The sequence below is a fragment of the Fistularia commersonii genome, chromosome 12, assembly GCF_037954325.1.
Source record: "Fistularia commersonii isolate RoL2024-O1a breed Wild chromosome 12, RoL_Fcom_v1.0, whole genome shotgun sequence".
NCBI classification, from domain to species: domain Eukaryota; kingdom Metazoa; phylum Chordata; class Actinopteri; order Syngnathiformes; family Fistulariidae; genus Fistularia; species Fistularia commersonii.
Window position 1 is genome coordinate 7,214,476 of NC_141295.1, and position 144,179 is coordinate 7,358,654.

The 144,179-nt window shown below is 43.2% G+C and overlaps 4 protein-coding genes across 8 annotated transcripts; 3 read left to right on the plus strand and 1 right to left on the minus strand.

Annotated features, from left to right (window-relative positions):
• Positions 1-5,972: 5,972 nt before the first annotated feature.
• Positions 5,973-15,709, plus strand: bdh2 (3-hydroxybutyrate dehydrogenase, type 2). Of its 2 annotated transcripts, none has more exons than XM_086156784.1 (10): positions 5,973-6,046; positions 6,651-6,738; positions 7,508-7,586; positions 9,878-9,974; positions 10,613-10,721; positions 11,043-11,103; positions 11,263-11,376; positions 11,672-11,730; positions 12,867-12,959; positions 15,563-15,709. In XM_086156784.1, exons 2-10 carry the CDS (start codon positions 6,667-6,669, stop codon positions 15,614-15,616), a joined length of 738 nt encoding a protein of 245 aa, XP_086012910.1. In that variant the 5' UTR covers positions 5,973-6,046; positions 6,651-6,666; the 3' UTR covers positions 15,617-15,709. The 2 variants fall into 2 exon arrangements, with proteins under 2 accessions (XP_086012910.1, XP_086012911.1); XM_086156785.1 differs by having other exon boundaries at positions 5,974-6,046; positions 6,648-6,738.
• A 156-nt stretch (positions 15,710-15,865) lies between these two features.
• On the plus strand, positions 15,866-40,497 carry LOC147228661 (sodium/hydrogen exchanger 9B2). Of its 4 annotated transcripts, none has more exons than XR_015106939.1 (13): positions 15,866-16,021; positions 17,244-17,478; positions 30,309-30,510; positions 32,077-32,247; positions 33,307-33,449; positions 33,902-34,029; positions 35,349-35,524; positions 36,819-36,925; positions 37,309-37,458; positions 37,682-37,790; positions 38,146-38,313; positions 38,449-38,632; positions 38,900-40,497. XR_015106939.1 is itself a non-coding variant. In XM_086156780.1 (13 exons), the coding sequence occupies exons 2-13, from the start codon at positions 17,368-17,370 to the stop codon at positions 38,959-38,961; spliced, it is 1,680 nt and encodes a 559-aa protein (XP_086012906.1). In that variant the 5' UTR covers positions 15,866-16,021; positions 17,244-17,367; the 3' UTR covers positions 38,962-40,497. The 4 variants fall into 4 exon arrangements, 3 of the variants coding, with proteins under 3 accessions (XP_086012906.1, XP_086012907.1, XP_086012908.1); XM_086156780.1 differs by having other exon boundaries at positions 38,177-38,313; XM_086156781.1 differs by having other exon boundaries at positions 15,869-16,016; positions 38,177-38,313.
• A 145-nt stretch (positions 40,498-40,642) lies between these two features.
• Positions 40,643-42,956, minus strand: cisd2 (CDGSH iron sulfur domain 2). The gene is made up of 3 exons (XM_086156786.1): positions 42,726-42,956; positions 41,724-41,938; positions 40,643-41,518 (listed from the first exon to the last, which is right to left on the minus strand). Exons 1-3 carry the CDS (start codon positions 42,826-42,828, stop codon positions 41,429-41,431), a joined length of 408 nt encoding a protein of 135 aa, XP_086012912.1. The 5' UTR covers positions 42,829-42,956; the 3' UTR covers positions 40,643-41,428.
• A 1,553-nt stretch (positions 42,957-44,509) lies between these two features.
• On the plus strand, positions 44,510-72,112 carry suclg1 (succinate-CoA ligase GDP/ADP-forming subunit alph). The gene is made up of 9 exons (XM_086156787.1): positions 44,510-44,623; positions 52,575-52,675; positions 53,436-53,552; positions 53,837-54,049; positions 54,410-54,467; positions 57,486-57,569; positions 61,411-61,562; positions 64,390-64,578; positions 71,924-72,112. The coding sequence occupies exons 1-9, from the start codon at positions 44,590-44,592 to the stop codon at positions 71,948-71,950; spliced, it is 975 nt and encodes a 324-aa protein (XP_086012913.1). The 5' UTR covers positions 44,510-44,589; the 3' UTR covers positions 71,951-72,112.
• Positions 72,113-144,179: the final 72,067 nt, after the last annotated feature.

The window sequence follows — 144,179 nt, forward strand, 5'->3', positions numbered from 1 at the left end:
TTACACATGAAATATTCACAATACATTCTGTTCCTTCAAGCTTTTTATATTTTGTGAAAGAATGTGACGCAAGACATGTATTGTATTTGATGTGGTATTTTTAAGAGGCTGTTAAATAACTTTATCACCACATGTAGCTTGTCAAAAATCTCTTAATACAGTTTTGTAATGTATAATATTCTGTGTTAGTGTATGTATGTATAACATGAATGTAAGTTACACTGTTGCCCTGTCTGAGGCGAATGTAGTTTATGGCAACTATAAAGGATACTTAATTCTCAATTAATTCTCAACTTCTTTATTTACCCTGCTGCATCACCCTTTTTGGCTCAGGGGCCACATTGACTTTTAAAATTTGACAGACGGGCTGGGTCAGCACAGAATACGATACATATGAAAAAACACATTTGTAAAAGGTACATATCAGACTCATCTGACATTTGCTTTGAAAATAAAAAAAAAAACAGCTTGGTTTTGATGTCTCTGGCGTTTGCTGGCATTTCATGGACAAACCGGTTTTTCCCTTGTAGCTTCACGTCCAGCTCATTCATGTGTGTCAGTATGTTCACAGTAAAGGCTATTTTCAACCTTTTTTTGAGCCGCAGCACATTTTTTATATTTACAAAATCCTGGGGCAAACCACCAACCAAAATGACACAAAATGACACTAACACAGTACATGTAATACAAATGGTTAATAATATAGTTTTTAATGTATTTATACTCAATGTTAAACCTGGGGCTGTTTCGATGAACATACTTTGGATATCCTGGCAGTAATGGTAGAAAGACACACACGAAGCTTTTGCTCAAGCTTTACAAGCCGGCAGTATTAATGTTTCTGCCAAAGTGTGGGACTTTTTTGATTTAGCTACGAGTTCAAAAACAAGGTTGCTAGCTTTGAGGGCTCTCTCGTTTACCTGTGTGGTTTTTCTCCAAAAAAATGCCTGTTTCTCATTAATTGTACGTAAGCGCACAAAATAGTCCTTCGGCTTGTTTTGAACGGAAGGGTGTTTCGTTTGGAGATGGCGTTTAAGCTTGCCTGGCAGCATGGCGGTATTGGATACCTTCTCACCACACACCAAGCGTAGCGGAGTTGGTGCCGTTGCATCCCCAGCACTGTTCCCTCAAAGCTGCTTGTTTGCGCAATTGCGCCATGCTCCAGCGTTCTCCGCACACAGCAAATCTATGCTGCGCACAAAAAAAAATCTGACATGAACTGTAAATAAGATAAATGTTTAATTTATTTACAGTTCAGCTTTGTTGTGCATGGAGAACGCTGGGGCAGTGCGTGATTGCGCAAACGCGCGGCTTAGAGGGAACAGTGATCCCCAGTAAAAGTGAATCCAAATGAAAGATAGCTTTCGCTTTATTACCTCGAGCAAACGTTTTTCTTTTGTCCATCTCTATTACTGTCACTCGCTCGTCTAACTGTGATCCCAAACTGCCACTGTCGTCCAGCACTAACTCTAACATTGACCTCTACGTCTATGAGTCACAGACGTGACGCTCAATGATCTCTCATGGCACACTAGTGTGCCGCGGCACAGTAGTTGAAAATCACAGGGCTAAATCACAAAACTGGCCTGTGCCATGAAATAATCTCCTGTTTGAGCTCCCACATTCCATTGATCCACTCATTCAAAGCAAATATGAATTCTGTACCGATCTCTGGCAGGCCGGATTAAAAAGACCAGCAGGCCGGATGTGGCTCGCGGGCTGCAGTTTGCCAATCCCTGCCTTAGACCAAGCATAAGTTGCCTGGTCTCATTGACAAATAATAATTTATCACTTATGGGGAAATTCATTTTGTGCAATGAACCCATGATGGATGAAGCATGAGCAGTAGGCTGCCAACCACCAGCAGTTCAGTGTCTTGCTCAACAACATTTCAACACACTAGGAGGAGCCAGGAATGTTTGGTTCCAAAGACAATTGCTCTACCTCCTGCACCACGCCAACTCACTGGCTCGTGCCTCCAGCTGCTATTTACAGCCCAAGAGGCCATTTTTGTAGAATCTTTTGTTACAGACTTATTTAAGGTCTACCCGTATGCTCCTATCTTTGCTTTTATAGGTTACCCCATGTTCCTCCCTCTCTGGAAAAAGTATTCACTGCAGCCATTTGGATCCTTTTTCAAAGTCTACCACTCTGTCTCTCTGTGTTCCTACACTGGATACAAAACCTGTCCATCACCACTGTTGCCTGCACCCACATGTCCATTGAAGTCTGCAACAATTACCAATCTCTCACCTCTGAAGATATTTTTTATAACTTCATCTAACTCACTCCAGAATTTCCCTTTCCTCCTCTAACTCACACAGTGGTGTGGCATAACCACTGAAAACATTGAGCATCACACCATCCAGCTTCATACTCATCACTCTATTCATCTACATAATATTCCTGACAAACTCCTCCTTCAAGATAACTCCTACTCCATTTCTCTTCCTATCGATACCATGATAGTACAACTTAGAACCTGCACCTAAGCTTCTAGCCTTGCTACTTTTCAACCTAGTCTCGTTTACACACAGTATATCATAATAATAATAATAATGATACATGGGATTTTTATAGCGTTCTTCATGACACTCAAAGACGCTTCACAAGTAAAAAACAGAAGGAACAGAACATACACAGAATTATTGGGAAGAAGTCCATGATTGCAGAGTGTGGCAAGGAGCGCCAGTCCAGGGACAAGCTGGAGGAGCTTCGCCGGTGTGCAGCTGAGTGTCGCACTGCTGTGAGGAGGCAAGTGCTGGAGCTAGATGTCGGAGATGGATTTTTGGTGGAGGGAGAGATGGTGGAGCAGAAGGAGCAAGAAGATTGCGGCCGATGGAAATGCCGTCTTGTGAAGCGCCATCGGGATCCGGAGTTTCGAGAGGCTGGCTGGCTGAGCATGTGCATGTATGGAAGAGACAAGGAGAGGCAGCGGAAGAATTTCTGACCAGATTATTCAACAGGATCTTGGAGAGTGAAAAGATGACCGAAGAATTGAGAAGTGTGATGGTGCCCATTTTTAAGAGTAAGGGGGATGTGCAGAATTGCGGTAACTATAGAGAGATAAAGTTGATGAGCCATACAATGAAGTTATGAGAATGAGTAGTGGACACTAGATTGAGAGCAGAAGCCAGCATTTGTGAACAGTAGTATGGCTTCATGCCTAGAAAGAGTACTACAGATGCAGTATTTGCTTTGAGAATGCTAATAGAGAAGTACAGAGAAGGCCAGAGGCAGCTGCATTGTGTTTTTGTAGACCTAGAAAGTATGACAGGGAGCCAAGAGAGGAACTCTGGGATATCTGGAGGATATCTGGAGTGGCAGAGAAGTATGTTAGACTGGTGCAGGACATGTATGCTAGCTGTGAGACAGTGGTGTGGTTAAGAACAGAGAACCTCAGGGTGGATTTGGGACTCCATCAGGGATCAGCTCTTAGCCCCTTCTTGTTTGAAGTGGTGATGGACAGGCTGATAGACAAGGTAAGACAGGAATCTCTGTGGACCATGATGTCTACACATGACATTGTGATCTGAAATAAGAGCAGGGAACAGGTTGAGGAAAATCAAATTATGAACATAAAAGATGCAACTTTGTGTACCATGTAATCTTTCCTGGTGTCTCAATTTCTTTTTGGTTTAAAACTAGGATTAGTTTGATGGTTTGCCACACCTCAGCACCTCCCTCACTAATAAATCATCAACAAAAAAGCATGTAATAGTATATACTACCAAACAACAAAAACAAGGTAAATACTCATTAATCAATGGCCCTGGCAGTTCCTCAATCTGTCTAAAATATACTCTTAACAGCTCTCTCCATCCAGTGAAATTATGCCTTTTTCCTCTCTGATGATGTTTTTCTTCTATATTTATCCAGTTTCCACCTGTCCAGTCAACTGATGTTTTTTTCTTCGCAATATATCTCTATTTATGGTAGGGGTCTCTACGAATGTAGCATCACCTCCAGAAGAATCATGACATTCCCCTAGGTTATGTCGATGACCATAAAGAATGTGTGAAGAAAACACAATGCGAACCAGAGGTGACACCACAACTAAAAAGCACAAAAAGTATACAATTTGGTACATTGGCCAGATGCTCAGGGGAATACATGTAAAGGACAGGGCAGTGTTTCTGCCTCACAGCACAAAGGACCCAGGTTTGATTCTTTTGTGGGACCAGCAATGAGCTGGTGGTGAGAGATGAAATTGGTGATGTATGGTTTCAAGACAGTGAGACTGAGGAAAACACAGGAGGCATAGTTGGAGATATTGATGTTCTCTTTGGGAGTGACGAGGATCACCCAGATTGGGAATGAATTGGTTCAACAGCACATGTTAGATGCTTTGAAAATGAGGTCACACAGGCCAGAGAGGGACAGTGACTATATAGGTAGAAGAATATGGGTATAAGAATACTGAGGATGGAACTGCCTGGCAGGAGGCTTAGAGGTAGACTGAAAAGTAGATTTATATATGTAAAAAGAGATGCTTTTTTGGGCCACAATTAGAGGACAAGATCTAGTACACCATGAACGAGGTCATCACCTTAACCCATCCTTCTGAAAATGTTGCCAAGAGATAATTTTTTGTTGCCTGAAGAGATTAATCTTGGAATACATTGTTTATTGCTCAAATCCCTTGATTTCAGCACTAAATAATTAGAATACTGGCTGTGTCCAGAGAGCAGAGAGGAATCATTAATATATATTTGGTTTGAATGGGTAATGGTGCCTTTGTTTCTCTGTGAAAGGAGTGTTTAGGGTGGAGTTCATCAAATAATGCCCAAGTTTACCAAGTAGTTTTAGCTATGGAAAGTGCAAACACTTTGATGCCTTCTTTATGAGCTTTAACGTTCATTTGTAACTGCAACCAAATGTTTGAATTGAACATTTTTAGCTATGTATCTTTTTATTCATCATAGAAATTTGAAGTGGAAGTTGAATCAAGTTGCCATGATGACTTAGTTATTATCTAATATTTCTCAAAGGACTACCTTACATTTGTCCTGCACAGGAAATATTAGATAAAGCAACCATTAAATAGTAGTAATACTATAACGTCTTGTTTGCTTAGAAAAAGTGGAACAGTGCCCTCTATCTAATGAGGTGTGACACAAAGCAATTTATAGAGAGGAGATTTGCAAAATTCCAGGAACACAACAGGTTGTCACAATAGGTGTCAAAGCCAGTATAAATCCTTTATATTGACACAGACACACTATAAAACTTCAAAATAACCTGTCTGGCAATCCATGTGACATTTAGTTGGAGGTCAATGCCAATAGTCACTGGGCTTTCGAAAGTATAATCTGCTGTTTTTTGTTTTGATTGTACCACAGGTGATAAAGTTATTGGTGTTAAGCTTGCTTGTCAGCTGGTATTGTGATTAAAAAGCCAAAGAAATCAAGGTCTGAGTACAGTGAAGAGGATTATTTATCAAATGTCTGGGTATAATTCTGTTTGGGCTGGAGCAAACCAAAAATAGATAGCTAAAAAAATGAAAAAAAAAATCCCACTTTCCAAATGGCCACATTGTTGAAGCATGTCTGTTCCAAACAACTTTTATGCGACCTTTTTTGGCAATTGAGACCATAAAAAAACAATACAAACGATCTTTTTCTCATTGTAGCCAAGGTCATGTACTGACAGATGTCAATTCTGGCAGTCTGGAAATTGGTGATGGGATTTTCTCTGAAATCAAAAGCAATCAGTGTCCTCTGTTCAAGGCTGCTGCTGGATAATGTAAGTACCTTGGGTAGCATGACAGCAGTGGCACGTTTACGTAATATATAAACTATTTTACTTTCTTTGCACAGGGTGGACTGTAGAGATAATGACTGACTGAATGAATGAGATTATTCTACTGATTTCAAAGAATCGAGCTGACCCAAGACAGTGTTTAGAGCAGTGCAAATTTCACTGCGACTCGCTACTCTTTGTTTCCTCTGCTGACACTATTTCCGGCTCACGGTCAAACTGCGGTTACAGACGAAGCCGCATTCGGGACGTTTTGCGTAGTATTTTGAGGTACCTCCCTAAGAAGGCAAGTTTCCAGTCTATGCTTTCGCGAGTGGCTCTTGACTCAGTATACAAACATATTTGCAAATTACACTACGCAAAACGGTTTTAAGGACAGGGTTGTAGACCTTCGAGAAAAGCTTTTGAAAGGAAAAAACAAACGAAAAACACGTGTTTACGATTATATTTATGATACGCAAAGGCGTATTTTGAATTGTTGGTGTAACATTAATTTGGTTTTGTAAATATGTATAGGTGATGAATCGTAACCTGTATCCATAGTGAAAGAAAGTGATGAGGTTCAAGTCACATTAGCTTCAACAAAACCAGAAACAGGAAACCTGGCACCAGCATGGGGGGAATAGTTTTCATAATGGAAAAGAATCTAGTTGAAACTTTCCACAAGTCTTCAAAATCTTTGCAAAATCATTAGATGTAATTTCCACAGTCTTTAGGCTGAGACTTAAAAACTCTAAAAGCTAGTCTTTAGATGTGAGCTGGTGTGAGATTAAAGTTTTACACAAGTCTTTTCAAAATCTGTTCAAAGTCTAAAAGCTGTAAACCCTGCAGAGGTCAACCTGTTGTTATTGTTCACTGCCTTCTTTTGTCTGTGTATTTTGTTACAGCAGGAGACAGCAGTGCACTATGGGCCGTCTAGATGGAAAAGTGATTGTGTTGTCAGCTGCTGCCCAGGGGATTGGACGTGCTGCAGCTATAGTAAATGGCATTCTCACAGACTTCCTACCAAATTACAGAGGAGATCGTTATTTTCAATGGCTTGTTTCATGCCAATCAGTCCTGTGTATATTCTTATTTTCATTATGCATAAGAACACATTTTTCTAACTGTGTACAGCTAATTCTGACTAAAAGTGATCGCTATTTTGTCACATCAACAAGTAAGCTCTTTTTAATAAACAATTCTAGAGCTGCCGTGGGAAGGTTTTTTGTCCCAATTATTAATTGCAACTTACTGTCCTGCTCCTCAATCTCCAGTTTGGCAGCTTGCATGGATTCATAATGTAGGAGTTGTAAAATATGTCACACATGCATGTGCTTCAAGAGAATTCAAACACCTCTTTGTAAGCTCTAGTCACTAGAGCTTAGAAAATATAGCACTAGAGTTTAGTGCTATATTTTCCAATATTAGTGAAAAATGTGAAAATCTTTTTTGTCACTCTGGTTCATCAGAAGACTGGCCCATCAGCATCTATTTAATTCTTTTCGAGTAATATCTACAAGTGGGAAAATGCATTTTGAATCACAAGGACTTGATGATAACTGAAGTTATAAGCACTGCTTTGTTCCAATCACATGGAATCAAATGAACATTTATATTTGTTTGCTCTCAATTTAGTCATTTTGTTGTTTTATCAAGTCATAGAATTATACAAACATTTTTCTCATTCAGCAGAGAAAGTAATTCATACAAATGTATGCAGACATTATGCTAATTCTTGTAACTTATTCATGTATTTGATCTTTAGGCATTCGCAAAGGAGGGAGCTCAAGTAACTGCGACAGACATTAATGGGGAAAAGCTCAAGGAGCTGGATTGCATTGATGGTAAAATCACTTCTGTAGATCTGAGGCTGCCATCTGCTGGCTAACCATTTAAATGTATCTGTTTTGATTAATAAGTGACCATTAGTTACTTTTAAAACACTCTTGAAGATGACTACTGCAAAAAATGAACATTTGTGCCTTTTGCTGTTGTATTGACTTGATTGGGCACAATATGTTAAATGTAAGAAGGGTTCTTTTCTGAATATGATTAAATAAGTAAAAATGAAAAAAAAAACTAAACTAAATTAAAAAAACTTTTCAAAACCAATTCTTTGAAAGACTATGTGATGCAACCTGTGAGCTAATTATATGATCTCTCAACGGGTGCCCATTAATAATCACCAAAGCGAAAAAAGTAACACTGAATCTATGTAATTTTGCGAAGAGAAAGAAATTACATAGCAAAAGAGTACAATCTATTTCTACATGCACACACACAAGAATGGCCATGCATATGCACACTACATCCCACTAAAGCCAGAAAACTGGTGTACTTAAAACTGAAATCCCTAATTTTTCATTTTTGTTTTTCTGCTACAATATTCCAGCAAACTCAAATTGCCAACACATGTAATATCTTTGAAAAAAAAAAAAAAAATAGATATCCTGTAAAATGATGCCCTGACAGTATTCCCATGGCGCTATCAATGTATTGTATTTGAAACAAATGTGATGTTGGTACATTTTTTCCAGTTAGACATCTGACTTGAATGGGTGTTCCTGTTGAGGCATGTGTACTGCAATCAGCGAGGACTGGTGTGTTGATTGCAACAACATAGTTGAGGAAATGTAAAGCAAAGCAAAAATATAAGGAGAAGAATGAGGCATTCTTGTCCAAATGTGAGGAGTAATGTTTTTTGTATATCAAAAGTGACTGGATATGCTACAATTCATTGTCAAGCATTAAAGCTTAATACCTAGAATGACAAATCACAACTGATTTCGGCAAATCTGTTTTTTCCACACAAAAACCAGTTAAATCAAAACATTGCTCTGATCTCACACTTCACTGGACATGTTGGTGCTGTTAATAGAGGTGATGAAGAAGTGATGGGCAGATTTGGTATCTAGGATAGGAACGCAGAGGGACAGATGGTGGTAGACTTAGCAGAAAGGATGTGTGTACATATGTGTGATGCTTCTTATGGAGCCACTCCTCCATAAGAAGTGTGTTCCGGGTTGTTGTCATACTAGAAGACCCAGCCACAACCCATCTTCAATGCTCTGACTGAGGGAAGGAGGTTTTTGCCCAAAATCTCACAATACATGGCCCCGTTCATCCTCTCCTCAATACAGTTCAGTCATCCTGGCCCCTGTGCTGAAAAACACCCCCAGAGCATGATGCTTCCACACTCATGCTTCACTGTAGGTATGGTATTATTGGGATGATACTTATCCTTCTTCTTCCTCCTCCAAACACAGCTAATTGAGCCAAAAAGTTGTGTTTTGGTCTCGTCTGACCACAAAACTTTCTCCCATGACTCCTCTGGATCATCCAGATGGTCCCTGGCAAACTTCAGATGGGCTGTGACTTGGGCATGACTTTATACCATTACATCTCGGTGCATTACTGATAGTAGCTTTGGTCCCAGCTGTCTTTAGGTCATTGACCAGCTCTTCCCGCACAATTCTGGGCTGATTCTTCCCCTTTCTTAGCAGTATTGATATCTCATGAGGAGAGATCTTCTGTGGGGCCCCAGTCCAAGGGACACTGACAGTCATCATTAGCTTCTTCCGTTTTCTGACAATGACTCCAACAGTTGTTCCTTTTTTCACGAAGCTGCTTGGCAATTGCTCTGTAGCCCTTTCCATCTTTGTGAAGGTCAACAATTTTTTTCTCTTGTGTCTTTGAACAGCTCTTTGGTTTTATTCATGTTTGCTGCTACACTTTTGACAGATTGTTGGATGCACAGGTGTCTTTACGAAAGCAAATTACCTCAAATAGGTGCTACTCAATTAGAATGATGAGCAGACTCTTTAAAAGCAGAGGAACAGGTCTTTGAAGGTGAGACACGGCTGAAAAACAAGGGATCAAATACTTCTTTGACCTTGTAGTTTACAAATAAATCGTTAAAAAAATAATCATACAATGTGATTGCTGATATTTTTTTTATTCTGTCTTTCACAGTGGAAATGCACCAGTGATGAATATTTTAGACCCCTCCATGATTTGGAACAAGTGGGAGAGCTTGTAAAATCACAGGGGGATCAAATACTTATTACTGTACTGTATGTATATGTTTGTGTGTGTATACATTTTATACACACATTTTTGTTTGGTTAATCAACAGGGATCAAGACCAAAGTTGTGGATGTGACTAAAAAGGACCAAGTGGAGGCCTTGGCCGATGAACTAGATCATGTAGATGTCCTGTTCAATGTTGCAGGGTACTGTCATCTTTTACTATTACATGGCAGTTATTTAATGTGATTACAATGAGTAATGTTCTTCATTCTAACTTATATATTTTTTCTAAATGTACATAAACTTATCGACAGTAGAAATTTACAATAAACATTGCTAAGTGCATACTACCTGCATTTTATAAAGTAGTAATGATTCAGGACATAGCATAAAATCATAGTTCTAATTCAGAACAATACAAAATGCTGTTATTACACCAAGCAGTCTAGTCAGGACATGAAGCTAGCTGGTGGGAGAGAAGAGAATGCACAGAATAGGGTAAAATGGCATAAGTTGGTTTGCTCTGGTGATCCATGAAGGGAGCAGGCAATAGAAGAAGAAGCGCCCTAGTTAGTCTCCTTATCGACATCTACAACTTCCTCATACCTTGAGGTTCAACCTCCAGTTGACCTTAACCTTCTTACTTGAGGTCTCTAAATTGTCGCAGTTAAAGCTAAGTTAAGATATGATGAACAGAGTAACTTTTTGGCTGGTTTTGGTTGCTGCTTGTACATTCTAGCAAAGAAATAGTGGTTTGATCTTTTATTAAATGCTGTTCCAATTTAAATACTGTCAAACAGTATTTTTTTTTTTTTGAGAATGTGGTTCCATCTTCTTACAGGTTTGTGCACCATGGATCGATTCTTGACTGTGAAGAGGTTGACTGGGACTTTACAATGAATGTGAACGTCAGAAGCATGTACCTCATGTGCAAAGTTTTCTTGCCAAAGGTGTGACCAATGCCCACTGAAATGATTGACTACAACATTTCAACCTATTAAGTGAGCAAAATTGGAGCTTTAAATTCTGTAAAACATGCTTTTAGCATTTCCTCATCCTTTGTATCATGAGATAGTCTGTATTACTCTGAACAGGACAACAACTGTTCAATCACTAATCCAGCTTTAGTTAGCAGACTAGGCAAACTGTCAACTCCGATTACAGGAATGTGTTTTCTTGCATGAATGTCAAAAGTCTTAAATTGTAACATGCTTTTAAATATTTTTAAAACCACTTTCATTCAGTTTTCAAAAATTTATTGTCATTTTTAGATGTTGGCAAGAAAGTCGGGCAATATCATTAACATGGCATCTGTTGCATCAAGCATAAAAGGTGATGGATCCTAAACAACTTTTTTCCCTTCACTAATATGCTCTCTTTGCAAGAGCTATTACATTACTGAAGTATGACCATGTTCCCTGAGATAACAAATTTCAGATAGTGGCTTTGACATTGCTTTTTTTCTGTGTGACATGTGTTTACTTGACACAGGTGTTGTGAACCGATGTGTCTACAGCACCTCGAAGGCTGCAGTAATAGGGCTTACCAAATCCATAGCTGCTGATTTTATTGAGCAAGGCATTCGCTGTAACTGTGTTTGTCCTGGTGAGTCAAGATCAACCCGCTGAACGAAACATACCCCACTGCATCCTATAAATCTTCTTCAGTAATTGTTCAATGTTTACAATGTTACATAAAAACAAATTCAAGGCTTAAATTAGATTTTGAGCAACAGGGTGACTTGTTCTTGAAGACATTCTTTATTCAATTTGTTTGCTCAGCCTGTCATGGTCTGCTGTCATTTGAATTAATACCTAGTGAGTACAACAATTATACTTTGTAGTGTGTGACATTGAGAATTTCAGGAGAAATAAAGACCTGCACTTTTATAATTCCTCAGGTACTGTTGATACTCCATCATTGAGAGGAAGGATCCAAGCCCAGTCTGACCCAAAACAGGTATTGTAGATACAGTATATTTACTCTCAGTAGTCTATGCCTCAGTAATTTATTAACATGGTGCTTTTAAAAGAAAATCCTGCTTGTTGGTGGTTTTGTGCTTGATCTATAATCCTTGTCAAATCTTGCAGTGGCAACTGAACTTTCATTTTTTTTTTCCTGAAGATTATTCACCTCTCATCCAAGAAGCTTCTTCAGTTCTAAAGGGCTGTGGGGAAGTTTTGGTATAACTGATGTACTTGGAGGTTGATCTTAGTTGAGATGGCTTATTTGGTAATGAGTAAGTTGTTTTGCAGAAACTAGGTTGAATGGTGTAATTTATGTGGGTTTGTTAGGGGGAACAAAGGTAAGCATCCTGTGGACTCACCAGAGTTAGAATTTGAATAGGTAATTGCACAGCTAAAGTTTGGATTGTGTAAAAGAAAAGAAACCTGTCAGTTAACCCCGGTTCAGGTGGTAGTCACCAGGTAGCCCGGTTTCCGTTGTGGATCTTTCTGGGTGAATTGTTGTCAAAATCATCTTCTCATGGCAACTGGACTTGATTTTCTTCCCTCAACGACAAATTGACAAAGCCTCTGGCATGAAAGGCAAAAACTATCTTAGTGGGGAAAAAAGCAATGCTATTTCTATTTCAATGCTCAGATTTTATTTTTCAGTGACATGATGCTTGTGTTTTCACCTTGCAATGAAATGTTAAGTCTGTTCAATCTGTCAAATATGATAGAAAAGCTCGCTAGCCTTGTTTGCCAGTCTGGTGATCAGTGAGCTGGGACCCGTGCTCAAATAGAAATAAGCACACCTCAACCCACAGTTCACACTGGCAACTGAGGACAATCTGTCATAATCACCCCAGGAAGCTTCTGAAAATCATCTTGAGACCCCTGCATTTTGGGATTGCCAATTTTGGAATCACTTGCCTTGGGTATTTTGGGGTTTGAAGTGTACTGGTATATGGTGTTCTTCTGTGTAAAACATGAGGATAGGAACAAATGCATGGAGATACTTATACCCTATGTTGTTGTTTTGGAAAAACTCGGAATGGTGCATTTGCCACAATTAGATTTGAAAAGGATTAACTATTACCTTGTTGACTGAAGACCTCCATAGACATCTTCATCTGTACCTCCTTTATTCAGGCATTTCAGGATTTCATGGCAAGGCAGAAAATTGGCAGGATCTGTACAGCTGAAGAGGTGGCATACCTATGTGTGTACTTGGCTTCAGACGAGGTGACTCTTTACAGTTCTAATGTCTTGCATGATCAGAGTGTTTCAATGCTAATTTTAAGAATACATTGTGTACTGTGCAATTGTAGTATGAAATATAATTTATATATTCATTGAATGGAGTCCATACTAGAAATGTACAGGACAAAAGCAGATATTGGAGTACACCCAAAAATGTTTTGCCCTTCTCATTGCCAACATTTGAATGTAAGTTGAGTGGTCAACACAAAACTGTCGTTGCATAAACATTAAAATGATGATAATTTTCCAATCTTAAAACTATGACAGTGACTAAGAGAAAGATTGGGATATCTTATATTTAATTAATATCAAATACGGTTTCATCACAGACATGATTACAATATAATCAGTCTTTAATTCTGAAAGCTGGCATCCAAAGACAGATTATGATTACAATTTGGCCCAGGCCCAGGAATAATTGGACAGTGACACAATCTTCATGATTTGGGCTTTCCATGCCTCCACATTGGATTTGAAACAACACTGCAATGGAACTGAAGTGCAGACTTTAAGGTTTAATTCAAGGGGTTGAACAAAAATATATGATTTAATATGTAGGAATTGTAGCTATTTTTGTACAAACACTCATTTCAGGGGCTCAAAAGTAATTGGACAAATTAACATAACTGTAAGTAGAATGTTACTTTTCAATATTTTGTTGAAAATCCTTTGCAGGCAGTGACTGCCTGAAGTCTGGAACCTATGGATATCACCCAACGCTGGGTTTCCTCCTTTGTGATGCTTTGCCAGGCCTTTACTACAGCTGTCTTCAGTAGTTGCTTATTTGTGGGTCTTTCTGCCGTAAGTTTTTCTTGAGCAAGTGAAATGCATGCTCGATTGGTTTGAGATCTGGTGATTGTCCCAGCCATTGCGGAATATTCCACGTCTTTGCTTTAAAAAACTCCTGGGTTGCAGTAAGTTCTGGATCGTTGTGCATCCGTACTATGAAGTGACATCCAATCAACGTTGCTGCATTTTGCTGAATCTGAATAGAAAGTCTATCCCTATACACTTCAGAATTCATCCAGCTGCTTCTGTCTTTTGTCACATCATCAATAAACACAATTGACCCAGTGCCATTGGAAGCCATGTATGTACATCCCATGACACTGCCTCCACCATGTTTTACAGAAGATCTGGTGTGCTTTAGATCATGAGCTGTTCCAATTCTTCTCCAAACTTTCTTCTTCCATCATTCTGGTACAGGTTGATCTTAGTCTCATCTGTCCAAAGAATGCTGTTCCAGAACTGGGTTTGCGTCTTCAGGTGCTTTTTGGCAAAGTCAACTCTGGCCTTTCTATTTCTGAGACTGATTAATGGTTTGCACCTTTCGGTGACTCCTGTGAATCCTTTATATTTACTCTCATGAAGTCTTCTGTTTATGGTAGACTAAGATACTGATACACCTACTTCCTGGAGAGTGCTCTTCACTTGAGTGGATGTTGTGAACGGGTTTTTCTTTACCATGAAAAGGATTCTTCAATCATCAACCACTGCTGTCTTCCATGGACATCTAAGTGCACATCCGTGCACTGGTGAGCTTGAGTCCCCGAGCTCACCAGTGCTCTTTTTTTCTCAGAATGGACCAAACTGTTGATTTAGCCACTCCTAACATTTCTTCTATCTCTCTGATGGATTTCTTCTTTTTTTTCAGCCTCAGGATGGTCTGTTTCACCTCAATTGACAGCTTCTTTGACCGCATGTTGTGTTTTCACAGCAACAGCTTGCAAATGCAAACACCACATCCGCAATCAACTCCAGACCTTTTAACTGCTTAATTGAAGATGGGTTACTGAGAGAAGAGCCCATTTAGCCTTGTTATTTTTTCCAATTACTTTGGGTCCATTGAAAAAGAGGCGGCTACGTATAAAAGACCTGTAATTCCTAAACCCTTGCTCCAATTTGGTTACAATGTGAATACTCTCAAATTGCAGCTGAGAGTCTGCACTTTAAGTCAATATTGATTATATAATTGTATCCTTAATATGTTTTCGTAAACAGCAAAAATAACAAATATGTGTCACTGTCCAAATATTTCTGGACCTAACTGTAAATATTCATTTTGTCATGGTATTTCTATATTCTGAATGCCATTGTTATTTATAAAATAAACAAAGAAACAAAAAAACAACCTCATGAGTTGACAAAAGCTTTCTTGCAATTTGCTGATTATCAGCACACTTCTTACCTGTGTAGGCCATGATTATTGTATAAATGTATTTCAGTGAAACTACTTAAGCAGTTGATCATGCCTGAGGGAGCACCGATGATATATTTAACTGACTTGAAGATTTTAGTATGTGAGTGTTTAAGATCAAATGGATTGATACATAATATCTATTTTCAAGAAAAAATTAAATAGATGAGAGCCATGATGGAAACTGTAGACAGTTCTGGGACTCACCATCTGCTGGTCATTACTACATTTTTACAACAATGTCAGAGATTGCTCACTGAAACACACATTGTTTGCTTCCTCCCTTGTTTTTCTCTTCTTAAAATATGAGGTCCAATTTATGTTTGTTATTGGTGAAAAGGTGAAAATATTTATTAATGACCTTATGTATGTTTTGGTTCCTCCACAGTCAGCCTATGTGACTGGAACTGAGCAAATTATTGATGGAGGATGGAGGCTCTGAAGTGCTGCCGGACATAAGAGATGCAACTCCATTTTTGGATTGAATTGCCGAAGTTACAAATAAAAAAAAAAATGTCATGGACAGTGTGATGAGATTTTTTAAATGGAATTTCCCAATTTGTAAAATCCAATGAAATTGATACATAAACTTTCAAAATGAACAAACTTTGAACACATTTAAATATAAATGTGATATATACGTATAAAGATGTGTAAATACGTCACATCAGTCTTGTGCAAGGTGAACCTAGCAACCGACCCTCCCAGGACCCAGCTTCACCGTCCAGACCTCCTCAGACATCGCTAATCCGCCTTGTTCACATTTCCTTCGCCCTTAACAGCCACGGGATTGTGAGAAGCGTTGCTCATGATCGTCCACGGGGATCATTTATGTTTACCATGTAAGGTGAGCGATTTGTTCTATTTGTTCACTATTTTAATGAGTCTGCATTGCAAGGGCCACGTAAAGTTTCTTCCAATGTTATCACGTGAGGAAGTAACTAATTTAGGAGTTCACTCACGGCTGTCGATAGCACAGCGCAGCCACCGGGTCGAATGATCCTATAATTATACTGACTTTATGACCTTTAACTCTTAATCATGCTTGGTTATCATCATAAAATCTGCCAGTCCCCTCCCTAAATACGCCGATGGACTCCATGGTGACCGCGATGAATGCATTTTCAGTTCGAAAGCGTCACGTTGTAGCTTTGTTAGCACAATGGATATCCATCACTGGCAACACAGACGCAAGGCATAAAGTAAACATTACAAAGCTAGCCTTTAGCTGCTAGCTAATACATACGCTCAAATGTTCAATGAAAGCCATTTTGAAAAAGGACCATGCTGTAGTGGTGGTAGTGACATCGAGACACGGAGGACGGATGTAATTTCCATTTCCGGCAAGAGATCTCTAGGCGTGGGTTTGACATTACCCTTTGACCAATTAAACACTGAAACAGGTTAACATCATCTCAACTTGGATTTATATTTTCTTGAAACAATGGGCACATGTGATACACTCTGCCATATTCCCATGTAACGCCACGCAGTATAATAAACCATATCAAATGCTAAAACGATTCAATCTTTAGTGATCGTTTTTATATTTGCTTTAACTAAGTTGACCCAGAACAATCTTGGAGGAACAGGTTTGTTGTTTACGACGGGCGGCTAACTAAACCGTTTGCTATACTATCCACATTAACCTACTTCAACTGACGCCATATGGTTGAGCTGTAAAGCATTGATTAGTGTGGCCTGTTCACAATCGGATTAACTTGGCGTATGTCGCTACAAAGTTACTGTCAAAACATTGTAGTAGCGGTAGTTGGCAGTAAGTTTCCAATCATTCTGCCTCGGATAACTTTACTTTTGCGATTGTTGTGAAAGTTGGATTCATTCATAATCATATGCGTATAAATTTAATTTAGGGTATTTAACTTTTATGACATCAATTTTTCCTATCTTAACTGGACCAGTTGAGCATAAGACTGATGCACTCAAGATCCAAAGATTTTCTGTTAGGCATGTGAGAACGGTCGGTACCTTTCAGTTTTCACAGTGGTTAATTCAAGTGTCCCTTAAATTCCATGTGATATGTATTGATAAAACGATTGTTTGTATAGGAATCTGTGGTCAGGACTGGGCAAAGGCAAACAGGCATGCGGACTGCCATCAATGGGCAACTCCACCCCTGAGCTTGATGTACTGTGACAGAGAAGAAGGTGGACCACAAATACTTCAGCTGTCATGGAGGAAACCCAATCAAAACCTGCTACACCAGAACCTAGTCCCGCTCCAAGTCCCACACCAAGCCCACTGTTGGACAGGATTTCTGTACAAACAGCTAATCATGTGGAGGTATAGTATTGTCATAGTTATTTGTTATTTTTTGGTTTACATTCTCCTCTAAAAACGGTTATAATACTAAATAGTTTTTGTAATTTATTTCCAACAATTAAATTCACAAGTTAAACAGGGATTATGTTATATAATCATTGGGTTGTTCCTTTGGGCTATTTAGTCATCTTCATTGTTTGAATAAAGTCAACTTTGTCCCTTAGACCAATTGGTAATTTGTGTCTCATTTGGAAGTGACAAACATGCAACCACAGGCAAAGGCAGATCAGTAAGCTGATGTACTCACCTGAGCAATGAAAAAAGCTAAGTTCGTGCAATTGAACTTTATGTTGCTGGGCAAATTGATATATTCTATTTGTTTGTTTTGAAACAGTGCCATGATGGGACACACCTCTGTATCAACATTCTGATAACCCATATTCAATGCCAACTTTTGGGTTTGGCATTAAATATACTGAATAAAAAGGTTACATCTAGATTTATAATTTTTACTTAACTACCACAGTCACTTTTGTACGATGACTTTTGTAACTTGTAGATTGGGATTTATGACTTATTACTTGTGATTTATGTAAAGTGCCTCCCTTATTTTCACTGCAGATGTATTCACACGAGTCGCGTATTATTCAATAAAATCCAGGCCTCTTGAGAGGGCCTGGACAGTTTTTTTTACTCCTGAGTTGCCCCCAGTGAAAGGAACAGGGCAAGTGTGGGCATATTGATTGCCCCCCGGCACAGTGCCTGGACGTTGGGGTTCAAAGTGGACAAGAGGGTAGCCTCCCTCTGCCTTCAGGTGGGGCGACAGGTTCTGACTGTTGCTTGTGGTTATGCATCCAACAGCAGTTCAGTTTACCCACCCTTCTTGGGGTCTCTAGAGGGGCTGCTAGAGAGCGTCCCTACCAGGGATTCCCTCTTTCTGCCGGGAGACTTCAATGCTCCCATGGGACAGTGCAACATGGAAGGGCGTGATTGGGAGGAACGGTCCCCCCCATCAGAACTCAAGCGGTGTTTTGTTATTGGACTTCTGTGCGTGTTACAGATTGGCCGGCAGGTCAAGCGGCAAGCCGCTTCTGTGGTTGCCGAGGCAAAAACTCAGGCATGGGAGGAGTTTGGGGAGACCATGGAGAATGACTTCCGGTGGGCGTCAAGGAGATTCTGGACCACCATCTGGTGGCTCAGGAGGGGAAAGCAGTGCTCCTTCAACACTGTATGGTGGGAGCGGGACGCTGCTGACCTCAACTTGAGACGTTGTAGAGCAGTGTCAGGAATACTTCCGAGACCTCCTCAATCCATTGAAACTCCTTCCAATGAGGAAGCAGAGCCGGGGGACTTGGAGCAAACATACCTATATCTCGGGCTGATGTTGCTGAAGCAGTCAAAAAGCTCTTCAGTAGTGGTGTCCCGGTGGATGAGATCTGCCCTGTGTTCTTCAAGGCTCTGGATACTGTAGGACTGTCCTGGCTGATGCCCCTCTTCACCATTGCATGGATGTCGGGGACAGTGCCGCTGGATTGGCAGACTGGGGTGGTGATCCCCCTTTTTAAAAAGGGGGATAGGAGGGGGATTTATGTATGTCTATGCAGCAGTGCTGGAGAAGAGGGTCCACCAGGTCATTGAACCTCGGATCTAGGAGGAGCAGTGTGGTTTTCGTCCTGGTCGTGGAACAGGGAACCAGCTCTATACCCTCTGCAGGGTCCTCGAGGGGGCATGGGAGTTTGCCCAACATGTATTTTGTGGATCTAGAGAGGTTATTCGAACGTGTACTGCTGGCAATCCATAGGGGGTTGCTCTGGGAATATGGGGTACTGAACCCTGTAATACAGGCTGTTCGGTCTCTGTATGACCAGTCTCGGAGCCTGGATGCCGCATCGTAAGTTGGACCCGTTTCTGGTAAGAGTTGGACTTCGCCAGGGCTGCTTTTGTCACAGTTCTGTTCATAACTTCTACGGACAGAATTTCTAGCCGCAGCCAGGGCATCGGGGATCTGGTTTGGTGGCCACAGGATCGAGTTTCTGCTTTTTGCAGATGGTGTGGTTCTGCTGGTTTCATCAGGCCATGATCTCCAGTTCTCACTGGAGCAGTTTGCAGCTGATTGTGAAGCAGCTGGGATGAGGATCAGCACTTCCACTGGAAATGGTTGGCGTGCCCACTTTGGATCGAAGAAGACGTCCTGCCCCGAGTGGAGGAATTCAAGTAGCTCAGGGTCTTCATGAGTGAAGGTTAGGGTTAGGAGTGGGAGATCAACAGGCGGATCGGTGCAGCGTCTGCAGTGATGCGAGCTCTGTACTGGTCTGTAATGGTGAAGAAGGAGCTGAACCAGAAGGCGAAGCTCTCAGTTTACTGGTCGATCTACATTCCTACCCTCACCGAATGAAATGAGTTTTCTCCACAGGGTGGCTGGACTGTCCCTTAGAGATAGGGTGAAAAGTTCGGTCATCTGGGAGGAGCTCAGAGTAGAGTCGCTGCCCCTCTGCATAGAAAGGAGTCACATGTGTGGATACATTTATCATGTATAAAGAACAGTGTTTGAAAGTACAAAAAAAAAACAACACATAAATTGCTGGTGTAATCATGTTAAATATGTATTTTATGGGTTGTATGTTGGTGCTCTGTCAAATTTGGTATGTCGTGGGGAGACAGTATGGGGTGGGATTTGTTCTACCGGCCCTTTTTTTGGTGGCGGACTGGTTTAAAGGACGCACGGGTGAGAGGGTAGGTTGGTTCCGGTTGGCCGCACGCGCGGGTAGAACCTGACTGTTTCGCAAAGTGAGTACAAAATGTCTCTCATGTCCTGCCGGAACGGCGTCCTTTTCGCTGGAAGATTCTTTGGTTCTTTACACTGCAACCTGAAACACCCACGGTCCTGGCACGCTACCTCTTAAAAAATAGGGTTACAACTGGTAGCAGCTGTTTTTTTTTTTTTTCTTCTTCTGTGAATTAGCCGTGGCAGTCACCTAGCTAACGCCTCTTGGGATTATCGGACTACGAGCCGCCACCCTAGCATCGCCCCGCAAGATTTGTTACACTCCGTGACATTACAGTTTTGTGGTCGGCGCTGGAGGGCTAATGCAGCCAGAGTTTTTCCCTCACCCGGGCGTTTTAAGGTGGACTGTGTGGTGAACATGTCGTTGCAATTGGTTGCGGATGAAACGAGAGCGAGCAGCTCTGGCTCCGACAATGATGGTGCAAGCGGCAGGAACCACAGAGACATGACAAAGATGACTCTGCACTACAGGGTCGAGTTGCCGCCATACTTTCACGGCGACGGTTAGGACAAAGAAAGTTTTTCTCTGTGGAAAATGAGACTGTACCTGGCAGTCAAGGCACGTGCAGACGGACAGCAGCTTGATGTTGCTACAATACTTCCCACTCGTCTAAGCGGGATGCATGAGCATATTGGCTGTCTTTACCACCAGAGGTGCAGCAGCACTATGAGACATGTGTAGCTAAGCAGAATGACATTTTTGGAAGAGAACAATTTTTGCTGCACTTCCAGACATTTGTAAATGCCAGACAATGCCTGCCCAAAGAGCCCCTGGAAGTTTATGCTGCAGAAGTCACTAGACTGGTATTCGAGGCTTTCCCAGAATATGGCACACCAGCTATTGCCATGGAACGCTTCAGGAGATTTGTTGCTGGTCTGGACCCCATTCTTCAGTCCAAATGCCATGAGCATGGGGCAGCTACTCTTGAGGATGCTCTAGCTGTGGCATGTAAATGGGAACGTGCTCAGGAGGCATTGAGGCTTCTTCCTCCACCTGTCGCTGCATCTGGACATGCACCTTCGGTTTATCCTGCTCCACAAGAGGAACTAGTCACGACTATGGTGTCAACCAGAGAAAAGAGATCCCAGTCAGATCTATCTGCTGGACTTTTTGAGGCAGTCAAACAGCTCTCAAATGATCTGCATGCTCTCCGACTGGCAGTTTCTCAGCTGGAACGTAGTCCTGTTCCCGTGGCGAAACAACAAGATGACCAGGGACATCTGCGTGGCAGAGGGAGATACTGTTGCTCCCCATCTGCCTCACCTGACCGTGGGGGATACTCTCCCGCACGACATCACAGATCTGGCTAGTTCAGCAGTGATCATTGCTTCAGATACCCCGCTACTCACTGTGACAGTCGATACTCACCTACTCCTCCATCTTCACCACCGCGTCGATATGATCATCATTCTGCTTACCAGCAGGATCGTTTGAGGCGGGCCAGCCCAGACAGGCGCTACTCCCCTTAGCGGGCACGGCCACGAGACCCACGTTGTGGTGACTATTATGGACACATCTTCAATAACTTTTACCCAGGTATGATTCACACTTGTCTCTCTCAGCCAGGCAGAGACACCCAACACGGGGAGAAAGAGACTATCATGTCAGCTTCACCGACGAAGACCATCAGGGAAAAGGGTGGTAGCAGATACTGAGGGCCACGTGTATGCTACTGTCGAATGTGAGGCCCAGCCACATAAGTCACCTCTTCCTTGTAGAGCCCCCACACGCTATGAATTGTCTGTTGGAGAGAAAATTGTTACTAAAGTCTTTGGACTCGGGGTTGGACATTTCACTGATTAGTGAGGCCTTTAGGATGTCAGTCCCCTCCTTGAGAACTGAACCCATGCAGCGCTCTGAGTTTTTACCGAGGGCGGTGACAGGTGACTATTTAGATAACCTGGGCACACTTTCTATCACCACCAGGCTAGGTAATGAGATGTTCAACCACATGGTCCAAGTGGTCAGGAACATTGCACAGCCTGCAGTCCTAGGATGGGACTTCCTGCTTTTACACCGTGTCATACTGGACATAGGGGAAGGAAATTTTAAAGTGGGCAGCAATGCCACTGTTCCCCTCCTGCATGCTACGGATATGGTTCCTTTGAGCTGCCATGCGGTCACTCTTAGCCGTAGTTGTTCCCGCTATGTCGCAGATGACTGTGCTAGCTAAGGTTCAGCCCACCATTGGGGTGACTTATCTTGATTCCGACAACACAGGTGTCCTGGAACCAGGCCCACCGAGCTTCCAGGGCCTGTTAGCAGCACGGACGCTAGCTCAGGTGTAGGCGGGGCTTACTTATGTTAGAGTACTCAACCCCACTAATACTGAGCTCCAGGTGTCAGCTGACACCAGATAAGGTGACTTCCAGGCACTTGACAAAGAACACGAGATTGACATCCATGTTGAGGAACCTAGTGTATCATTTTCAACAGTTGTTACCAGATGTTGATCTCAGTCAGACAGAAATTACTGAGGAACAGCAACATAAGCTTCAGTCCTTATTGTTGTCATACAGGGATGTTTTGAGTGTACATGAGCATGACTATGGACACACAAACATTGTTAGACACAATATCAGGACAGGAGATGCCCCACCCATTTAAACAGAGAGCATACAGAACCTTGCCCAGCATGAGAGCGGAGGTAAACAGGCAAGTTCAGCAGCTCCTTGCACAGGACATAATCGAAGAAAGTTGTAGCCCCTGGTCTTCCCCTGTGGTCCTTGTTGGAAAAAGAGATGGTACTTATAGGTTCTGTGTGGACTATAGGAAGATAAATGCAGTCAAGATCAAAGACTCGTATCCCTTACCACGACCTGCAGCACTCTTGACAGCCTGTCTGGTGCTTGCTGGTTCAGTACCATGGACTTGTGTAGTGGATGTTGGCAAGTCAAGCTGGAGGCACAAGACAAAGAGAAAACTGCTCTTGCCACTGGCAGTGGACTGTACCAGTTCAAAGTTATGCCCATGGGTTTAACCAATGCTCCACCAACATTTCAAAAACTAATGGTGCTTTACGGCCTGCACTGAAAAGAGTGTTTGATTTATTTGGATGATGTCCTTCTTTTCAGTCACTCTTTTACCGATCACCTCCAGAGTCTTACAGAGGTTTTCAGCCGTTTCTGTTGAGCCGTCTCAAGTTGAAAACCAAGAAGTGCCAGATTGCACGAATACAAGTCACATTTCTTGGACATGTTGTTTCCAATCGGGGCCTGCAACCAGGTGCCAGAAACCTCGAAAAGCTTCGGAGATGGCCTACACCCAGGACAGCCACGGAGGTGAGAGCCTTTATTGGACTGTGCTCTTACTACTGCAGGCTCATCAAGAACTTTTCTGTAATTGCAGCTCCTTTGCACATACTCACACATAAGGGGGCAATGTTCAAATGGAGTGTTGACTGTGAGGATGCTTTTCAATCCCTGAAACATGCTCTCACTCGTCCACCCATTTTCACACAACCTTTCCTCTTGTATACTGATGATTCACAGGGCAGCATTAGCTCTGTGTTGTCCCAATGACAAGATGATAAGGAACGTGTTATTGCCTATGCAAGCCACACCTTCAGTCCATCTGAATCAAAATGGTCTACATTTGATCGTGAGTTCTGCGCAGTTGTTTGGTCTGTGAGACATTTTAAACACTTTCTCTCTGGCAGCCCATCCACTGTGATTACAGACCATAAGCCCCTACTGAGTCTGAGGAAGACCCCTGTAGACAGTGACCCTACGGGGAGACGCAGTCGATGGATTTTTGAGCTGGATGTGTACGACTATGACATCTTACACCGTGAGGGCAGGCAGCATGCTAATGCAGATGCCATGTCTTGGCGTCCAACCATTGATCACCGCCACCGACTCCAACGCATTGGCTAACAGGGACACAACTGATAAAACTGACACAAGGTGGCCTGAATTGAGCCACACACTTTCTGTGGACTTGGACAAACTAAGACAACAGCATCATGATGATGACTGTCTCAGGGAGGTCATCACATGGCTCTGATGACAGGCGGCGACCACCCATTGGTTGTTTGAAACGCTCCTCCCCTACACTGAGAAAACTGTGGCATGACTTCCCCAAGTTGTTAGTTCAACAGGGACTCTTGTGTAGGAAGCTCAAGGTCAGCCCACACACACCTGCCAACTTCCAGGGGGTTTTGCTCACAGCCCTCATTTCCAAAGCATTGACAGGGTTGCATGGTAATCAGTTCAGTGGTCACCTGAGTGCGTAGCGCAAACTTCAGAAAGCTAGGCGTATCTGTTATTGGCCATATATGACACGTGATGTGCATAAGTTTTGTTCTGAGTGTTTGCCATGTCAGTCACGGAACTGCCCCATACTACATGAAAGGGCTCCCCTGCTGTTGATCTATGCTGAGAGGCCCTTTCAGAAGGTTACTGCGGATATCACTGAACTTCCTATTACATCATCTGGCAACAGGTACGTACTTGTGGTTATGGACTATTTCACAAAATATGTTAACCTCTTCCCGTTGACAGATCAACGGGCTACTACTGTGGCACGGTGTATTTTTGAGGAGTACATCAGACATCATGGTGTGCCAGAGTCAATCCACACCGACCAAGGACGGCAGTTTGAGTCAGACCTTATGAAGCATCTCTGTGGTCTCCTTTGCATTAACAAGACCCGCACGTCGCCATACCATGCTCAGGCAGATGGCATGGTTCAGAGACTGAACCGGACACTGAAAGATTAGCTTGCTAAGTCCATGGTTGAAACTAGTGGTGAATGGGACCAGTATTTGCCACAAGCAGAGCTGGCCTACAACTCAAGTGATCATTCAAGTATGGGGTTTTCTCTTTTCTTCTTGGTGAATGGTAGAGAGCCTAACTTGCCACTTGATATTTTGTTGAACTGTTGTCCCACTCTAACTTCCGCCACCCCTGGTACACCAGCAGCTTATGCTACACACCTTGCGACATGCTTACCATGTGCTTTCAGAGAAGCAGCTCACAACTCTGCTTCAAACAAGCAGCGTCAGAAGACTCCGTATGACAAAAAAGTTGTGTTTCACCCACATCAGCCAGGTGATTTGGTTCTTCTGGATGATCTGGCTCACAAGATGAACAAGCTGGCTCCCAGATGGAAGGCTCCCTATGTGATCCTACAGCGCATGAACAATAATGGTTACACAGATGTTACATATGAGATCAAGGATCCAAGGAGCACTGGCTCCCGACAGTGGATTGTTTATCATAACAGACTGAAAACCTACAAAGGGACTTTTCCAACTTCCTCTTCTGTCAGACAGCCACCTGCTGCACCTGCTGAGGTGGGCACTGCACCAGCCCCTCGCCTTACGGCCTTGTCAGGGGCCTTGCCTTTTCATCCTCTACATGTGCCTGTTGATGCTGGGAGACAGCCGACACCAACATCCATCAGGGGTGCTCTTCGGCGCGATATTCCACCTATGCCCCCCCCCGTGGGCCCCACTACAACTGGGTCACTCTCTCAGAGACCTGTGGGCCTCACAACCCGCAGTGGCTGTCAAGTGAAGCGGCCGCTTAGGACTGTGTCACTTGATGGGCTGTGATGACACTTAGTCGCCCCTTCATGGGTATTTCTGTTGTTAGGGGTGTGGTGATATGTTATGACGTTCACAGGTATCTGTTCATGTTGTCATGCAAATTGTATTTGTTTTGCATATGTCAAGGAGTGTACATGCTCTACGTGATATTTTCCAGCAAGTTGTTGGCTGGCTGAATTTCGGCATGTATTGTACTTTTACACATATTGGGTTACTTTCTCATATGTTATATGTTGTGACAGGGAAGTTGTGAAATGGGGACATTTCTACTGGTAGCAAGGGAAGACTCTAACCATGTAAATTATCCATGGGACATCCATCACTGGCGATTCAGACGCAAGGCATCAAGTCAACATTACAAAGCTAGCCTTTAGCTGCTAGCTAATACATACGCTCAAATGTTCAATGAGAGCCATTTTGAAAAAGGACCATGCTGTAGTGGTGGTAGTGACATCGAGACCCGGAGGACGGATGCCATTTCCATTTCTGGCAGGAGATCTTTAGGCGTGGGTTTGACATTACCCTTTGACCAGTTAAACACTGAAACAGGTTAACATCATCTCAACTTGGATTTATATTTTCTTGAAACATTGGGCACATGTGATACATTCTGCCATATTCTCATGTAACGCCACGCAGTATAATAAACCATATCAAATGCTAAAACGATTCAATCTTTAGTGATCGTTTTTATATTTGCTTTAACTAAGTTGACCCAGAACAATCTTGGAGGAACAGGTTTGTTGTTTACGACGGGCGGCTAACTAAACCGTTTGCTATACTATCCACATTAACCTACTTCAACTGACGCCATATGGTTGAGCTGTAAAGCATTGATTAGTGTGGCCTGTTCAGAATTGGATTAACTTGGCATATGTCGCTACAAAGGTACTGTCAAAACATTGTAGTAGCGCTAGTTGGCAGTAGGTTTCCAATCATTCTGCCTCGGATAACTTTACTTTTGCGACTGTTGTGAAAGTTGGATTCATATATAATCATATGCGTATAAATTTAATTTAGGGTATTTAACTTTTATGACATCAATTTTTCCTATCTTAACTGGACCAGTTGAGCATAAGACTGATGCACTCAAGATCCAAAGATCATGTGAGAACGGTCGGGACCTTCCAGTTTTCACAGTGGTTAATTCAAGTGTCCCTTAAATTCCATGTGATATGTATTGATAAAACGATTGTTTGTATAGGAATCTGTGGTCAGGGTTGGGCAAAGACAAACAGGCATACGGACTGCCATCAATGGGCAACTCCACCCCTGAGCTTGATGTACTGTGACAGAGAAGAAGGTGGACCACAAATACTTCAGCTGTCATGGAGGAAACCGAATCAAAACCTGCTACACCAGAACCTAGTCCCGCTCCAAGTCCCACACCGAGCCCACTGTTGGACAGGATTTCTGTACAAACAGCTAACCATGTGGAGGTATAGTATTGTCATAGTTATTTGTTATTTTTCGGTTTACATTCTCTTTTAAAAACGGTTATAATACTAAATAGTTTTTGTAATTTATTTCCAACAATTAAATTCACAAGTTAAACAGGGATTATGTTATGTATTTATTGGGTTGTTCCTTTGGGCTATTTAGTCATCTTCATTGTTTGAATAAAGTCAACTTTGTCGCTTAGACCAATTGGTAATTTGTGTCTCATTTGGAAGTGACAAACATGCAACCACAGGCAAAGGCAGATCAGTAAGCTGATGTACTCACCTGAGCAATGAAAAAAGCTAAGTTCTTGCAATTGAACTTTATGTTGCTGGGCAAATTGATATATTCTATTTGTTTGTTTTGAAACAGTGCCATGATGGGACACACCTCTGTATCAACATTCTGATAACCCATATTCAATGCCAACTTTTGGGTTTGGCATTAAATATACTGAATAAAAAGGTTACATCTAGATTTATAATTTTTACTTAACTACCACAGTCACTTTTGTACGATGACTTTTGTAACTTGTAGATTGGGATTTATGACTTATTACTTGTGATTTATGTAAAGTGCCTCCCTTATTTTCACTGCAGATGTATTCACACGAGTCGCACATTATCCAATGAAATCCAGGCCTCTTGAGAGGGCCTGGACAGTTTTTTTTACTCCTGAGTTGCCCCCAGTGAAAGGAACAGGGCAAGTGTGGGCATATTGATTGCCCCCCGGCACAGTGCCTGGACGTTGGGGTTCAAAGTGGACAAGAGGGTAGCCTCCCTCTGCCTTCAGGTGGGGCGACAGGTTCTGACTGTTGCTTGTGGTTATGCATCCAACAGCAGTTCAGTTTACCCACCCTTCTTGGGGTCTCTAGAGGGGCTGCTAGAGAGCGTCCCTACCAGGGATTCCCTCTTTCTGCCGGGAGACTTCAACGCTCCCATGGGACAGTGCAACATGGAAGGGCGTGATTGGGAGGAACGGTCCCCCCCATCAGAACCCAAGCGGTGTTTTGTTATTGGACTTCTGTGCGTGTTACAGATTGGCCGGCAGGTCAAGCGGCAAGCCGCTTCTGTGGTTGCCGAGGCAAAAACTCAGGCATGGGAGGAGTTTGGGGAGACCATGGAGAATGACTTCCGGTGGGCGTCAAGGAGATTCTGGACCACCATCTGGTGGCTCAGGAGGGGAAAGCAGTGCTCCTTCAACACTGTATGGTGGGAGCGGGACGCTGCTGACCTCAACTTGAGACGTTGTAGAGCAGTGTCAGGAATACTTCCGAGACCTCCTCAATCCATTGAAACTCCTTCCAATGAGGAACATACCTGTTTCTGGGGCTGAAGTTGCTGAAGCAGTCAAAAAGCTCTTCAGTAGTGGTGCCCCGGTGGATGAGATCTGCCCTGCGTTCTTCAAGGCTCTGGATACCTGAGGACTGTCCTGGCTGATGCCCCTCTTCACCATTGCGTGGATGTCGGGGACAGTGCCGCTGGATTGGCAGACTGGGGTGGTGATCCCCCTTTTTAAAAAGGGGGATAAGAGGGTGTGCTCCAACTACAGGGAGATTTATGTATGTCTATGCAGCAGTGCTGGAGAAGAGGGTCCACCAAGTCATTGAACCTCGGCTCTAGGAGGAGCAGTGTGGTTTTCGTCCTGGTCGTGGAACAGGGAACCAGCTCAATACCCTCTGCAGGGTCCTCGAGGGGGCATGGGAGTTTGCCCAACCAGTGTACGTGTATTTTGTAGATCTGGAGAGGTTATTCGAACGTGTACTGCTGGCAATCCTTAGGGGGGTGCTCCGGGAATATGGGGTACTGAACCCCGTAATACAGGCTGTTCTTTCCCTGTATGATCAGTGTCGGAGCCTGGTCCACATTGCCGGTTGTAAGTTGGACCCGTTTCTGGTAAGAGTTGGACTCTGTCAGCACTGCTTATGTCACGATTCTGTTCATAACTTCTACGGACAGAATTTCTAGCTGCAGCCAGGGCATCGGGGATCTGGTTTGGTGGCCACAGGATCGAGTTTCTGCTTTTTGCAGATGGTGTGGTTCTGCTGGTTTTATCAGGCCATGATCTCCAGTTCTCACTGGAGCAGTTCGCAGCTAATTGTGAAGCAGCTGGGATGAGGATCAGCACCTCCACTGGAAACAGGTGGCGTGCCCACTTTGGATCGAGGAAGACGTCCTGCCCTGAGTGGAGGAGTTCAAATAGCTCAGGGTCTTCATGAGTGAAGGAAGGATGGAGTGGGAGATCAACAGGCGGATCGGTGCAGCGTCTGCAGTGATGCGAGCTCTGTACTGGTCTGTCATGGTGAAGAAGGAGCTGCACCAGAAGGCGAAGCTCTCAGTTTACTGGTCGATCTACATTCCTACCCTCATCTATGGTCATGAGGTGTGAGTAGTGACTGAAAGAACGAGATTGTGGATACAAGCGACCGAAATGAGTTTTCTCCACAGGGTGATCCGACTGTCCTCTAGAGATAGGGTGAAAAGTTCGGTCATCCGGGAAGAGCTCAGAGTAAAGTCGCTGCCCCTCTGCATAGAGAGGGGTCACATGTGTGGATACATTAATCATATAAAAAGGACAGTGTTTGAAAGTACAAAAAAAACACAGAAAATGCAGATGTAACCATGTAAATTATGTGTTTTATGGGTTGTATGTTGGTGCTCTGTCAAATTTGGTATGTCATGGGGAGAAAGTATGGGGTGTGATTTGTTCTACTGGCCCTTGTTTTGGGGGCGGATTGGTTTAAAGGACACACTGGTGAGAGGGTAGGTTGGTTCCGGTTGGCTGCGTGTGCGGGTAGAACCTGACTGTTTCGCAAAGTGAGTACAAAATAAGGTCTCTCATGTCCTGCCGGAATGGCGTCCTTTTCACTGGAAGATTCTTTAGTTCTTAACACTGTAACCCGAAACACCCACGGTCCTGGCACGCTACCTCTTAAAAATTAGGGTTAAACAGGCTTGAAAAATTCAGGTTTTTCTGACTTTACACATGCGGTGTTTGGTAATTATAATATTTTTGAATCAGGCAGGTGTCATCCTAGACTTGTCCATTTGTATCTTCTGCTTCTTCCTCTGTAGCACCTAAATGTGAACCAGATCCAGGTAGTGGTACGCCGCTGCTCCACTCCAAATATCACAGAAGAAACGACCTACTTTATTCCTCGCAACCCCGTGGTGGATGCTGGCACCAACACAGACCCACCACTTGTATGCTGCCCTTTGCTTCAGAGAATATGTCCTTGTCCTCCACGAGGCCTTCTTGCCTCACTTATTACAAAAGGTAAATACCCTGTAAATCTCTTGTCATGGCATGTTTTGTCTCAGTTGAGTAATAAACTCAGTTCATCATAAGGTGCTATGCTACTGAACAAAATGATCACCTACAATGGTTTTGTTGGAACATAATTTTCTCTATATATAAATAGTGTATTACTATTTATTTAAAATTAAAATAATGGGGGAATGGGTGGAGTAAAGGGACAGAAGCAATGTGTGATAAAAGAGTCAGGCAGAATGACTGCAAAGGTATACAAGACAGTGGTGAGACCAGTGATGCTGTAGAAGCTGAAAGTAACAGATGAACATGACTAGGATGGATAAGATCAGGAATGAGTGCATCAGAGGGACAGCACATGTTAGATGTTTTGGAGAAAAAGTTTAAGAGGCCAGACTGGAATGTTTTGGAGATGTACAGAGGAGGGATAGTGAGTATACTGGTAGAAGGGTGCTTAGGTGGGAACTACCAGGTAGGAGGCCTGGAGGAAGACCAAAGAGAAGTGATGTTGTGGAAGAGGACATGAAGTCAGTTGGTGTGACTGAAGAGGATATACATGATAGGGTTAGATGGAGGAAGTTGCTTTGTTGCTGCGACCCTGAAGGCAGCAGCAGAAAGAAAGAGAAGATTTAAAATTACAATAACATTGTATCATGATAATAATTAATTGCGGGGACAGTGGTGATTAACACACCCCTCAGTTGTTACCAAGAGATGTACCAGGCACAATATTCACTGTCCCTTCCAATTTAAATTTCCTGTGCCTATTCTTTTTTATTGCAAAAGTATTGGACCTTCTAATTCTTACCAAAGTGCTATTGGCTACAAGTTCAAGAGTAGTATATTCACACTTGATTCAACACACTTTTTGATCCCAATAGGAAACAGATGCTAGTTTAATTATTTATTACATTACAAAAGATGAAGCCACAAACCTTCATCTAAATATAATCATAACTGTTCTTTGTTGTTTTTGCAATCTCAGTAGACACTGGGGATATGAAACCAGATAAAGAACCAAATATTACAATATTAAACTTCACTGATTGTTTAGAGGAGTCAAAGTATCATAGTTCTTTAGAACAGGCATCTTACTCAGTGAAGAAAGAGATAGTCAATCGTAGTCCATCTGACTATTTTCCCAATTCAACTAGTGCACCGAATGTACCAAACAAGACCTAAAATGTATGCTTTGGATTAAAGTTGAATGCTTCAGTATAAATGTTAAGTTGATAAGTATCTGTGAAGACCCTGATAAGTATCTGGATGACTTTGTCTGAGTGCTTTCAGGTTTAGAAAGCCTGTTATTTTTACAGTTTGGCCTCCCTTGCTCATGGTGAGGAACTGCCTTGAGTTCTTCTTGTGAGTTTGTAGTTCGTGTTATAGCTCTAACAGCGAGTATCATTTCAATGTTAAATATGCCAAAAAAGTAACAAAACATTTAGCAATGGTTGGTATTTAGAACAGATTACCGACACTAAAGCTTTATGTTATATAGATATATTACATATACATATATTGTTTTTGGTGACATGCAACAAAACTAACATCTGTCTTTTGTCCTTTTTTTAGTACTTTTGGCAGCTGTGCTCTTTGGAATGGTTTGGTCCGTCACTGAGGATGAGTGTCTTCCAGGTGGCAACCTGTTCAGCATTACAATGCTCTTCATCTGTGCACTTGTTGGTGGAAAATTGATTTCTCTAATCCACCTGCCTAGACTTCCACCATTCCCTCCTCTATTGGGTAATTTTTTTTTCTCTCATTGTATTGCCTTTAGTGCCACGGCAGCCTTCACCAAATGTTTTACTTTATAATAAACATACAATAATTCTTTGGTTACTACACAAAGATATTTTAACAAAGCAGTATAATGTAAGAAAATGTAATTAGTCAATATACAAGAACATAGATAGGGTTCGGTTCAAGAGAATTTGGTGTTTGAAGATCATTAACAATATATTTTGTGGAGATATGCCTAAAGAAGAAGATGGTCTAAATGACAATGTGTAGAAGAGATGTATGGAATTCGAATCTGAAAATGGCTATAATGTTACTGGCTGCATCCATTAAATGATTAAAGTTCAGGAGGGGGATTTTTTTGAGGGGAGGCAGCATGGCGGCGCAGTGTTAGCATTTCTGCCTAACAGCAAGAAAGTTCCTGGTTCAATATTGACAATGGGGCTTTGTTAGTGGAGTTTGCATGTTCTCCTCACCCATAAAATCAGGGAATGATCTCATACGTGCAATGAGAAAATGTACAGTCTTCTTCTCCTTCTTCTTTCGGCTTTTCCAGTCAGGGGTCGCCACAGCGGGTCAACTTTCTCCATCTAACCCTATTTTCTGTATCCTCCTTTCTCACACCAACTACCTTCATATCCTCTCACTACGTCCATTAAATCTTCTCCTTGGTCTTCCTCGAGACCCCCTGCCTGGCAGCTCCAATTCCAGCGTCCATCTACCAATGTATTCACTATCCCTCCTCTGTACATGGCCGAACCATCTCAGTCTGGCTTCTCTGACCTCTCCAAAACACCTAACATGTGCTGTTCCTCTGATAGACTCATACCTGATCTTATCTATCCTGGTCACTCCCAAAGAGAACCATAGCATCTTCATCTCTGTGATCTCTAGCTCTGCCTCCTGTCTTTGTCATTGTGACTGTTTCTAGATTAGTACATATGTTGTACAGATATTGTTACATGTGAGATAATGTATCAGTATCAGCTGGATACTGTCTCAATGACTGATCATGGCCTTGAATGAAAAAAAGGATTATCTCTCTCAATCTCTGCTCTGGCACAGGTATGCTTCTGATGGGTTTCATGCTGAAAAACATCCCAGTTATAAGACGTTGGGTTATCATTGATCAGAGGTGGTCCGCCTCTCTGAGGAACATTGCACTTGCTATCATATTGGCAAGAGCAGGTCTGGGCTTGGACCCCTTGGTATGTCATCTACCCTGGTGTTATGGTGTACAAGTGTTTGTGCACCGAGTTGATTACATAGAAATAGAGTAATCTTGCATTATTTTGCAACTGTCAACAAAATATCTTATATAATGATATATAATGATAAAGCTTTAACAGAGCTTTGTAAAGTCATGTATTACATTTTTTAATCATTAAATAAAACAGCTTTCACATGTATGTGGAAACTATGATAAACTGTTTATGATTGATTATACAAAAACTTTGTATTTCGGTTCACAACTTGATAACATGGTTGACTTTATGACTACATGTTTTTCTGTGAATTTTCCTATGATGATATATTAGTCAAATAGTTATTTTGAAGTTTGACACACTGTTGAGTCTGTTGATTTATAGTATGCCTTTATGTTAAAGGACACTCTTCACTGTTGTGATCGTGATTATTGTTATTATTTATTTTCTGACAGGCTCTCAAGAAGTTGAAGCCTGTGTGTTTGCGTGTGGCATTGGGGCCCTGTATAATAGAGGCCTGCACAACAGCTTTGGTTTCTCACTTCCTCATGCGCTTACCCTGGGAGTGGGGCTTCATTCTTGGGTAAATTAAACACTTATTTTCTCTCTTTACTTTTACGTATTCTATTTAGTATGGTCATTGTGTTCCTGGGGTTGAAAATAAACAAATCAACATGAACTATCCACCCTTTTGAATTGTAAACTTAAATAATCTCACAAACTGTATAATGACAGTTTTAGGGAACTAAATGACAAAATCGGGCTACAAATAATGCCTTAGTTAGTGGACTGTTTGCCTGTAATAAAACAAAAACCAAAAACTAATGGGCAATACAAGGTATTTAATTGCAACTGTGACCACAGGGGGTCGAGTGATCATTCTTAGAACTGAACATTCTTGGTTCGATTATAAGCTCCTGCTAGTATGTCGAAGTTTTATTGACACTCAATAAAGACACTCAACCCCTAACCGGCGCAACTAGATGGTTGCCAACTGCTCATGGCCCATCCATGATGGGTTAAATGCAGTGAGGAATTTATGAAAAGTATAATGGAATAATTGATGAGAATGAAGTAATAACTTATTCATGCTGATTCTTACATGTTATACATTTCAACTTTTTCATGTCTGTGTTCATTATATTATTTAATTATCTGCATTGTTGCACTTATCATTTAGGAAAAAATGGGACTGAGTCACAATCAGTTATAAATCCTTTCTATGATTCTTTACACAAGGTTCATTGCAGAGTGAAACCTCCCACATTGGTCAAGGCTGAGCCAGTTGAACATTACAACAATCAATGATAAGCAAAATTCTTCAACACCTAAGTCCTGTTTTTTTACTCCTTGGCTACATGCAGTGATTGATTCATTTGCATGAATAGTTTACTATTTTTAATGTATTTTATTATACTTGATTGATTCCTTGTAGGACATTATTCTTTGCATTTAACCCATCATGGTAGAACCATTAACAATTGGCAGCCAATTAGCAGAACCGGGGAGCTGTAACTACCTACTAATGATTTATATGATAGTGTTCGACTTTTGAAATAAAATTCACCTTAACTATTCAATTTGAGAGTTAATCTTTGATATTAGCATTATTACTCAAACAAGCAAATAATTTTGGCCAAAATAAAACACTTCAGCTTTTCTCTTTATTTTGAACTTCATTTTTCATTAATTCATTCATTTCATGGTGTTTTAATGATAAAAATTTATAACTTGTACTGATCCAGTGTCAATACTTATTTCATGTACAATAAGATGTATTTAATTTATCACTGGAATATCCTTGTATCGCTCAATGTATTGTAAATCTCTCAATTTATTAAAGATCTTGTGTATTGACCTTGCAAATAAATCAATAAGCCTTTCACCTTCTCCTCATTTTAGGTTTGTGCTAGGTGCTGTGTCTCCAGCTGTGATTGTACCCTCTATGCTGCTGCTGCAAAAGGATGGTTATGGCGTGGAGCAGGGTATCCCTACACTGCTGATGGCAGCCGGCAGCTTTGATGACATTCTGGCCATCACTGGGTTCAACACATGCTTGAGTGTGGCCTTTTCTACAGGTAAGTGTAGATACACATGTGACAAGGTGAACAGGGAGAACCCTTTGAAGATTCAATGTTATGCTTGTGGAATGAAATTTACTTTTCCTGCGGCAGTGCTCAGTACTGAGGAGCATGAAGACAAACAGAACAACTGTTATAGTTTTCTAAAGAGTCAGCAAAGAGTTAGGTGTATTGAGTTGTTGTTTGTAGATTATTTAATGTTTATGTCAATGATCACTCGAACCACCAAGGGAAGCTTTCGATCTCACAAATAATATACTGAAAACAGTGCCTTACACCAGTGGTCCCCAACCCCCCTGGCACGGACCGATAGCGGTCCGTGGATCAATTGGCACTGGGCCGCACAAGAAATAAAAAAAATATTTTATTTTGAAAAATGACCAGAATCACTCGGTTACATCTCGGTCACTTAAGCGGCAAAAATGTAACCCACAAGCTAGTTAGTTAGGTAGTACTCTTGCACAAGATGCGTAGAGCCAACCGTGGCTACCAGGTTTCTCCATCGGGGTCTGTCGTTGGCAAGTTGTCGTACCTGTGCCAGGCTCACACCGCAGGCCCTGAGGTCCTGGGCCACAACATCAAGCCAGCGGGTGCGGGGGGCACCTCTGGGTCTTCTCCATCTGGCTAGCTGGGGATTAAAGGCCAAGATGGAGTTTGTGGGATGTTCGGCAGGCAAGCGGATGATGTGGCCATACCATCGAACTCGCCATGCGAGGCGAGATGCTGGGGGCTGCTGGGTTCGATCTATTCGGGTCTTGTTGGTGACATGCTGGGTCCAGCTGATGCCTTCTAATGTCCTCAGGGCCCTGGAGTCAAATCCATCAAGCCTGGCTGCCAGCGTGTTGTTCAGCGGCCGGGTTTCGGAGCCATAGAGTAGGACAGAGAGGACTGAGACATTGTAGACCCGGAGCTTTGTCACCCGGGATATGTGCCGGTGGCGCCACAATGGTCTCCACAGGGACTGCATGATTGACGCCGCAAGGGCACGACGCCGGTCAATCTCAACTTTGAGATCTCCAGTCCGGTTTTGCCACAAGCTAGCAAAATGAGTAAAACTCAGACGTCCGACGGAAAGTTTTAAACGTTTATTATTATAGTCCCAATATAAACAATTTACGTGTACCTACGTGTACCCCCCCCCCGGTTCGCAATAAAACTGTCAAGCGTTGACCAGTCTGCAGTGATAAAAAGGTTGGGGACCACTGCCTTACACGGTTTAGAAATGTATTTTAAATTACTTTATTGAAGTTTCTGTATATTTTTTACTCATTTTACATTTTATTCCCCTCAGGTTCCACATCTTACAATCTCTTAAGAGGTGTCTTGGAGGTTGTTGGTGGCTTTGTTGCAGGAATTTGCCTTGGTTTCCTCATCCAGTATTTTCCTAGTGCTGACCAGGTATGCCTGCACTACTAGCATTATGATAGCAATAACAAGACCGCTATTTTAATTGACTGCTAAGCCAGTTGACAATGCCATAAAACACAGTTGTGGTAAAACAAATTAGGGCATTAAAAGTAAGTTGATGAAGTGTATCACTTCTCATTTAGACCCCAAAGACTTCCGAAAGTTTGCCTGGGTTGTGACAATTTGTATACCAGGAATTAGGGGGCAATATGACCTATTAGTAATATAAATGAAATGTATATGTACACACAAATATAGCTATTCAATTACTGTGCAGGAGATGCTATGTACTACCTGTAGTACTACCAGTGTATGAATGGTATTTTGAAATTGTTGTATACAGTTATGAATTGGAGTTTTACTTCCTCTTCTAGAAACACCTGGTGATGAAGCGATCCTACTTGGTGATGGGTCTGTCTGTATTTGCTGTGTTTGGTAGTGTTGTGGCTGGATTTCCGGGCTCTGGAGGGCTCTGTACACTTGTGCTGGCATTTCTGGCTGGCATTGGATGGGGAAGAGAGAAGGTGCAACGTATATTTATTTATTATGTAGTTCTTCACTGCTTACAATATGTGTTTACTCTCTGTCAGCTATTAGCAATATGTGCATGGTTTTTAGGCAGAAACAGATATTTATTTCATTTCTCTATTGCAATAGTCAACTACTAGATTTTTTTTGATCATCAACACAGATTTATTCAGATAACCTTATTCAATGTCCTTCTGTTGTGTGTGCTTGTGTGTTAAGGCCCCTGTTGAGGAAGCAATAGGATGGGCCTGGGTTGTGTTTCAGCCACTTCTCTTTGGCCTGATAGGAGCAGAGATTCAAGTTTCAGAGCTGGAGGGGCACACAGTAGGTGGGCACTGTCCAAACTTATAACAATAAATAACATACAGAAAGGAGGCCATCATTACAATGAGTCAAAAGAGACCATGTCGATTAATTTAGTAAAGGTTTACAAACTAATTAATGTGTGGTCTTAGTAATTTGTAATTATTTGGTTTTACTAAGAAAAATTACTGATGAATATTATAGGTATTTTGTTTTCAAAGAAACCAACTTACCATGACCTTAGTCCCTTTTTTTTAAATTATATCCGGAAACTCATTTAAGGTGTATTTGTTGAATGACAAGTTATATTTAAATTACTTTGATATATCTTTCCAATTGTTGAGTGCATCAAGGTATAAAGTATTACTGTTTCTGTCAAGGTTTGATGTATTATCAACTGTTCCTATCGAGGTCTGGGTATAGCCACTCTTCTCATTGCCCTGCTGGTCCGAGTCCTGTTTACCTTCATCTGTGTGTGTTGTGCGGGTTTTAACATGAGGGAGAAACTCTTCATAGCCTTAGCGTGGATACCCAAAGCCACAGTGCAGGTATGTCTCTTACTGCTGTACTATTTATGAGCACTGATTTTTTTTTTCAATCAATTCATGCATTTGAAATCTTTCTCTTAAATCAAATGTGGGGAACATTGTGGAAAATAATCATACTGAAATATTTCTCATCAGGCAGCTATTGGTTCAACAGCTTTGGATATGGCCAGAGCAAAGAATGACCTCCAAATGATAAAGTACGGCATGGATGTGTTGACTGTGGCTGTGCTTGCGATCCTTCTCACAGCCCCTGTGGGAGCCCTTGTAATAGGGTTGTCAGGTCCTTGGTTTTTGCAGAAACCAAAGAACTCAGCCTGTGGTGAGTGAGACAAAGGAAATATATCATCCTTTTTCTTTCTTAGGTGAACGCTCAGTAATACTGTCCCACTGGTAATTTAGTTATATTTAAGTAATGTAAATGTTTTGTATTTTATCTTTGTGAAAGCTGTCATGCAAACCATTTTGTTTCAGCAATAGTTTGGCTATTTACTCTGCCATTAAATCCCACAAAATGGTGGCATCAAATTCAAAATGAACTACTGTCCAAAATCATCCTTTTTACTAAAGTTCCTTTCCCCCCTTCTAGGCATTGCAGCAGAAGGTCAAGGGGACAATGAAACTCCAGTCACCTATGAGAGCACACTGTAACATCACTTGGATTTATCCAGGAACATGGACAGTACAATGATAAGCTTGGTATATTTTGATCTGGTCACCTACATTTTTTAGAGTTTCAAGTCAATCTAATATAGGGTGGCGCCCATGTAAGCAAATAATGACATATCCAATAACTACATCAACTCCAAATCATGTCGATGCTGCATCTCAATTGTCTTTACGTGTGGAAATGAATCTGTGTCAGCAGTGTAACGGCAACCTGCAACCTGTCCAGGGTACACAGCTGCGCGCGCGTGTGTGTGTGTGTGTGTGTGTGTGTGTGTGTGTGTGTGTGTGTATCTGAACAGTTGAATGTAATCCAGTGTAAAGCGCTTTCAAAACTGCAAGGTGATGAAAGCACTATATAAGGGGAGACCATTTATAGCCACCTCTAATCCCAAAGTCATCTGGGATTGGCTGCATCTCCAAACAACTTTATATAGGATTTGGGAAACATTAAATGAAATAACTATACTCCCAGTCCTCTGTTCCACTCTGTAAGCCACATTGACACTGTCGTCCTGAGACCTGGTGAGTTATTGGTGTCATTAAAAAGACAGACAGCAGTTTGTCTGTGGGGATTCAAAACATGAACAACATAAGACTTTCGAAAATCAAGCATTTTTAGATGGACACAAACACCCCTTTCGATTTCAGTCGTTCATTGGTTATTTTTCTTCTGGCTAAATACCAAAATGAGTCTTGTCTTTCAGAGATTGGTGTGTTCACACCTTGGGAATTAGATTTTTTTAACTCTGTCTCTTTATCTCCAATCAGCTCATGCTTTTTGCTGTCCTGGAAGAACTCCCGAATTATTTTTAAAGGTTGACTGTTGATTTCCAATCCTGAAGCGACAAATACATTAACTATATCTGAATGTCTGCATGGCCAACCATTATTAAGTTTCTCATTGGTCTTGTTTCTGACTGCAAAAGAAATTTCTGTAACATTAGCATGACAGAAAAACGGTTCACATTTAATTTGGAATGGATATTGTGTAAAAAAAAACAAAAAAAAAACACTTCACTGAGTGAGAATTACTGTTTTGTTCGGACTACAACCTATGAGATATCAGTAATGTAGCAGTATTTTAATATCTAAAAACAATGATATGAACAGATTGTTTTTCCAAATATTTATTAGATTTGTATGTAGGTGGTAAGTGTTGTGTAGTATATGAAACTCAGGAAAATATTGAAATAATGAATAATATTGTCCCATGGCTGACACACAGCGCTGCTAAAACTCGTATTTCACTTAACAGAAATGTGCATTGCTTTCTTTTTAATATCCAAACAACAATCAAGTTCCTGTTTCAGCAAATAAACCCATACTTTATTAGCTTTATCATTAAATATAGTGGATTGAGAATGTTTGCTACATGTATGAGTTGTTACAAGTATGACATGGAAGTTAATGCGATTGTTTTAATGTGTAATGCTAATTTATCTTACATAAAGATATAATCAGCAATTATAATAAACAAACAAACACTAACATTTCAACAATAAATGCTACAAACTGCAATTGGCCCTGTCTTTGGTGTGAGATGTCATTATTATAAATTAACCATACAGTTTGGTATGTTCTTAAATCAAGTAACTGTTCCTTAGAGTGGCTTTTTTAACAGTGTAATATGGTTACTGAATGTAGATTGAGTGATGTCAGTAATACCCCATGCAGCTCTTTTAACAGGAACTAATGAATAAATTATTTTACTTTGTCAAAGATCAACAATCATTCTTCATGATTAAAAACTAGAAAACAATAATGTAAACAATTCAAAAAAGTAGGTCTCACAACACAAATTTATATAAAATATTGCCGATTATTAGACGCCAGCAAAAGGTCACATGTAACACCCTTTGTGAATGTACAAAAGTTACAATGAAAATTAAAATAAAGTCACAAGCATTAAGGATAAATGTAAATCAAGGATTTTTGACATTTCTCGATTGTCCAGTGATTTGTAATTTTAGGGGAACAATGTTTTAGACAAAGTACTTACAAAAAACAAACACTGGAAAAACACTAGAAGATATAGATTCATAACTATTAGACTAATTGTTGATTATAGGTCGGTCAGGTATTCAAGCAAATGATTTTCTCCTAATTCTCTTGGATTACTGAAAGCCGTTATTGGAATTATGTGAAATTCGCACTGAAGGTGAACTTGATGAGAAATTTATGCCTACACTAAAACACTGAAATTTGCACTTACATTTGGTTGTATGGTTGTACAATGATAATAAAGCTTCTCTTCTACTCTGAGCAAGAGAAAACAATTCCTTGTCACTACACACTGACAGTAGAAATTGATACATTTATATTTCACCAAAGAAGGCACATTTTAAATAAAGAATCCACAAATCAAAATGTATAATATAAATCAGCAATACAAGTGTTAAGAAAAGCAAACTAAAGACAGTGGTTAGAAGAAGACTCCTTAAATAGTCGATTATAGTATCTTCTTTTTGAGTATTAGGGGTCCCACGTTGTCTCCAGTTAACTCGTTGTGCTTTAAGTGCGACTTGTCACAAACAGGAAACTAAAACAGGAAACAACTTAATCAGAAGACTTACAACAACCACTTGACTTAAGTTAAAATCTGATCTTGAAATTCAGTTAAGTTGTGAGTGTAGTTTCACTGACCTAAACAATATAAATGGAATTCTGTTACTATCCAGTAAAATATCCATGACAGTCAAAATAATTTTAACACAGTAGTAATGGAGATAGATTAATCAACTTACAGTTTTAGAGCGCCAGCAGCGACAGTAGCACACATTTGCACTGTTCAGATCCTCAATGTCTATCTCATTGACCACTTTAGGGTTTTCTTTTTGTATCTTCAGATTGATCAGGCTGTCTCTCTGTTTCTTCTTCTTTGGCAAGAATGGGCGAATGGTCAGGTAACCCAGCAAAGCCAAGATCCCCAGGAGAGGCAGTAGCCGAAGCCACTCAGACACTAGAGACACATTTTTAAATACATTACACACTGTAGAAGGTGGTGCAACCTCGACAACAAACTCCTGAAACAACTGATTATCTGAGTTTAATGTCTTTCAGGGAGAAAAATGGTCTGCTGGGGATGGGCAGGTTAATATGCACGTGGAAAACTCTGACATCTATCGCTGCAATATGTCAAGATTCATTTGCTTCAGATAATGCAAGTTAAAGTAATACAAATGTGAAATAACATGATTTAGCTAAAGGTCAGAGTCCAGGTAGTGTAGGGTTTATTTAATGTTTTCTCCCTGTCCCACTGCAATCATTTATTACATGTCTCTGTATATGCAACAATGCATCCGCAGTTCAGTCAAACAAGAAATGATTGAAACAACATACAGTGATCGGTGATGACGATAGCTCATAGGCATAAAAACAGTTTTCTGTCGCCCATGTGGATGTGACATATGTGAACAACTTGACAGATTCAGCAAGCATCTTGCCATTCTTCAGTCTAATACTAGTTTACTTCTTGCTGGTCTGATGAATGATGATGAAGAGATGTGTAACATGCACAAAGGACAAAACTAGTAGCTTTCTGTCCATGAAGTGAGTTTTTTTTTAGGAAGCGGCGTTTCAGAGTATTAATTTTTGCTTCAGCAAACTAAGTCATTATTATCTCACACAACAGGAATATGAAGTTTTCTACAGCGCGAAATGTTAAATGCGCGGTCGCATGTTTGCTAACGAAAGGTTACGGGTTATACTTCAGAAACCTGACGCGCAAACAAAGCTGGAATTAGTACCTGTTAACCTTGCAAAGCCACCGATCGTATCCGGAAGTGGTAGCTTTTTGAGGTACGCTGGGAGCTGGATTTTTATTATCCTGGAAATTATTTCCAAAACCATTTTGGATCGCTCGCTCAGTGAAGCAGCTTTTCCGTTTGATTTGGACAGTCGGGGATACGTATATATTATTGCGCAAATTTCTGCTCTTGGCCTCTTACTAGTTACGTAAACTTTAAATGTGACACTTAAAAGAGTAGAAGAGAAAACGTAACCAGTTACGAGAATAAACGTATAAAGTAGTGTAGCGTCCCCGGAATAGACGCTATAGGCTGTCGACCTGTCACTCTCCGGCCCTTCGCTGATCACTGGACTGCATGTTTGTCATTTAGGATGCGGTCCGGTGATTGGTGCACAGAGGCGGGTCGACGGGGGTGGGAGCGGGAAGATTCGAGAATGTAGAATGAGCGATGTGGAGCGCATAATCTATTACGGTTGTATCTACAGAAATTGATGGGAATAAATGACGACAATTGGAGTGAAAGCCTCGTTGCAGATATCTTCATTAGGCGTTGCAGTATGTTCATGTGACGTAATAAATGTAGCCAATCAGCGTTATAAGAGTTGGTGACTCCTAATATAGGCGGGTGTATGTTCAACTATATCAGTGCCTCAGTTATTTTCTGTTCCCCCCCCCCATCCCGAAGAGGTAAAAACGTTTCGCGCCTCCGCCACAACTATAAATAGTATAATTTATCTATAAAAAATGTTAGATGTACACCTCTGTACGACATTGTATCCTTATTAACATTAAGGAAAATAAAGAAATATAGATCAACTTCCGACAAAGGATAACTTTATGAAAATTTATTAATATAAAAGTGCTCGCTAGTTTAATGAAGTAGCTTTTACAAAGTGGGATGGTTGTTACCAATATTCGGCACGTTTTCGCAGAAAAAGACTCGCGGTTTCTCTACGTAAGAGGTGTAATGTCTTTAGGTCATGTTGTGTCCGCCACAATGTCTTCATTTATATGGCAACACTTTTAGACACGGCCTTTCCTTGTCTCCCAACGTTGTCACAGTTAAGCCAAGCGCTACATGGGCTTCGTCATATTTCCTAATCTTAGCTTTCGGGTGACTTTCGTTTGTCTCATTACCTCCGCCTCTCAACGCCTATCTTACCATCCCTTCTAAATATTTTTCCGTGGCGGCTCTTGAGCGTTTGTTTGCTGCACTTCCTATTTCCTGCTCTGTACTGTGTATGCGCATGCCCGGTGCCAAACAAACCTACACCACAGAGATAATACTACACAATAAGCCTCTTCCCCGGGTCACACACGCCCCACTTTGGGAAACAATTAACTATATCAGAAATAAGTATAGCGTAATGCGACACAAATCAAGAAAAAAAGAATGTCGTGTGTACTGGACTTCCTGATTTGGCAGCAATATATTGTAGCGTTTTAACCAGGGAACGCGATTAATTAGCACAAGGTAATTAAACAGACGTTTACCTGTCACCCGAGTGTTTCCCTAACTAAAACGCTACAATAGTATTTTCAATCTTTGGGACTTTGAAATCCCACCATTAATTTAATTTGGGTGTTTGCCCTTTCAATTTTAAAGTTTGTAAAAGAAAATGTGCCTTGGCCAAATAGTGCCTTGTCCAAAATTTATGTTTATATAATAAACAATGGCACATTCTTAATCCAACTCGGATTTCCCGGGATTATACCTATCTATCGATCAATGTGTGTGTGTGTGTGTGTGTGTGTCTGTATTGGGGGGGGGGGGGGGGAGGAGAAAAAATCACGGCACATTTGTGGACAGCTAAATTTTAGTCAGGTCCTTCGCCTTCGGTGTCATTGGCGAATGACCCACGATGTCACACAGCAGGCTTTTCGCAAGGCTGCTTTGTAAGTATTTGACATTTAATCGTTATAAACAGACTGGTTGATGTTATATTACGCATAGAAGTGCATATGCTATTTACCCGTAATGACCCTACTTAGTTACACTCTCATCTTGGTGTGCACGATCCCGCAGGGTTATCTGGAAGTTAGCAATCTAGCATGCTAGTTAGCTTAATTTTGCAAACTGACAGTTACCAAGCAAGCTTATAATCAATCAATCAATCAATCAAGCACGCTGACAACGAGCCGAAGTTTCAGTCTGATCTGCATGCCCATTCGCAGTCAAGGAAAATTTCTGATCTTACTGTCATGTTCTTTCAAACTCTGCTTAAATTATCTTTTCTGATTTTGTTGCTTCATACATTACTCTCTGTAGTGCACGACATTTTCTAGTCCAGCTGTCCGTTTATTCTCTTATTCAGTCTCTTTAAATCATATCTGTGCGAAGGGTACAGCTATGCCAATAAACAATAATACTTGTCACAATTTATCACTGTTAGCATCTGAACTTCGCACTGCTTTTACAGCAAGCTGTGTTACTGAGGGGCCAACGATCAAAGTTCAACAATGGGGACGAATGTGTTCTGCTCACCGTGTCCGAGCTTTTGTCTCGACTGTCGAAAAGAAACAAACAAAAAAAGTGAATAAATAACGAGGAAAATTTTAATTACTTGTTCTTTTTCTTTAAGCTATGCAGACAGTAGCTTTGAAATTACTTTTCACATTAGAAATTTAGTTCTGTGCCCCATCTTAAATCTAGACACATATTTTGACATATCAAAATTACACACACAGACACACATGCATGTGGAGGGTGTTCTCCTGGTCCCTGAAACATCATGCAAAGAATGATACTACATAATATTGCTGTTGAAACCTGCTAGATGAGCAATGTCTGTGGTCCTGTTGTCCTATCAGTTTTTATTTTTGTTTTCATAGGAACTGAAATGTTGAACACAGAGCCTTAGCACAATAGTGATAATATAAAGAACATAAACAATGGAAGATTTGCCATTATACTGAAGAAAAGCACTACACCAGTCCAAAGTATTTTGGAATGCAAAAAGTTTGTTGCGGAATAAATAATTGATATATTTATAAAGCGCGGTTCATCAATATGTTGTACAACTGAGAATATGTAAAAGTTGGGCAAAATGAAATTGAAAATCATTAATTCCTTTGTACTCCACCTATTATGTAGTCAGGGGCACAGTGGGGTTCGAGATTTCCAGTTGAGATTTCCGGTTAATCTACAGCATGCTTTTGGACTTTGGGAGGACAATAAAGAACCTGGAATGAACCCAGGCAGAGACTGAGATAACTACACACAGAAAGGCCCCTGGTCAGGAAGAAACCAGGATCTTCTTGCTGTGAGGTGGAACTGCTAACCACTATGCAATTTGCAATGTAAAAAATATTTATAGCGTGGTAGATATCTGAAGTTAAATTTAATTAAAATGCATGACATTCATTGCATTAGATAATTATTTTTCTACCTTTTATCAATTACAACAACGAACAAAAGATCTCAGTTTAAACTGTTAAACTAACACCATTATCGTATGGTCCCCCTAAAAAAATGACTTAATGGCAGGTGAAACCATGTGATACCCCGGTCACTATGTGTGTTTTTTTAACATATCTCTATTTCATTCTTTTGACATTTTTGTTTTCTGCCCACTAGATGATAAGTGTATCAATCACAATATGAAAAACTAGTGAATCTCAAAGCTCACTATTGGCCATTGCACTAATTTCAAATGTAATTGTTTTAAAAAAGTTGTTTGCATATTAATGAACATAGTACATCTAAATTTACAAGAATCTGTAGTTCCTGGCAGGTCAGACAATAAATAACTAAATAAATAAGAAATTAACACAATCAACTAATGCACAACAAAACAATTAACATGAATGAAAATCCACAATACAATAAGAAATACAGGATGAGTAAAAAAAACATTGATCTAACACAAAGAATAACACAAGCGGAGCAGTGGAACCACAATTAACAATTGAGTGAAAAACTAACATTCATCTTCTCTTATCTCCCCCGTTGATCAATCAAAAAACAGATTCTTAATAAAAAACAAGACAGTAAGAAAAATACTCAAATGAAAACAATCAAAACAAATGAACAAACTACTTGATTCTTCCACTAGGTTCAGGGGTCGCCACAGTGAAGACTTCCTCTATCTACCCCTCATCTTCACATCCTCTTCTCCCACAAGCTAATTGAATGTTCTTTTTAACACCATCTCTCTTCTTCTCTGCTTACTATCTGCCAGTATAACTTCAATATACTTGAAATCCTATGTCAGACTGGTGGTATACTTTGTCATACATGTCCTTCAACAAACTACTGGAATACACATAAGATGAATCATCAGAGAAATATGCAGAAAATAAAAGGTAATGTCAAAGCATAGAATTAAAATTGTAAGAGAACTTTCATTTTGATGCAAGTGTCAATGTAGGAAACAGACAGAATAAATATGTCAATCAGTCATTAATTGGGTCTGCTGGTGGAAAGTTGCTGACAGCCAGGTGAGTGTGGGCCTTGCCAGGCATCAGAGAACGGGTGTAGCAATTATGTTCTGTCCCAGAGTTCTCAGGCAACCCTTGGAACAGTAACAATGTCCTGGTACTCTCCCCTCAGGCATTCAGACAATGTGTGGTAGCACATGTGGAATGTGTGAACAAGAGTGCCTAGTATCAAACATTTTATATTTGAGTAAAGTGAAAATTATTCTGTGATTATCATATATGACCCAATGTGAGTTTAATAAAAAAAAGACACACAAAAAAAAATAGAAGTCATCCCATCTGTGACCCAGCCTCGGTATCCTCAGGAATTATCCTGGCCCACCTATTGTTGTGTATTTAGCTCCCATAATTAAGTCTTCCCAAGTAAGCCGAGCCCAAGGGATCCCTCTGGGATTCTCTAACCACCACTGAGAATCAGGCATGTTGAAAAGGACCCTCCCACTTAGCCTCTTGGACTAAACTCTGAATTGTGGATTATAACCCACTGACCTAGCACTAAAGCGTGACCACCGACAGGGGGTTCCTACCATGCTGCTTTAACTATCTGGGCTGTAGATCTTACAGCTTCAGTTAGTTGAACACAGTAGGACTAGGGCACCAGAATTCAAATGCATGCCATCCGTTGTCAGGTCAATAATTCCAGGCAGGGATGTAAGTCCTCCATGATGACTTCAGAAGAGCTCTGTATGGTGCAGCTGCCATGCTGCACAGCACTGCAGACAATGCAAGGCTCTCACGATGCTTCTTTGAAAGATGTTCCTTCAAAGTGCGATTGACACGTTCCAGTTTCACCGACAAGTTGGAGTGGTACAGATGCGGTAGTGTGTCATATGTAGCTCAGTGGTAGAGCGTATGCTTCGCATGTATGAGGTCCTGGAACGAAGTCTTACACCAAAGTACAGTTTGCAGTGCTGTTCCATCTTTGGCACGCCCTGCTAAAATTCATCGAGAGCACTTGTCAATCACGACTAGCATGTCTCGATAGCCTTTATATCAGGGTTGCCCACACTTTTGGCTCACAAATTACATTTAAAATTACCCAGTGAAATGATTTACCACCAATAAAAATGCAAAACAAAATTTATGGTGGCAGTCTGATGTAATCAACACGTAGACATCTGAACAGGCTTGGAGGGGCTAAGGATTTGAGAAGACCAATCTTTCTCTTCCCACCTTTTGTTGTTTCTCTGACAGGTCACACATCTTCACACAGCATAAATCTTGGCTTCATTTTCAATCCAAGTCCACTTCATACGTTCATTTCTCTTGCATGCTGTTGATGTCAGATAACTTTTTCAGGGTAGATGTCCCGGGTTGATGGACTTTGTGGTCCATCAACCCGGGAGATTTCTCATGGTCCTTTCCAAAACACACATCACTGTTAAATCCCTCGGTGCTTTTGTGAAGTTAAGGATCATCAGCATATTCGGATATCTCTCTTGATTCGGCCTTTTTTTCGGAATCATTTTCATTTCTCTACTTTCTCTGGCTCTTGTAGAGGCTGACCATGCCAATCCATTTCCTTTAACATTTATGTTTAGAGGTAGAGGTGGGTGCATCAGCCAGTGTCCCCTGCGTTCCCATAGTACATCTAGTTTGCAATTGTTATTTTTCATAATCCACTGCAAAGTGCTGATTTCCCGCTATTGGTCATTAACATATTGGATCTTTATTGTTATTGCTGCCCATTCCTGGTCGACAGTGTCAGACTGGAGTTCTTCTTCTTTCAGTTTTTCCCTTTAAGGGTTGCCACAGCGAATCAACTTTCTCCATCTAACGATATTCTCTGTATCCTCCTCTCTCAAACCAACTACCTTCATATCCTCTCTCACTATGTCCATAAATCCTTTCTTTGGTCTTCCTTGAGACCTCCTGCCTGGCAGCTCCGATTCCAGCATCTGTCTACCAATATGTTCACTATCTCTCCTCTGTACGTGACCGAACCATCTCAGTCTGGCTTCTCTGACCTCTCCAAAACACCTAACATGTGCTGTTCCTCTGATAGACTCATACCTGATCCTATCTATCCTGGTCACTCCCAAAGAGAACCACAGCATCTTCATCTCTGTGATCTCTAGCTCTGCCTCCTGTCTTTTTGTCATTGTTACTGTTTCTAGGCCATAAAGCATTGCTGGTCTCTCCACTGTCTTGTGCACCTTTCCTTTCATTCTGGTTGATGGTCCTCTATCACATAGTACCCCTGACCCTTTCCTTCACCCATTCCAACGTGCTTAAACCTGTCTCTTCCCCTCTTTTCAACACTCTCTGTTGCTCTGGACTGTTGACCCCAAGTACCTGAAATCCTCCAACTTCTTGATCTCCACTCCCTGTAGCCTCACTGTTCCACCCGACTTCCTCTCATTCACACACATATATTCTGTCTTGCTGCGACTAACTTTCATTCCTCACATACCTCCACCTCTCTAGATTTTCTTCAACCTGTTCCCTGATGTCACTACAGATCACAATGTCATCTGCAAATATAATGATCCATGGAGATTCCTGTCTAACCTCATCTGTCAGCCTGTCCATCACCACTGCAAACAAGAAGGGGCTCAGAGCTGATCCCTGATGGAGTCCCACCTCCACCTTGAACTTTTCTGTTACCCCCTACAGCTCACCGCATCACTGTCTCACAGCTAGCTAGGCATCTTTTCACTCTCTAAAATCCTGTTGAATAATGGAGTCAGAAACTCTACCGCTGCCTCTCCTAGACACTTCCACACCTCCACAGGTGTATCATCAGGACCAACTGCCTTTCCGCTCTTCATCCTCTTCAATGCCTTCCTCACTTCACTTTGACTAATCTGTGCTACTTTGTGGTCTCACCTCCTCTACCCTTGCCTCTCTTTCATTTTCCATATTCATCAGCTCTTCAAAGTACTCCTCCCATCTCAGTCCTCCAGCATCTGTCAATACATTTCCCTCTCTGTCCTTAATCACCTGGACCTTTCCATCGTTATCTCTCTGTTTCGCCAACCTGTATATATCGTTCTCTCCCTCCTTAGTGTTAGCCAAGCATACAGGTTCATCGCACGCCCTTTATTTTGCCTTTACTACTTTTATCGTTACCTTACGTTGTATCTCCCTGTACTCCTGTTAGTTCTCTTCAGTCCTCTCAGTATCCCACTTCTTTTTTGCTAACCTCGTTCTCTGTATATATTCCTGCACTTCCTCATTCAACCACCAAGTCTCCTTATCTACTTTCCTTCCAGATGACACACCAAGTACTCTCCTACCTGTCTCCCTGATATCACTAGCTGTTGTTGTCCAATCATCTGGAAGCGCTCCCTGACCACCCACAGCCTTTCTCAACTCCTCCCTGAAAACTATATAACCCTCCTCCCTTTTCAGTTACCATAACTCTGTCTTCTGCTCTGCCTTTGTCCTCTTGATCTTCCTTGTCATCAGACTTATCCTACAAACCACCAGCCTCTGCTGTCTGGCTACACTTTCACCTACAACTATTTTGCAGTCACTGATCTCTTTCAGGTTACCTCGTCTATACAAGATGTAGTCTACCTGCGTGCTCTTACCTCCGCTCTAATAAGTTACGCTGTGTTCCTGTTTTTCTGGAAAAAGGTGTTCACTATAGCCATTTCCATCCTTTTTGCAAAATCTACCACCATCTGTCCCTCTGCATTCCTATTCTGTATACCAAATCTGCCCATCACGTCTTCATCCCCTCTATTGCCTGCACCAACATGTTCATTGAAGTCTGCACCAATTACTACTCTCATCATCATCTTCATCTTCAACATCATCTTCAACATCTTCATCTCTGCTACCTCTAGCTCTGCATCCTGTCTCTGAATTCTCTCCTGAGGATAACCGTGACCCCTCCTGTCCATGGCTTACTTCCATCCTAGAGATATTATTGACTGACATATAATCTCGTCTGTCAGTCACTCATCATTGTAAAGAAGGGCCTCAGAGAGAGTCACGGATGTAGTCTTTGCCCTTTGCATCAGTATTACATACATCTATGCCCCACCAGACTCCTTCACGAAATACCATAGTTCCCCTCTCAGCACCCTGTCGTATGCTTTTTCTAGAATTACAAAGGCACTATGCAACTCCCTCTGGACTACTCTGTCACCAGTATTAAAGCAAAAATTACATCTGTGGTACTTTTTGGCATGAAACTATTATATTGCTTACTTCTGTTGTGTCTAGTTTCTAATATGTTTCCCCATAACTTCTTTGTATGTATCATCTACTTTTTTTCCTTTATGGTATAGCAATTCTCCACACCTCCCTTGACTCACATGTCCCTTGGCGCAAGCACAGTTCTCCATTCCTCTGACATCCTTTTCTCGATAAGATTCTATTGAATTATCTTGTCAAAAAGTACTGCAGCCTCCCCTAGATACTTCCATACTTCCACAGATATATCATCAGGACCAACTGTCTTCCCGTCTTAATCTTTTTCAGTGCCCTCCTCACTTCGCTCTTGCAAATCTCTGCTACTTAGTGGTACAGAGAGGTCAACGGGCTACTCTTGGTTCTCTCATTCTCTTCATTCAGCTGCAGGGAATCTTCAAATCTTTGCACTTAAGACCTTAAAACACTTAATAGCCTTGACTTTGACACTTTATAATTTTATTTGTATTTCTTAGTGTCCCCCCCCTTTTTTTTTTTTTTTTGTTTTGTTTTTAACTGTTTATACAATTTCCTACTATTATTTATTATTATGTTTTACTTGAAACTCTGGCACAACAATTTTTCTTTGGGATAAATAAAGTTGTTCTTATTCTTATTCATTCATCAGCTCAACAATGTTCTCTTTCCATCTTCTCCTTTTTACTTCTGGCATCTGTCACTACATTCCCTTTCTATTTCTAATCAACTGAACCTGCTTGACCTCTTTACCATTGTTATCTCTTTTTTGCCAACCTGTACAATGTAGTTTCTTTCTCCTTACTGTCTAACCCAGCATAAAAGTTATCCTGCACCCTTTGTTTGGCCTTTGGCACCCCTACCTCCACCATGTGCTGCATCTCCCTGACTCCTGTTTACTCTCTTCAGTACCCTCAGTGTCCCGTTTTTGCTAACCCTTTCTTCATACTCCTGGACTTTCATATTCTACTACCAAGTCTCATTATCCACTCTCCTTCCAGATGACACACCCATATACTCTCCCTCCTGTCTCTCTGATCACATTAGCTGTAGTGGTCCAGTCATCCGTGACCTCCTGCCCAGCCCAGAGCCTGTTTCTCCTCCCTGAAAACCACACAACATGAGTATTGAAACAGGGTCTTGGTGGTCAGTAGGAGCTCCCAGATGACTGGACAGCTGCGAATGGTGATGACACCATTTTCATTATGAAAATGTACATGTATTTGATCATAAAGAAAGGAATCTGACCTATTAGTGAATTTCACCTTTTTTCTTCTTTGTTAAACAGTGCAGCAAAATAGAGTGAGGCACTGTTATACAGGAACAAGAAAAAACCTCTATATCAGCAAGGACACTAAAGTCATCTGCCAGGGCTTTACAGGAAAACAGGTCTGTAGTCCTAACCTATACCAACTGAATATATTCTACTCAAATATTCTTGTGAAATCTTTGTTCTTATATAAAGCATACCTACATCTATGGGCCAAATAATCTCCAAGTAAAGAGAAGCTGATAACTCATTATGTTGACTTTATTTGGATAGTTTTGGTGTTTGTCCATGTTGACAAATGTCAGTGACAAAAATTCAAAGACTTCACACAGCATCCAAAAACATGTCTTGTCCATAGAAGCAGCGCTTTGGGCTTACATTTTTCTACGCCTAATTTGAAATCAACCTCCCTTCTCTCTACAGCACATAACAGCAAAAAAGCACCATTGAAATTTTCCATTCTAGAAATAGGAGTTAAGTTTGGTTGCTCTGCGTAGAATGAAGCTGTGCGGGCAGGTGGGCATGTGTGGCTGTGTGTGAGAGAGAGATATGGTGTTAGAGCAGAGCTTCCACAAAAAGATAAATGCAGCCTATCATTGTAATTTTTTTGTTTTTTCAGAGCTCTTTGACATTGATCTTTGAAGGTTTGATAATGTCAGAGTAGAATATTCACTTTAGATATTCACTTGTCCTTGCATATTTTAAATGAAATTTCAGTCCCTTACTTGCCACATGACAGTGTAAATTAATAAAAAATATAAATATTAGTCTAAATATATATACAATATAATATTACAATTAATGTCCGCGTTAAACAAGTGACGTAGCATTACCAAAAATTGTGCATTCATACCTATTCTGTGTTTTCTATCCATTCAGGGAACATTTCACAGTCAACAGTCTCTTGACTATGGCTCTAAGTTAGTTGGAGGGGTCTCCCCTGGCAAGGGGGGCAAAACTCATCTTGGTCTGCCAGTCTTTAATTCTGTAAAGGAGGTAAGTGTGCCTACGTATCCATCTGTCTTTTTTTGTTTGTTTGTATTTTCATCTGTTAAGATATATTTAAATTGGAATTTTGTAAATCCTATCTTCAACGAATATGGGAAACAAAAATATTATATTTGAGCCATAAGACTCTCAAATAACCTGTGGACAAATGCAGTTAATAATAAAAAATAAATTAAATTAAAAAAAGAGAAGAAAAAAAAAGGTGATGCAATTTCAAGATATAAGTTTTCCAACTTGTAAGATGAAATCAGTGCCTAATTTTTTTTTTCCAGGCGAAGGAGGGCACTGATGCAGATGCTACAGTGATTTATGTACCCCCTCCTTTTGCGGCTGCAGCCATCATAGAGGCAATTGATGCAGAGATTCCTCTGGTGGTGTGCATCACTGAGGGCATACCCCAGCAGGATATGGTGCGAGTGAAACATAAACTCCTGCGCCAAGGCACCACCCGCCTCATAGGCCCCAACTGCCCAGGAGTAATCAATGTAAACACAGACACACTTTCTGTTTTATAGTAAAAGACCAAGCATTTCATTTAAGCAGCATATTTTTATTTAATTTGTCTTCGTTTGCTTGGCTTTCTTTTTTTTTGCATGAATCCTACAGTCGAAAAATATGCACCAAGTCAATTAAAGACCCTAATAATTGCCCAAATGAATAATGAGAGAGCGAATATGTTTCTTGTTTTTTTTCTGTGGCATGATGGGGCAGTGGTTAGTACTCCCTCCTCACAGTAAACAGTTTCAGTATTTTTGTGTCTGATATTTAGGCTAATCATGTGTTTGTGTAACATGAGTGTAGCGTAATATATCTTCTTTTCACTTTATTTATTTACTTCTGTACAGCCAGGAGAGTGCAAGATTGGTATAATGCCAGGTCACATTCACAAGAAAGGAAGAATTGGTAAGATTTTCTTTTAACATTTTGAATTTATCTATGTATAAGGAAACATTTTGAAAAATGTTTTACTTCACAAATTTTTCAACTGATGTGCATGATTGTGCAAAAATTGGAAAAATAAAGTGGGGCAAGTTCTCCCACTTAATAAGATGAGAGGCCTACAATTTTCATCATAGGTACACTTCAACTATTAGAGACAGAATGCGAAAAAAAATCCAGAAAATCACATTGTCTGATTTTCAAAGAATTTATTTGCAACTTATGGTGGAAAATAAATATTTCGTCAAGAAAAAAAGTTCATTTCAATACTTTGTTGTATACTCTTTGTTGGCATTGACAGAGGTCAAACGTTTTCTGTAAGTCTTCAAAATGTTTTCACACACTGTTGCTGGAATTTTGGTCCATTTCTTCAAGCAGATCTCCACTAAAGAAGTGATTTTTGGGGGGGTCTGTCATTGAGCTTGGATTTTCAACTCCCTCCAAAGATTTTCTGTGGGGTTGAGATCTGGAGACTGGCTAGGCCACTCCTGGACCTTAAAATGCTTCTCAGGAAGGCACTCCTTTGTTGCCCTAGCATTGTGTTGGGGATCATTGTCATGCTGAAAGACCCAGCCATGATTCATCTTCAGTGCCCTTGCTGATGGAGGGAGGTTTTTACTCAAAATCTCACGATACATGGCCCCATTAATTATTTCCTTTACACGGATCTGTCATCCAGGTCCCTTTGCAGAAGCCCTAAACAGCCCCAAAGCATGATGTTTCCACCGCCATGCTTCACACTAGGTTTGGTGATATTTGGATGCAACTCAGCATTCCTTCTCTTCAAAACACAAGTTGAGTTTACCCAAAACTTCTATTTTGGGTTCATCTGACCTTAGGACATTCTCCCAATTCTCTTCTGGATCATCCAAATGCTCTTTAGCAAACTTCAGATGGGCCAGGACATTTACTGTATTTTCTGCACTATGAGGCGCACCTAAAAGCCTTTAATCTTCTCAAAAACCGACAGTGCGCCTTATAATCCGGTGCGCCCTATACAGCATATGGACCAATATTGAGCCGCTGGAGGTCTCGCAACTACGGGAAGCAGACGCCGACTCCATTTTCTTCTATAGAAGAAGTAGCGCGCGGTGCATGCTGGGATACATTATATGACTGTGCGAATCATGCATTTCCATTTGTGTGTGTGTGCACGTCGCTGAAGTCGCAGCGGTAAAAACGGTAAAGGGGAATTCCAGTCCCACACCACTTGTGTGTGTCTGTGTATAAAGACCTCAAAATGTCTACTTTCAAGAGACACGCTTCAACGCAGAGTTAAAACTCAAGGCTATCAGTCACGCAGTAGAACATGGGAATAGAGCAGCAGCGAGAGAATTCAACATTAATGAATCAATCGTGCGGAAGTGGAGGAAGTGACGAGATGACCTGCGCCAAGTAAAGAAGACTACACGGAGTTTCCAAGGGAACAAAGCAAGATGGCTACAGTTAGAGGACAAACTCGAACAGTGGGTTGTTGAACAGAGAGCAGCAAGTAGAAGTATCACCACAGTCACTATTCAAATGAAGGAAACAGTGCTAGCTTGCGAACTTAACATCACTGAATTTAGAGGCGATCCTTCTTGGTGCTTTCATTTTATGAAAAGCTTTGAACTGTGACAAATGGAGCTGTAAAAACGTTGTTTTCAACAAAGGCGGTGCAAATACTGGTAAGATACCGGTACGGACAGTACCGCATTGTGAGTGCACCAACTTGTTTTGGGAGTGAACGGAGTTGTCAGCACGTTGGTTTGTATTCTGTTAATAAAGTTTGACTGACTTATCTGACTGTTTTGTTGACATTCCCTTTAGCGCAGCTCCATTTAGTGGATGCATAACGCAACCCGAGCCACTACTGTAGCTTCTATTATATGCGCTTTATAATCCGGTGCGCCTTAGTGCAGAAATACGGTACTGGCTTAAGTAGGGGCACATGTCTGGCACTGCAGGATTTGAGTCCCTGGTGGCATAGTGTGTTACTGATGGAAGCCCTTTCTGCAGGTCTCGCTGCTGTTCTCAGCAGGTCATTCTCTAGTTTCCGCCGTGTGGTTCTGGGATTTTTGCTCATCGTTCTTGTGATCATTGTGACCCTACTGGGTGAGAGGTTGCGTGGAGCCCCAGGTTGAGGGAGATTATCAGTGGTCTTGTACATCTTCCATTTTCTAATAATTGCTCTCACAGTTGATTTCTTCACACCGAGCTGTTTACCTATTGCAGATTCAGTCTTCCCAGCCTGTTGCAGGTCTACAATTTTGTTTCTGGTGTCCTTTGACAGCTCTTTGGCCTTGGCCATAGTAGATTTTGGAGTGTGACTGTTCGAGGTTGTGGACAGGTGTATTTTATACTGATAACCAGTTCCAACAGGTGCCATTAATACAGGAAATGTGTGGAGGACCAAGGTGCCTCTTAAAAAAGAAGTTACAGGTCTGTGAGGGACAGAAATCTTACTTGTCTGTAGATGACCAAATACTAATTTTCCACCACAATTTACGAAAAAATTCTTTAAAAATCAGATAATGTGATTTTCTGGATTTTTTTTTCGCATTCTGTCTCACAGTTGAAGTGTACCTATGATGAAAATTACAGGCCTCACTCATCTTTTAAGTGGGAGAATTTGCACAATTGGCTATGGCTGACTAAATACTTTTTTGCCCTACTGTATGTAAACTGACTGATTCAAGAGTTCTCCAACACTTCTTTTTAAGATTCTAAATCACTTATGTAAAAGGAAAGATACATTCCTATGAATTAAGGCAATTTGAATGGTTGTGACACTTTTGTCATAATTTTCCCAATTATTGATTTAAAATATCCCTTTGACAGCTCATCACTGTGTACAGCTGTTGACCATTTTACCTTTACAAGAAGTCCTCTTTTACAAATCCAATGCATTATATTCATGACTGTTGTAAGAACAGTGATGCAGAGAAATTATAACAATTATAACTATGTTTTTTTTTGATTCACAATTTATTTGTCTTTCAGGCATTGTGTCGAGATCAGGGACTTTGACATATGAAGCTGTGCACCAAACAACACAAGTTGGCTTGGGCCAGTCACTCTGTGTTGGTAAGCCCAGAGTGACCTATGGCATACCGAATTAAGATAGATTCCCTGTTCTTAAAAAAAAAAGGGCATCATTCATCAAAACTTGATATGAAACTAATCATAACCCCTCAGTGATCCTCTGTGTCCTGGAAAACCTAATAGTAATTGACCAATTTTCTAGTGATGGGAAAAGACAAATGTCTTGTTGTCTCTTTGTCCTGGAAAATGTTTAATTTATCCTCCATGTGGTTCTCGTGAGCTGTCGCCTTATATTGTCATATTGATTCAAAGCATTTATTGTCACATTCACAGTGTAGAAACATGCTTCCCTGTACAGTGAAAGTCCTACTTTGCTGTCCACAGTGCATTTGGGTATGTATTGATAAGAAATAATGATAGTGTAAACATCCTTAAAAATATGAATGCAGTTTAGTGTGCAACTCACAAAGTGCAGGTGCAAGAATGAGTGCTGTTTAAATGGCAATACTTACATGTGCCGTACTGGAAATGAAGAGAAAGTGTCAGCTGATGACAGTCAGGTAGAACAAGTTCTTAAGTCGTGCCGTTCTACATTTCACACTCCTGTACACCTGCCTGGAGGGTAGGAGTGTGAACATTGGAGTGAGTGCTCCTGGATAGTTGTCATTTAAGCAAGTGGGTCACCTTCTTGGGGAGGGGGGAGATGGTTGTGTTTTTGAAGCAGGTGGGGATGCTGCTCTGGCTGAGGGAGAGGTTGAATGGTGGTGAAGACATCAGCCAGCTCATTGGCACAAGCTCTGAGGGCCCATCCTGGGACGTTGTCTTGTCCGGCTGCCTTGCAGGGGTTGATCCTTCTCAGCACTCAGTGTATATGGTCTACTTTTGGGGGTTCGGAGGTCCCATTGTGTGTGTGTGTGTGACTCTGTGTTGTGGCTGGGGTTCTCAAAGTGGGCATAAAAGATGGTGAGGTCATCCGGCAGGCTGTCTGTGGCGATGTCCATGCTGGTGGTGGACTTGCCACATTCACCCAGGGTCTGCAGTGGAGTAGAAACCATCCAGCTTATTTCTGTGCTGCCTCTTGGCCGATTGTTTTCTTCATTCTGTACTCAGCAGCTTTGTGCTCCGTCTCATTGCTGGATCTAAATGAATGAGAGCGGGCATGCAGCAATTGGCGCACCTGGCTATTCAGTCAGGACTTCTGGTTGGGGAACTCCCTAACTCGTACCTATCTCCCTAACTCACATACTCAGCATACTCCTGTACACTGACAAAAAAGTCCTCCTGTGTGGCTGCAGTCTTGAACACATCCCAGTCGGTTGTAGCAAAACAGTCCCGCAAGATGTCATCTGAGTCCAGGGTCCAGAGTTTGATTTCTCTGGTTACGGCATTGGTCTGTTTCAATCAGGGGCTCTGCCCCTGTCGGGGCAGCAACCCTTGAACCCTCTGGTGGACCCCAGGGATTAGGGACGCCATCAAACTGAATAATGAGTCCTGTTGGGCCTTTCTGGCATGTGGGGCTCTGGAGGCAGCTTACAGGTACAGGCAGGCCAAGCGGCATGCGACTTCGGTGGTCGGCGAGTCAGAAACTCGAGTCAAAAGTTTAGAGAGACCTTGGATAACGACGTCCGGTGGTCTTCGAGGATTTTCTGGTCCACTGTCCGGCAACAGGAGGGAGAAAGAGTGCTTCATCAACACTGTATACAGTGGGAGCAGGGCACTGCTTACCTCAACTCCATCCATTAGAGATCAATGCTTCAGAGTGCTTCAGATACTTCAGAGGCCTCCTCAATCCCGTTGAAATGCCTTCCAATGAAGAAGCAGGGCTGGGGGACTCTGCAGCGAACACACCTATTTCCGGGGCTGAAGTTGCTGAAGCAGTCAAAAAGGTCTTCGGTAGCGGGGCTCCAGGGGTGGATGGGGTCTTCCCTGGGTTCCTCAAGGCTCTGGGTGGTGTAGGGCTGTCCTGTCTGACACGCCTCTGCAGTAGTGCGTAAACGTTGGAGAACGTGCCGCTGGACTGACAAAACGTGGTGGTGATCCCCTTTTTAAAAAGGGAGATTTGAGGGTGTGCTACAATTACAGGGGAACATACTCCTCAGCCTCTCTGGTAAAGTCTGTTCAGTAGTGTTGGAGAAGAGGGTCCACCAGGTCATTGCTCCTCACCCAGGAGGAGCAGTGTGGTTTTCGTTCTGGTTGTGGAACAGTGGAGCAGCTCTATACCCTCAGCAGGGTCCTTGAGGGGGCATGGGAGTTTGATGAGCATGATGTTGTCAACACAAGTGCTGATGTACCTTGTCACATACTCAGCATACTCCTGTACACTGACAGAAAAGTCCTCCTGTGTGGCTGCAGTCTTGAACACATCCCAGTCGGTTGTAGCAACCAGTCTACATGTGTTTTGTGGATCTGGAGAAGGCATTCAATCGTGTCCCGTGGGCAGTCCCGTGGGGGGTACTCTGGGAGTATGGGGTACCGAACCCCGTTATACGGCCTTTTAAGTCCCTGTATGACCGGTGTTGATGCTTGGTCTGCATTACCGGTTGTAAGTCGGACCCGTTTTCGGTGAGAGTTGGACTCCGCAGGGGCTGCCCTTTTGTCACTGATTCTGTTCATAACTTTTATGGACAGAATTTCTAGCCTCAGCCAGGGTGCGGAGGGGATCTAGTTTGGTTTGCCGCAGGATTGAGTCTCTGCTTTTAGCAGATGGTGTGGTTCTGTTGGCTTCATTAGGCCATGATCTCCAGTTCTCACTCGAGTGGTTTGCAGCTGATTGTGAAGCAGCTGGGAGGAGGATCAGCACCTCCAAATCTGAGACTATGGTGCTACACTAGAAACGGGTGGAGTGCCCACTCCAGGTTGGGGAAGAGGTCCTGCCCAAAGTGGAGGAGTTCAAGGATCCCGGGGTCTTGTTCAGGAGTGAGGGAAGGATGGGGTTGGAGATCGACAGGCTGATCGGTGCAGCGTCTACAGTGATGCGGACTGTGTACCAGTTTGTCATGGTGAAGAGGGAACTGAGCCAGAAGGCAAAGCTCTCAATTTACTGGTCTTTCAACGTTCTCACCCTCACTCGTGGTCACGAGATGTGGGTAGTGACCGAAAGAATGAGATTCCGTACTCAAGCGGCCGAAATGAGTTCTCTCCGCAGGGTGGCCTGACTCACCCTTAGAAATTATGTGAGAAGTTCGGTCATCTGTGAGGAGCTCAGAGTAGAGTCGCTGAGAGGAGTCCGATGTGGTGGCATGGCCGGTAGGTCAGGATGCCCCCTGGGCGCCTCCCAGGGGAGGTATTCTGAGCATGTCCATCTGGGAATAGGCCACAGGGAAGACCTAGGACTAGCTTGGGAGACTATGTCTCTAGGCTGGCCTGGGAAAGCCTTGGGGTTCCCCCAGAGGAGCTGGACCTTGTGGCAGGGGAGAGGGAGGTCTGGACATCACTGCTCTGGCTGCTGCCCCCGTGACCCAACTCTGGATAAGCAGGGAAGATGAATGGATGGATGAACTGAAGTTATATCAATCTGACATTTTCAGTTTAAAACTTATTATTTTGCACTTTCTGTGCAGTCACTGTAAATCTGTTAGAGATTATGTTGAAATATTCTAGGGAACAACAAAGCTGGGAAAGAATGCAGACATCTTTTTAAATTTAATTATATCTATAAACATTTTATTTGCTCCCATAGACCACTTTAGAGAGTATAGAATAATTCCAAGCACCACAAATCTGCAAAATATTTCAGTGTTGGTTTGACTGTTAGTGGCAACAATTTTACAGTACACTGGTTTTATACTGGTTTTGGTTACCAGTCGCAGCCTCAACAGATTTCACAGGCGTCCTCTCAATGAAAGTTGGTTGAATAGCAGTTGTTTGGTCTGTCTTCTTAAAGGTATTGGTGGGGATCCATTTAATGGTACAAACTTCATAGACTGTCTGGAGGTTTTCCTGCAAGATCCCAAGACAGAAGGCATCATACTTATCGGTGAAATTGGAGGCAATGCCGAAGAGAATGCAGCAGAGTACCTCAAACAGCAGAATTCCGTAAGAAAATAACAAACTTTTCATAACTCTTATTTATTTACAGGTCCCTCTCAAAAAAATAGCATATTGTGATAAAGTTCATTATTTTCCATAATGTAATGATAAAAATTAAACTTTCATATATTCAAGATTCATTACACGCGGGAGTAGTTCAAGCCTTTGTTTTAATATTGATGATTTGGGCAAAAAAGTAAAGAAAAAACAAAAATCCGTATCTCGAAAAATTAGCATAAGTCATCTGACCAATAAAAAAAGTGTTTTTAATACAAAAAAGTCAACCTTCAAATAATTACGTTCAGTTATGCACTCAATACTTGGTCTGGAATCCTTTTGCAGAAATGACTGCTTGAATGTGGCATGGAGGCAATCAGCCGGTGGCACTGATGAGGTGTTATGGAGGCCCAGGATGCTTCGATAGCGACCTTAAGCTCATCCACAGTGTTGGATCTGGTGTCTCTCAAGTTCCTCTTCACAATATCCCACAGATTCTTGATGGGGTTTAGGTCAGGAGAGATGGCAGGCCAGTTGAGCACAGTAATACCGTGATCAGTAAACCATTTACCAGTGGTTTTGGCACTGTGAGCAGGTGCCAGGTCGTGCTGAAAAATGAAATCTTCATCTCCATAAAGCTTTTCAGCAGATAGAAGCATGAAGTGCTCCAAAATCTCCTGATAACTAGCGTCATTGACCCTGCCCGTCAATGACCCAGTCAGGTCGGGATGTCTTACCCATGATTGCGGTTTTGAGTAATGAACCAGGCTGGGAGTTTTTAAAAGCCCCGGGAATTTTTTGCAGGTGTTTAGAGTTAATTCATCGATTCAGATGATTAGTTTAATTGCTGGCTTAGAGTACCTTTTCATGATATGCTAATTTTTTGAGATAGGGATATTTGTTTTTTCTTTACTTTTTTGCCCAAATCATCAATATTAAAACAATGAAAGGCTTTAACTGCTTCAGTTACGTGTAATTCATCTAAAAGATATGAAAGTTTACTTTTTATCAATACATTATGGAATATAATGAACTTTATCACAATATGCTAATTTTTTGAGAAGGCCCTGTACGTCTTAATGCCTTACTTATTCTTATTTTTTTCAGCCTTCTCAGCCCTTTCAAAAATAAATGCTAAAAATTCCAAGGCATTTTCGATAGAACCCTTTTATTTAAGAATAGGGGAAAAAACAAAATGAAAAAAAAACAAACTTTTTTTTTATATGATACCTCTGTATGATAGGATGTGATACCATTATTGATTAACAGGAGAATGAACCTATCGCTTACTCATCCTTGATGCACTGATTTTAATGTTTTGAGGTGAAGAAGCATGTCATGATATTTTCTTTTCCTGCTGTATTTCCATATCAACATACTTTTTCATAAGAGTAAGTTATCATCACATGCCTTGGGATTTTTTTTATGTGTTCCCTCAAAAAGAGGGTTGGAATTATGCAGAGCTAATACCCCCTGTATAGGGGGGGGGGGCTTCCAATCATACTCCTCTAATTCTCACCATCATTTCTTTCCTGAGTGTTGAAGTCTCCCAGTAGAATAAGGCAGTCCCCAGTAGAAGTGCTATTTAGCAGTCCAGTTTCCATTGGTACCCTGTAGGTCAAGGGTGTCAAACATACGGCCCGTGGGCCGGACCCAGGCCACAAGGAGGTTCGATCAGGCCCGCAAGTTTCAGTATTTAAGGAATATAATATATGGTGCCACTGCGAGACTCATCAGAGCGAAAACTCAAACAGCTTGCAAGGACAACTGAGAAGAGATAAGATCAACCAATTACTGGCAGGTCTGAGGAAACAGCAGTCCACTTTCACCCATAGCTGAGAAATCAGTGAGGCAGCAGTAAAGCCAGCTACCTAACTGCTAGCGAAAATGTGCAATTTAATGTTAGTCACTAGCTGCACTACAAAAGAGTATGGTGGAATTCTACTGTTCATGCAACTTCATACATTTTCAGTATGTATTGTATGTGTATGCATGTTTCATGGATGAAGTTTACACATTTACATGACAGGTGAATACTTTCTTCCTTACACGTTTAATAGCACTCATTAGTTTGCAGAGTGTAGCTAGGGATTCTATTTAGATTTTATATGCACATGTGTAAATGGTTTAAAAATCCCTTTCTTTGTAAGTTTCATTTAATCTTAAAGCGCGTACCATATTTTTCAATACTAATTTCTTGTTAAAGTTTTGTGCCTTTGTACAATCAGTGGTATTGCATGATCACATGATTGCAATACATACATGTGAATGATAAAAGTAAATTGCACTTTTGTCTAAGGAAATATGAGGTGTGTCATGAAATGTTTTGTAAATGGATTGTTCATTAAATTCCAAGATTTTCCTTATGTCCTTGTACTTCTTTGAACCAAAACAGAGGAAAGATGTGATATTTTGGTTATTCATTGCTGAGTATGCTATTATTTTAATGGTCCGGCCCACTTGACATCTACCTAGGCCGTATGTGGCGCGCAATGAGAAATGAGTGACACCCCTGCTGTAGGTCTGTAGGTACCAATGGTGGTTGTCGTTAACCCAGGCCTCGACCGATTCAGTATGATATGGTTATTATGGTCGATTCGTATGTTTGGTTTTGGTAAAAGTTTTATGCAAGATGCCCTTCCTGACGCAACCCTCTGCATTTATCCGTGCTTGGGACCGGCTCAAATCAAACTTTACTCGAATTGAACCATTGTTTCTTTTCACACGCTTTCCATTTTAAATTATGTCAAGTGTTTCACAGTGTTTACTTTATTTTCGCAATTGCCTTTCAGATGGATCTTATTCTAAAATTTTGCCTCTTTACAACTGTGTCTAGGGGGCTAAGTCTAAGCCTGTGGTGTCCTTCATTGCTGGTCTGACTGCTCCTCCTGGACGAAGGATGGGCCATGCTGGTGCCATCATTGCTGGTGGAAAAGGAGGAGCCAAAGAGAAGATTGCAGCCCTGCAATCAGCTGGAGTTGTCGTCAGCATGTCTCCTGCCCAACTGGGTAGCACTATTTTTAAGGTGAGTTCTTGAAGAGGAGATATTACCATCCTGAGGGCCTAGACATTAGTAACCATATTGATGTGATGCACTGATTTTAATTGCGGGGTGCAAGAAGTTAGGACTGTTAATTCCATATCAAAGGTCTACTGTTTATTTCAACCAGTGGTAACATTTGTGTTGTAAGTTAGTAAAACTGCATCACTCTTTTGTGACCCAGTCCCCTGTCTTAATATGAAGACAACCCAAATTGGGTGCGGGGTGGCGCAGGAGGTAGAGCATTTGTCTTCAGAACTAAACATTCTTAGTTCGATTCCTGGCTCCTCCTACTGTGGCTAACTGCTCCCCTGGTGCTGGTCGATGGCAGCCTACTGCTCATGGTTCATCCAAGATGGGTTAATTGCTGAAAAAGAATTTCCCCACGCCAATTAATAACTGATAAATTACTATTATAATTATTGTTGTTATAAAATTATTTGTATGTAATGTAAAGTAAGTTTGGCCCTTTCCTGATTTTTTATTATTTTGCATGTTTGTCTTGTAAATGCAATGATAACACAAGTTAACTCAAAATGCGGTTTTCAAAAGAAGGCTTTTACTAAAAAAAGGAAAAACCTACATGGCTGTGTAAAAAAAGTAATTCCTCTCCACCATCCTTGAAATATAAATTAAATTTAAATTGATGACAACAAAGTTAGTGAGATCTATCAGTCTGAATAGGTTATAAAGCTATTGGTGCTGGAATCATGGTGAGAGTCATTTCACAAATGGAAAAAACATGGATCACTAGTGAACCTTCCCAGGAGTGGCTAGCCAACCAAATTTTCCCAAAGAGAGCAGCAACAACTCATCCAAGAGTTCACAATAGATCCCAAAACAACCTTGAAAGAACCTCACCGGGCCTCACTTACCTCCGTTAAGGTTTGTGTTCATGACTTGGTGGTTGTTTGATGGTCTGGGGCTCTTTTGCTGCTTCAAGACCAGGGAGACTTGCTGTGGTAACTGGAACCATGAATTCTTACTTCTTCCCAAAAGTATTGAAGCAGAGTATCCAGCCATCTGTTGGTGACTTCAAGCTGGAGTGCACTTAGGTTCTGCAGCAGTATCCAAAATGCACCAGCAATTCCATCTCTGAAAGGCTTTAGAAAAACAAAATTAAGATTTTGGAGTTTCTTCATCAAAATAGCTATTAAAGAAAGGCATGCCATAACACAAAAACCCTCCAATGTGACTGAATTAAAACAATTCTGCAAAGTTAAGTGGGCCAAAATTTTAGTTTAACTCATTATCTATAATGCTAAACCTGCACTCACACCACAGGGGCTCTGGAGTCTATCCAAAATGTCTTTGTGCAAGAGGCAACAAAAAGTATTTTATTTTGAAGATGAATAAGAAAGCTAAGTGGAACTTGCATCCAACATAACAAATGATATGTTAATATAAATAAAAAAAAATGTTAGATAGTGTATTGAGAAAAGTGATTACATTTTTCTTTGGTGTCAAGTTTGACAGTTTTTTTCCACTTTATTGTGTGTATTTTGATGAGAAATTCTTTACAAATAAATGTATTTTTCTAAAAATTCAGAAACTCTACTAACACTTTTTGACCATGGCTATATTTGTGCACTGTTGTTTTATTTCAGCCTGTCCTTTCAACATTAGAACCACCAGAATATGTAAAATTCACCAGAATATTAAATACCGCAGTTTTTGTGCAATTCGCTTTACGCTTGTAGCCTACTTCGACAGGCCTATTTGGGGTGCTGGAGAGGAGGGGCCGTCTGATCGTCAAATCTCTGATTCAGTAGGAGCAGTTCGGTTATCGTCCTGGTTGTGGAAAAAGTGGACCAGCTCTGTAGTGCCCTTGTGGATGCAGTCTATATATCGTATTTTTTGCACTTTTTTCATGGTTTGGCTGGTCCTGCGACTTTTGCTCAGGTGTGACTTATATTGAAATATATACGGTAATTTCGTTTTTATTTTCACACTGATAGCTGTGAGTGCGTGCACTAGGCTTGTGTGCCAGTATGTGCTACTTCTATTATTCCTATACCACAGAAAATTGAAAACTGGGAAGACTGAACACAAATGCCCCTTAAAGGAAAATCATATTTTGCAGATTACAAGCTGCAAGTAGTGAAATATGCAGGTAAAAACGGTCATCGAGCAGCAGAAAGTAAGTTTGGAGTGAGCGAGAAACTAGTGAGGGACTGGCAAAAAGTAGAGGATACTCTTCACTGCAATGGAGAAGACAATAAGCTAATCGCAGACTGAAAGCTAGATGGTCACAACTAGAGGAACAAGTTCAAAACAGGTGCTTCAATAAATCCCTGCCAGGAGAGGCTATTCTTTGGTGCAGCTATGTCTCCACGCCCAGGTAGTTGCCAAGGCGATTAATATAAATGACTTTACAGAAGGACCTTAATGGTGTTACCGCTACATGCCACGCAACTGCCTCTCTATCAGAGCACGGACAACGATGTCCCAAAAACAGCTGTGCAGAGGAGGAAGCGGCACCCCGCCTACCTCCGGAGTTGGTGGAGTTGCTCAGAAGTGACAATGAGAATGAAAAATTTGGAGCAATATCAAGAGTTTGGTAAACTTGTTATGCTATGTCATTTATGCTATAGTTCTCTGGATAGCTGTTAATGTTAAATTAACATACCAGACACCTGTTCAGCCTGTTTAGAGGAATGTTCAGAGTTATGTGATTTCCTACTGGTTGTGAATGTGTTTTGGGATAAGACAGAGGGAGGGGGCGAGGTGGGAGGAAAGAGCACGTTGAGACAGAGAAGATTATGTAGAGCCGCTGTTGCTTAATTGTTCTAATAAAGATAAAGTTTAACCAGTAAATTGTCATCGTTGGGCATAGCCACTCGGACATTGCACTGAAACCAGTCTCTCAAGTTGGAGTCTCAAGTTCTTGGTCGCTGATTTTATCAAATTTCCCTCCCAAAAATGGGACTTATAGTTCAATGTGACTTATCCATGTTTTTTTCTTCATTATGCATTTTGCGCTGGTGTGACTTGTAGTCCAGACAATGCGGTATGTTTTGTGGATTTGGAAAAGGCATTCCATGTCCAGTCGGGGATCCTATGGTGGGTGTTCCAGGAGGATTAGGTACCGTAAATTTGGGGCCATCCGTCCCTTTATTACTGGTGCCAGAGCCAAGTCCGGATTATTGGAAATAAGCCGCATTTGTTTCTGGTGACAGCTGGACAGGGTGGGGATTTGGTTTGGTGACTAGGACAAGGTCTCTGCTTTTTATAGATACGTTCCTGTTGGCTTCATCAGATTGTGATCTCCAGCTTTCACTGGAACAGTTCACTGCTGAATGTCAATGTCCATCATGGTGAGGAAGAAGATGAGGCCAAAAGGCGAAATTCTCGATTTACAGGTTTATCTGTTTCCACCCTCATCTATGGTCATGAGCTGTGGGTAGTGACCAAAGAATCAAATTATTGACACAAGCAGTCAAAATTACTTTCCTTGATAGTGTCTGGGCTCTCCCTTAGAAATAAGTGTTGTGTTTAACAAAAGCACAACACCAAAATAAGCATAAGCCTGATCAAGAATCATGAGCATGGTAAGGCATCTTGTACATTAAAGGAAACATTATAGCTAAGTGATGTGCAATGTCTTGAGTGTGCAAATATATAGATATTAAACATCTATTGACTGCATACTGGTACTGGACTGCACAGTCAACAAACATTGAACAGTCAACAAACATCTCTGTATCCTGTTCTCTCACACCAGCTACCTTTATATACTCTCTCACTACATCTATAAATCTTCTCTTTGGTCTTCCTCTAGACCTGTTCCCTGTCAGCTCCAATTCCAGCGTCCGTCTATCAATATATTCACTATCCCCTCCTCTGTAGATGACCGAACCATCTCAGTCTGGCTTCTCTGACCTCTCCAAAACATTTAACATGTGCTGTTCCTCTGATTGACTCATTCCCGATCCTATCAATCCTGGTCACTTCCAAAGAGAACCTCAACATCTTCATCTCTGCGACCTATAGCTCTGCCTCCTCTCTTTTGGTCGTTGTTACTCTCTGCAGCTCTGGACTGTTGACCCAAAGTACCTGAAATCCTCCAACTTCTTGATCTCCACTCCCTGTAACCTCACCATTCCACCCGACTTCCTCTTATTCACACACATATATTCTGTCTTGCTGCGACTAACTGTCATTCCTTTCCTTCCAGCGCATACCTCCACCTCTAGATTTTCCTCAACCTGTTCCCTGATGTCACTACAGATCACAATGTCATCAGCAAACACCATGGGCCATGGAGATTCCTGTCTAACCTCATCTGTCAGCCTGTTAATCACCGCTGCAAACAAGAATGGGCTCAGAGCTAATCCCTGATGGAGTCCTCACCTCCACCTTGAACTTTTCTCATACCCCTACAGCACACCTCCCCACTGTCTCACAGCTAGCATACATGTACTGGATCAGTCTAAAATACTTCTCTGGTATTATATGAGGAAATCTGGAGGGTCAGAGTTGCTCTCTTGGCATCCTGTCATGCTTTTTCTAGGTCTACAAAAATGCAATGCAGTCCCCTCTGGCCTTCTCTGTACTTCTATTAGCATTCTCAAAGCAGATGCTGCACCTGTAGTACTCTTTCTAGACATGAAGCTATACTGCTGTACACAAATGCTGACTTCTGCTCTCGGTCTAGTTTCCACTACTCTTTTCCGTAACTTCATTGTATGGCTCATCAACTTTATCCCTCTATAGTTGCTGCAATTCTGCACATCCGCCTTATTCTTAAAAATGGGCACCATCACACTTTTCCTCTCTTCAGGCATTGTCTCATGCTCTAAGATCCTGTTGAATGATATAGCGAGAAACCCTACCGCTGCCTCTCCTTGACTCTTCCATACATGCACAGGTATCATGCATCAGGACCATTTGCCTTTCCACTCTTTATCCTCTTCAGCGCCTTCCTAACTACACTTTTTCTAATCTCTGATACTTTGTGGTCTGCAATAGTCACCTCTTTTACCCTTACCTTGTCATTTTTCTCACTCACAGCTCTTCAAAGTACTCTTTCTATCTTCCCATCACTAATCTGGTGTCTGTCTATACATTTCCCTCTCTATCCTTAATCACCCAGACTTGCTGTACATGCTCTATCTCTCTGCTCTCTCTGCTCTCTGTTTTGCCATCCTGTATAGATCCTCTGCCTCCTTACCGTCCAACTGAGCAACAAGCCATCATATGCCCTTAGTTATGCCTTTGCTACCTCTATCTTTACCTTGCGCTGTATCTCTTTGTACTCCTGTCTCTTCTCTTCAGTCCCCTCAGTGTCCTACTTCTTCTTTGCTAACACTTTCTCTATACATACTTCTGGACTTCCTCATTCCACAGCAAAGTCCCGTTGTTTACTTTCCTCCCAGACAACACACCGAGTATGCTCCTACCTGTCTCCCTGACAGGTAGGCACTAGCTGTAGTTGTCCAATCATCTTGAAGCTCTCCCTGACCACCCAGAGCCTTTCTCAACTCCTCCCTGAAAACCATACAACACTCCTCCCTTTTCAGCTTCTACCACTTTTTCCTGTGCTCTGCCTGTGTCCTCTTGATCTTTCTTGTGACCAGTCATCCTACAAGCCACCGTCCTCTGCTGTCTACACTCTCACTTTCCACTACTTTGCAGTCACTTATCCCCTTCAGATTACCTTGTCTATACAAGATGTAGTTTAACTGCATGCTCCTACCTCAGCTCTCATAAGTCACCCTATGTTCCTGTATTTTCTTGAAAAAAGTGTTCACTACAGCCATTTCCATCCTTTTTGCAAAGCCTGCCACTATCTGTCCCTTTTCTATCTGCATTCCTATCCAGGATACCAAACCTGTCCATCATTTCTTCATCACCTCTATTGCCCGCCCCAACAGACTGTACCTTTTCCTGTCTTCATCCCAATATTCTCTACAAAGTCCCTACTCTCAGTCCTGAACTCTTGCCTTTCCACTTCTCTCTTTTCTTCCAAATACGCCTTCCTCATGTCCTCTTTCAACCCACAGTAGCCTAATTTCCACTAGTACCTTGTTGGTCATTTGTACCAATGGCGGTCATTGTTAACCTGTGCCCTGATGGATCCGGTATGAGATTACAAGGTTTGATTTGCATGTTTGGTTTTGGCACAAGTTTTACACTAGATGCCCTTCCTGACACAACCCTCTGCATTTATCCAGGCTTGGGACCGGCTCAAGGGGACACCGGCCTGTGTCGCCCTTAGGCAGCATTGTTGGTTTTGCTGAATATGGTCATATTATTCACATTTCAAATTTTTGCCTTTCAAATTGCTTTCATGTTTGGGATATGTTGCCTCTTGTTCAGATATGCTGTACTTTTTGAAATGCGACCATGATTTGTTCAGTTCAATTTCGGTGAAGATGTTTAAAATACCAACAATATTTATTGAAAGCATTATCTTGCATTACTTCATATTAATCATGAGCCCTCAACGCCATATACCCTCATATACCCATGAGGGTATATGTGATTACATAGTCAAATCTGTACGTATCAAATCTGCATCATTTCAGCCCAAGATGTGTTCAGGTTTGTTTTTTCTTTCATTTCATTTTCATTTGTCTCACATAAAAGCCATTCTGTCCCTGTCTGTTACAAATAAGTGTCTTTGTCGGGCATTAGATTCTTCTCTCCTTCGTTCCTGAAGTCTTTTACCCTGGCCAAAAATCAGACTTCCATTAGCAAGTGCCATCTTGACTTTTATGACCCCCTCTCGCCCCATTAGTCAAATCCTTTGTCTCCTTTGACCTTTTTTCAATTTCTTTTTTTAGTCCATCTTGCTTGATGTCACTGAACTACATTCTGCCTCATCTGCTGAATGCGATAGTCATCTGTTTGATCCTTCCCAAAACACTTGAGGTTGCCTCCAAGGGAGTTCTAAAACATGACCACCTCTAGATGGCAGTATAATATTTAATATGTCACGAGCCTGCCCATGCGCTTGTCCTCCCATGTCTTGTAGAGCTGATAAATAGAATTTTCATTGCATGTTATTTCCCCTATTGAATGGGAATTGTGAAACATAATCTATCATTCTAAAATATTTCCCGACATTAAATATGTAAATAGCTACAGCCTCTTACATGTTAGTGATATATTTGGACTTTGAATAAACACATAGCCAATGCCTCACATGAGAAAATGTGCAATCCAAAATAAATATGAAGATGAAATGTTTTAATGTTGAGAAGTGAGGCTTATGGACTGAAACATAAAATCAGAAGCAACCATGTCAGTCCTTCACTCACTGCAGATAATTTTTCTTAATTTTATATTTCTTTTCTATCCCCTCCCCTCTTGTCTGTCACTGTAGGAATTTGAGAAGAGGAAGATGTTATAAACTGCAAAAAGGCACTCAAGGCACTCTCCCACCGTCTGAATAAGGTTAAGCCTATATAAGCCCAGATAATTTAATCAACATCGCACATGGTTTTAATGTTGTAATTTCTGCCATGAACCTGTACCTTGCCCATGGAAAAAAATAAACAATTGTGTAACCGTATTGTATTGAGTAATTATTACATAAAATGAAATGATTGTTTCTTTGTTTTTATTTCTTCCTCAACTATCAAGCCGTTGGCAGCCAAAGAAAGAAAACTGGGGGAACCTTGGTGATCTGTTTCTTTGTATTATGCATGTTTTAACATGCCCTCTGCCTCATATTTCACTAGCTATATATAATAAGAAACATTTCCTCTTGTTGGTTTTTGATCTGCATTTACACTTCTACACAAGATCTGAGTTATGAGTCTTTGTTTTCTACATTCAAGCTTTTGAGATGCATGTGAGACCAAAATTATGTTTTTTTATATACACACACACACACACACACACACACACACAGTGGGGAGAACAAGTGTTTGATACAGTGTTAATATTTGAGCTTTTCCCACTGACAAAGCATGTAGAGGTCTGTAATTTTTATCCTAGGTACTCTTCAACAGTGAGTGACGGAATCTTAAAACAAAAATCCAGGAAATCACATTGCGGCTCTCATCGGCTCTATTAGTTCTTCTTTAAGAATTCCTGTTCTCCACTCATTACCTGTATTAATTGCACCAATTTGAGCTTGTTACCTGTATTAAACACACCTGTCCACACTTAATTGAACAAATACCAACTTCTCCACAATGCCCAAGACCAGAGAGTTGTGTAAGGACATTAGGAATAAAATTGTAGATGTGCACAAGGCTGGAATGGGCTACAGGACAACAGGCAAGCAGCTCGGTGAGAACTGTTGGCACAATTATTTGAAAATGGAAGAAGTTCAAGATGATGATCAGTCTCCCTTGGTCTGGGGCTCCATGCAAGATCTCACCTCGTAGGGCATCAGTTATCATGAGGAAATTGAGGGATCAGCCCTGAACTACACGGCTGGGCCTTGTCAATGACCTGAAGAGAGCTGTGACCACAGTCTCAAAGAAAACCGTTAGTAACACACTACCCTGTCCTGGATGAAAATCCTGCAGCACACACAAGATCCCCCTGCTCAAGCCAACACATATCTAGGCCTGTCTGAAGTTTGCCGATGACCATATGGATGATCCATAGGAGGAATGGAAAAAAGGTTATGTGGTCTGATGTGACAAAAATTGAGCTTTTTGGTCTTAACTCCACTCGCAATGTTTGGAGGAAGAAGGATCAGTACTACCCCAAGAGCACCATCCTAACTGAAGCATGGAGGTGGAAATGTTCTTTGGGGATTACTTTGGAAAGGGACAGGTCGACTGCACCTCATTGAGGGGAGGATGGATGGGGCCATGAATCGCAAGATCTTGGCCAACAACCTCCTTCCCTCAGTAAGAGCCTTGGAGATGGGTCGTAGCTGGGTCTTCCAGCATGACAGTGACCCAAAACAGAGCCAGGGTAACTAAGGAGTGGCTCTGAAGGAAGCATCTCAAGGTCCTGGAGTGACCTAGCCAGTCCCCAGACCCAAATCCAATAGAAAATCTTTGGAGGGAGCTGAATGTCCACATTGCCCAGCAACTGTCCTAAAGATCTGTATGGAGGAGTGAGCAAAAATCTCTGCTGCAGTGTGTGCAAACAAGAACTGCAGGAAAGGTCTGATCTCTGTAATTGCCAATAAAGGTTTCTGTACAAAAATATACAATAAGTTCTGTCTTTTTAATGTAGCAAATATTTATGTCCTGCAATAAAATGCAAATTAATTACTTTAAAATCATACAATGTGATTTTCTGAGTACCTATGATAGATTTAAGGTCTCTACATGCTTTGTAAGTGGGAAAGATGAAAAATCAGCTTTGTATCAAATACTTGTTCTCCCCACTGGATGTGTGCGTGCATGTGTGTGTGTGTGTTTGTATACCAGTATATATATAATGCAGCGAGTCATGAATGTTGGGGTTTATGTTGATGCTTTTTTTCTGTGTGATTCCGGGGTTGCTGGGAATTTTAATTTTGTGGGTGTGGTTTGGGGTGCAAGGAATTCTGTTGTTTTTTTTTAACCTGGAATTGGCTGGAAGAGAGCATGGCTGTGGCCAACAACAGCTATTGCCTGTTAATGTAAACGGACGTTCACTGTCAACCGGGTGTTTTTCCTGACTAAAGCGCTACAACTGGTGTCAGAAGTAAACTTACTGTTCTATCAGTTCATCAGGTGGAAGAAGAGCTATCCTGACTAGTGCGGTGGTCTGACGGTGTGATGGATCGTGCGATGTGTATCATGATTGAGGAGGAGGAAGGAGAAGGGTATGGGTGCTCTATGGGAGAGGAGATGTGAAGGACTTTGTCTGTGCTGTGATCTCTGCACTGCTCGCAAGGGCCCACGGGGTCAGTCCACAGCCCACCTACAACAGCTTCTAGTGGGGTAGCCGATGAAGCAGGTGGGGGTAGATGTGCACCGAGTGAGGCAATCGCTATATTCTCACCTAAGTAGACTATTTCACAAAATGGCCCAAAGCCTATACACTGCCTGATCAGGAAGCAGAGACAAATAGTAGGTGCACTGCTTGGGGGGATGTTTAGCCGGCTAGGGGCCCCGGAATCCACTCATAGCGACCAGGGCAGAAATTTTGAGTCCAAAGGGTTTGCCACAATGTGCTCTTGCTTGGGCATCATAAAGACCCACACAACACCACCCCACCCCCAGAGTGACGAATTGGTGGAGCAGATTGGTGGAGTTCACCTGGAGTTCAATCGTACTCCAGGTGGAGCATTTATCCATACTGACGTCAGACCACCAGCGAGACTGGGATCTGCACTTACCCCTTGTCTTGATGGCATGCCATGCCATCATCCTCTGCATGCACACCTACTCTTACATGTTGTGCAGGGAGTTAGGAACACCAGTGGAGTTGGCCTTTGGAAGGTCTCCAGATGCAGCACCCATCCCGCTGGTCTGGCCTATGCCATGCAGCTGCAGGACTGCTTGGATTCAGTGCATGCTTGTGCTGGGAGGGAACTCAGGTTGAGGGCATATGCTAGAAAAGGAATTATGACTTGCGCGCACAGGGATATCACTTCACAGCTGGGGAGCTGGTGTGGGATCTATGCGCTGAAACGAAAGAGGAGCAGGTGCCCCAAATTGGGCAGTCATTTGGTGGGGCCATGTCTTGCCCTGGAGTGCATGGAGGAAGCTGGCACCCTACAGGGGCTGCACGACACCTGGGGGGGCCACGGGGAATGCCACACCCAAGGGACCAGGTCCGGCAGCCAGCCTGGAGAGTGACATTAGCAGGGTCCTGCCTGTAAGCCCGGGTCCATCCACACGTCCGGTTTGGGAAACAACTCGGCCCCAAGATACCACACCAAGAGGACAACCAGGGAGTCTGCTGCCGATGTTCAGAGACCTTGTCTTCGGGGTCAAGGACTCTACTAAGAGGGCGGCAGTGTACCGAGTCACGAATGTTGGAGTTTATGTTGATGCTTGTTTTCTGTGTGATTTGGGGGTTGCTGGGAATTTTGTGTGTGGGGTTTGGGCTACAAGGAATTCTGTTTTTTTTTTTTTTTTAGCCTGGAACTGGCAGGAACAGAGGTATTGCAGGCTTTTCTGATCTGGCTGTTGTGGCTATTGTTTATTAAACAGGCGTTTACCGTTTACCAGGTGTTTTTCCTAACTAAAACGCTACAATATATAATTATACACTACATGCGCAATTGTTAGGCAAGTTGTATTTTTGAGGATTCATTTTGTTATTGTACAACTACAGTGCTCTTGGTCAATCCAAAATATGAACAGACCCTCAAACCTGACCATTTAAGTAGTAAAAGTGACATTTTGTCTTTCGTAAGACAATATCTATATGTACACCATTATTAGGCAACTTTTAGTGTGCAGAATTATTATGCAACTAAATGGAAAAATTAAGATTTTCCAATCTCACTTGTTTATTTCGATTGTTAAAGTGAGAATGATAAAATTCCCAAACAAACATTTCTGATATTTCAAAAAAAAACAAAAAACAAAACCTCAGTTACCAATATTGCCACGATTCTTTTCAGTCAATCAGTCTCTTTATCTGGTCAGAATCAACTTTTTGTGCTGCTGCAACCACAGCCTCCCAGACACTGTTCAGAGGTGTACTGTTTATCTTCACTGTAAATTTCCTGCTTAAGAAGGGACCAAAACTTTTCAATGAGGTTTAAGTCAGGTGAAGAAGGGGGCCAGGTCATTAGTTTTTCATCTTTAAGGCCTTTACTGGCCAGCCACGCAATGGAGTGCTTTGATGTTATGGAGCATTATCTTGCAGAAAAATCAGTCTTCTTGAAAGATCCAGACTTCCCTGTACCACTGCTTGTAGAAAGTGTCGTCTAACAATGAGCAGTAGGTCTGAGAGTTGATTTTGAGTCCATTTTCAACCCAAAATGTCCAACTTGCTCTGTAGTGACATCAGTAAACGGGTTGAGGAAAATCTGGAGAGGTGGAGGTATGCGCTAGAAAGGAGAGGAATGAAAGTTAGTCGCAGCAAGACAGAGTATATGTGTGTGAATGAGAGGAACCTGTGCGGAAAAGTGAGGCTACGGGGAGTGGAGTTCAAGAAGTCAGAGCGTTTAATGTACTTGGGGTCCACAGTCCAGAGCAACAGAGAGTGTGGAAAGGACTTGTAGAGACGGGTCCAAGCAGGTTGGAATGGGTGGAGAAAAGTTTCGGGGCACTATGCCATAGAAGAATATCAGCCAGAATGAGAGGAAAGGTGGACAAGACAGTGGTTAGGCCAGCGATGTTGTATGGACTACACAGGGTTACAATGACGATAGGACAGGAAGCAGAGCTAGAGGTCGCAGAGATAAATATGCCAAGGTTCTCTTTGAGAGTGATCAGAATGGATAGGATCAGGAATGACTCTATCAGAGGAACAGGACATGTAAGATGTTTTGGAGAGAGGGTCAGAGAAGCCAGACTGAGATGGTTTGGTCAGGTTCAGAGGAGGGACAATGAAAATACTTGTAGATGGATGCTGGAATTGGAGCTGCCAGGCAGGAGGTCTCAAGGAAGACCAAAGAGAAGATTTATGGACATAATGAGAGAGGATATGAAGGTAGTTGGTGTGAGAGAGGAGGATACACTGATTCGCTGTTGCGACCCCTGAAGGGAAAAGCCAGAAGAAGAGGAGAAGACAATATTAATAAATTACTATACAGAATTGTGCAAATGGTAAGTAAGCTCTCTTTTCATTTATATAATAAATATATCATGAGCTGCATTACATTTGGGGGGTTGGCTTGGCGATGAGGGTGAAGGGGGTTTGCATAGTTGCTGGGAATTGAGGAGTTAGACAGCAGTTAGATGATGGGTGCCCTTTTCCTCTGGGTTTTTTGAGCTTGGGCTGCGGAACCATAGCGGAGCCACTCGAAGGCTGGGTTTAAGATGTGGGACAGCTCTGCGAGGATCTCTTTGGCTGTTTTTAATATTTGACTGTCATTAAAGCAGGAGAGAGATCTGAGGGGTTGGCCAATTATTTTGGGGCAGACCAAGACGGTGCATTCCTGTTGTGTTGGGTGTACCTGAGTAGGTACTGCCGTTGGTGACATATCCTGATGATCTCCTCAGTGTTCAAGGAGAACTTCAGGAGGTTGTCAAAGACAGTGCCGAGGTATCTGTACTCCTACACCATTTCTAGTGGTCCCCTTTGTATGGTGGTGGTGATTGCCTCTGCCAGCTGCATCTGCTTACTGGAAAATCTGGTGACCATGTTCTTAGTCATCCTTACATTCAGGCAGGAGCCTTTGCACCAGCACACGAAGTCCTGGAGGGCTGAACCGTGGTGGAGTGAAGGACCAGACAATAGGGACAGGAGGACAGTGTCGTCAGCATACTTCACCAGATGGCAGTCCTGTTGGGTGGACCTGCAGTTGTCCATTGAACCATGTTGTGAGCCGATGGAGGTGAAGAGAGTATTGGAGTTGAACCCTTTGGGATTTGTCAGTTAGGAAGCTGATGGATCACTGGATGAGCCGGGGGTTGAGGTGGAAATGGGTCATCAGCTTCTCCACCAGTATGTGTGGTTGCTTGGGAAGCTGAGGGGAAGTCACCAAAAAGGAGCCTGGCTGTGCTGTAGAGAGTTTCTAGGTGTCTGTGTGTAGAATCAGTGAGGAAGATCTTGGCATGGTCCACCCCTTTGCAAGCCCTATAGGCAAATTGGAGGGGATCAACCAGGGGTTCAGTTACTCTGATGATGTGAGTTTTTCCATTCTCTTCAAGGCCTTTATCACCCGTGAGATGAGAGCCACTGGCCTGAGGACATTCAGGGCCTTAGGGGTCCCCTTTTTTGGGATGGGAATCACTGTTGAGTATTTACACATTTGGGGCATGGTGCTGCAGGACACGCAGTTATGCAAAAGGAGACAGAAAACTCACCCCAGCTACTTGGCAAAGTGCTTGAGGCTACATCCACAGATCCATCTGGACCAGGCACTGTAGAGACCCTGGTTTTCCCATGGGCTCTCACCACCTGCTTAGAGTCAAAGACCAGGGTAGTCAAGTTTGTGAGTGGAGACTAAAGTCTCTATCTGGGATCTGTTGTCACTCAAAGCTGGTGAAGAAGCAGTTGAGATCGCTGAAGAGTGACGTTGGGTTATTCCCTGGGATTCAAATGGGTGAACAACGGGGGAAGTAGTGTTCACCAAGGCCATATTTTTGATCCCCTGCCCTGCTGAGTGGCAGTGCCCTTGTGCAAAGGTTTGCTCCATCTTGTTCTTATATATATCTTGTTCTCAGCTTGGCAGTTCTGTTGGCTTGTTGACCTCCTTATTCCTCGTGGGTATAACACTGTTGACGCAGAAGATGTAGGATGAGACAGTCTCCACCTGCTCCCCAGTCGCTTGGGAAGCTGAGGGGAAGTCACCAAAAAGGAGCCTGGCTGTGCTGTAGAGAGTTTCTAGGTGTCTGTGTGTAGAATCAGTGAGGAAGATCTTGGCATCGTCCACCCCTTTGCAAGCCCTATAGGCAAATTGGAGGGGATCAACCAGGGGTTCAGTTACTCTGATGATGTGAGTTTTTCCATTCTCTTCAAGGCCTTTATCACCCGTGAGATGAGAGCCACTGGCCTGAGGACATTCAGGGCCTTAGGGGTCCCCTTTTTTGGGATGGGAATCACTGTTGAGTATTTACACATTTGGGGCATGGTGCTGCAGGACACGCAGTTATGCAAAAGGAGACAGAAAACTCACCCCAGCTACTTGGCAAAGTGCTTGAGGCTACATCCACAGATCCGTCTGGACCAGGCACTGTAGAGACCCTGGTTTTCCCATGGGCTCTCACCACCTGCTTAGAGTCAAAGACCAGGGTAGTCCAGTTTGTGAGTGGAGACCAAAGTCTCTATCTGGGATCTGTTGTCACTCAAAGCTGGTGAAGAAGCAGTTGAGATCGCTGAAGAGTGACGTTGGGTTATTCCCTGGGATTCAAATGGGTGAACAACGGGGGAAGTAGTGTTCACCAAGGCCATATTTTTGATCCCCTGCCCTGCTGAGTGGCAGTGCCCTTGTGCAAAGGTTTGCTCCATCTTGTTCTTATATATATCTTGTTCTCAGCTTGGCAGTTCTGTTGGCTTGTTGACCTCCTTATTCCTCGTGGGTATAACACTGTTGACGCAGAAGATGTAGGATGAGACAGTCTCCACCTGCTCCCCAGTATCCTCGGAGGCGGATATAAGATTATCCCAATCCATGGAACCAAAGCATCCCTGGAGCCTTTCAGTGATGATCTTAGAAACTCTACCTGCTCTCCTTACCAATGTGCGTAGGCAGGAGCAAGCAGGATGGAATGGTGATCAGCAGAGCCAGGGGGGCCGCAGACAGGCAGAGGGTTCGGTTGTGGGGGGGCAGTGGGGTCTTCTGTGGATGAGTGTTGTTTTGAGACTCAAACCGTGCAAGAAGCTGTTGAGGTTGTTTAACAGCTTCATTGCAGAGCGGTGGCACAGGTTTGTAGTCTGTGAGGGTCTGGATGCCCTGCCACAGGCTCTGCATGTCCCTGCTGTCCTTGAATTGGCGGGTTATCTTGCTTGTCTATTCGTGTTTGGCTTTCCTGATGCCGTGCGCCAGGTCAGCCCTTGCTGCTCTTAAGCCAGTTTCGTCCCTGGCTCTGAAGGCTCTGTCTCTGGCCCTCAGCAGCTGGTGGACGTCCTATATCAACCATGGCTTCTGGTTCCCAGGTGATGACGGTTTTGGTGTGAGTTAAATTATCAATGCATTTGCCAATTTAAGTAGTAACAGTGTCTATATACACCTCAGGGTTTGTGTGGTTTTGGTAGATGGCCAAACTTGAACATTTCCCAGTCGGTCTTGGGGCAGCCTGAAGAGCAGAGGTAGCCCGATCTGACCACACTCTTATCCGCTTCCGAACCAGTCTGGTGACTTTGGGTCTGTAAGTCAGTGTTCATACCAGCGATGTGATCACAGTCCAAGGTGAGGGGGAGGGGTTGCTTCTTTGTGGGTTGTGTGGACAAAGTCCAGGGTATTTTCTCTTGCACTGCCTCCCTTCTGGGTGAGAGGATGTGGTCAATGTGGCTGCGGGTCGGCGGAGTAGTCCGAGCTCATTGATTGTCTCAATTTGTAAGGAATCCTTGGTGTCATGAGGCTGGCTTCTGTAGATGTTAAGCAAATTTTGTTGAGTGTACTTGTAATCCAATGGCGAAAAACCTACAAAATGTTGAAAAAGCTACACTGTGCTGGCCGAGAAGGAACATGAGTAGTGACCTGGAACCGTGATGGCATGATGAGGATGCAACTGAAAAGTAGAGGGCAGAAGGGAGATGAGGTAAATGAGGTAAATGGGGGTCATAGGGATGATCGGGGTTTGAGAGGGGTGTGAGAAGTCATGGGAATCGGGCTGGAGTAAGACGATTCGCGACAAGATCGATCAATTTATATATGTGATATGATATTTAGATATGTGTTTATGAAGCAAAGCTTCTTCAAAAATCCCTAATACAAAATCATCTAATACAGGTACCTTGGCTTATGCTGTTTCCCTTGCACCTGCAGTAAATAGGTCTTATGCTTGGAACACCCAGCAAAAAGCACCCTTCTTTCCCTGCCTGGCTGTTACAGTTGTTACATGACTATTCATTTGAGGCGTGACAGGGTATTCCACGTGTGCATTGTTTTCTTCCCGTTCGCTCCTTTCCACTTTGCCCCAGTTCCTTCTCCATCTTTCTCCCCTATCTCTGGATCAGCACATCTCGTCCGTCTCACACTGATGTCTGAGAAGATAAGAAGACAACGTGCACTCCCTAGCAGGTGCGACCTGGGAGAAAGAAGCCTTCTCTCCCTACAATCGCGAGCTGTTAACGTCACACTACGTCTGGCTCGCTCCCCGTGGGCGCCGACCTCTTGCATTGTTTGTCCGGGCTGCTGTTTGATTGGATTATATGTTGAGCAAAGCAAATGTAATGTCTACTTCATGAGCAAAGCAAGTATGTTGAATTCTTCATTCCCCCTCCTGGCCTCTTCAAAAGAGGCCACCTCAAGTCATAACAGTCATTGCATTTTAAGCTGTGCATTTCTGGTACGTAAAAATCTCTTCAGGATCACCCCCTCTTGTTGTGGTTCGTCGTATATGTCAGTGCGACCTTCCCTTTGGACTAACATATATTGTCCCTTTGGATCTCTTTCTATCGTGTTGTTGATTATGTGAACAATTAATTGGCGAGCGCAAGGAATAAAGCAGCAACCGCAACAAATAAGCAATGTAATACACACAGCCAGAGAAATAAGAATAGAGGTCACTAGAGCCTTGTATCTTCCAAAAACGTTAAGCCACGCGTCCCACATACTGGTATCTACTCCAGAGTGGTCCTTCTTCTTTTCATGGAGGACGTGCAGGCCGTCCAAAGCCACCGACAGTTTCCCACCTGTGGCCGTGCTGTTAGGAATGAATGCACAGCATTGGTCACCAAACATTCCGCATACTCCTGACTTTTCTACTATTAACATTTCTAACGCAATATGATTCTGAAATGCCATTACGGATATGGCCTTGAGTTGCTCATGTATGGCCGCAAATCCAGCCTTGGTATAGTTGCCCAATTTCTGTATGCTGTAATGTATATAATTAATACGATCTACGTTTTTATTCGGGGTTACCCAAACGAATATTGATTCGAAGCCTGCCTGCTGCCACTTGATTGACTAATTTGTATTGGTCTGGGACTCCTCTTAGGACTCCCATGGAGTCAATGTAAGTTGGAATTGTAGCCGACAACCAAGGTTCAAGGTTGGCATCTCTCTTTTCCCGAAGCCAGTTCTTAGGTATTACGCATTGATATGTAGCTATCAATTCTGAGGAGGAAATTTGCAGGACAGAAACAGGTAAAATGAGTGATATCAGAGCACTTAGTCCCGATGTCTCTCCAAGGATCCATGTTGGATATTTTATCGTCACCACACCACCACCACACATCTACTCTACTCACGGGAGTGAATTGAGATTGAACGGTAATCTTCTTTTTTTGGCTTTTCCCTTCAGGGGTCACCACAGCAAATCAACTTTCTCCATCTAACCCTATTCACTGTATCCTTCTCTCTCACTACAACCATAAATCTTCTCTTTGGTCTTCCTCAAGACCTCTTGCCTGGCAGCTTCAATTGTCAGTCTGAGTAGACAATCAGTCTACCAATTTATTCTCTATCCCTCCTTTGTACATGACCGAACCAACTCAGCCCAACTCAACCTGGCTTCTCTGACCTTCTCTCCAAAACATCTAATATCAAAACATCTTCATCTCTGCAATTTCTAATTCTGCCTCCTGTCTTTTCGTCATTGTAACAGTTTCTAGGCCATACAGCATCGCTGATCTCACCACTGTCTTGTACACCTTTCCTTTCATTCTGGCTAATAGTCTTCTATCATATAGTACCCCTGACACTTTTCTCCACCCATTCCAACCTGATTGGACCCGTTTCTACAACTCTTTTCTCACTCTGTTGCTCTGGACTTTTGACGCCAAGTACCTGAAATCCTCCAGCTTCTTGATCATGTAGCCTTCCACCTGAGTTCCTCTCATTCACACACATATACTCTGTCTTGCTGCGACTAACTTTCATTCCTCCCCTTTACACAGCATACCTCCACCTCTCTAGATTTTCCTCTACCTGTTTTCTGCTCTCACTACAGATCACAATGTCATATGCAAACATCATAGTCCATGGAGATTCCTGTCTAACCTCATCTGTAAGCCTGTCCATCACCATTGCGAACGCGAAGTGGCTCAGAGATGATCACTGATCCCTGATGGAGTCCCACCTCCACCTTGAACTTCTCTGTTTGAACAGTAATGATGATCTTGCACCAATTTGGTGGTATTGACCCAATTGTTCTCATTCTTCCTGTAAACTTAACACAGGAAAATCTATTTGCAGCTATATGTTTGTCAAATATCAGGCATACTGTAATGGTTGGGACTACCGGATGAGGATCAGCATATCGTTGACATGATTTAGGAATGATTATGGTCGCGTCCATAATGGCTGGCAGACAGTCTGCCGTTATAGAGGTTGGTTCAATTTTAAGCAAGGGTCTCGGGCCCATACACACTACACAAGCTTGTTCGGTTTGGTTTGCGGCTTGTTCCGCCATTAGTAACCAATTATTGTTAAAAGCGGATACTCCTGTTGCTACCTTTAACCACTGATGCACCTGGTCTTGTGGTGTGATTACAAAAGCCCCTGTCTGCCTAGTCCTCTCCAGTTAAGGTACCGAATACCAGAACGAAGCATTTTACTACTGCACAGCTTATGATACAGCCTGTAAAACTCCTCCCCCTCTTGGAGTGGGGGAACCCCAATCCACCGAAAAAGGTCATTATTTCCATAATCATGATATCAGATGGGGACAAATTTGAGAGTAATGGTACCACCTTGATGCTCCTTTCTCTTTGAGCTGGACAGCTCTGTCAGTTCGAGCCGTGACGGTGAATGGGCCTTTCCACCGTGGTGGAAAGACCCTCTAACCCAAATTTAACCTGTCTGAGCGGACACGACTTGTCTGACTGCAAGCAGGGCAGAGCAGTCGCAGCTGCTATAAGCACATCCACTACATATTGAACTAAAGTGCAATCTGGGGTTAGAGAGAGCGATTCCAATTGTTTTCTAAGTATGGTGTTAAAAATACTGGGACTGCATTTGTGTCCTTGGCGCATGCAGGTATATTGCAACCTACCCCCCTTGTCTGTGAATGCGAAGTATTTATGGCATTCTGGAGACAGTGGTATGCAGAAGAAGGCATTGGGCAGATCCGCTACTGAATACCATTGTAAATGTGGGCCCCAAAGAGGCTAGACAGCGCTGGGGATCCGGAACCAATAAGACAGGAGTGGTTGTAAGGTCATTAGTAGCTCTTAGGTCAGGGGTCAGTAACCTTTTTGACTGAGAGAGCCAAAAAACCCACATATTTTAAAATCTGATCCTAAGAGAGCCATATGTATATTTTAATACCAAAAACAGCTTAAATGGAAGAGAAAGACCAACATTTTTAGAGTACGATAAGACTGAATTTATTTTGAACAACATCCTTTGCTATAACAAAGTAACTTAATAACAAGAAAAGAGCTTCTTAATTATAATGCTACTAAACGTGACCGCAGGTTCGTCTTAATGTTTTCTAGGTGCGAGAACGACTGTCCATTGTCAATATTATAACAAGCAGCTGGTCTGCAGGCTGAAGTTTTTTTCTGTCCATTTGTGTTTACTTGCCAGCTCTGCTTATTTACCCACGTGTCCGAAAACTACTGAAATCTTCGCTGCATTTATGTCATTCACCTGTTGTTTCTCCACTTGATTTGACATCATACTTGTATGATCATGTACAGTTCTTCCTGAGAAAGGCATATCTTTTATCCGTTTGATTATCTTGTCTTTATCCTTAAAGTCGTCAAAAAGCTCGTTGGCCACATTAAGCATGAATGATTTGGCGTATTCGCCATCTGTAAATGGCTTCCCGCTTCTCACAATTGTTAAAGAACCAGCAAAGCTAGCCGAATTGTAATCACCTTGTTTGGCCCAGACACGGAGCTGCTGCTGACTAGCCTGCACTCTGGACACTAGTTCTTGACAGGCCTTCTTTCTGTCATCTCCCGCTGGATATTTCTCTGCAAATGTGGCATGGCGTGTGTCAAAGTGTCGCTTTATATTTGAACGTTTCATTGATGAAATTTTATCATTGCATAAAAGACACACTGCACAACCTGCTCTCTCCACGAAGGCAAATTCTTCTGTCCATTCCTGCTGAAACATACGGTAATCCTCATTATTTTTTCTTTTTGTCATCTTCTTGGTTAGAAGGGTTCACTCTGCATAAACAAGCTAACCAAAAACAAGGGAATATTACTTCTTGGCCTCAAAGTGACATGTGCAGACTGTTGTAATAATCCAATAAAATTAGACTTTTAGGGTATCGGACCCTCCCGCACCCCGGAGTACAGAAAGGATTGGCTCTTTGTTGCGTGCCAGCGCGAAAAGTTGCGGGTGAAAATATCTTAAGATTAAAATGTGTGTGGATTTTTTTTTTATTGTGATGGCTTTTCCTGTAATTTTTTTTTACTAAAGTAACATTATTAGTAAAATTATTGATTAATTTTTCTGTTAAGAAATTTTCAAAGAGCCAGAGGCAGTCATCAAAAGAGCCACATCTGGCTCGCGAGCCATAGGTTCCTGACCCCTGTCTTAGGTCATGTGCCATCCTATAGTCTGTCAAATTTGCCTTCAAAACTGGCCTTAAGGGAGTTCTCCAGTCAGAAGTGGACTGTTCAATAATGCCCACGTCCCATGAAGAGAGCAATGTCTCTTCCATTCCTAAGTCGGCGGCCGTTGGTCATGGGTATTGCTTACAATACCCATGCGATTCGTCTACTTCTAACCTGATTGGGTCTACGTCTGCGCAGAACCCAAAGTCAAAGGGTTCCATCGACCACAGCCCCTCTGGAACCGTTACCAACATTTCTCCAGCATTGTCATGGTCAGTCAGTTCTCTACCATGTTCTTGTGTCAATGTGAGATGCTCCAACACAGCTTGGTTGGAATTAGTTCCGTCAGAATTCTTTGGTAGATGGTGAATATTGGATGTTGGGGATTTCAGCATTTTCCCAATTGGCGATATTTTGGAGTTTCTTTACCATTGGTCCAAGCTCATGCGCTTCATGGCCAGGGGCCAAGGCCAAAGACACATGAGGAAGGGAGAAGTCACTCATCATGTACCGTGGGAGCTGGTCGCTCGTTAACTTGCAGGTAACGCCTGCCACGCCTTCCTGTCCTACATATATGTTTTGGGAGGGTAAATTCCATTCCTCACCTTCTATCAATTGAAACTCATCCGCATAGACATCATTGCCTTCCCTGTCATAATAGAGTGTACAGTGGAGGGGGTCGGCTCGAGCGTGGTAGGGGTGCAGAGTTTCGAGCCACAACCTCCATAATTGGAAGACTGCTTCCACTCCTCCTCCCGGTTCAAGTTTCATTCAGTAGATGTCAGCCGGTGGGGGGTTACTGGGGACATCAGGGGGAGGTGGAGCGGAGGGTGTGGAGGGAAGCTTCTTTCTATTCCTTCCGAGGGTGGGGTAGATGTCGTCACATCCTCTTCTCTCTTGTTCGCTCCCCCAATTCGGTGTCAACAGCGCCCCCTCTCGCACTGAACACAGGGCTACCATGGCCAGACACATCATGTGTACAATTTTGTCGATAATGTTCCTCAATCTGATACATCCTCTTTCTTTTCTTACCTTCCAACCATTCCCCTTCTCTCGCCATCTTCTTAAGCTCCCGCATACATTTCTGTATATCTCCCTCTGCCTCGCATGTCTGCTGCCAGGCGTGTCCACGTCCACCCTCTCTTTCTTTCCACATTCAGTTCTTTCTGTACACTTACCCATTCCTTCTGCAACATTTCTTTCACCCTTTGTCGCTTCTTCTGTTCTACTGACGTGTTTAAATCCCAAGCCACAATAAAGATGCATACACTTTTCTCTTTATATGTCTCATCCCATGCAATGGCCGCCCAGGCCAGGGAGCTGAATGGAGAATTTCCCTACACCATTGATCAAACACAAACATGTAACAAGGCCAGCAGGTTTTCCGCTCCACTGACTAAATTTTATACTCTTGTGTGACGTGAGGACTCTCACGCCAAGAGAGGGAACAAAATTCCCCACTGTCATTCAGCATTCCTGTGTTACTAAGTGTACTTGCAAAAACCGCCAAAACTTGCACGCACAGGAACGCATCATGTGATAACAAAAGTACACCCAGCTCTGTATTTTTCCACTAACATCCCTCGCACACTATCGATGATGTATCCCGAGGCCCAGTCCAAGACGCAGCCTGGGACACCTGGCTGCCCACTTCCAAAGAGTGTGAAAAACAACACCTTATTAAGAAATAACCTTGACCATAGAGATAGCGGCACAAATCAGCCATCGTCCCTCAAACCGGGGCAGAATCTTCCTCATCGTCACATCCAACGGTACGTGCCTCAGCGGATGTCCAGGGAGGGTGAACGACCCCCCCGGGCGACATCCACCCGGGCCTAGGAACACTCACAAGTGCATTTCCCAACTTTCGACAAAACACTCAATCAGCTCCCTACAATCCTGATGTCCCTCTCAAACCACATCTGGACAACAAAGTCCAGTCCTGTGGTGGAGGCCACAAAAACGGACAGACGACAATATCTGTTCTTCCATTGTCTCGTACTTTTTTTCTAATGTCAAACCAACACAACCACCGTATTCCTCCCACTCCCTTTCAAATTCGCCCTCCATCACTGTTTAACTGTTACGCTTGGCTCCCAGGAGGACAGAGACAGGTACGTAGGATTGCAAGTAGTTTAATGGGTTTTCAGTCCAGGATGTTCTACACAAGTGGCGTTGAAGACAATACGAACTTCTCATCCTAACGAGATCAGACAATGACTGAAACTTTGGGTCCGCCTTTATACTCAGGCCTGATTATCGGGATTGTTCCCTGGTGCGGCGTGGTCACCAGGTGCGGAGGATAATTGCTGTTCCGCTTGCCCGGGGACCTGATGAGTCATGACATTAACACACACACACACACACACACACACACACACACACACGCGCACACACACACACATATATATGTGTGTGTGTGTGTGTGTATATATTTATCATTTATTTATTTATTTATCTATTTCTTTTATTTTATTTCTTATTTTTTTATCTTTTATTTTCATTTTTTATTCCTTTTTTTTTTCTTTTTTTTCATGTTTGCTGATAAATAAGTCCTTTCGGGACTCTAACCAGACTATTTACTGCGGGACTCTAACCCGATTCCATGATTATTTTATTATTTATTTTATTTATTACACACACATATATATATATATATATATACACACACACGCACACACACACACACACATATATATATATATATATATTTTTTTTTTTTTTTTCCTTTAATTTATTTATTCCTTCCCGTTCTAGGGGAAACCCTAAAACCCCTCGACCTACTGAAACCTCCCAATGTGTTGCTGGACGCAGCCGTCAGCCTACGATGGGTTAATATGGGCCTCTGACCCAATCCTTGGATTTTAACCCTGTACACTGCTTTCTCTTAATTCAAATTTTATACGGTCAGGGAATAGTACGATTCTGTGTCTCAATTCGGTTCTATATGAACAACAGGTTTTCTACTTACCTTTCAGTCATGCAACTGCAGAAACAGAAGGCACAATTCTCCTCTCGTGCATTCCTCCAACGCCTCCTGGTTTTCTTGGTCTTTTTCCTGGTTGTTGTCCTCGTCCCGTCTACGCCCCTCCAACCCTACGTCGGGCACCAAAACTGAAGTTGTGGAAATCGGGCTGGAGTAAGATGATTCATGACGAAAATGGATCAATTTAGATATGTGTTTATTAACCAAAGCTTCTTTAACAATCCCTAATACAAAATCATCTAATACAGGTAACCGGGCTTATGCTGTTTCCCTAGCGCCTGCAGTAAACGGGTCTTATGCTTGGAACACCCAGCAAAAAGCACCCTTCTTTCCCTGCCCGGCTGTTACAGTTGTTACATGACTATTCATTTGAGGCGTGACAAGAGTCTTCCACGTGTGCATTGTTTTCCTCCCGTCCCTCTTCTTTCCACTTTGCCCCAGTTCCTTCTCCATCTTTCTCCACTATCTCTGGATGTCTGAGAAGATAAGAAGACAACCTGCCCTCCCTAGCAGGTGTGACCTGGGAGAAGGAGGCCTTTTCCCTACAATCGCAAGCTGTTAACGTCACACTACGTCTGGCTCGCTCCCCATGGATGCCGACCTCTTGTGTTGTTTGTCCGGGCTGCTGTTTGATTGGATTATATGTTGGGCAAAGCACATCTAATGTCTACTTCATGAGCAAAGCATGTATGTTGATTTCTTCAGTCCAGGGGGAGAGGAGTCATTAGGGGGGGTTGGGGGAAGGTCAGCAGAGGTCACATCAACAAACATGTTAAAGATGAGATTTAACTAATTCGCCTCCAGTAGGACTCCTTTTATTTTTGTATCATTTGTTATTCATGGCTCATTATTAGAGGAGCAGTGTATGCTTTTTTGTGGGGATTACATTAAATGTACAGAAATTAATGTACTCAGATAGCAGTTTATAAGTCCATCGTACATCGTACGCACTCCCCATGCGCATCACAGAAAACATCCCAGTCTGTCACCTACAAGCAGCCTTGCAGAGGTTCCTTGGCCTCCCATGACCCCCTCTTTACCATCCCAATAACTTAAATTACTACTGAAAAGAGAAAAAAACAAGAGAGAGTGAGAGAATATACAGGAAAAGTGAAAGGATGTACAGGGGCAATCTGGCAAGCTCCTGTCCATGAACAGAAGCAGTAAGGTTACTAAGAACATGCTCACATCAAAGATTCAAATGAAGGACTTTACTCAATCAGTGCCCAGAACAGAAACCATTTGCAGAGCACTGACACTGTGTTCTCCAAATTCATTGGCACATCTCTCGGAACTCTGTTAGCTGTATACAACAATATGACACTTAGGTTAGCAATTCGTGTCTTCCAAGACCCCTCACACGCTCTGTATTAAGTGTTTGAGTGGCTGCCATTAGGCTTTGCTTCCCTGTGGGCTGTCCAGCAGCTGAACTCCACACATAAGCTCTGACCCCCACTCAAACACACACATACTGTATACACGCAAGATCCACACTCCCCCACCCCTTCCTCTCAATTCTTACCTTGGAAATATGTTAACATCGTTTTTCAGTCGCACTATACCTTTGCACTTTGTCACCACAATTACTTGTTTACTACATTTTTTTATTCACATATTTATTTGCACTACCACTTTTTTAATTAAATTTTCCCCTTGCGTTACAGTTGCACTTTTTGCTGTCCTGACCTGTACCGCCTGCTCTAATTGCCTAGTAATTGCCCAATTTTTTCTTAATTTGAATTTGAATCTGAATTCATTCACTCACTCACTCACTCACTCACTCACTCACTCACTCACTCACTCACTCACTCACTCACTCACTCACTCACTCACTCACTCACTCACTCACTCACTCACTCATCCATCCATTCACCCAGACACCCATAAGTGTTGCTGTTGTAAGCGTTGGTATACACTGCAAGTTGACACGTTTGCACATGTTTATACTGATTACATATTGTTTATGTTCTTCATTTTTATTTCTTCTGTTATCTAATTGTTATTTTCTATTTTGGTATTTTTTATGATATTTGTATATCTCATTATTTGCACATCACTAACTACCTCTACTGCACTATTCACTTTCAGCTGTGTGTGAATCGTAAATTCCCCTATCAATTCTTTTCTATTCTATTCTATTCTATTCTATTCTATTCTATTCTATTCTATTCTATTCTATTCTCCCTCCATCTATCTATTCATTGTCGACTGGTTATCCTACTCAGGTTTGTGGGGGATGATGGGGCCTATCACAGTTGCCATTAGGGTGAGAGGTGGGGTACACCAGTCAATCCAAGACAGACAACCATTTACTCTCATTTGCACATTCTATTCTATTCTATTCTATTCTATTCTATTCTATTCTATTCTATTCTATTCTATTCTATTCTATTCTATTCTAAAGAGCATCACATCTTCCCAATGTGAAATCAAATCATGAAATCAAAGAAGTATGTGAAAAAGGCAAAGACAGCTCAACACATATGGTGAACTTGAAGACAGTAACATCATGCCCGTGTTTGTTTACTTTTCACTTCCCCTTTACAAGTGAGAGTGATGTTTGATTGCTGTGTATTTATTTACATTTGTAGCAGAGAGCGAACCATGGCAAAAAGAATTGAAATGACTGAAAAATGACTGACATTAGTGTACATGGGATGATAATTACTGTAGTCAAAACAGTAATGTTACTAACACATCTTACTGGGGTGAAGAAAAAAGGCCCATGATGAAACCGACAGTACTGTGCCAAACCTTAGGGGGGCATACAAGACCTGGCAGGTGCTTGTGTGTTGCCATCCTAGTATAAGCAATATAGGATAAAATGAATAGATAAACGAAAAAAAATAAGAAGGACTTTCACAACAAAGTAACAGAGCTTTTACTGAGGAATGATAGGTATACAAATAAATTTAAGGCCAAAATGGTTTCAGTTCTTCTGTTCAGTTGTCATGAATTTTCTAATTTAGAAAAAAATTACATGTAAAAAAAAAGTTTTTTGAAAAAAGAATGAACTTAAGAAAATTATTATCTTCCTTTTCTTATTATTCTGCTGCCAACAAACCTTTATGAAAATTAAATGAAATATCAGATTTTAGAGTTGTGAATTTTAACAGAGGATCAAAAATTGAAATTGTGTCGCAATCACTCATATACTGTATGTTCCTATAGATTGGTGTTGGTGTTGATGTGTGTGTATGTGTGTGTGTGTGTGTGTGTGTGTGTGTGTGTGTGTGTGTATGAGTGAGTGAGTGAGTGAGTGAGTGAGTGTGTGAGTGAGTGAGTGAGTGAGTGAGTGAGTGAGTGAGTGAGTGAGAAGTGCTGATGAGATTTGGAACATTGCCAATAGTCAATATGAATGCTGCCAATTGAATAGGGAATAAGATACTCTTTGGAGTTCTTACAATTGTAAATCTGACTCCAGAGGAGTCAGCGTCTCACCAGCCATGAACCTCACTGTATGTCAATGCAAGGGGGGTTCCAAAATGTCTAAAGGTTGTAACCAAGTATCATTGAATCTTTCCTTTTTGGGTGGCTAATCATAAATAAGAATTTAGATCGAATTATTAACATTCCGTTCAATCCACAAGCCTTTAGGATTTCACCACAGATGGGGGGTGCATCCCCTGTCTCAGACTCATTAATTTAAGATTTTTAATTTGCGCACCCAATAGTGATAGAATATGTTTATCATTTATTGTCGTGTCCTCACTAACTTACCTTTTTTTTACTCCTAACACCCTGCCAAGCCATCTGCCTTTTAATGTGGATGACAATGGAAGAATTTTATTGTATGGGGAAACACGTTTTGTGACTGTACAGATGACAATAAAAGCGTATACAGTAAGCTAGATTCCTTCACACAGATGCCTGTGATCATCTTGACTTAAACACCAACATTTCAACTGATGATGTGCACCTCTGTTATAAGAACTTTGTCAATGAAGAAACTGAAGTTTTCACCTTGATCAAAAACACGTTGTTGGACGTTGAGAAAATTGAGTGAGTTTCTTTTCAGTTGATGAAATTTAAACTTTCAAGTTAAGCAGATTCAATAAGTTTCTCTTACCCTAGTATTACATATGTGTTACTTTTGTTTTTATCTTCTTAGATAGTACATTACAGGTGTGTTTTAATTTGTTTTTTTCATGTTTGTCATACTTAGTATAAGTGGGTGGAGAATGATGGAAAAGCCTCCATATACATTTGTTGTGAATCTGCTAATATTATGTAGCCTTTACTATGCTGAGCTTAGTATATGCATTAATCAGAAATTTTGAAAGAACAATGCCCAAATAAGGGAATGAAGACTGTCTTTGTTCGGTACACATTTTCCTTTTAAATCCTTTTGCGGCGCAGCTTGTGCTAAATGTCCATTCCAATAATAATTAAAAGATCTTAAGTTGGACGTTATGTGAGTGACTCTAATGTTTCGAGATTTTCCGATTCCCATTTTATTTCTTTCAGTGCAAATTATGGGATAATAGTCTCACTCTACATCTTACCCTGAAGGACTGAATGAATGTGCTAATTTTTTCACTATTTCTGGTCACTTCTCATCACAACGTAAACACATCACCTTAACCTGCTTTGTGCACAGTCGACTCAACAACTGAGTGATACACCTGCACTTTTACATCCATAGGTTACAGTGGTTTCAAAACACTTGCGCAAGCTCAGTTTACCATCAGTTAAAGTGCTTAACTATTACTGCTGCACATGCAAATAAATATACATTAACTTCTGTGTGAGCAAGCAAATACCTGTATTGCAATGTGACAGATGTAATCTGAGAATAAACAAAACAATTCATGAAAAGGAGGGAGGGCAAGTATTTGTAAATACATATTACTTTGTATAACAGATCTACCAGACCACTGGGATGTAAAAGACTGGACACCAATCGAAATAAATCCCACCTCTGTTACTAAGCAACCAACCCACAGGGATGATGTGGCATCTGTTTTCACTCCCATGTACATGATCATTACTTAGTGTCCTTCCTCTCATTCACACACATATACTCTGTCTTGCTGCGACTAACTTTCATTCCTCTACTTTCCAGTGCATACCTCCACCTCTCTAGATGTTCCTAAACCTGTTCCCTGATGTCACGACAGATCACAATGTCATCCGCAAACATCATGGTCCATGGATATTCCTGTCTGACCTCATCTGTCAGCCTATCCATCACCATTGCAAACAAGAAGGGGCTCAGAGCTGATCCCTGATGGAATCCCACCTCCACCTTGAACTTCCCTGTTATCCCTACAACACACGGCTATCTCACAGCGAGCATGCATGTCCTCCACAAGCCTAACATACTTCTCTGCTTCTCCAGATTTCCTCATACAATACCAGAGTTCCTCTCATGGCACCCTCTTATATGATTTTTCTAGGTCTACTAAAACAAAATGCTGCTCCCTCTGGCCTTCTCTGTACTTTAGCATTATTAGCATTTGAATACAATTCTCAAAGCAAATATTGCATCTGTAGCACTCTTTCTAGGCATGAAGCCCTACTGCTGTTCACAAATGCTGACTTCTGCTCTCAGTCTAGTTTCCACGAATCTTTCCCATCACTTCATTGTATGGCTCATCGACCATATCCCTCTTTAGTTGCTGCAATTCTGCACATACCCCTAATTCTTAAAAATGGGAACCATCAAACTTCGTCTCCATTCTTTAGGCATCTTCTCACTCTCTGATATCCTGTTCCATAATCTAGTGAGAAACTCTATCACTGCCTCTCCTAGACACTTCCAGACCTCCACAGGTATATCATCAGGACCAAATGCCTCTGTATATACACCTGCACTTCCACATTCCACCACCAAGTCTCCTTCTCTACTTTTATTCCAGATGACACACCAAGTACTCTCTTACCTGTCTCCCTGATAACCCTAGCTGTAGTTGTCCAATCATCTGGAAGCTCTCCCTGACCACCCAGAGCCTTTCTCAACTCCCTGAAAACCATACAACACTCCTCCCTTTTCAACACTCCTCCCTTTGCTCTGCCTTGTCCTCTTGATCTTCCTTGTCACCAGACTCAGAGCCATTCTACAAACCACAATCCTATGCTGTCTGGCTACACTCTCACCTACAACCAGTTTGCAGTCACTGATCTCTTTCAGGCTACCTCGTCTGTACAAGATGTAGTCTATCTATGTGCTCCTACCTCTGCTCTTATAAATTACCCTATGTTCCCGCCCTTTCTTGGAAAATAGTGTTTACTAAGGCCATTTCCATCCTTTTTCTAAACTCTACCACCATCTGTCCTTCTTTTTCCCTATCCTGTATACCAAATCTGCCCATCACTTCTTCATCCCCTCAATTGCCAGCGCCAATATGCCAATTGAAGTCTTCACCAATTACCACTCTCTCATCTCTGAGGATATTCTGCATAACTTCATCTAGCTCATTCAAAAACTTTTCTTCCTCCTAAAACTCACACCTCACCTGTGGGGCATAGCCACGAACAACATTGAGCATCACACCTTCAATTTCCAGAGTCTGGCTCATTAGTCTATCTGATATTTTCTTCACCTCTAGAACATTCCCAACAAACTCCTCCTTCAAGATAACTCCTAATCGATTCTCTCCCTGTCATTTTTCTGGGCTTGGGACTGGCTCAGGGAGACACCAGCCCATGCCCTCCTGAGGCTGGCTCAGGGAGACACCAGCCTGTGACGTACTGATCATGAGGGAATATTAATATTTATTTTATTTCATCATTTGTAGTTTTTTTTACTTTTTCATAATGACTTGAAGCTCAACCTCCCCTGCCTCCCCTGACTATACACCACACCAACTACTTCATGTCCTCTTTCATTCCATCCATAAATCTCCTCTTTGGTCTTCCTCTAAGCATCCAGTCTGACAGTTCCAACCTCAAGAGCCTTTTGGTTATGTATTCATTATCTCTCCTTTGTATATATCCAGACAATATATCCAGACAGAAGTGATGCAGAATATTCCCAGAAATGAGAGAGTGGTAATTGGTGCAGACTTCAATGGACATGTTGGTGAAGGCAATAGAGGGGATGAAGAAGTGATGGGCAGATTTGGTATCCAGGAAAGGAATGCAGAGGGACAGATGGTGGTAGATTTTGCAAAAAGGATAGAAATGGCTGTAGTGAACACCTTTTTCCAGAAAAAACAGGAACATAGGGTAACTTATAAGAGTGGAGGTAGGAGCACGCAGGTAAACTATATCTTGTATAGACGAGGTAACCTGAAAGAGATCAGTGACTGCAAAGTAGTTGTAGGTGAGAGTGTAGCCAGACAGCATAGGCTGGTGGTTTGTAGGATGACTCTAGTGACGAGGAAGATGAAGAGGACAAAGGCAGAGCAGAGGACAAAGTGGTGGAAGCTGAAAAGGGAGGAGTGTTGCATGGTGGTCAGGGAGGAGTTGAGAAAGGGTCTGGGTGGTCAGGGTGAGCTTCCACAACTACAGCTAGTGTTATCAGGGAGACAGGTAGAAGAGTACTTGGTGTGTCATCTGGAAGGAAAGTAGATAAGTAGATTTCCCTCTGTATCCATAATCACCCTTAACTGTTGACTGTCCTTACCATCTCGATCTCTCTGCTTCACTAACCTGTATAAATCTGTCTCTCCCTCCAATCTGTCCAATCGATCATACACCATGGAGGAGGGTGTGAGAGTGGACCTAGGGAGACAGCAGATGCAAGCCCTTCCTGCCGCGTGAGCGTGAGGTCACTTGCCAACCAATCCGATGAACTGGCAGCCCTCATCGACAGCCACCATGTCTCTAAATGCCTACATGTTGGTGGCACTAATGTCAAATGTCATGAAGTAATTTGAGAGGCTTGTACTCCAGCACCTGGCTAAAGACTGGCTATCTGCTTCCCTGGACCCTCTGCAGTTTGCTTACAGGCACCACATGGGTTTTGAACATACAATCATCTTCCTCACTCATAGGGCCCTATCTGGAGGGTACAGCACTGTGAGAGTCACTTACTTTGACTGCTCTAGTGCCTTCAACAGTGTCCAACTCACCCTCCTCAGGTACTGTCCTGTCTCCATTCCTCTTCAACCTCTTCACCTCCGACTTTCAGTACAACTATGGCTCCTGCCACCTCCAGAAGTTCTCCGATGCCTCTTCCATCATTGGATGCATCAACAATAACGACGTGTAGGAGTGCAAAGGTCTGAGCACGAGTTTTGTTGAGTGGAGCAACGAGAACCACCTACTACTCAACATTTCGAAGACCAAAGGGGTGGTTGTGGAATTCCGGAAGAACTGGATGAGACAGATACCAATCACCATCCAGGGTGAGGACAACACACAACACAAATGCACTCTACAGAATGGGTCAGAGCAGGATGTTTGGTGAGGTCGTTTGTTGTCTGTAGCGAGCTCCTCAAGACTTTCTCCCAGTTTATGTTAGCCAGCACACTCTTCTTTGCTATAGTGTGCTGGTGGGGTGGTGCTTGCACTGGTGAGGTCAACAAGCTCAACAAGCTAGTGAGGAAAGCCCGCTCAGTGGAGGGACTGAACCTGGGCCATCTCCAATCGGTGGCAGTGGGGAGAGTGAAGGACAAACTTGGAGCTATCCTGGACAATCCATCCCACCCCCTTCATCACGAGCTGTGTCTGGTGGACAGCTCATTCAGCAAATGGCTCATCCCACCCAGGCACAGAACCAAATGCTTCAGGCGCTCCTTTGTGCCAACGCCCATTAGACTGTATAACAGCAGTCTGGACATAACTCTGACCAGCCGAAGGTGTATCTGTGCTACTACAACCTCATTACCTCACCCCATTCACTACCTCATTCATTCACGTGTCATGCCCTAACTTGGTTGTCTTTTTTTATCCAATTAGTCTTAGCCCACTTGCATCCTGCCTATTTTTTTTTTAATTTTTTTTTATGTTTTTCCCATCATTGCTATTGTTGCTATATTTATGTTGTCGTTTAGTTTTGGTTGTCTATTTACACCCTACTGTTTTTTTTTCATTCAGTTGCCCATTCTTATCCTTGATGTTGTTCTCTCTACTGTCTATTTATTTGTGGATGTCTTTAGCTATTTTCTAATTGTCTTCTAATTGTCTCTCTATTTATATTTATATTCATATTTATTGAGACAAGTGTTACGCTGCTGTGACAAAACAATTTCCCCATTGGAGATCAATAAAGTTTTTCTTATCTTATCTTATCTTATCTTATCTTATCTTATCTTATCTTATCTTATCTTATCTTATCTTATCTTATCTAAATCTTTATCCTCTCAGTGGCAAAGGCGCTTGTTTGGCCTTTGCCACTACCTCCACCTTGCATTTCGTGTTCCCGTATTCCTTTCTCTTCTTTTCAATCCCCTTAGAGTCCTGCTTATTCTTAGTTGAACTCTTTCTCTGTATATACTTCTGCACTTTCTTATTCCAAGTCTCCTTATCTAAGTTAATTCCAGATTACACACCAAATACTCTCTTACCTGTGCCCTAATCACATTAGCTGCTGTGGTCCAGTTCTCCTGATCACCCAGGGCCTTTCTCAACCCCTCCCTAAAAATCACACTCACACTCCACACTCTGCTTTTGTTTTCTTCTTCCTTCCCATCAGATTAACCCTACACACCACCGTCCTTTACTTTCTGGCTTTACTTTTGGCAACACAGGCAGTCTGGTGAGAGAGCACTGGGGTTTCCTGAAATCCAGCGAGAGAGCGTGCAGGTTCCTGAAGTCTGGCGAGAGAGCGTGGGGGTTCTTGAAGTCCCATAGTAGAGCGCAGGGTTTCCCGAAGTCCAGCAAGAGCTAATTGACCTGCAGTTCAATTCCTTAACCCAAAGCTAAGTTCAGGGAGGTGAGTGGACAAGCAGACAAGCTTGAACAATTTTTGAGAGACTCTCCCTCCACCCTCACTGAGCCTTCCAGGATAGTAAGGTGTACCATGTACCTTTTTGTCTGTGTGAAAAACTCTTCTCCACCATAAACTGTAATGAGTCAAAATACAGGACCAAACTCACTGATAAGCATTTTCAACAAATACTAAGGAACTCATTTACTTCCTCCCTCAAGCCAAATGTGGCACAGATGTGCAATAAGAAGGGTTGCTAGGTCTCTAGCTGTATAGAAGAAGTAGTAGTAGGTAAGCCTGTGTTCTGATGAATGCTATTAATAAAGATTGAGAAAATTGAACGGTTGTATGGATGTTTTTTTGGATTCCTAAAACCCTTTTTTGTGGAAAACTTTCAGGGGCCCCCCGCTACTGAGTTTGAGACCCCTGCTCTAGACATAGAGAAGCACCAACTATATATACTTTGAAATCGGGAACAGGTAAAGACAAGCAGGTAGGTAAAGGTAAAGAAAATCAAATTGGAGTGAACAGGTGTGAAATAACAACATATTTCCTATTCATGATGGAACCTCCATATTTAGGGCCCAAAAGCTACAGTTTCAAGCCATCATTAATATATACTTGTCACGGGGCGCGGGGGCGGACTCGGGCAGGGAACCACACCTTCGAGGCAGGAGTCAGGGTTGAAGCGCTTTATTTGGGTAGACAGGCCGGTAGGGTGTCGCTGGCAATTCCCTGGCCCCGAGACAGAGTCGCACAGGGCTGGGTCTCACCAGGACGGGCCCCAGGCAGGGTGAAGGCTGGACGGGCCCCGGACAGGGTCAAGGCAGGATCTCGGGCAGGGTCAAGGCAGGATCTCGGACAGGGTCAAGGCAGGATCTCGGTCAGGGTCAAGGCAGGGTAGAGTAGAGTAGGGTAGGGTAGGGTAGGGGTCCGGTCATTATTTTAGAAGGAAAATTAAGACCTCTTCAAACCACCTACATATACTATCTGGAAAACAATCTGAAAGAAATTATTGAATAATTAAAACTTAAAGTTAGACAATAACTAATGGATTCAACTGCTCAATCTCATAAACTTTATTGGGACACTGCCAGTACAATTCCTGCGACTGTACATTAACGCAGCACTGTAACATGAGGCTTGCTTATGATTGGCTTAAGCTGTACATTTTAATATGTTCTACTAGCAAATCATTGTTATTAGCATCTTATCAAAAAACAAGAATAGCTGGAGGCCTTATTCATCAACCGTGTGTACCCATAGAGTGCATAAAGAGGGTAAAGAGACCAGGGGCCTCATTTATCATCTGTGTGTTCATCGATAAGTGTGCGGAAAGAGCACATAATGAACATTTCCACACAAAGTATAGGATTCATCAACTTGTACTTATGCGCAAGAACATGCTTTAACGTACGTACAGCTCTCACCATACTCATGCAGAAAACCCAGTGGCAGTACAATGAAACTACAAATAGAGTCCACTCAGTCACAGTGGTCAATAATCTTGAACCTCAAACAAACCTCCACTGTTCCTTCTTCCCTCTACTGAATACGATTCCTCAGTGACTAATCTATTTCACAATTTGAATAATTGGTTAACAGATTATAAAAGACAGCTTTGACAGGATAACTCAAAAAGAACTTGAAATGCCTGTGTCATGGCTTGTATTGCACTACTGGGGTATTTGGGGAACCATGCACTCCAAAAGGGCGGGTGTTTGTGGCTTCTAAGGCAGTACCATTTGCCCAAAAATGTATTGATTGATGTATGTCAAGATTTAAGACCTGCGTTGAACTAGAGACAAATACACCGAAGTCATCCAAGTGCACCTCCAGCTCCTGTCTACCCTGAGATATTTGGCCACCGAAATATTTCAGCAAAGATTGGAGACATACACAATATGGCCAAAAGTATTCGCTCACTTGCCTTGACTAGCATATGAACTTAAGTGACATCCCACTGCTAATCCATAGGGTTCAATATAATGTTGGTCCATCCTTTGCAGCTATTACAGCTTCAACTCTTCTGGGAAGGCTGTCAACAAGGTGCAGGAGTGTGTTTATGGGAATTTTTGACTATTCCTCCAGAAGCGCATTTGTAAGGTAACACACCGATATTGTACAAGAAGGCCTGGCTCTCAGTCTCTGCTCTAATTCATCCCAAAAGTGTTCTATCGGGTTGAGATAAGGACTCTGTGCAGGCCAGTCAAGTTCATCCACACCAGACTCTGTCATCCGTGTCTTTATGGATCTTGCTTTGTGCACTGGCACACGGTCAAGTTGGAAATGGAAAGGGCCAACTCCAAACTGTTCCCACAAAGTTGGAATGTCCAAAATGTCTTCATATGCTGAAGAGTTCCTTTCACTGGAACCAAGAGGCCAAGCCCAGCTCCTGAAAAACAACCCCATACCATAATCCACCAAACTTCACACTTGGCACAATGCAGTCAGACAGGTACCGTTCTATTGGAAACCGCCAAACCCAGACTTGTCCATCAGATTGCTAGATGGAGAAGCACAATTCATCACTCCTGTGAATGCGTTTCCACTGCTCTTAAAGTCCAGTGGCGGTGTGCTTTACAACCACTGTATCCGTCACAGCCATTAGCCTTTTGTCAGGATATTTGAGGCCTATTGTAAAGGTTGCAGGACACTGACTGAGTGTTTTATTTGTAGTGTCATTGTTCTACCACAAGGTTTTGTGCATACACATGGTAAGAGTGCATGTCCCTATGCACAAATACAAGTCCACAAATCCCCAAAGTTTGCGTGGAAATGTTCATTATGTGCTCTTTTCGCACACTTATCGATGTACACACAGATTATAAATAAGGCCCCTGGTCTGTTGGTCAATGGTCCAAAGTTTTCAGATGGAAGTACATTTTGCATGGCATTTAGAAATCATGGTCTCAGAGTCTGGGGGAAGAATGAAGAGGCACAGAACCCACTTTGCTTGAAGTCCAGTTTGAAGTTTCCACAGTCAGAGACAATTTTGCGGCTGCCATGTCATATGCTGGTGTTGGTTCACTGTGTTCTCTGCAGTCCACCTATAAGGACATGCTCTACAAGAGCACTTCATGTGTCTTCCTTCTGCTGAAACGATTTATGGAGAGGTGATTCATTTTCCAACAGGGCTTGGCACTTGCAGGGTTGAGTCGGATTCAAGTCCTGTGAGAGTTGGACTTTGTTGTCATATATTCTATTCATAAATTTTAATAGAGAATTTCTAGTAGCATCCTGGATGTCAAAGGAATCTGATAAGGATTGGGTCTCTGCTTTTTGCAGCCAGTTCTGTTGGCTTTATCAGACTGTGGAATGGGAGAGTGACAAGCGGATCGCTGCGGCCTCCTCAGTGATGCAGACTCTTCCCAGGACATTTCTGATGAAGAAAGAGCTGAGTCAAAAGACAAGGCTCTCAATTTACTGGCCGATCTATGTTCCTACCCTCACCTACAAGAGAACAAGGTCACGGATCCAAGCAGACGAAATGAGTATCTCCCAAAGCTGTCTAGGCTCTCTCTTAGAGATAGGGTGAGGAGTTTGGCCATCTTGGGGCGGCTGCTTCACATGGAGAGATCTGGTCCGGATGCCTCCAGGATGCTCCCCTGGTGAGCTGTTCCAGGTAAGTCCAACCAGGAGGAAGCCATGGGGAAGATGCAGGACACACTGGAGGGCCTATATGCCTCATTCATCAACCATGCTTATGCACAGAAGTGTGCGTAAAGAATGCTTACCAACATTTCCAAAGTATGCGATTTATAACTGTACTTGGGCCTAAGATATGCGTGAATTCTACTCTTACCATAGGTACACACAAAATCTAGTGGTAGAACAATCAAACTACAAATACAGTCAGCAAAATCCAACCTCAAAGTAGGCCTACTAAAAGCCTGATGGCTGAGTGCTTGACAGATTCATTTTAAGCCTGAAGAAGTCTGCCACATCATCTTGGCTTGCTGCGTGCTTCACAACTTGGCCATTAGTGATGCTGCAGAAACCCCCTGGACATATGAGCCACTGCCTAACGGAGAGCCTTTCCTACCCCTTAATGCCACGGCCATTCTAACATGAGAGAGAATCATACAGAGATTTTTGGTAAGTCTGCCAGTTAGCTATCTTAAAAACTGAAACATTTTAGGTTGAAACATTTTTATGTGTATTTAACATTTGTAATGTTCATGCGGCAACCTGTGCTGATACTATCATCTCATTCATTTGCAGTTGAGTGTTTGCAATGCTAGTCAGTTGATCCTTCGTTTCATTTATGGATTTGGTTGTGTTATTCGCTGACCTTGCTGTACCCTCGCTCCCCCAGGATTCACCGAATGGGTTTGGGACAGCCCTATCTCCTCTGCCATCTGGCTCCTGAGTGCAGGCAAGACTAGCTTGTGTTACTCAAAGAAAGTCACAGTACTGTCACATATACTTCAATTTTCACAAGTTAAACTGTCTACATGTCACGATGCGCAGGGGCGGACTTGGGCAGGGAACCACACCGCAGGGATCTGGATCGAGAGCGCTTTATTGAATTGAAACGGGAGGTGGGGTGTCGTTGGAAGGCCCCTGGCCCCGAGAGAGAGGTGCACAGGGGCTGGGTCTCACCGGGACGGGTTGCAGGCGGGACGGGTCGCAGGTGGGGCCCCAGGCAGGGTTGCAGACGGGACGGGGTCAGAGGTTACACCGCCCGACTGGGTCCGGTCATAACGAGGGAGGGGTCAGAGGTTACACCGGCCGACTGGGTCCGGTCGTAACGAGGGAGGGGTCAGAGGTTACACCTGGTGTCCAGTCATTGCAGGGGAGGTCAGGGGATCCACAGTGGTATGAGAGCCACAATCCCCCGGTGCCAGGCAGAGTGTGCCGCTGCCCTTTATAGGGATCTTGATTAGCGGCATCTGCTGCAGCTGGCGCTGATTACAATTGGGATCAGGTGCGGTACCCTGACACTACATCAGGGGTGCTCACACTTTTTCAGCATGCGAGCTACTTATAAAATTACCTAGTCAAAATGATCTACCCACAACACAAAAATGCAAAAAATTCTTTATATGTACAATATATGTTTATGTACCTTGCATTACTGCATGAGCCAATGTTGCACAACACAAAATAATTATGTAAATTTTTTGTCATTACCCAAGTCCACTCTGATGACTTGCACTGTTGTTTGTGCATGTGCAGTGACCTCAGAGTCAGAAAAAAATCAGATGTCATCTGACTGGCTGCCCAGTATATCAATCAAGTGACGGGATGAATGATAGGCTGGCGTTTTTTTTTTAATGTCATGTGATCTGCCAGTATTACATTTGCCATCGATGTGTTGAGCACCCCTGGTCTAAAAACATGTATATCAAAGATTTCAGCAAAGCCTCTTTTTTGACCTGTAGTGTGACTGGTTAATGTTGCAGCTGGTTCTGTATTCACACTTGCGTCTCCGAGGTTGTGGAAAGATGAGGATCAAAGCCAGCCACTGCAGGAGGGTTCCAGAATCAATAGTTGACTTCCACACAATGTACATGATACAGTGCACCACCCAGTGGCTACAAGGGCTGTTGCAGAAGCCAAGGCCAAGAGGGTGGGTACACTCTATGCAGCTGCAGTGGGTGTCTAAGAGCCTAGCGCTACCCACAGGCTGCTTATCACCAATCATGCATATACACTTCCTAACAATGAGACACATACCTCATTAGCTGCCATAGCTGAAGAAACATCACAATGTTCCCATCAACCTCTCACAACCCCACTCCTGATCAGGTCATCATAAGCCGGACTGCATGAAGCCAACCGGCTTGTGAGGTCCCTGGCAGAATGGACAGAGAGGAGTGTGCTCATGAGGTAGTCCTTTTGAGAATGTGAGACACCCTCGGTGTTACAGTAGCACTGCAATTTCTTTGGCCAGTATTCACACAATCAGTGCTCTCCCATAGTAATCCACACATTTGGGCAGGTGAAGCAACCCTTGGCCTTGATACACACATTTTACAGCACACCCAAAAAAGATAACATAAGATAAAACAAGACTGATTCTGGTTGCTCCATTCAACAAAACTCGTGATCAGAACGCTGTACTCTTTGTCATTGTTGATGCATCCAATGATGGAAGAGTCATTGGAGAACTTCTGGAGATGGAAGGAACTGGAGTTGTGTCGGAAGTCACACGTGAAGAGGGTGAAGAGGAATGGAGACTGGACAGTACCTTGGGGCACTCTTTATATATATGACAACACATATATATCATATATGTATACATATATGACAACAGTCACAAGCCTCCATTCATGGAGTCAGCCAGTTTCTTGTCCTGGTCAGAATCAGCTTTTTGTGCAGCCACAACCATAACCTCCCAGACACTTTCAGATTGGTACCTTCACTGTTAATTTCCTGCTTAAGAAGGACCCAAAAAAATCTCTGTAGGATTTAAGTTAAGTGAAGAAGGGGGCCATGTCATTAGTTTTTCATCTTTAAGGCCTTTACTGGTGATCCATGCAGTGGAATACTTGATGCATGTGTCCAACTTGCTCATCTTTAATAATACCTGCCCATACTAGTACCCCACCACTACCTTGCTGGTGTCTGAGTCAAAGTGGGGCTCTGGGCCCGTTACTGATCCAACCACGGACCCATCAATCTGGTCTGTCAAGAGTCACTCTCATCTCATCAGTCCACAAAACCTTTGAAAAATCTGTCTACGGGTATTTCTTGGTCCATTCTTGATGTTTTAACTTACGTGCCTTGATCAGAGAGGGTCAGATTTCAGCCTTTCTGACCTTTGCCATGTCTCTGAGAACTGACCACTTTGTTCTTCTTGACACTCCAGGTAGTTTGCAGTTGTTGAATATGGCAGCACTGGAGGGGAATGGGTTCCTTGTAGCTTCATGTTTGATTCTTCTCAAATCTTTTGTGGTTAATTTGCATCTTTTCTTTCTGACACGTTTCTCATGAACCTATTGACTATTTGCAGCAAAGCGTTTGATGGTTCTATGTAATGCCCCAATATCTTAGATATTTCAAGAGTGCTGCATCCCTCTGAAAGACTTTTTACAATTTTGGACTTTTCAGAGTCACTTGAATGTCTTTTTAGGCCCATTTTTCCTGAGAAGAATCTGTCCAATAATTAGGCACACCCTGATATAGGGTGTTGATCTCCTTAGGCCACACCTTCCCTACAAATTCACATTGCCTAATATGGCATTGCCTCAAATCCAATAAGCTTTCAATTTTGTATTGCTTGGAGTTGATAATTATGGATATATTGATGATATGGCCAAAATTATCACTTGCCTAAAAATTGTGCACACAGTGTACATATATATATGTATTGATAAAACCAATAAAATTTTATGCTGAAAGGCAATCAATATAATTTTTTTATTGTGATCAAAAGGGGGTGAAATGTAATGGATTTTTATTTTTTGCTTTGTACGTAAATATTTTGCTTTATTAACCACTTCTGTACAACAAATGGAGGGACCTTTCCCTTGCGAACATTCTGTTATGCAGTTTCCCAATGCTGACTGGACTTGACCTCCAGATACATCCACATACACTACATCCAATCCACAGAGCATGTATAATTTGTGCACAAAACAACCTAGGTAAAACATAAGATATCCCACTGGCAGCACACTCACCTCCAACAAGACCAATTGAGCATCTCCTGATGGACTTTGCCGATCTTACATCTGCGAAGGGGAAAAAAAGTGTATACAGATTGAAATTCAGTTCAGGTGGGGAACGCCTTTCAGGTACAGAAGATCATTGGACCAATTAGCAGACAGGAATTGGATCTGATTGACAATTGCTGTGGTGAGGTTAGAGAGGGATTTTGCAGAATTGTGGCAATACCCCCCCTCCAGGCCCCACCTCCTTTGACGAGGTACTTGGCGATGACAACTGGGACGAGGTGCTGATTGACTGGGGTGAACATGGGGAAACTCCTCAAGCAATGCTGGGTCCAAGATGTCATGGCAGTGGACCCAGGAGCAGTCATTTGGAAGGGTACAGCCCCAATCGACCAGTTACAGAAGATGAGCTCTGCTGTGTCGGGAATCAAGGATTTGGCGGATTGTATAGACTGACCCCTCCTCCAGGAGGAGTGGTGGTGGAGGAGGTACAGCTACATCAGGCTCTGTGGACGGTGAAGAGTCAGGGGAGCAACATGGCTTCAACAGTGTCACATGAAACATTGGGTGAATCCATTATCTGGGGGAAGCTGGAGGCGATATATAACAGGATTGATTTGGTGGGTGATCATGAATGGGCAAATGTATCTAGGTTTCAGTTTTTTTCAGGGAGGCTGCATACAAAGGTCCCGTGTGAAGAACCACACCCTGATGCACTGACGGGCCATGGCAAATGATGGGACAAAGAGAAGTATCCTTCAAAAAACAAAAAACAAACAAAAAAAAAAAACAATGCTCTTGTCTGAGACGAAGCAGTAACAGTAACCAGGGTAAAAAATCTGCAAAGAATATTTTTGGGATTAAAAAGGAGGAAGTTTTTCTTCTGCTTTTGTTTTTGTATCTTTTTTTGCTTTGGGACTTGAAAAGCAATAACTAATTCTAATTCTAAGTCTTTGGTCTTCAACCAAAGTCCTAAATACGACATTAGATAAATGCCCTTTGAGAAAAGAATATGACTATGTAATGTTAACTTACAGAATGGGATCTCATGGGGTGAAACAACAATTGTGGGACACATTTTTGAAAAGCTGGCTTGGCTAGAACACGAACACTATTTGGCAGTTATAGTCTCTATTGCATTGTCAATGCAAATTAAGTTAAGTGAACATGCTTGCAGAGCTCCAAATTATGATTTAATCCTGTAGTAAGTGTACTGCGATGATGCTGAGGGTCCAAGTATGAATATTGAATTAAGACTCAATGCTGTCTTGAATCAGGCTCCATGTAAAACATCCTGTGGCTACTCATTGTTTAACTCCACATACTCATTTGTAAATGTGTGTTTAAGCAGATACTGCCAGGGCATCCATGAATAATGTACAACATTTTTAAGGACTCCCTTGCTCCTGGCTGGAGAGTTGATTATTTATGTTGTAGTGGAAGGGCTTGTGTCCATTGACCTGATACATGACTCAAAATTCTAATCTACTTTGTAAAAGCTAAGCAATATTCTCTGACTGCTGCAACAACAAAGTCATAGCCTACATGACAGTGGTATTCATACATACAATATTTACCTCAAAAAGCCTTGAAGAAGTTTCATGCGGTCTGAAAGTCAAATGGAAATTTCCCTAATCCCTCACAGCATAAAATACCCCAAATAACTTTTTTCGAAATGTAGACCCACACATGGCCTTATATTCCATAAAAAGTGATGGTTGGTAATAACATTTCTAAGTATAAAACAGAACGTCCACAAGCTGAAAAAATTGGATGCATGGTGTATTACACAGCTTATATTACTAGTATGAACTATGATAAACTATAAATTGCTCCCTGAAATCAGATCTAAAACTCTTCTATTTATGCAAATTCTAGTCTGTCTTTAAACAACATGAGCAACTCTGCACACAATTGTAAGCTATTACAATAATAATAGTAGCAATGATAAATTTCAATAAACGTAATTTCTAGACTATAAGCCACTACTTTTTTCATACACTTTGAATACTGCAGCTTAAACAATGATATGGCTAATCTATGGATTTTGGGGGGCTGACAAGCTTCATGCTGCCAAAACATTTAGCCTTGTCACACCAATGGACCAATGGAATTGCCCTTCATTCACAAACCCCCATCATGGAAAATACATGAAGAAATGCATATGTTGTACCTCAAGTACAGACTTTAACAGAAACTTAATTCTGTTAACTCAACCTATTTCTATATTCAACCACTATGTGTTGACTAAAAGAAGCTGAATCATTTGTTCCAAGGATTGACCATGCATGCATCCCACCCATGCATCAATAAATGAATTCTCACCTCTGATACAAACTCTGGAGGCAAGGAATGAGAGTGGAGGCTGCCTACTACGGGAGAAGGAGAGAGGGTGGTCTTGGTGCCCTCACCCATTGGACCACAAAGAGGCATATGCTGTGACGTCATAAACTCCTTATAACTGCGCGTTTCGAACTGAAATGCAGCTCTAACAACTACGCTCTCACAAATACACTCAAGTGCAAAAGACGTGGCTGTAGATAAATGCAAAGAAAATTTTTCCTGCTGATCCAGACCGTGGTCTCAAGCTTGACTACCAGACCTGCAGACTGCACCCGATGATCTCCAAGAGCCAACCGCGTCTCCAGGTCAAGAGCCATCTCTCGGCCCCAATGGTGCGCCCGGAGGACACTTCACTCCTGTCAACGACTGTAAATCCATTGCGGGTCCTACGCGATCGTCATTGGAACCGGCCCCGAGGTAGCAGTCGTTCAAGAATCCAGAGGACCCCTGCCGATGTTCATGCTTCTGACAGAACCGGTTCCTGACTCTGAACTCCTCGTGACGCCGGCAAGTGCTGACTGGCCACCACAACATTTTACACAGCCATGAGTCCTTCCTTTGTTCAGTGAAGGAAACGGACCCCAAGTTGTACTGCCCCTAGGTCGTTTGGGGTGTCCACCTTAACGGGGTCCCTGCCCCCCCACACCTTCCTAGCACTGTGGTCAGAGAAGTATGCCATCAGTCAGGACCTTGACAATGACCTGTGCCCTGACCCTCTCTGTGCAGCGAGGCCATTGTCTGCGCTCACCACAGATGCCACAGACCCCTGTTAAAGCGATAGGAGTATTTGCGCTCTGTACGCATCGGGAGGAGGAACGTCATGCATTACGTGAGCGTGGGTCTCAATCTCCAGACCCCATTTCTCATGGGGGCAGATCCTCTTGATAGACTCGACGCCCAACTGGACACAGTTAACCTGTGGTCTCAGGCTAACATTGAAAAACATCCCCTGTCTCCTGAACCAGGAAAGATGATAGCATGACAGACTATCCGTCATGCCTGCCGAGTAGCAACCAAAGTCGATTTGACTATCTCTCCGCGCACTACAGGTGCTCCCATCCGCCTCTTAATCATTAGGGGTCAAAGGATACCTGGCTCACAGGCCTACTTCCAACCCTCCCCGTTATTGGGAAAGCTCAACTTGTCACTTTACAGCACACCTCTAGTTGAAGTGGACAATCCTTTGGACTACCTGCTGGTTCAAAACCTCACCGATTTCCCAATCCAGGTGACGGCAAAGCAACCGCTTTGGATGCTGGTCGACAGCCCCTTCCATGACTTCGAACTGACAGTTCCAGTCATAGGAGTGTTACTCTGATCCCTGAACACTGGATCAGACAAGGTCCTTTTCACCTCTCCGACCAAAATGATCTCCATTTCTTGCCATTAAACGCTGCAAGATTAGGCAATCTGCAGTGGTGGGAGGGAGATCTAGTCGTGCACTTACTTGAGGCTCAAGACACTGTTTCATGGGCCCAGGAAATCCTGGAGGACAGAGTAAAAGGATCCAAAGCCTACAATGACAGGAAAGCGCCATAGTAGGCTTAGAGACTTACTTAGAGTGTAGACAGACAGATTTATCTGTCTACACTCTAAGTAAGTCTGATTTTGATGTTGTGTCACTAATACTGGGCAAGTCACAAAGAGCTTCTTTGATAGGAAGGATCTGACAGGACAGGCAAAGTACTACTGAAGAGAAGGAGTGTCCATCCAGCTTAGGCATTTGAAGTATGTGAACACAATCATTATTACCTTTCCAAAGTGGAAAGTGGGTGGAATAAACTTGAGCAATACAGTATATACAAACACTGTTTATTAACAAGATACATATGCCATTTTATTTTAACATAGAGATCTACTGCAGATTCATAAAACAGAAATTTGGCATGAAAACAGAGGTTCTTTAAGTTTTACCCTACTATGATGATTGAAATCACATGAAAATGTAAAATTATGAAAAACTGTCTGCAGATTAAATGAACAGATCCAGCTGCTACAAAAATAATCTGATGAAAAGATGTCCTTTTTTGACTTATGCCTGTTTTTATGATTCATCAAATTGTGTCCATAAAGCGGAAGAAGGTGAGCAATGTTTTTTTGGGGAGAGCAAGGGTTTTCTCCTCAATACAAGGCCATCCACACAATTCCTTGTCAGTATTTTCCTGCTGGTTGCCTCACCAACATCAACATTTGCCAATGTGACACAGGTCATCAGTTGCTTAGAAGTACAAGGAGGGCTTACGCAATTTAATGAAAAATTGGACTTGTTGACAAATCGTGGCTAAGAAGACCCCACTTGATTTGTAGTGGTTGGAGACTGTGTTGCTTTGGGGTTTCCTTGTGTTTTTTCTGACAGGGGCTGGCTGTGGCTGGGAAGCTGATGGTGGCACACCTCTTTCTCATCTTCCTTTGGAGAAGACTGGTGTGCTCACTGGCAGATCATCACCATTTCATGGTTTCCTACTCTCTGGCCACCCAGTCTCAACCCCCTTGGCATGAGGTTTTGGTCCTGCCATCGTGGAGCAACCTCCTCCTCCAAAGAGGTGGGTCATGGCCCTTTAACCCTTGAGGAATGATAAAGATGAAGGGAAGAGCTGGAGCTCTGCCTCTACTATAGCCATCCCAGACATTTTGCGCCCTCCTTTCCCCAAAAGAGTGGGCTCGCAAATGAGTTGGAGCATATCAGTCTGTCAAACGGTGTCCCATTGTAGTTCTCACCCCCATGTGAGTCTACCCATCTCCCTCCCCTCATCTAGCTCTTCGCTTTCCTTTCAAGCCCTAGTTGATTCAGGAGTGGATGACAATTTCATTGATGCAGAACTGGTGACCCCATTGGGCAGATCCCTGGAGCCTGCTTGCCCTTCCATCTCTAACACCGCACATTGATCTTGCCTCTCCTTTTTAAAAGTCCATAACCCCCACATAGACTGGTGAATTGGGTCCACTGCAAGTTGTAGCATTGTCTGCCACACTCACTGTCTCCAAGCTGCCCTACCTGTGCCTCGTTCCCCTCAGCTTCCTCCAGCCCCACTAGATCTGTCTTTGATCCTCTCTGCGCATCACAACCCCCTCACGTCTATTCTCTGCAGACTTGGCAGCATCTGTGCCCACTCCCCCCTCCCTCCCATGTCTGGTGGGAGCACCTACATGGGAAATTGAATCCGTTGTTAAAGCTACCGAAAAGACCCAACTATATCCTGGTGGCCACCCAGTTGGTCACCTGTTTGTACCTGAAGTAGCTTGCTCCCAAGTATTGCAGTGGGGATAATTTCCAAACTCACTGTCCTCCATCAGAGCAACTGATGGCGGAGGATGACACAAGACACGGAGGAGTTTGTGGATGCTTGCTCTGTCTGTGCCCGAGGTAGAGCCTCCAAGTGAGCCGAACTATAACCAGCTTCCCCTGGTTTAACATCGCTGTCAATGTTGTCAGTGGACCTCCACCATCCAATGGTAATACAAACGTCCTCACGATGGTTGACCACTTCATTTTGTTGCCCTTCCTAAAGTCACCTCTGCACTTGAGACCGCCAATCTCCTTGTGTCGCATGTCTTTAGGCTTCATGGTATCTTCAAGGACATCGATTCTGACCATGGTCCCCAATTTGCATGTGAAGTGTGGGATGCTTTCTGCAAGGTTGTGGGTGCTTCCTCAAGTCCAACATCTAGTTACCACCCTTGGTCAAATGGCCAGACAGAGCAGGCCAACCAAGAGTTGGTTGGTGCTCCCACCAGCTGTGTATCTTGATGTCACTGGTTGCAGGGGCAGACTCAGGCAGGGAACCACACCTTCAAGGTTGAAGTCAGGGTTGAAGCGCTTTATTTGGGTAGACAGACAGACAGGCAGGTAGGGTGTCGCTGGTAAGTCCCTGGCCCCGAGACAGAGTCGAAAAGAGCTGGGTCTCACCAGGATGGGCCCCAGGCAGGGTGAAGGCAGGACGGGCCCCCGGGCAGGGTCAAGGCAGGGTAGGGGTCCGGTCATGAAAGGGATCCGCGGTGTTCAGGGACAATCCCCCGGCACCAACCCTAACCTTAACCCTGCCTTTTATAGGGCTCTTAATTGGCGGCCGCTGCTGCAGCTGGCACTGATTACGAATTGAGCCCAGCCGTGTCTCCTCTCGGCTGCCGAGAGGAGATCCTGACAGTACCCCCCCCCCCCCCCCCCCCCCCTTCAATGGGCGCCTCACAGAGCTGGCCTGGGTGGGTGTGGTTCCCGAGTCCATGGTGGCCGGGGGATTCTGTCACGGGGCGGACTCGGGCAGGGAACCACACCTTCAAGGTTGAAGCGCTTTATTTGGGTAGACAGGCAGGTAGGGTGTCGCTGGCAAGTCCCTGGCCCCAAGACAGTCGTAAAGGGCTGGGTCTCACCAGGACGAGCCCCAGGCAGGACGGGCCCCCGGGCAGGGTCAAGGCAGGACGGGCCCCCGGGCAGGGTCAAGGCAGGACGGGCCCCCGGGCAGGGTCAATCCCCCAGCGCCAGGCAGAGCGTGCCGCTGCCCTTTATAGGGCTCTTACTTAGCGGCTGCTGCTGCAGCTGGCGCCGATTACGAACTGAGCCCAGCTGTGTCTCCTCTCGGCTGCCGAGAGGAGATCCTGACACTTGAAGGTCTAAAAAAATGGCGACGACTTCAGGAAACCACAAAATAGCAGTCTGAATGCAGAACTACTGTAATGGTGGTGGTTGTAGCCCGAACGCAACCACCTGGTGCTACCACATGACTGGGGCCAGAGGGCACAAAGGAATGAATGGAATGCCAATAGATAATATCCTGTGTAAAAATTATGTGGAGGTGCGTTTGTGTTAAAAGAAAGGGAAGTAGAGTGAGTTAGATGAGCAGCAAGTTAACAAGGTAGAAATGGCAATGATGTGGGAATGCAGTGATGACCCAAGGTACAACAGGAAATTAGCGGTCAAAACCCAAACACAAAAATGATCAATAACTCATGCTCGCCTAGATGCTGATACTACCCTCTTGTAATGAGCTGATCAGGGACGTGATGTTCCGGGGACGGAAGAGCCAGTTCCGATGACGATCGTGTTGGACCTGCATTTGCAGTGGTCGGCAGGAGTGAGGTGTCCTCTGGCCGTACCACTGGAGATGAGAGACAGCTGGCGATCTGGAGATGCAGTTGGCTCTGGAGATCTTCAGGTGCAGTCTGCAGGTCCATTTTCGAGTTAACGGGAAAGTGAGACTGTGTTAATTGTAATGTGTGGGGTGTTACTTGGGTTAACAGAAATAAGTTTCTGTTTAAGTCTGTACTTGAGGCACAACAAGGTAGTGTCTGGCCAAGTGGCACCAATAGGTGCAGGCTTGGCAGCTGGATGCTCGCCATCCAGCTCTTGCAAGGGAAAAGTACATTGTTGTGTATCATCCTGAGGGCCATTCCAAGTGACACTTTGTCTGGTCCCTCACCTGGGAACTGTTTCCCTTGGGTGACCCTGCTATGGTCATAAAGCAACCTCAGATGTTAGCTTCTAGGATCTCTGTCATACAAACTCCTCCACCGTGATGAGGTTGTGGCTTGCCTGATATATCTGTATTGTGGCGAACTTGGGTTGCAGTTGGCAAGTGAGTTGAGAATTTCAAGGATAATACTCTTTAATACAACACATGGGCTACAAAAACCATGCAACAAAAACAGAAAACCCTCAGGGGCTGCTTAACAATATAGTCTTGTTCATTATGCCTCTAAATTCTGCCGTCATCATGTAAAAGAAACGCATGGATTAGTGCTTCACATGTTTATCTGTATAGCACAATTATATTAAACACTTTGGCTTTCAAATGTTAGGAGGCCTGCAAAGTTACAGCTGCCAGAGCAAAAGGCGCTGGAAAGACTCTCCTGCATGCTTTCCAATAAAGAATCACATAGCCCCCGCCGAGCTAGTTAACTGTCCTCAACAACCTTAGCATCCATAATAAAATCCTTTAAATGGTGTTGGACCTTCAGCTGTTGGCAGGTGCCTCCCCAGTAGGCTCTATTGATGTGGTGGACCCCCAAGGCTATCCCTGACTCACCCGGTGTAGGACCACCTCAAGGACAGTACAGTGCAGGGTATGACCCAGTGACTTTTCAGTTTAGGGGAAAAGCCCTTCTTTTACTCTGGACTATAGACCCACACCTGTGCCCAAGAAGCAAAATCCCCTCCAAGGCAGTGAATCAAGAATCAAGAATCAGTGGGTGTCATAGGTCCATTTCTGTTTGGACTTGGCCCTAGTGATGGCTTGCTTGGTTAGGTTGTGCATTCTCCTGAGATGTTCTCGCAGATTGCATGGATAATTTAAGTCAGGCTTGCCTCCCACCTTGGGTTTGTTTGGAGGTCTAAAATCCAATACGTATTTATCAACAATGTGTGCACACAGAAGTGTGTGTAAAGAGTGCATGTGAACAATTCCATGGATCGGTTGTGTAGGACTAGGTGTTGGTATCCCTTGATGAAATCATGCCTAAGGCACCGATGAGACTCTGTGGGGTTTCAAGTGAGTGATGGCCTCCTTCGGGTTGTCAAGTGAGCGCCCTCCTGCATGGATGTTTCGCTGATTGGCCCACGACATCTCCAGGGGGTTCAGCAGTGAATCCCAGCATCCCAGGTTCACTCCCTAGATGCCATCAGCTCACCTGAAGGCCCACGTTGGATCTCTTCTCTTCAGCCTCAGCCACTGGCTCCCATTTTCAGCAGCCCTGGAGAGGTCCTTGACTGCCTGTCTGGGGGCACGTCCTTTAACTCCCATCTCCCTGAGTAGCCTCGATGTTGACGTGGCTATGAAACCTTTGCAGCCTACTTCCACTGGACGAATCTTCGCTTTCCAGCCTTGTCACTGAGCATCTGTGACCAGTTCAGCATATCTCAGCTTCTTTCGTTCATAGGCCTCCTCCACTGCACCCTCCCCTGGGCACCGTGAGCTCTATGATGTGGACGAGCCTGAGAGAGGATGACCACAGAACGAGGTCCGGTCGCAGGTTGGTGGTTGCGATCTCAGCTGGGAAGCAAAATCTCTTGTCCAGGTCCGCTAGCAGCTTCCAGTCCCGTGCACTGGCCAGTGGCCCAAGGTCAGTTCTTGTGGGGGGGAGGTTGGCTTGCCCCTCCCGCACAAATGGAGTTGGAAAGTATAGGATGCATCAGCATGTCTTTGTGAATAGGAACACGATTAAATGTATAAATGCACCACAGGCTTTAAATGAACAAAACCTAATGGTACAACAATGATACAACTAGAACACAGTCAAAGTGGTCAGCAATATTAAACTTCACACATGTTCCTTATTCCCTCTGATGAATAAGATTTCTCAATGGCTGATTTATTAGACAATTGGCAGAGAAGTAATTTAGACTGATGCAGGATATATGCTACCTGTGAGACAGTGGTGAGGTGTGATGTAGGGGTAACAGAGAAGTTCAAAAGAAGACAAAAGAGAAGATTTATGGACGTAGTGAGAGAGGATATGAAGGTAGTTGGTGTGAGAGAGGAGGATATAGAGAACAGGGTTAGATGGAGAAGGTTGATTCACTGTGGTGACCCCTGAAGAGAAAAGCGGAAAGGAAAAGAAGAGAAGCAGTGAGGAATGTGGGACGTTGAGATAAAGCTGACTGTAATCCACGAAACAATTGAATTGAATGTTAATTTTGCAGAAGATCTTGCCAAGCCAAAGGAGGTAGAAGATAAGAAGGGGCCCCAGGACAGATGCAGTGAAACAGACATAATAGAGTTACAGACAGAGGTTTTATGCAAGTTAGCAGGGGGAGACAGTCCTTGGGTTGGGTGATCTTGTTGACTGGGGGGAACAGTGATTTGGAGTTTTCCATATTTTCAGTGATGATCAGTAGAGGTTATTGGGGTTGGAGTCCTAATAATCTACGATGTGGTTATTCTACATTCCTTTATGAAAAGTTGGACTTGTTTTCTTATGAATTTGTTGTAGTTGCTAGCCTTTGGCTTTCATGAGACAAAAATCAGTTGTGTATCAAGGGGCAGAGATTGAGAAAGAAATAGATTTTTTTTTTTGGCAGAGCAAGAAAGTTGAGACTATTATGGAGTCCTGTGTAATAATGCAATAACAGATTGTCAGGGGTGGATAGATTGTAGATGTCATGGAAGCTGGAAGTGTGGATACTTGAATTGAGAGTGACAGGGTTTGATGCTCTCTATATTCTAGAATGATAGGAGACAAGGGGCCTCAGAGATGTAAAGTAGGAGGTTCACTGAAAATAAGTGGGGGAAATGGTCGTTTATGGGGGGGGGGGTCATCAGCTGTAAGGTTGAGGGGGTGGCACTAGAGCAGCAGATTAAGTCTAGAATGTGTCCTTAGGAGTTCTGGGAAAGCTTATATGCTGTCCACGACATGGAAGTTGGCAGCGCACCACATCTTTAGTGAGAGACAGTGTGATGGTATCCCTGTGTATATTAAAATCTCCTAGCAGTATTATGTTTGGTGAGAGTGAGAATAGATGGGTGAGGAAAGCAGCAAATTTATCTAAAAAGTCACTATTTTGTTCAAGGGTTCAAGGGTTAAGGGTTTGGTTTAAGACTGCTCTGGGAGACCTTTGTGCACTGTGCAGAGGTCTCAGGCTTGACAAAGTCTTCAATGTCTCTCCCCAGTAGAAACCTTGCCAGATGCAATGTAGTTTTTGAGGCCCCAAAGTGTCTTGGGAGGTCCTATGAGAGGCTTTTAACACTGTGCTTTGGGGAACAGGCCTTTAGGTGCAGGTTGTTCCCATCCTGACTCCACCCACTGCTACACTGGTCGCAGATCTGCACCTTGTGGAACACCGGTAAACAGTATGCGTGGAAGTCCCTGGGGAGTTCCTGTGATTAATAATAGAGGGTGGACAGACTTTTACCATCCCTTTATCAGGAACTGTGGCCAAGTGACTGCACCCCATATCGCCCCTTACGCCCCCATCATTCGTACGTCTGTTTGTCTGGGCCCTGACCGCTTACACCATCTTTGAGGACCTTAAGAGGCACTCCACCTCCGCCCCTATCCTGCTCCACCCTAGCTCCTCTGTGGACTTTTTGGTGGAGGTGGATGCATCTGACACAGGTCTGGGGACTGCCTTTTCACATAAGTCAGCCTCCAATGACAACCTACACATGTTCTTTTTGCAGAAGATTACCCCCTGCCAAGGAGAACCACAGCAGGGGGAACAGAGACCTGCTGGCCATAGTGGAGGCACATGTGCTGTCTCCATGGACTCCAAAGCAAGTGTAGCCCTCAGTATACCTCCCAAGTCTGGAGGACCCTCTGCAAGGAGATTTGGGCCACCATCAGCCTTACATATTATACAATTTTAATGATAATGATGATAATACATTTTACCAGTTTGTTGATAGGTAGATAGATACTTCCATTTAGTGAACTGAAAAGCTGATTAGGTAGTTTCCAACTGTTTACTGAGATTAAATTTCAACGTGGTCATAAGGTAACAGACCTTTGTATTCACCTGCTAACTTTGCATTTACTTGGTAACAGATTGATTAAGTAGCAAGATTTTGATAACTGCAGAACTGTATATTCACTTTATGTTTTCTTTTTATGTGGCGTATCTTGAATATGTTGGCCTGTGAATCTGAAGCGTTACTGCAATTGAGGATGTTTATTTCCTATTGGGTTATTTGAGATGCTTAATGGAACTCAATTGTTTCTTTGATTGAAATAGTCTGCTATTCAGCAGGTAATACCAATACTGTTGTTCTAATTCTAATTCATGCTGGTCTAAGTTAAAACCTGTAAAGAGGAGACTGAGGTTGTCATAAGAAATAACACAGACAAGCGACTATTCTTTTGTGCTCTGCAGAGGGGGAGACTCAGCGCGCTCTTTGGAGCCAAGATCCAGAGAATCCCACCGAGTTCCTCCTTGCTCGGCTTTTTATTGTGTGAAAGTGTTTTATTTACATATCAACATTCATTGGATAGTCTAGTTCATGCATATGTTAAGTTGTCCAGGATGATATACAGGTGTGGGCAGGTTTCTGTCCAGAAGTGTTTATCCTTGTTTAGATTTACGTTTACGGGGGGTAGGTTTTTATCTAAAGATGTTTACGACCATTGGAATCTTGGAGGGCCCAATTCTTGTTAGAGGACAAAGGTCTTTTGTGCTCTAGCATGTCTGGCTAACTTCATGTGAGTAGTCGAAATAACATAGTTATAGAAATAGAGAGAAAACTCTAACAACTGTCACGAGGGCGGACTCGGGCAGGGAACCACACCTCGGGGCAGGAATATGAGTTGAAAGCGCTTTATTGGGGTTGAACAGCAGGTAAGGTGTCGCTGGTAAGTCCCTGGCCCTGAGACAGAGTCGCACAGGGCTGGGTCTCACCAGGACAGGGCCCCGGGCAGGGTGAAGGCGGGACAAAACCCCGGGCAGGGTCCCGGACGGGATCAAGGCAGGATTTCGGATAGGGGTCCGGTAGTGACAGGGATCCGCAGTGGTCTGGGATAGCCACAATCCCTCGGCACCAGGCAGAGCGTGCCGCTGCCCTTTATAGGGCTCTTGATTAGCAGCAGCTGCTGCAGCTGGCGCCGATTGCGAATTAATCGCTGCCGAGAAGGGAGCAGCCGAGACAAATACTGGATCTCTTTTTACTAAAATAGGCCTATGTTAATTTGAAATAAGGATCTTCTTCATCTTCTTCTTCTCCTTTCGGCTTTTCCCTTCAGGGGTCACCACAAACTTCTCCATCTAACCCTATTCTCTGAAGTCTCCTCTCTCACATCAACTACCTTCAAATCCTCTCTCCCTTCTTCTTCTTCTTCTTTCAGCTTTTCCTGTCAGGGGTCGCCAGAGCAAGTCAACTTTCTCCATCTCTCATCCGTCTACCAATATATTCTCTATCCCTCCTCTGTACATGACCGAACCATCTCAGTCTGGTTTCTCTGACCTTCTCTCCAAAACATCGAACATGTGCTGTTCCTCTGATAGACTCATTCCTGATCCTATCCATCCTGGTCACTCCCAAAGAGAACCTCAACACCTTCATCTCTGCAACCTCTAGTTCTGCCTGCTGTCTTTTGGTCATTGTAACAGTTTCTAGTCCATACATCATCGCTGGTCTCACCACTGTCTTGTACACCTTTCCTTTTATTCTGGCTGAAAGTCCTCTATCACATAGCACCCCTGACATTTTTCTCCACCCATTCCAGCCTGCTTGAACCCGTCTCTTCACGTCTTTTCCACACTCTCCGTTGCTTTGGACTGTTGACCCTAAGGACCTGAAATCCTCCAGCTTCTTGATCTCCACTCCCTGTAGCCTCACCGTTCCCCCGAGTTACCCTCATTCACACACATATATTCTGTTTTGCTGCGACTAACTTTCATTCCTCTCCTTTCCAGAGCATGCCCCCATCTCTCTAGATTTTCCTCTACCTGTTGTCTGCTCTCACTACAGATCACAATGTCATCCACAAACATCATGGTCCATGGGGATTCCTGTCTAACCTCATCTGTCAGCCTGTCCATCACCAATGCGAACAAGAAGGGGCTCAGAGCTGATCCCTGATGGAGTCCCACCTCCACCTTGAACTTCTCTGTTACCCCTACAGCACACCGTACCAATGTCTCACAGCTAGCATACATGTCCTGCACCAATCTAACATACTTCTCTGCCACTCCAGACTTCCTCTTACAATACCAGAACTCCTCTCTTGGCACCCTGTCATATCCTTTTTCTAGGTCTACAAAAACACAAAGCAGCTCCCTCTGGCCTTCACTTTACTTTTCTATGAGCATTGACAACGCAAATACTGCATCTGTAGTAGTCTTCTTAAGCATGAAGCCATACTGCTGTTCACAAATGCTGACTTCTGCTCTCAGTCTAGTTTCCACTACTCTTTCCCATAACTTCATTGTATGGTTCATCAACTTTATCCCTCTATAGTTGCCACAGTTCTGCACATCCCCTTTATTCTTAAAAAGAGGCACGATCACACTTTGTCCCCATTCTTCAGGCATCTTCTCACTCTCTAAGATCCTGTTGAATAATCTAGTCAGGAAATCTACCGCTGCCTCTCCTGGACACTTCCACACCTCCACAGGTATATCATCAGGACCAACTGCTTTTTCCACTCTTCATCCTCTTCACCTTCATCCTCACTTCTCTTTTACTAATTTGTGGTACTTTGTGGTCTACAATAGTCACCTCTTCTACCCTTGGCTCTCTTTCATTCTCCACATTCATCAGCTCTTCAAAGTACTCTTTCCATCTTCCCATCACTCGTCTAGCATCTGTCAGTACATTTCCCTCTCTGTCCTTAATCACCCGGACCTGTTGTACATCCTGTCCATCTTTATCTCTCTGTTTCGCCAACTTGTATAGATCATTCTCACCCTCCTTACTATCCAACCGAGCATACAAGTCATCGTACGCCCTTTGTTTTGCCTTTGCTACCTCTATCTTCACCTTTTGCCGCATCTCCCTGAACTCCTGTCTGTTCTCTTCTGTCCTCTCAGTATCCCACTTCTTCTTTTCTTTCTTTTCACCTCCAGAACATTCCTAACAAACTCCTCCTTTAAGATAACTCCTACTCCATTCTCTTTTTGTTAGTACCATGACAATACAACTTCAAGCCTGCTCCTAAGCTTCTACCTTCACTTGGTCTCCTGGACACACAGTATAATGCAAAAACCTGCATTATGTCAGATGAAGAAGTATAAGTATATTGGGGGGTAATTGAGATGAGATGAGATGTACTTTAATGATCCCATGCTTGGGGAATTTTTTTGCAGCTACAGCTAGACATATTAGGACAATGCAAGCTCGAAATATACGTAAAAAACAAATAAAATAAGTAAACTCAGAGGTAACTGTAAAAGTATAAAGTATAATCTAAAAAAATGTATTTTTTATCATATTTACCAATATACAGGAATAAATAATTAGCAAAGTGGCAAAGTAGCAATGTGAAGTAGAGCAGTACCTGATTAGAGTGAATTATTGTATAGGGTTATGGCATGAGGTAGGAAAGACTCCCTCCATCTTTCGGTTCAACAGCAGCGATGTCACACGCTGTAACACAGTGCCCTCCTTTCCACCAGGGTCTCAACTTCTCCATCGTGAGACCAATCACAGAGCTAGCTCTCCTGATGACCCTGTCTAGTCTGTGGCAGACTCTGGCTCAGATGCTGCTCCCCCAACACACAGCTACAAAAAAAGAAGATACTGGAGACAACAGATTGAGAAAAGATCTCCAACATCTTGCTGCACATGAAATAATCTCAGTTTCCTGAGGAAGTATAGTTTACACATACCTTTCCTGTACACAGACTCTGTGTTGAATCTTGAGTCTTGTCTTCTGCCAATAACGACACCAAGGAATCTATAGTTCTCAACTATCTCCACCACTACGCACCTGATCTGTAGAGGCTGTGCTGGCGTGTCCATCTTCCTCCTGAAGTCAATCACCATCTTGCTGATCTTGCTGACATTCGGCCTTGAGTAGTTTCGTTCAGTCCAGTCTACAAATCTGTCTACCAGCATCCTGTACTCCCCCTCCTGCCCCCTCTCATACATCCTGCAACAGCCGAATCATCCAAGAATTTCTGTGATTGGCATGACTTTTTTGTGTACTGGAAGTCAGTGGTGTACAAGGTGAAGAGAAAAGTAGAAAGCACAGTCCCCTGAGGAGCTCCAGCATCACTGACCATCACATCAGACAGAACACTGACCAGACAGACATTGCTAGACTATGGCCTGCCTGTCAGGTAGTCAGTAATCTAGGATATCACTGAGCCATTGACACCCATCACCCGCAGCTTCTCGCCCAACAGCAGTGGCTGAATGGTGTTGAAAGCACTGGAGACAGCTCAGTACCACCTTTGCCTTTCAGATGCAGATGAACTTGTTGCAGTAGGTAGATGACGGTATCTTCAACTCCGACGTGGGACTGACAGGCAAACTGCAGAGAGTCCAGTACCCTCTTCACCTGTGGCCTCAGGTGGACTAAGACCAGTCTCTCCAGAACCTTTATCACACGAGATGTGAGGGCAATTGGTCAATAGTTTTTGAGGTCTTACAGTGATGATTTCTTGGTCATGGGATTCAGGCAGGACATCTTCCACAGCACCAGTACTTTCTCCTGGCTCAGACTCAGGTTGTAGAGGTGTCTCAAGGACTGGGGAAAGCTGGCACAGGTCCTCAGAGTCCTGGGGGAGATGCCATCAGGACCTGCACCCTTACGCTGGCGGAGTCTCTCCAGCTGTCTCCTGACATGATTTGTGGTCCCAGTCACATGGAGGTGGGGGACAATAACCTCAATGGATTGGCAGGGGTGACGGTTAGGGATATTGGTGTCCTCAGTGTATGGGGGGAGGGAATAAGTGTCAAAAAGTTAGGGGGACCCATCCATGAGCTGCCACCTAACCTTAGTGGGGGGGTTTGCGTGTCCCAGTGATCCTGGGAGCTATGTTGTTGGGGGCTTTATGCCCCTGGAAGGGTCCCTTCAAGGCAAACAGGACCCAGGTGAGGGGCAAGACAAAGTGTGGCTCAGTGGACCTCCCATGAAGAAGAAAACCATTGGACCCAGTTTTCCCTTGCTCGGATGTGGGTCATCAGGGCCCCCCTTGGAGCCAGACCCAGACGGGGCTTGGCGGCGAACGTCTTTACCCATGGCACAGCCTGAAGGTACAACCTTGGATTCCTGGTTCCCCTGGGCTCACCAATAACAGGAAGGGGGTGGTGAGCCACTCAAGGGGAGGAGTTCTAGTATCTCGGGGTTTTGTTCATGAGTAAGGGAAGGATGGAGCGGGCAGACTGACAGGCAGATCGGTGTGGTGTCTGCAGCGATGCGGACTTTGTACTGATCTGTTGTGGTGAAAAGGGAGCTGAGCCAAAAGGTGAAATTCACAATTTACTGGTTGAACTACGTTCCCACCCCTACCTATGGTCATGACCTGTGAGTACTGACTGAAAGAATGAGATAGCAGATACAAGCAGCCAAAATTAGTTCCCTCTGCAGGGTGGCTGGACTCTCCCTAGATATAGAGTGAGAAGTTCGGTCATCTGGAGGGAGCTCAGAGTACACTGTTCCTCCTCATAGAGAGGAGCCAAATGAGATAGCTTGGCCATCTGGTCAGGATGCCTCCTGGATGCCTCCAGGGGGAGACAGGTTGGAGAGACTATGTCTTCAGGCTGGCCTGGGAACGCCTTGGGGTCCTCCCAGAGGAGGTGGACCATGTGGCGGGGAAGATGGAGTGAGGAGGAGGGAGAGAGGAGCTGTACAGGAGAATGAGGGGGGAGGTGTTGAATAGTTCCTGTGGATGTGTGGTTGTCTGGACGTGTTGGGGATTACAAAATGGGCATTGAATCTATTGAAGAACTGATTGAGCTCATCAGCTCTCTCCTGGCCCCCCGCTGGCTGTCTGTCTCTCCCCCCGTTAATCAAGTGCATATGACAGGGTGCCTAGAGAGGAGCTCTGGTATTGGTAAGACTCAACAAGCTCATCAGGAGAGCTGGATCTGTCCTGGGCATGGAGCTGGAGTCTGTGGTGCAGGTGTCAGTGAGGAGGATGCTGAAGAAGCTCCTCAGCATCATGGACAACATCCATCACCCCCTGCATGCCACACTGACGTCCTGTCAGAGCTCTTTCAGCCGTAGACTGATACCACTGAGGAGCTCCACTGAACGCCACAAGAGGTATTTCCTCCCTGAGGCGATCAGACTTTTTAATTCCTCTCCATTCAGCCGCCAGCAACCATAAAAACCTATCTTTAACCTAAAAACAAACAAAAATGTGCAATATCTCATTTCTGTGCAATATTCAGAAACTGTGCAATATTTAATCTCATAACAGCTACACTGTGCAATATTTCATCTCATCTCATAACAGCTACACTACAATGTTCCCTTCTATCATACTATTGTGCACTCCTTACCTCACTTGTTACTAAGACACTTATAGTTTTATCACTGCTTACTAAGACACTTTATAGTTTCACTGAGACACTTTATAGTTTATAGTTTATTTTTATTTCTAATTCTGCCTTTCTTTTATTATTTATTACTGTTATATTTTCTGCAACTCTGGCACAGCAATTTCCTTCGGGATTAATAAAGTTGTTCTTATTCTTATTCTTATTCTTATTTTTATTGTATGAGGAAATCTGGAGTAGCAGAGAACTATATTAGACTGGTGCAGGACATGTATGCTAGCTGTGAGACAGTGGTACTGTGTGCTGTAGGAGTAAGTTCAAGGTGGAGGTGAGACCCCATCAGGGATCAGCTCTGAGCCCCTTCTTGTTTGCAATCGAGATGGACAGGCTGACAGATGAGGTTAGACAGGAACCATGGACCATGATGTTTGCAGATGACATTGTGACTTGGAGTCAGATCAGAGAACAGGTTCGGGAAAATCTAGAGAGATGGAGGTATGCGCGGGAAAGGAGAGGAATAGAGGTTAGTTGCAACGATAAGGAGTATATATGTGTGAATGAGAAGAACTCAGGTGGAACGGTGAGGCTACAGGGAGTGGAGATCAAGAAGTTTGAGGATTTCAGGTATATGGGGTCAACAGTCCAGAGCAACGGAGAGTGTGGAAAAGAGGTGAACAGACGGTTTCAAGCAGATTGGAATGGGAGTAAATTAACCTTTTTTATTATAGTCACAAAATAAACAATCTACGTGTGCCCCCCCCCCCCCCCCCCCCGGTCCGCAATACAATTGTCAAACATTGACTGGTCCACGGCGATAAACAGGTTGTGGACCACTGATGTAAAAGACAGTGATGAGACCAGCAATGCTGTATGGCTTGAAAACTAATACAATGATGAAAAGACAGGAGACAGAGTTAGAGGTCGCAGAGATGAAGATGTTGAGGCTCTCTTTGGGAGTGACCAGGATGAATAGGATAAGGAATGAGTCTATCAGAGGAACAGCACATGTTAGATGCTTTGGAGAGGTCAGAGAAGCCAGACTGGGATGGTTCAGTCAGGTACAGAGGAGGGATAATAAATACATTGGAAGATGGATGCTGGAATTGGAGCTGCCAGGCAGGAGGTCTCGGGGAAGACCAAAGAGAAGATTAATGGACGTAGAGAGATAAGATGTGAAGGTAGTTTGGAGACAGGAGGATACAGAGAATAGGGTTAGATGGAGAAAGTTGATTCGCTGCAGTAACCCCTGAAAGGAAAAGTTGAAAGAAGAAGAAGAGGAAGAAGAAGAAGAAGAAGAAGAAGAAGAAGAAGAAGAAGAAGAAAAAGAAAAAGAAGAGGAAGAAGAAGAAGAAGAAGAAGAAGAAGACTCATCGTTGGGGTAGTACTGTACGGTTTGGGCTGGCAGGATGACGTACTCACAGAGACTGATGTATTATGTGATGCAGTCCGTCATATTGATTATGTGCATCCCAGAGGACATCCCAATCCCATAAAGTAGCTTTATTTCGTAGATCCCGTGTTTTATTTCCACTTGTGTGACATATTCCCACATACTTGTGGAAGGTTAGCTGTATTGTGTCCAAGTAACAATGATTAAAGTCCCCAGTAATGACCACAAATGTCTCAGGTGCCATTAGAAGCCATTAGAGATTAGAGTAGTGGTGGTGGAGCAAATGATGTCATGTGCAACTGCGGTAACCGCAAATGGAGGAACAGCCAGAAGTTTGATGTCCTTGGTACAGTGATGTTCCTTGACATGCACATGTTCGGGAATACACCACCTCTCGCTACATACAGTATAACACCCCCTCCTTTCTTCTTGCCACTGCCAATAACATCTCTGTCCGCCTGTCATCTGGGATGTGCAAGAGCAGCCAGGATTCTTTGAAACACAGAATACTGCACTCATGATATTCTCTCTGGGTCCCGACTAGCGCTGTTACAAAGAGTCACAAAAGTAAGAACCAGGAGAAAAATTGAAAAACTTGGTACAGTCATAGCTCCAAGGTTATTGTCCAGGAACAGATGCAGAAAAATAGTTAAAAAGCATCATAAATTAGAATACTTGAATACTTAAAAATGACTACCCGTTAAAGAAATACTTTAAAAGGAAGACACCATCTAATAAACGACAAAGTTGCAAGTTACTATGGGAGCTGTTGCTGCAGGCTGCTTCCTCCTATGGTGCCAAAGAGCATTTGAAAGTCAATGGCTGTATCTCTGTATGGCCCTTTGATCCTGGGTGTACCTTGCCGCTCACCCAGTCACAGTTTGAATTAGCTCCAGAGTATCTGCAATCCAGTGCATCGGATATGTAAATTAGATGAGTAGGAGAACAGCAGACAGATCTCTTGAACAATGATAATTTCAAACATTATTGTTGGAAGCATTTTGCCACCATTGTATTTTGTGTTATAACCTCAAAATAATGGTAGGAAAAACACTGTGGTTACACTGTCTTGACAGGAGGAAATGGTTAGTAAACACCGTAAAGTTCAGTCCTACAGGAATGTTGTTCTAAAGTGCTCTTTTTACTCTGTTTCACGTTCAACTGAATTTGAGTGACTACAATCCAAGAAGATAACTCTGTCTTGGTATGCTGTTTTCTTACTGCCGGCAGAGCTAAGTTGAATAGGAGCTTGCCATTTGGTGTCCCATCAACTTCATTATCACACCCTCGGACAGCCTCTCCTCTTTGGGACGACCAGGTTCTTTGCCAAGATATGGAAAGATGTTGCCGATATATTTTGATGTCAAGTCACAATCCACCCAGAACTTGATACCAAACTTGTCTGGTTTTGTAGCAATGTATTGAATAAAAGGTCAACGTGTCTTTGATAGGTGAAGCTGTTCATCAATTGTGATGTGACAACCAGGTCTGTACAGTCATGGCCAAAAGTTTGGAGAATGACAGTCATAGAAACATCTGGCAAACACCTATAAACCCTAAAGGAACAGATGTTGTTAATCTGTCAACCTCAAAACTTTTGGCCATGACTGTAGAATGTGAAGACCACAAGAAGACAAAGGCTTCACCTTGTCACGTGCCGCTGGGGCAGACGCGAGCAGGGAACCACACTTCAGAGCAGGGATGGGTGGAAAGCGCTTTATTGCATTGAAATGGCAGGACGGCTTGCAGACAGGACGGGTTGCAGGCGGGACAGGGCAGGATCAGGGTAGGGTCGGCGTCGGGCACTCTGTGACCAGGGAGAGGCGTCGGGCAGGCGGAGATGGGGTCCAGTCGTGGCAGGGCTCTGCAGTGGTCTGAGAGCCACAATCCCCCGGCGCCAGGCAGAGCGTGCCGCTGCCCTTTATCGGGATCTTGATTAGCGGCATCTGCTGCAGCTGGCGCTGATTACAATTGGGATCAGAGTGCCCCCCCCCCCAATGGGCACCTCCTGGCACCCCACGGAGCCGGCCTGGGTGGGTGTGGTTCCGAGTCCATGGAGGCCGGGGGATTCTGTCATGTGCCGCTGGGGCGGACTCGAGCAGGGAACCACACTTCAGAGCAGGGATGGGTTGAAAGTGCTTTATTGCATTGAAATGGCAGGACAGGTTGCAGACGGGGCAGGGCGGGAGAGGCGTCGGGCACGCTGCGACCAGGGAGAGGCGTCGGGCACGCTGCGACCAGGGAGAGGCGTCGGGCACGCTGCGACCAGGGAGAGGCGTCGGGCACGCTGCGACCAGGGAGAGGCGTCGGGCACGCTGCGACCAGGGAGAGGCGTCGGGCAGGCAGGGCTCTGCAGTGGTCTAAGAGCCACAATCCCCCGGCACCAGGGGGAGTGTGCCGCTGCCCTTTATCGGGATCTTGATTAGTGGCATCTGCTGCAGCTGGCGCCGATTACGATTGGGATCAGGTGTGAACCCTGACACACCTACATTTCACACCTTGCATTGTACTCCCAAGTAGCTGCCTGCCATTAGTGGCACATTAGAATAACAACAGGGACTGCTCAGCCACCGCATTCCAGGGCAGGGGATCAAATGATCCCTCTTCAGTTCTTAGAGGAGTACCCAAAAACTCCAGTCCTGCTAGTATTAAAGCCCTGCATCTGCGCTTTGTTTTTGCACAGGCAAGTTTGGAGTTGGAGGGGGATCCTTAATGAGCCACTTACTTAAACCTCCCAAACATATGTTAATGCTGCATGCATTCCACTCACTGACCTCCAAAACATATGTTAATGCTGCATGCATTCCACTCACTGACCTCCAAAACAAATGTTAATGCTGCATGGATTCCACTCACTGACCTCAAAAACAAATGTTAATGCTGCATGCATTCTTCTCACTGACCTCCAATACAAATGTTAGTACTGCATGTATTCCACTCACTCACCTCCAAAACATATGTTAATGCTGCATTCAGTCGCCATTTTAAAAACAGACACATCCTCAAAAATTGCAATGGCAGCAAGACCACCTACAATGACTTACACTGCTCAGGAAGCCTTAGCTTTTTTACAGGCACTTCCAGATGTGGACTCTGGAAGCGGTGAGGAAGATTCCTTCATTTGTGAATCGGAGTTTATCCCCACTGATTCCTTGTCTGATGAGGATGTGCCAGCACCAACAGATTTGCAGATGGAACAGCTTCTTCCCACGAGACCGTCACGTAAGTGGACTAAAAAACTAATTATTGCCGAAGGGGAAGAAGATGAAGAAAGGTCTACATCTGTGAAAAGAAATTCTCAGCCTCTTCCCATGAGATCATCACACAAGCAGACGAAAAAAACTAATTATTATCGAAGGCGAAGAAGATGAAGAAAGGTCTACATCTGTGAAAGGAAAGTCTTCCAAATTGAAGCAAGGCAAGAGGCATCCTGAAAACAAGCCACAGAGCAAAAAATGCAGGCACACTTGAAAAAAGTCTTCCTCATCCCAGGACTAGAATGCAAGAGATAGCACCGTTTGGGTCCAGCGACAAATTGAGGACTTCAGCACTGTTCAAACAACACCGACAACTCAGACATCATTCACCAATTCTGGACCAACAGAGTTTGCAAGATGCAGAGTGACAAGTCACCTGCAAAGCTTCCTCTGTCTATTTGACATCAGCATGCTGTGGACCATCAGAGAATGCACAGTTCATAAAGCACGCAAAACAAACCCTGGCCAGAGCACAAGTGTCGAAGAGCTGATGGCATTCATCGCTGTATTGTTCTTCAGAGGAGCAGCTGGCGGAACTGTTGCTATGCAGGACTGCTGGTCAAAAAACTTTGGCATTCTGGCAATCATGTCCACAATGTCCAGGGACCGATATCATTAGTTGATGGCATATTTATGTTTTGATATCAAGGACACCCGTTTTGAACGCTCGCAGACATTTCGCGGCACTTTGTTCAGAATTGTGTGTTGTCATACAACCCAGGGCAACACATAACTTTTGATGGACTGCTGTTTCCTACAATGGTTCGGTGTCCTTTTCTACAATACATCGCATCCAAACCAGACAAGTTTGGAATAAAGTTTTGGATTTCCAGGACTTTGAGTGGGGGGGCGGGTTACTGGTCGAATTTGCAACTGCACGACCAAATGATAACATTAACACTTCTTGGAAGGGGAGGGCGGTCTGCAGGAGAAGTGGAAATTTCCAGGACTTTGAGTGATATTGAAGGAGTACAGAGAAAGTCAGAGGGAGCTTCTATGTGCCTTGGTAGATCTAGAAAAAGGCTATGACATGGTGTTGAGATAGTTCTGTTCTTTTTCGGTCTTCTACTCAACAGGTGCAGTAGGAAGTATGCCAGCTGTGAGACAAAGGTAAGGCATGGGGAGGATGTGATAGAAATGTTCAAGGGAGAGGCGGGACTACATCTTGTTTTCAGTGGTGATGGACAGGCTGACAGTTGCTGTTGGACAGGAAAACTGTGAAGGTCATGGATAAAACCACATATGTCCCTGCCTTGTGGCAGCAAGTCAGCCCTTTATCAAGTATGCTTCATGCAGATTAATACCAACGCACACGCATGCTAACACGGGCAATCAGTTTTACATGCAAGACTGCAGAGCAGGCGCAGCCAAATAACTTTATGGCTCGGGTATTGCTCGCAACTGATATGGACAAGGAACTGAAATGAGTGCACTGGACAGGCAATGTGAAAAGGGTTAACTTCTTTATTGTGCTTTAAGCAGTGGTGGGCCGTCAGGGCCTGCAAGGCCTTCTCTGCTGAAAAAATATCTGAAGCACAAACGTCAATTAAAATTTGTCCTTGAATACTTATTAAATAATTCCAAATGGTCTGTTCACTTCCTTTCATAGCTTTTCTCCTGGTTGTGCCGCTGCCAGACATGCATTTTCATACTAAAGAAAGGAGGGGGCTGCACAATCAATTCTGCAAGCTGTAAACGCAAATAACAAGTGTTGATGACGCTGTTGCTTCAACAAATAAGAGTTTGAGTTGGCGACATTAAAGCCGTCTAGCAGCTTTCAGCAAACCAGTGTATTCACACCCTCTGATTGCATCGTCAGAGAGTGGACAAGTGTTTTAGCGAGGGGAAGCGTACTAGTGAGCTGTGAACAGAAATATAGTTGCGTTTGTTCAATATCGGTTTCTTCAACCCACAATGGCTGCAGGAGGAGAAGAAACAGATCTAGTTACTAATATATTGTTAAAGCGATCTTCTTTTTGAAGAAAGCTGGACATAGTAAAGAAAAGTTGGGCAACTCCTTAGCTAGTGAACCTGTCACAACCAGGAAAAGGTTTGGCCGACAAATCCAAATTCTGTACAACAGAATAAACTCTGTTTGAGGAAAGAAAGGAGGATGGATTATGTCTACAAATGATCAGAATTTTGGTGAGTAAAATGCTGCTATTTCCCTTAATACTACTGCAAGTTTATAAAGTTATAATTATTTGTTTTGTTTTTTTTTATGTGTCACAGCTGTTTGCTAGAAAGGCATTTATTGTGGCTGCTGTCTGTTTTTGTGGCTCCTGCAACGGATCCGGACTTTTGTTGTCCCGGTGTGTTCAGGAACTGATCAAGCAAGAATGGCTTATTCAAAGTCAGGAAATACACTTGCAAGATATCCTGGGCTACAGTGAATGTCACCCCAAGAGGATCGTTCACCCTCTCTGGACACCCGCTGAGACATGTCCAGCGGATGTGCAGGCAAAGCCGCACAATTGATGCGTGATCGATTACGTGTGGGAGTGTCAGTGGAAGAATACAGAGTTGGGCATTCCTTTGTTGTCACGTGATGCACTCCCACTAGCGAATTTTAACACTACATGGGTTATCTATCTGCGATGCACCTCTCTTTATACTGCATTTCTGCATATAAGCTGTTTTTTTATTGCAATAATCAAATTATTTGGGGGGTGGATTGATTCGGAGCACAACTGAAGGCCTAGGTGTAAAATGCACGGCCCGCCACTGGGAGCAACATACTCAAACTGTGAGTTCCATTAGATCTTCATTTGGTATTTTCTTTGCTTTTACTCATTGTAACCTGAGTGAGTTTAGGGTTACTAAATACCCCCCCCCCCAAAAAAAAAGACCAATATACAATATGCCAGTGGCTGTAAGTAATTGCGAACTTGCGTACCTAAAAAGAGCAACATAGCCTTTCAGAGAGGTGTCCCTTGTCGATTGAGCCAATTATCAATTGGTCCAAGCTAACTTGGCAGTATCATGGGGATGACTGAGACTGCCCTGATCAAGCTGCCTCTGTTTCTATCTCCGAGCACATTGTTCTGAGGTGGTTTTCAGTCTTCCAGGTCATAGTGAATTCTTGTCGGAATCTTCATGTCTTGGCAACTGGAATTGGATTTATTCACTTGAAGACGTTTCACCTCTCATCCGAGAGGCTTCTTCAGTTCTAATGACCTGTGGGGAGTTTCCGAATATAACTGCCAGGGTTTTGGTTGGGTCTAGGTTATTGTAGCTAGTTATGTAAATGGCAGAGCTAATCTGGAGAAACTAGGTATAATAATAATAATAATAATACATACGATTTGTATAGCGCGAAGGGGGTTGTTATACTAATGGGGGCATTGTTCATTGGGAAGAAAAGATCAATATGGTGGGATTACCTGGATTGGAATGTGAATAAGTAAAGCTAAACAAAGGAGTGATACTTGTTGAATCACATGAACTGAGGCTCATGTGGACTTTACCTGGGGCTGACGGGGTGTCAGAGGACGGGGCTCTGACACCTCATCCTCTGTTTTGAGATCTTTTTTCTGTTTTGACGAAGATGGCTTTTTTGACTACTCTCTTGAACCATCTGTCATCTCTGGCCAGAATACAGACATTGCTGTCTTCAAACGAATGGCCCTTATCGTTCAGGTGTGAGTGGATCGCAGAGTCCTGTCCAGAAGTAGTGCCTCTCCTGTATTGGGTCAGCCATTTGTGCAGACGGTCACCCCATTGTAGACGTCATCACAATCTTCATGCTGGTGACAGCATACACCACATTCTCTATCTTGTGCCTGAGTGTTTTGTCCTTGGAGTGCACCAGTTTTTTGCCCTAGGGTGTTTTGGGTCTTGAAATGTACCAGTATATGGTGTTTGTTTAACACGCTTTGGAGTTTCTCAGAAACATCAGCAATAGTAACATATCTACAGCGTGACGATGTTCTTTCGTTTGTTGTTCATCCTCTTGGTGTCATCCTCTTGTTCTACGTTCCTGTGTCTGGTGGTTTCTGATTTGGTGAAGGCCCGGTTAGGGTATTGTAGACCTTTCATTCATGCTCAATCATTATCAACACACTATTCATCATTAAAAATTTGTTACAATATTATTCATTAAGCCAAATCACTAAAGCCGTATTGAGCACATCACAAGGTCATGAGAAAAGGAATGCGTCGGCAAAGCACTGTGTCCTCAACCAAAACAACATTATGTGCATGGGCAGTTCAGGATGGAGATGTACAGATAAAAGAGCGTGCATTGCACGTCAGAAACTGTCATACTTGACCTCAATAGAGGGCCTCATGCAATGAACACACAGTAATTGTAGAGAAATGGATAACATCCCCATAGATCAGGGGTTGGCAACTCTTAACACCCAAAGAGCCATTTGGACCCTGTTTCCTTGGAAAAGAAAACACTGGGAGCCGCAATTACTTTTTGACATCTAAAATAAAGGTACCACTGTGTATATAGTTTTTTATTACCTTTACACTTTGTATAAACAAGTGTGTAGAGTGTTGCTTCTGAAATTCACAAAGTATTACAGAGAAAATTAACTTTTATTTATGTAATGAACTCATTTTGAGCTTTGGGCTTTCAGAGCGTGTAGCAGAGCCTTGACCTGAATTTTAAAAATAAATCAGGAAAAAAATCACTGTGTCAGTAAACAGTAAAAAATATATATTTGCAAAATATCTTCATAAATATTTATATTACCTGGTTTATGGGACTTCTGCTCCTGAACTTCTTCGTACAGCATCTGCAAATGGGGACTTTACCGGCTGGTGGGTATACCGGCTTCCGTGAGTGTGATGTTATTTTGAGCGGCAAAAATAATAAATATAATTTTATTTAATATTTTAAGATCACAATAATCTTCCAATTTAGAACTAAAAGTTAAAAAAAAAGAATTGACACAAATGAAATACACTTCAATTAAATATTTGTAATTCATTTTCCCAAGCCACTCGGAGCCGCAGTGTAAAGATGAAAGAGCCCCGGGTTGCCAACCCCTGCCATAGATGATAAACCAAAAAAGTAGGTACTGAGGGCTCTTCAGATAGAGGAGGTGTGTGTGTTGTGAACATAATGACTTTTAAGTTGGGGCCCCTGCTCTGAGGGGAGCAGTGACGTCAAGAGACGTCAAGAGTCAGATAACGCCAAGCCAATCTGCGTTAGGTACATCCTGGGATAAGATCCATCACAACTGTCAGCGACCAATGAGAAGAAGACACCTACAACACACATTTCGTTCTTTGCATTATAAAAACACTGGGTCAGGGGGAAACATAGCTATTAAGACTCCATAAACTGACACACACTGTTGCTTGTCAGGGCAAAGAAGATCGGACCCAGAGCTCTGTATATGTTATTTTGACTGCCGAATTAAATACTGACTGAAGACTAAATATCTTCTCCTATTGCTTCATCAATGAACACGCAGGATCCACCCACACATAGTGTTGAGGTAGAATGCGAAAGGATCCAACAATTGCCAAAGGATCTCAATGCATTCCTAATGTGTTTTACCTTGGTCTTGCTTCCTTTGGTGAGATGTTCGTGGCTTGTTGGTGTAGTTGAAAAGTAGATACTGGTCGGTGTGTGTTGGTTTCCTATTAATCTTGATGTCCAGGTGTCTGTCCTGTTGGATGTGAACACAATAGTACAAGAAGGGGAGTTGGTCAGCGGTTGATGCCCTCTCGTGAATTTTATGTGAGTGTTGATCGTGTTGAAATGAGTGGTGAACGCTTCTACTTTGTTCCTCTTGATCTTGACCTGTGTGTTATCTACATACCTGAACCAGGTATCTATACTCCATGTATAGATTCGCCACTATAGGGGATAAGGGCGACCACATAGTACGCCCGTGTTTTTGTCGATAGAAACTGCTGTTGTCCTTCAAATAGGTGGTCTGTAGCTAGGGGTTCAGTAGGGTGCAAATATAATCTGTGGTGAGTTTTGTACATATTTGTTACAACAAGAATAAGAGGAGGAGCAATTTCAAAGAAATAGAAAAGAATGTAAAGAAATGGAAACATTTATCATGGAGATTAATACACCATTCTCACATACCGGGTCAGTGAAAAGTCTTGAGAGGGAGGTAGAATACAAGGAGAATACAAATTTATCCCCAGTTCCCAGTGATTAGTCAGGAAGGATGGTATTATATCAAAGATGAGGTTGTGAGAGTAGATAAGAACTGAGTAAGTGGTCTTCTGCTTGCTTTTCCACAACACACCTCTTAGCCACCTTCTACCCAGTAAGGTGGCGCATCAATGTTTTTGCTGGTAGAGACCGCTGTTGAACTGGAAATAGGTGGTCTGTAGACAAAGGTCAGGTAGGGTGCAGATGTGATCCATGGAGAGTTTTTTTCTGTTTATTAAGGTGTTGTCTTCAACGAGGCATTTCCTCACTGCTGTGATTGCATCCAATTTGGGGATTCATGTGAACAGTGAGTGTATGTTGTATGACACCATGGTTTAATCCAGGGCCAGCCTGATCTGCTTGAGCTTACTGGCTTATGAAATTCTGGATATGGTGTGTGGTTTTGCCAACCAAAGGTGACAAAATCTTTGCCACGAGTTTGGCGAAGTTGTACGGGACGAAATTGATACTGCTGACAATGGGTCTGAGAGGGGCTCCCTCTTTGTGAATCTTCGGGAGTCCATAGATGCAAGGCATGGTTTCTCCTGGGTACAGTCAATAATAAAGTATAGTGTCTATGGCTGCATCCTTTTTTTAGATGCTGTAAACTGCTGACCACTTTCTTCTTGTATGTGCTGGTCAGATCCCTTTTTCGGGTTTCATACATTGTTGTGTCTCTGAGGAGTTTGTCCATCTTTGCTTTGTAGTCCTTTTTATCCAGAATCACTGTCCATCTACCTTTGTCAGCTGGGAGGCTGGTAATGGTCTTTCCTACTCTTCAAGTGTCGGGGGTGGGGGCACTGGAGAGTGCTTCTGGGACCTTGAGTTGGATTTATTCTGGTGCATTCTGGCCGGAGGAAACAGATGGTTCAAGAGAGGAGTCAAATAAGCCATCTTTGACAAAACAGGAATAAAACATCTCTAAACAGAGGACGGGGCCTCAGACGGAACCTTTCACAAACATGCAACGCCATACTGGGATCAATACCAAGATGACTTTGCACATAAGGACCAGGCCAATCTGTACCAACCATCAGATGGGACCCACCATCAGAACCAGCTCCAGGTAAGGTCCACATGAGCCTCAGTTCGTGTGATCCAACAAGTATCACTTACTTTGTTTAGCTTTGGAATGGAGACCAAAAAGCTCTGTTTTTGTCTCATCAGACCTCATGGGCCTCTTTCATTCCTCCTCTGGATCATCCAGATGGTCACTGGCAAACTTCAGACAGGCCTGGACATGTGCTGGCTTGAGCAGAGTGACCTTGATGCACTGCAGGATTTTCATCCATGACGGCGTAATGTGTTTCTAATGCTTTTCTTTGAGACTGTGATCCCAGGTCTCTTCAGGCCATTGACCAGGTCCAGCTGTGTAGTTCTGGGCTGATCCCTCACCTGCCTCATGATCATTGATGCCCCGCGAGGTTAGATCTTATATAGAGCCCCAGACCGAGGAAGATTGACCATCATCTTGAACTCCCTCCATTTTCTAATAATTGTGCTAACAGTTGTTGTCTTCTCACCAAGCTGCTTGCCTGTGGCCAATCTGAGCCTTGTGTAGTTCTACAATTTTATCCCTAATGTCCCTGCACAGCTTTCTGGTCTTGTGCATTGTGGAGAGGTTGGAGTTCGTTTGTTTGAGTGTGTGGACAGGTGTCTTTCATACAGGTAAGGAGTTCTAACTGGTGCAGTGACAGGAGGGCTTCTTAAAGGAGAACTTATTATAGTCTTTACTAACACAGAACTCCTGTGGTGTCACTAGCAACTGGTGATGGCTAGGCTGACATACTAGATATGGTCAAAATTAACTTGCTACTTTATCAACTGCGATAGAAAGCAAAGCGCGAGTAAACGTTCTTTTGGTGGAATCAAGAGTGATCCATTCATTCCACCCGAGTGCAATACATCATATTAAACAAAGTATCCACAAGCAAAGTTCCAACCGCTTAGCGTTTTATTTCCTGCTTCAGCGTCCTGCTGCTTTAGCGTCTTGCTGGCTTCAGCGTGGCATCCTGTGGCTTCAGTGTAGTGTCCTGTGGCTTGAGCGTAGTGTCCTGTGGCTTGAGCGTAGCCTCCTGTAGCTTGAGTGTAGTGTCCTGTTGCTTGAGCATAGCCTCCTGTTGCTTGAGCGTAGCATCCTGTGGTTTCAGCATAGCGGTCAAAAACCCTTTGCCCTTCTGGGTAGGACACCAAACCAGCAACACACAGTTTCCACCTTTTATACCTGATGATTGGCCAACCCTCATGCGTCCCCGGTATCAAAAAGAAATAAATGAATGACATCCAATACATTTTGGCTCCTACAGAGCTAGTAGGTCTGTGAGTCACAATTCTTTCTGGTTGATAGGTGATCAAATACTTATGTCATGCAATAAAATGCAAATAAATTATTTAAAAGTTATAAAATATGATTTTTTGAATTTTGTTTGAGATTCGGTCACTAACAGTTGAAAAGTACTATGACATAAATTACACATGAATTCTACATGCTTTGTAAGTTGGAAAAGCTAAAAAATCAGCACTGTATCAAACACTTGTTCACCCCACTGTATGCTGTATTTGTTAAATAATATTTGTACATAAGTAATTGGTGTGTGGGATCAAGGACAGAGGTTTGGGGACACTGAATAACAGATGAAAGTAGATGATATTGGTGGTGATTAAGTATTATATGTGCATGGTTATTCTGAGACACATGATATAAGAATGAATTTTTGGTTAGAGTGAATGTACAAAGACTTAAATGTCGTGATTTTTGGGAGGGTGTGCCTGACCCAAACGTGTGGACACTTAGGAGGTAAGGCATCTTAAGCAGTTTGAAAAGAAGGAGAGCTGTGCTGGATCTGGGTTGCTTCTGGGATTGCGTCAGATCCCAACATCACCCACCCCTCAATGGCCACCACCTGGCGGCCCAGAGAAACTAGACGGAGGGAAGAGTAGTAATCTGATATGAAGGACGAATCCAAGATGAAGTGGCGAGGCACCCAAGAGTGATCTTCAGGGCCATAGCCCCCCCAATACCACCCCCGACTGGAATTCGGCAATCTGTCAGACAAGGTACGCAGGGTGCCCCCCAACATCCCGGGTGGGCGAAGGGGGCTTGGAAAGAGGGCACAAGATGCTAGCATGGACAGGCTTGACCTGGGACATTTGGAAGATCGGGTGAATGTGGAGCTAGGAGTCAGGCCGAGGCGAACCGCAGAAGGGCTGATTAGAAGGTCTCCACCTCAAGTGGGCAGATGAATCTAGGGGGCAATTTCCAGGTGATGGATTTCTAGGGGATGTTGTGAGATGAGAGGCAGATCTTCTGTTAAGGCAAATAGACGGAAGCAGGAGTCTGCTTTCGCTCAGCAAAGCGGTGGCTTTAATCTGAGGTGCGCTGCAGCATGAAGTCCACTAGCATGATGCTAGTGGTGACAAGCCAAAATGTGCTCTCTCACCAGGGTTTACAATAATTAATCACCGACTCACTTTGGTTGACACTCAAGTTGGATATGCAATTGGAAAATCATTTAATTAGTATAATTACATGTAAACTATGATTATACTTTGAGTGCTAAGGTTGCTTCAAACTGAATCCAGGGCAAAGAGATGCCCAACTTCATAATCTTCCACAGATGCCCCCCGCACGTAATCGATCGCGCAGCCCGAGACTTGTCCGGCACGCGGCCCGGCACCCCAAGTGCCCAAATTCCAAGAGTGTGTAAAACAAGTCCTTATTAGGAAATAAACCCAATGGTTGGGGCGATGGTATAAAATGACCGCGCCTCCTCGGCTCGGGGCCAGAACCTCCTCACTGGCACATCCGCTGGACGAGTCTCAGCTGTACTCCTCCTCCTGGCCTCTGTTGATGCAGCCCACGATGGCAGAGTCATAAGAGAATTTCTGCAGGTGGCAGGACTGCGAGGAGAACCTGAAGTCTGAGGTGTAGAGCGTGAACAGGAAGGGAGACAGGACTGTCCCCTGCGGCGCCCCCGTGATGCTCACAATGGTGTCCGATGCGATGTTTCCCAGCCTCACGTACTGCGGCCGGCCTGTGAGGTAGTTATTGATCCAGGCCGCGAGTGGAGCATCTACCTGCATGTCCAGAAGCTTCCTGCTTAGCAGGGCAGGTCGAATGGTGTTAAAAGCACTGAAGAAGTCAAAGAACATGACTCTCACAATGCTTCCTGCCTCCTCTAGGTGCATGTAGATTCTGTGCTGCAGGAAGATGATGGCGTCTTCCACTCCTATCTGGGGCTGGTATGTGAACTGCAGGGGGTCCAGCGAAGGTCCGACAACATTATGAAGTTGCCTCAGGACGAGCCTCTCCAGCGACTTCATGACGTGTGATGTCAGGGCCACTTGTCTGCAGTCGCTGTGTGTGCTGGGATGCTTCTTCTTGGCCACTGGGACCAGACATGAGGTTTTCCACCGGTCAGGGGCAACCATCTGGATCAGGCTCAGGTTAAAGAGGTATGTGAAGATCCCACACAGCTGAAAGGCACATCCTTTCAGCACTGAAAGGTGCTGAAAGGCACATCCTTTCAGCACTCTGGGGCTAAGTCCGTCAGGGCCAGCGGCTTTCCTGGGATCCGTAACGTGTCCGGGGTTGCACCACTTGTTGTTTACAAACACAGCGACACCTCCTCCTTTCTTCTTGCCGCTGCCGGCACAACTCCTGTCCCCCTGCACCAACTGAAAGCCGGGTAAACTCACCACATCACAGTCCGGTATGTTGTTGTTTAGCCACGTTTCTGTGAAGCACAACATCGAGGCCTCACGAAACACACCGTCGCTCCGTGTGAGTGCTGTTAGCTCCTCCAACTTGTTGCCCGGCGATCTCACATTTCCCATCACAAAGGAGGGGAGATACGGTCTGTATCTGCTCTTCCTCAGCCACCGTCTCCTCCCGGCCCTGCAGCCCCGGCATTTCCTCCGTAGCTCCTTAGGGATTTCGTGCCTCCCCCCCATCTCGCGTGTCGAAGCTCCATCAGCTGATCCCGGGTGTAAACAATGGAGCCATTGCGCCATTGCGCCATGGTGCTGCTCCGCCAGGACCGGAATCCGGCTCGAAAAAAGTACTCCAAACACCGCGAAACCAAGAAAGAGCGAATGGAGCATCATCTCGTATTATGGCAAAAACCTTAACTAAATTGTCACTAAGGAAGAAGAGTAAATAAAATTAAAAAGAAAAGTAGAAAATTTACAAAAGACACACTAGGTGAGGAGAAACTCTGGCAGGCAGCCGCCCGAGGCAGCGCCGGAAGAGCTTCCTTGGAGCTTCAGGAGCTTCAATTTGGAGCTTCAGTCAGGAGCTTCCTTGTCTTGATACTGAGGGCTTCCATTAATTTCAGTGGCCAGGTCAGCACATCGGCAGAGGATCTGATCACTTAAAAGGTATATGTGTTTATTATTTGGAACTTTTTCCTGGCATTCAGCTGACTTTTCATGACCCTCTTCACCCTGTGAAGGTTTTTGGCTGTGGCTAGTCTATGCTACATGTGGGATCCCCAGGTACAGTATCACCTTCAAAATCCAAATCTGAATTAAAAGCAGTTTCATGACCATGTAGGTTTTGACATACAAGGAATTGTTCATGCATTGTTGGTGCAATATAATAGACATGATGTCACATTCACAGCTTGAAGGAGTGGCAGACATTGCGAAAACATACCAATAGCTGGAAGAACTATCCTTAGCACCCTAACCCAGAAATATTGATTAATTCCAACATTTTGGAAAACACAACTGAAAACCCATCTCTTTAAAAAGGCTTATTGCTGTTTTTGAACTTATATGTTTTTGTATATGTACTGTATATGTCTGTATGGTGTGCTTGAGTATTGAGTAAGTTACCATAAATATAATGTGTTGTTAGCTTATCAAGTGGCTGGACTGAAAGATAAACAAGAGCCACATATCAACCCTTGAGCACAAGATTCATTGAGCTTGATTGTGCCTACAACACAAGATAAGGTGTGTTGGCAGACAAGCAGCAGAAAGCAGCCAAAGGGTCAGAAAATCAGACCCTACCTGACCCAACAGTCGGCACAGCTATTGGTTCCGGCCATGGTCATCTCCCACCTGGACTACTGCAATTTCCTCCTAGCTGGACTACCTGCTTGTGCAATAAAACCACTGCAGATGGTACAGAATGCTGCAGCACGGTTGGTATTCACTCAACCCAAAAGGGCTCATGTTACACCTCTGTTCATCCAGTTGCGCTGGCTACCAGTAGCTGCCAGGATCAAGCACAAGCCCCTGACCCTGGCATTCAAAATCACCTCAGGAACAGATCCAGCATATCTGAACAAAATGGTAAGACCTTATGTTGCCGGCAGAGAGCTGCGTTCCTCTAATACAAACCTAGTAGCAGTACCTTCTGCTCGCTCTAAGCAATCTCAGGCAAAACTGTTCTCAGTTCTACTACCTCAGTGGTGGAGGCAAACTTCCGGAAGCAACAAGACTAGCATCATCTCTATCAACCTTCAAGAAACAGGTAAAAACTTTTCTCTTTCAGGACTATTTAGTGAGCTGATGCTTGAGTTGCCCCAGATCAGGCTAGGCACCAAGTTAGGCTATGCAGTGTGTGTGTGTGTGTGTGGGTACGTATGTGTACGTCTTTGTCTTAAAAAAAAAAAAAAAAGAAAAAAGAACTAACCCCAGCTTACTGTTCTGTATATTTCCTGTGCATCTTGTATTTGCAAGTGTTATTTGCAGTGCTTTTGTCCTCTATTGTAAGTCGCTTTGGATAAAAGCGTTTGCCAAATGTAATGTAATGTAATGTAATGTAATGTAATGTAATGTAATGCTCAGTATAGGATCCTAAGTAACAGCATGTGTATGTGTGTGTCTGTGACTTTGGCATTAACAATTATTTAACAACTCTATTACAAAGTAACAGACAAAACTGAACAACCCTCAACACAAACAGCTTTCCAAAAAGTTATGACAGTCCCAACGTTTATCAAACATCCCATAGTTGTTGCCTCATTTAGATATCTCACACCTTGGCCAATCACATCCTAGAGGTCAGCTTTCCTCCCCGGGGATTTGCTGTCCTAAGCAATCCATTCATCAATCATAATGTGATGTACATTCCAGAAACCGTGTCTTCTTGCTCTCTCCTTTGGGGCCAACATTATCCCCAAGACACCAATTGTTGTAAGTTTGCTTCTCCTGACACCACCTCAATCACAGACCACGTGACAAGTTCACTGTTCTCCTGCAGTTGCTCAAGGAGGCTGTGGTATTAGTTAATTACTGGTTACCCTTTCACCTTTGGTTCCATTGGGGCAACAAACACAGACCAAACAAACAACAGTCCAATGGGGTGTGCAGCTCATACACTGAACAGGTCATACTTAGGGCCATGTTTATGAAGTAGCCATAGCTTCAAAGGCATAGTGGTTCACCTGGTTTGTGACAGGGAATAGGCCCAGAATGTCTACTTTTATGTTTACCTTTCATGAGAGCCCGCACCAGGTACTGCTTCAGGGAGGTGTGTGATTGTCCCTAGGCAATAGAACCAACATCGAAGATGATGCAGGATCTTGTGCCAAGAAAACTTGTTTGAGGACATGGACCTTGATAAGTAGGGGGTCACACAGGCATGTATGGTCTACACAAAAGTGCCTGATTCTGTCCTTCTTGCAGTCCATAATGATTGGGGCAGCATTTGGAATCTGTGAGGATTTGATTACCTGGGACATTGCATTTCTTCAACCCAATGATAGGTGTCACAGCTGTTTGCGGTTTGAGTGGATCAGTGATCAACCCTGATAGCAAAGACATCATCAAAGGCCTCCGACAGTCTTTTCAGTTGGATCAGCTGCTCCAAATCCAAGCTTTCATAGCTTTTTTGAAGACGCCCTCATTGGCCTGTTGGGTCTCTGGGGATGGGAGTTGAGATGACACTGCAAATGATGGTGAGGCTTGACCGTCTGGCTGTGCATATCTCTCTGAGGAAGCTATTGGCAGAAATGACGCTTGACATGCTTCTGAGTCATTGGATGGCACAGGACACTTCCACAACAGCTCCTAACTCGTTCAGTTGATCAATCCTAACAATGTGTGAGTCTTGAATGTTTGCAACTGGCGTCATGACTACCAGTTGGAGAGAGTGACTTGTGAGGCCTTCATTCCCAGAATTTATGCTGGCTCACTGGTTACTGTGGTGATGCAATAATGTGTACTTCAACTAATGAATCATATATATCATATATCTATATAGGAACAAAAGTGTCTCTTCCTGAGCATGAAACCTTGAGAAACAATCCTTTTTATAATTTTATAAAATAAGATTAAGCAAAGGACACTCAACTCCAATAACATTGGAGCCTATTCTAACTTCTAGTGCTATTAGCTTAGAGGATCATATTTTGGATCTTTTCTATACATCTGACAATGAGAAGTCCTTCTTAATCTTTTTCTTCTTTCTGCTCTTCCTTTCAGGGGTCGCCACAGCGAATCAACTTTCTCCATCAAACCCTACTCTCCGTATCCTCCTCTCTCACACCAACTACCTTCATATCCTCTCTCACTCCGTCCAGAAATCTTCTCTTTGGTCTTCCTTGAGACCTCCTGCCTTGCAGCTGCAATTCCTGCATCTGTCTACCAATATATTCACTATCCCTCCTCTGTACATGACCGAACCATCTCAGTCTGGCTTCTCTGACCTTCTCTCCAAAACATCTAACATGTGCTGTTCCTCTGATAGACTCATTCCTGATCCTATCCATCCTGGTCACTCCCAAAGAGAACCTCAACACCTTCATCTCCGGTGAAGTCCTTCTTAATATGCCAAATAAAGATATCTCTTGAAAAAAAGTAGTCTTTTGGTTATTCATTTGTGTAGTTCCTCTCTTGTTTCAAAAAGTTCAAAAAGGACTGGAACACCTAACTCCCACAGCAATCTGTGTTAAAGATTGAAAATTTGTTGCTGAGGCAGCCTTTAGTCTCCACACACCTTGGAGACATTTTCAAAAAGAATCAAAATGTTTAACCCCCAAATCTGTCTGTACCTTTTCTGGGT

What these genes read in the sequence shown, in the direction of transcription:
- LOC147228661 (XM_086156780.1), top strand. Translation starts at nt 17,368, where the DNA reads ATGGAGGAAACCCAATCAAAACCTGCTACACCAGAACCTAGTCCCGCT. An exon ending in ACCATTCCCTCCTCTATTGG is followed by an intron (nt 32,248 to 33,306) that starts GTAATTTTTTTT and finishes GCTCTGGCACAG; the next exon opens with GTATGCTTCTGATGGGTTTC. An exon ending in GCTGGAGGGGCACACAGTAG is followed by an intron (nt 37,791 to 38,176) that starts GTGGGCACTGTC and finishes GTTCCTATCGAG; the next exon opens with GTCTGGGTATAGCCACTCTT.
- bdh2 (XM_086156784.1), top strand. Translation starts at nt 6,667, where the DNA reads ATGGGCCGTCTAGATGGAAAAGTGATTGTGTTGTCAGCTGCTGCCCAG. An exon ending in GTCCTGTTCAATGTTGCAGG is followed by an intron (nt 9,975 to 10,612) that starts GTACTGTCATCT and finishes ATCTTCTTACAG; the next exon opens with GTTTGTGCACCATGGATCGA. An exon ending in TGTTGCATCAAGCATAAAAG is followed by an intron (nt 11,104 to 11,262) that starts GTGATGGATCCT and finishes TACTTGACACAG; the next exon opens with GTGTTGTGAACCGATGTGTC.
- suclg1 (XM_086156787.1), top strand. Translation starts at nt 44,590, where the DNA reads ATGTCACACAGCAGGCTTTTCGCAAGGCTGCTTT. An exon ending in GCTTTTCGCAAGGCTGCTTT is followed by an intron (nt 44,624 to 52,574) that starts GTAAGTATTTGA and finishes TTTGTTAAACAG; the next exon opens with TGCAGCAAAATAGAGTGAGG. An exon ending in TCACAAGAAAGGAAGAATTG is followed by an intron (nt 54,468 to 57,485) that starts GTAAGATTTTCT and finishes TTTGTCTTTCAG; the next exon opens with GCATTGTGTCGAGATCAGGG.
- cisd2 (XM_086156786.1), bottom strand. Translation starts at nt 42,828, where the DNA reads ATGGTTTTGGAAATAATTTCCAGGATAATAAAAATCCAGCTCCCAGCG. An exon ending in TGGCTTTGCAAGGTTAACAG is followed by an intron (nt 41,939 to 42,725) that starts GTACTAATTCCA and finishes ATGTGTCTCTAG; the next exon opens with TGTCTGAGTGGCTTCGGCTA. An exon ending in GCTGCTGGCGCTCTAAAACT is followed by an intron (nt 41,519 to 41,723) that starts GTAAGTTGATTA and finishes TTCCTGTTTTAG; the next exon opens with TTTCCTGTTTGTGACAAGTC.